At 40.1% G+C, this 121,896-nt stretch overlaps 1 protein-coding gene across 3 annotated transcripts; it reads left to right on the top strand.

Moving 5' to 3' along the window:
• The first annotated feature begins 1,513 nt into the window (after positions 1–1,513).
• nxph1 (neurexophilin 1) lies at positions 1,514–66,369 on the top strand. 3 transcript variants are annotated; one of them, XM_007904783.2, is made up of 3 exons: positions 1,514–1,790; positions 3,243–3,395; positions 65,307–66,369. In XM_007904783.2, exons 2-3 carry the CDS (start codon positions 3,342–3,344, stop codon positions 66,066–66,068), a joined length of 816 nt encoding a protein of 271 aa, XP_007902974.1. In that variant the 5' UTR covers positions 1,514–1,790; positions 3,243–3,341; the 3' UTR covers positions 66,069–66,369. The 3 variants fall into 3 exon arrangements, with proteins under 3 accessions (XP_007902974.1, XP_042188107.1, XP_007902973.1); XM_042332173.1 differs by lacking the exon at positions 1,514–1,790 and adding an exon at positions 2,813–2,899; XM_007904782.1 differs by lacking the exon at positions 1,514–1,790 and having other exon boundaries at positions 3,009–3,395.
• The last annotated feature ends 55,527 nt before the right edge of the window (positions 66,370–121,896 follow it).

The raw sequence follows: 121,896 nt of genomic DNA, 5'->3' as shown, positions 1-121,896 counted from the left end.
TGTAATGCATACCCTGTGCTGTAGAATGTGCACCTGCCTGTCCAGGTTTTATCTACATTATGAACAGGAGTTAATCCGAATTTCCACGTACCGATATGCATGGATTAGGAACCGATATGCATGTGTGCATCTCTGGTTTGGTCGGAATTGCAAACTTTATTGTGCAAATCGTGCTGCAGGGTGGGAAAAGGTGCAGAATTAGTTTGGGGAATTTGATGGTGAAATGCGATGTACAGCTGCAGCAATGTGTGTTTCTGTAGCGATGAGAGCCGGGAAATAAATATCTGATCATTTGTGTGAAGGATATCACAAAGAATAACCACACAGTCTGGTCATCATTGTGCCGATCCCACCAGAATAGCAAGCTGGATCCATGTATATATATATATAATATGCATTTCATTTCACAACCTATTCTTTAGGATTCTCGTACCACCAATGAGCTTTAACGGTGACAGAAGGTGTGAGACTTATTTTTTTGCAGATTCCTGGCCGGGAATCGCTTGGTGGCACTTTGAAATCTTCATATGTTGCTGCTCTCGGCTGCCAAGGCCACTGCAGCTCGGCATCTCACTCAAACCAAACACTGAAACGATGGAATTAAAAAGAGCAAAATCACCAAGAGCCGAATCGTCCTCTGTACTTCCAGACAGAAACTCCAGCAACCGACATAGTCAAACCCAATGTCTGCACTTTCTAATGCTTTGCCCCGAGTTCACATCTGGAGTTAGGCAAAGCTGTGCACACACTGTGCATCACTCCCACTGACTGCCCTGCAGACCACACACAGCTTACAACAAATCACCTAACATTGAAGCTTCATGTGTGTTGCAGCTTCACATATGAAGTTGTTGTGTGATATAATTCTCTCTCTCTCTCTCTCTCTCTTTCTCGTAAGCTCTCCAGGCAAGAAGCCCGACAGGAATACTATTCCTGAAACACCTCTCTGTGTTACCCAATGCAACTTTTAACTCATGCCGCTGATTCCACCTGTTTATTCCACTTCAACCCAAAAATCACTGAGATTTCAACATTTATTTGTCAGTTGTTTTCTTCAAAAAAAAAGTCAACGTGTGTTGATGTCTGTGGCAATCACGTTTGTCTGTACTGTATTAGGGACTAAAGGAAGCCAGATGGTGTGCCCCCACCCCCTTCCCACCAGAGCAAACCTGGATTTGAATCATGCTCTGGGTCCTGCATATCATGCAACATTAATGTTCAAACAGTGTCAACCCGAATCAAAAGAGAAATTGAACCATAAAACGTGGCCATGTCCAGTTCAGATACTTAACCGGTTGATACCTGGTCAGTTCCCCTTCACTGGGTCAAGAGTCAAGACACACTCGGCCGATGAACCCCTGGCAGTGCCCAGTTTCAGCCTGTGATTGCTCACCCTGGTGCTCCCGCTTTCCCCACCATGGAGCAAAGGGACAGTGTCCCTCCCTCCCTCCCCCCCCCCACTCCCCCCTCCCTCCCTGTGTGTGTGCTGCTCGGCGACTCTGACACTGTAAGAGGCGATTAGGAGGGAAGAGCTGGAGGGAGCTTCGAGACTTAACTACATAGCTAATGCATTTCCTTTGTCGTGTGTGCATGTGTGTGTGTGTGTGTGTGTGTGTGTGAGGGAGGGGAGAGACTCACAATCATTCTTGTTGGAATTTCTGACCCTTAGCCTTTGAATAAATGCGGGCTACATCGGCATATACTCGGCATGCTAGTTGGAGTGTTTCCTTCGGACAGGTCTCAATCACACAAGTGCAGTTGCATTGAATGTCCCGCGATCTTCGATGGGGGTAAGTGCATCTGTATTTTTTTTTAAAAAAGGGTATGAAGATCTTCGTGCGTTTTGTGAGCAAGAACAAGAGGTACACAGGCTCGACACAGCACAGTGTAATGACCTCCCAGTTACATGCTCCTGTCATTATTGTAATGCCAATGAATCAATAAGGCATCATTTGCCGTCAGAAATTGCTTTAGTAATGATATAGTATTAATAACTGGGACAACAATTCAAAGGATGTTGGCTGTGCAAACAACGTGACTGATATTCCACAGTTAGGAGATTGCAAATGACATGTTTGCTGAAAGACTGAATGCGGCATTGATGCTTGTTCAGCCTGTGACATCCTCGTGCAATATCTGTTTGTAACAGTGCAAAATATGGGTAAGAATGCATAAAAACCACAAGGCAGGAGTTCAACCATCCTTGCGAAACACAGAAAGCACGAAGATCACCATCGAGTTGGGCGAAGTCTCTATTTTAATAACAATAGAACAATCTCGTCAGTTTGTGGGCATAATATCAACGACGTGATTATTAACAGAATAAAAATGTACCAACACTGTAATTCCGCTGATGAAATCCTAGTAATCTAACAATTATAATCAATGGCTGCAGATTTTGATGAATAATAAACGAGTGTCGCTAATAATAGCTCGGCTGTGCTGGTGTGAGGGCTGTTTTGCTGGCATTATTATTAAGCAGCTGGTGACTTCATGACACAACACGGTCGGACACAAAGCGTACAGCTCAGAAGGACAGCATTACACACAGTTTAGTGGTGCGGATAATCCCTCCGGTCGCTGTCTGTACCCCTAAAGAAAGCACATGTGCTCTTAAATAATGAACGTACAATTTGCTAAACGCAGAGAGCATCAATCCACCGGATTGTCCCAGGAATGCAAAAATAATGCTGGCAGGTCCCAGATTGCTAACTTGCACACACACACACACACACACGGGTGCATCCCTCCCTCCCCCCACACCCCCAACACCAATCCTTAAAGGGGTGGGGGTGGGGGGTGGGGGGGGGGGGGTCTGCCTGATGGATGAACATTGCGCGGGGTTTTGCTTTGGTCGCAGTGAAGTGGCTGTGCAGTTTGCCTCCCTCATCCCTTGCAGGTCTGTGAGGGCCGACCCTCCCCACTTGCTGTGAGGCTGGGGGGGGTGGTGTTGGGGGGGGGGGGGGTGCCGGGCTGTGATAGGCAGGCGGGTGCCGGGTGTCACTGGCAGTGACGTGCTGGAGTGGATTGGCGTTTGCGAGCGAGTTGAGGCGGCGGCACAGAGAGGCTGATCACCAATGATCAGATTTAATCGTCCCCGAATTGAAACTTGGCAGGCACTGAATTATGAGATTGCTCCACTGTTTTGCTGGATTAATTCGCATTTAATCGTATTTTTTTTTTTTATCTCCGAAGTAACCTTGTGTAGTGGTCATGGGGTCTGTAATTTCATTTTTGTTTAGATGTACAGGCTCGTGAAAGATCTGCCTTTACTCTAGCGGATACAAGGTGGATCTATGCTGAGAAGCAAAGGGGAAGCAGTGGAAGTTTAAGAGAGGAGAATGCAGGCTGTGTATTGGTACTCCGTCCTTCTCCTCCAGAGCAGTCTCTATCTGGTAAGTTCTCGCCCGCTTCGTAAATGCAATGTCCAATCGTTTAAAGCAACCGCACCGGGAGCTCAGCTTTATTTCTTTTAAAACTTGCACTGACCGACCCGAAGCTCGAGTGAGCGGACTGTGTGGCACTGATGTAAACCGGTGCACAAGGCGATGCTGACCCACGCTCTGCGGCGCATGTTTTGAGCCGAGTACTTGTAGGTGGTACTGAAGTCGGTTAAAACCCCCTCTCAATAACTCGGGGATTTGTACTTATTTCCAAACGCGTCCGGTGGCAGGAACTGGATGGCAAATGACTGACAATTTAGCGGAGTTCCCTCGACTGCACACCTACGCTGCTGCTGTTTCTGGGGTAGGGTCGGGTCGTGAATAAGCTGAGTCTGAGAGGCGAATTGGGGAGACTTGACTTACACTGCTCTCGGGTCTCTCTGATTTATTCCACACGAGCTATACTTGTCCCGCGGGGTCGGCATCAAGACCTCTGCCGTGTTAATACCCAGGCCTTGGAGCATGTCTGTCTGATGATGATGATGATGCACCAATATCATTGCTGGTCGGTTCCTTTTTCACCTCCAGTCAGTGAGTCTCTTGAGCCAAGACGTGGCACTTGGATCCGAGTGCAGGAAATGTCCAAAACTCATCATCGTGACATCAAAAGGCATTTCTACCAAAACCCGACTGCTGTGTACATGGCTACTGTTAGGGCATCTTTCTGAAGTCTATCACTGGTTGACAAAGAAAGCCTTTATGTTTGTTTTGAGCAGTCGGGAGCAGCGAGAGTCCTGGGCACTTCACCCCCGTGTTCGCTCCAGCTGTCCAGTCCAGCAGGACGGGGAGCAATTGCACCATTGAGCCGCCAGAGTGCGCTGCAGGTCGCACGATGCCTGCAACGGGGGAACGATTAAAGCGCAGGGAGTTGGGATGCGGGGGAATAGGTTTTATGGATGGGGATTCGGGGTCTGCTTGTGAATCGCAATAGCTGCACACGTTTATTATAAGTCACAGAGACCTCACTCGGCGTATGATGCCGCTTTGCAAGTGAGGACTGAAACTTCCCCTGACCAGTCCAGTCTGCCCTTTGGTCCTCGGTTATTGTCGGTGCTCCAGTAAATACTGTGCAGGAGGATCGCCCAGAAGTCACGTATCCACCTTTCTTTCAGACTTATTTGGCCGATTGCTGCTCTCTTTGGACACGCCGTGCCAATTTTTTTTTTTAAAAAACAGAAAATTAAAAACAAAATTGCAATACAGCAAAGAAAATACTAAAGCAAAAGCAAAGGGCGAAAATGCAAAGGTGACAATAGAGAGGGGAAGGACAGAGAGAGCGAATTGCAAGTAACAGAGGACAACAACTAGAAAAGGAGGGAATAAAGGAGGATAAAGAAGGGACCATCAAGGAAATGCGTGAACAATTAAGCGTAAGGACATGTACATGTTATCTCGCGGATGTGCGGATATCAGAGCACATTCAGTGAGTGTGGACGTTTTCAGGCAGTTGAAGCCACTTGACTGCGGGGCGATTGAGGTTTGGGGTCTATAATGTTTGGTGGAAGAGGCCTTCACTTCTCCTTTAAACAAGAGCGAGACAGAGAGAGAGAGAGAGAGAGAGGGGGAGACTGGGGAGGGGCAATTAAACATTTGAGCGAACAAATTCCTCTCCCTCATAAACCTCCCATTTTGCACTCTCTGGTTGAGCAGCTCTTACACAAAACGCTCATTGACAACTCACTTTTGGTTACTTTCCAGCGCGTTAAAACCAGTGCATCAAATCTTGAGTCGCGGCTCCACTCTGTTGAGAGCCCCTATTGCCGCAGTGGAGTTGGGGGTTGTTTCCACGTTGTAGCATTTTAACGATAACCGCATTCATTTCCTTGTAACTGTGAACTGGGAGCTTTTCAAAAGCAGTCAGTCTGCAAATTATGCTGATTTAATTATCACTTAGTTACAGACTTCATTAGCTCTAATGTTTTCGCGATGCAAAGTCGTTACTCAGTGCAACAAGAGTACCCGGGGTCTGGCTGTCCAATTCCTACTCAGTCCCTGCCAGTGAAATTAACTTTCAAATTAAAACGTGTAATGGTAACAGATGCCATATTTCACGGGGTTGGCAGTTTTAAAGTCAGACAAATGGCCTGTTCAAGTGTCGGTGCAATTTCATCAGTGGCTCTTAATAAAGCAGTTACAGGGGCTTGAATGGAGGGGTAGACCAGAGCAAGGCTGGGACTAGCGGACAAATAACACGAATTACAGAGGAGTTGAAAGCTTTGAACACAAGGATCAGAAGGTGTCAGCCCAGAAGGAGCTAATTTCAGGTGAACGTTACAAGGATGGATCACACACTGTGACACGCGTTTGAGAAGCGGGTTAGACAGTTAATTAAATAGGTTTGCTACCCCCCCCCCCCCCCTCCCACCCCTTCCCTAATTCCAAGCTGTGTTGAATTTATACACTGAGCAATTGTGATCAAGTCTCAGAAATCATTTTATATCCTCCAGTTATTTGCAATGTGTTGCAACCTGAGAATGCGACGCAAAACGAGAATCCTGTCCTGGCAGATCAGCGATTTTTAACGAAGGCATATAATAGCTAAAAAAAAACATATGGCAAGCGAGACATCTTAGACAGGATCAGGACAAACGCTGCACCATTTTAGTTTTAACCGAATGGACAGTTGGATAAAATAAACAAGCAAGTTGCTTTTTGTGAAATAGAGTGCAACGTGTTTTCACTAATGATTGCACATCAGGTACTTTCAGTCATATAAAAGGAGACCTGTCCCAACCCCCATCCCGGCTATTTGGTCTCGCAAATGCCACCAATCTGTCCCGAATCCCACAGTAAAGAGCGCCCGGGATGTTCCGCTCCCTGTCTGCGGGGCTGGAGAGAAACAGTCCTGGACAGGGGCCAAAATGCGCGCCTCGGGCCCCAGACGGGAATGCTGAAACAACGGGCAGATGTTCCGTGAAGGGATGGGGACAGGCGGCTGGGAAGCGACTGGACCATATGGCACACGCTCAGCTGTCGGAATGGACACGAAGCTCCGTGTCCTTCCTTCCAGTGAGGGTCGGGTCGGGTCGGGTCGGGACGTGGGAGGAACGGCGAGAATGTTCCTGCACATCAGGGGACGGCAATGCAGGTTCAAGGCGGGTGGTGGGAAGGCGGAGTAGTGGCTGTGAGTGCAGTGTGTGTTTGTGGGCCAGAATACACGGACAAGTAGCACAGTGTCTCTGGACAACCGCTTTGCCGGGAACTAGGGATTTTCTCCCGATCTGACCAAGATCTCTGGGTAGCGCTACACCTCTCTGATATCTGAAAAGACGGTCCATTTATTTTGTTTTCTCTTTGCATTATTGTCGACACCATTCATGCATTATGCATCTATAAATTCATCTCATCAGATTTTGCTTTATTCACATTAATACAGTTTAGTCGCGAGGTGCATAATAAAGTCCCTTGGTGGATTCTATCCCAATTCCTGTTTCACGTAAAACTTATCCAATGAAAGTTTATTATTACAGTCCCGGAAGGTTCTGCATTTATTGGTTGCATTTCCTTCAGAACTGCTGTGGCGGAGATTTATTGGTCAAACTCGGATCGCCTTGAACTGCATAATTGCATCCATCCTTTCAAAAAAAAAGCTGTTGACATCTCTTCAAATTATAGAAATATAGTTATACTTTCTGCATGCACACCGTTTATCCCATCAGCCTGGCTTCAAAGGCTTTTAAAGCCGCTTTGGTTCAAATCAGTTGGATCTGATAGATCGTCTGCGATGGGATGTCACTTGTTTTGCATTGGGAATTAATTGATCATAATTATGAACCGCGGCTTTTAAAGAACGGTCGGTTGTACATGATTGCAGTTCAGGCGACGTGTTTAGATATGTTAGATATGTTAGTTAAAGAAGAGAGGAGTTGAAAGCTTTGAACACACGGATCAGAAGGTGTCAGCCCAGAAGGAGCTAATTTCTGGTGAAAACTCTGATATGCCTCCATTGCCCTTATCCCCCCCCCCACACACACACTCACAAGCACACACTTGGTGTGGGGAGTGGTCTTGTGAGATTTGGGTTGCTTTTATGCCTTGGACAGTTATACCACAGTAACTCAACTGCCTGTTACATTCTGCTGGGCCAGTAGTGGGCGCTATTTGGTGCTCCCGAAACTATTGCGTGGTTGGCCGAGACTGAACCCCAATGTCAAAGGTAATGGGGACAACATCACTTTACAATATAAATGACGACAAAGATTCAGCAAGAAGATGATACAGCGGTCATTTCAGTATAGTAAACCAAAGCCCTTGTTTCCACTGTGGTCATCTTTCACGTTTCCAGAGGATTGGTGTACACAATCAGTCATGATTTCCCCTAAAACTTCCAACGTGCATATTCCTTCACCACCTTTACTTATGTTTCTCTTATCATGTCCCTTGTGACTGGTTTATACAAAATATACAGTCAATTCACTTTACAGTATATTCAGTGAAGCGCTTTGAGACATCTCGAAGACGTGATAAGGCGCTATATCAAATGTAAGGATTATTTATTATTATATAACCTTAGTAACATGCACATATATGTCCTAATATTTCAATTCAGCCAGAATGCAATCATTAATTGTACAATATATTTTGAAGAACCAATGAATATAAATTATCTGCGGATCTTCATGCTACAGTCTGTGTGAAATTATATGGAACTGAGAAAACTAACTGAGGTATATGCTCTATGCAGTATGTAAATGTGGCAGTCTTCTGTGAGTGCTTAAGAAAGCCATAACTTTCCAATGTGCTAATAGCAATGAACAAAAGCTCATATTTTATAATGTCCTCTTTTAAATGCTGTTATTTTGATTCCCCGGTAACTGCAAAGTACAACTCCGAGTCTACAAAGTTTAACATAAAATAAGATCCGTAGAAAATCAAAACACAATACATCCGAGTAAATTCAGTACTTTGCTTGAATTGTTTGGCACATTATTGTACTGGGATGGTTTCAGTGGCGCTTAGTGGGAGCAGAATATTTAAAAGCCTCTTTGGGGTTTTACGGAATTTACAACCTGGATTATGCTGGCACATCTAATCCTCCTCTAGTTAATCTTGGAGACTTTCCACAAGGAAACCTTGCAGAGGCTAGGAAATGGCACGCCGAAAAAGGAAGGCATGTTTGTACATAATACACGATCCTTCTGATGGCTTACATCCACATCCCTAGTAAGCCAAACTTAAACAACCTACGTGATACTCTGTAAACACGTCTTAGGCATTCTTATATGCAGGAGACTGACATGTTGATGAGTTGCCTTTTACCGAATTGACAGTAAGTGAAATAAAAAAACTTCAGCTTTTCCATCAGTAGTAAATAGGCTGTGCTGTAAGTATGTCACTCAATTTATGCTGAAAGTCGAATGAATTACGTTTAATGAAAGTGCTCCCAAGATGAATGTTACCAGAGATTTCCTCTGTTTGCTCTGTCACTCACTACTCCGAGGCTATCTGGAGCATTTTGATAAAAGATAGGAAATCCAAATTGTAAAAAAAAATCACTTTTTGGGTATAGTGCTTATTTTTAAAAAAAATCTAAACTCCAGAAATTAGCAAACTGCATTCAAGTAAAATATACTCGGGGTAAGGGCAGTACCGTATTTGTATTTCACAATTTAACATTAAACATTTAGTGAAACGAGATGAATGATATAGTTGTGAATGAGGAACAATATCATGGTTGCTGGTTGTGTTATTACAGTAACACGAGCTTTCAAACGGTATAATAATTCGGCCGCCCTCAAAAGTTAGATTTCAATCACTTTTAAGTGACCACGTCTTTTTATTTGCAATGGGTGACTCTCCATGTGGACTGTTTTTAAAACAAAGATACTATATTTCACATTCCATTAAAACACAGCATTTAGCTGTCGGCCAGAACCTGATATTTTCGCTGGAAATAACATAGCGAGATTTTTAACAGCGATAAATGCCAATAGGCCTTTTCATCGCCAGTTTTACTCTCCTGGTTGTAAACTTTTGTATGTAAACAAAAGTCTGGCGTGACATTATGCTTCCTATCTCTGTAGCACAGTGAGACAGAGAAGGGTGTCAACACCGACAGGCATTGACCATGTAAAAAACCCTTCACCTATTTAACGCCGATTTAAATGCAGAGCTGAAGTGAATATTCGCTGCATTGTCCCTATTAAATGGTGACTTAATGGATATTAATGACAGAGCCTTTGCGATACAAGAGACACAATGAAAGATGGTAACCCGTGGATTTACAATCGAGAGGTAATGTCGTTTTATATTTTTTTCTCTCCCCTGGTTTAATAAAAGGATCACCGAGCGTTGTACTGTAATCACAAATATAATGCAACATTTTAATTGAGCAAACATGAAGAGCACGAACAGAAAGGTTAGCAGCAGAGGATGCGGTATTCTGGAAGAGTGGCGATTAGCACAGGACAAACCCGACTTAACTATAAAAAGGGAGCAGTATGCTTTTTAATCAAAATAAAGTAAAGCCCCACTAATGCGCGGGAATCCCTCTTGCTTTTCCTTGTATTGTCCTCCTCCCAGTGTGGAATAACCAGGCAGTTCTAATCTTTCTCCATGACTGTTAAGTATTGCTACAAATAATCGGTCTCCCGACGAACTCGCGTCTAAATGGTCCCAACTGATCTGAAATTGATGACATTAACCTGACACTGGCAACAGTAGGTGAAGCCATTCTGCAGCTTCCAAGTGAACGTGCGCTCTTTTATCTTTCCAGCTTCAATTTGCTGAACTCTTTATTTTTTTCTCTCTCTGGTAAATGCCAGTCATTTAACCAAAAGAAATGTTGAACCGGACACACACACACACAAAAAAAATGCCCCCCCCCCCCCCCCCCCGGCCAGGGGAATAGCTGAGTGTTGGCCACGTCGCTTCTGAAGTCATTTTGCTTTATGTATAAAACGACCAGATTGTCAGGGGCAGAAAGGCTCAGCGCTTGGTTCTGTGGCCAAAGGGCATTCTTAAAGAGATTTGTTTGGGGAAAATAAATAGGGCAATCTACTGTAAGGGGGGAAAGGAGATAACACAGAGAGACTTGGATAACAGAGCGAACAGGCTGAGGGATGAGGTATTCTGTCTGAATCTTATCTCCCGGTGAAGGACGGGTTTTGCAGCGTTCAGCTCCAGATGGCAGTCTGCAGATGAGAAAAGCGTTCTGCACCACCCAGTACAACAGGAGCATAACCTCAGTGCAAATACTGTAGACACAGTGGAGATCCAAGTTCTGGGCTTGATGCACACACCATTTCACCATCAACTTACAGCTGCTTAGAATTACTGATATCAAAGTGTGATTTTAACTTGGCTGCGTATTTCGACCATAAATATAGAGTCAGTTCGCGGTGCAATATATTCTGTGAAGCCCTTTGAGATGTCTCAAAACGACGCGATAATGCAATATACCAAATGTAAGGATCATTATTGTCATTATCACTTTCGGTAGTTTGTTCTTGCAACAAACAACAAGTGCAAGATTTTTCTTCAAGCCGAATAGATGGGTAGTTTTAATAGACAGTCCGCCTATGTTTTATTTAGCGAAAGAGCATTCGATGAGAGTGAGTAAGTGTCCTGTGTTTACCGGAGTGCGCTTTGCACAGAAACACTTTCGCATTTCCTCAATTATTGGTGCACTTTGATGGCTGTACCACAAGCCGTTGGGAAAACAATACGGCAGAAAGCTCTTTAGGTTACAGCGGAAACATATATGTTTCAACAAAGTCTTGATATACTCGCTGGAATATTCTGTGGTAGGTTTTAAATTGACGGAGTTAAACGGGGAACCACTGGGACTAATGATAACCAATGCATTCGTTAAAAAGAAATAAAGAAGACACGGTCTCTAAGCATCCATCTTACTGTGTGCGAGGCACCGCACAGACTACTCCAGATGTAGAGATTACAGTCCAACCTTAACACAAACGCGTTAAATTCAAGCAAATCTTAGAAGTGGCATTGGGTATCGAATGTCCCAGTAGCGGTTTCAAGAGGAAATTCATAATTTAATTAATAGTGTTCAAAAGCACTGTGAGCTTCCCGCAATTCTAGACCTTGGATCCAGGACTGACAGATTATCTACAGACAGTACATATTTATCTAAACAGTGCACTACATAACATCGTTCTACCCCCTGTCTGTTGGAACAATTCCTACTTTCACCACTTTCTATCAGAGACAGCTTCACGGATCTGCTCTTTTCTGCACTGATCAGTTCCTCCTGTTTTGTGCTTCAAACGCTGAGAGAGTCCAACGATCGCCAAACTCAGACAGGACAACTATTGTACAACGGTAACAGCAGACGGTAGCCTACACATTGCACACAGATTTGCTCTTGATAACATTTTACATGAATCTCTGTTGAAACTGCGCCCTTAATGTTGGTTGTGTAAACCGAGGGGAAGGTGCGATTGCTTTTCGTGGCCCATCATTGCAAATGCGGATCAGAATCTCGCTCTGGGTCTGGGTTTAGGGGATGGGTTTATGGTCCTTTTTAGAAACCCACGTGGACCGGTTTTTACATTGACCCAAAGTGACGGTCCGACGAGTCACTTGTCGTTTCGCATCATCACATGAACGTCTTCACCAAAGCCCTAAAAACAAAAGTTATTTTGGTGGGAGACCACCCAAATGAGAGAATGACGAATAAGTCAGCGAATAAGACTTGGAGCTTGGAGCTGGACCAGCGTTTACACGTGCAGTCCCGACTACACCACCAAACAGCATGTTGCCTTCAGGGAGATTTATCAAACAGCTCACAGAAACCAAATCACTACCATCAGGGCTACAGCAGGCTTGCCTTTTTGGGGCAAGCTTCACAAAAATATTGCAGATTCAGTCGGTTTCCCCGTTAGACAAAAAATGACCCCCACCTTCCAACCAACGAGGGATTTTCTACAATTGAATACTTCCAAAAAACAATCCATTTCTGGTTTGAATTTACCATATCCAATGTTAATTTGAGCGTGACCAAGCTCGCCAGTGGAGCAGGGCTTGGTGATAAGAGATTACTGAACTCTTTATGCAATATAAAAAAACAGAAGTCGCTGGGAACACTCGGCAGGTCAGGAAGCATCTATGGAGAGAGGACAGTGAGTTAACATTTCAGGTCGACGACCTTTCGTCTGAACCATACTGAACCTGTGTGGTTTGAGATCAGGCTAACATCAGAGCTGCCCAGTGCCCCTTTCATGCCAAACCCACAGGCTGAGATGAAGATACTAAGCCTCGAAACAATTTAACAAACTACAAACCCTTTGTGGCCACTGCGAATCGGAAAATGTACTTGTGAATGGACATTTTATTTACTTGAAACAAAAACTGCAGCAGTATTCATCAAAGGGTGTTCTGCTATTGAGCTCTGTGGGTTGGGAGCAGTTATATTTCTGAGCAGGCCTTAGCATGTCAAGGAGATATCCCCAGAACTATCCAAATGACTAAAATAGGTCATTGGCAAACTGATGCTGTATCTACAAATGTAGCAGCCACAGCTTATTCATTATCGACACACTGGGAAAGAATAAACTGTTATGGGTGTAGGGGGATAATGACAAAGGAATTGAACAAAGACCTGGATGATGAAATCAATTGAGCAGACAAACCGTTTTGAATCAAACATCCTTATTTGTTATTCTTATTTGCTTATCATTTCTTATTTATTTCTTATCTGTTCTTCATTTCCTAGCAGAATTGTTGCTCTCGAGAGCAATGCTTTTGTTGCACTGTACACATTGGCATTGTGAGGGAACTGCCCTGGCACCACAGAGCGGTTTAGGGGAGTACGAGAGCGATGTCCATGTGATTGCTGGAGCTCTCTCTGTGCTTGCAAACATTCACGAAGAGGATGCTGCTCACTGACCTCTCACTGTCAGTGACAATGTTACCACTGAGAGGAGTAGATGAGATGAAAAATAGACATGGCATTACTACCAAAGGTATTGTACAGATAATAGCCCCAATTTTACATTGTTGTCCAATGCTGAATTCTATCAAGTGTATTCCTCAATGACAGAAATGTATGCGTTTTTATTTTTGATAAATGACATTCTTGTATTTCCAAAATACACCCATGACTTTTGAAAGTGAACTTTAGAGGATGAATGGTAAGAGTCATTTGCGATGGATCTGGTTGAATCCAATATTTCTAACAAGGTTTGAAGGTGGTAAAGTAACTGTAGTTTTAATGATAACTTTTTATTTGAGCTAGATAAGAAAAAAAAGGCAGCCTTACCATTCTGGTTAGAGTTAGTGGAAAAGGCTGTACGAGGATTGACAGACACATTCTTTCACGCTATGTGGAAAGAGTACTCTTCTCTATGTTCTAGTTATAAAACAGTTGGGTAAATGTAAATTTTATTGTATAAAAGAATTGACTATTACCTACTAATCGCGTATCAATAAGTGTATTATTGATCATTTTATTAAATGAGGTGCATGGGGCCAGTGGATAACATAAATATCAGAGGTCAATCTATTTTTGTATCCAACATCTTTCATGTTATGTAATTGTATATCATAAACAATAACCACTCATCTGAAGAACACTTTTGAAATGCTTTTGTCTGCGAACACAGTTATGGACACAGGTTACTCACGCAAATGGATTATATACGCTGGGAGAAAGAATCCTGTTTGCAAAGCGTATTTCACAGCAGTCAGTCACACATCAACAGGCCTGCGCGATGGTGCAGGACGTATACAGTACAAGGAGTCAAAGGTCTTGCTAATGTGAAAATACTGCCCCATAACTGCTTTGATGAAATTTGTCACTAAAAGGATCGCGTGACTGAACAGGATGAAAATGTAAGCGTCTAACACTTGTGCAAGTGAGATGACTGAATGTGAAGAAGAATACTGACAGCACAGCAGATGGCATGAGCATGATAGCAAAACTGACGTCTTGCATACATTTCAGTGATCTGGGCTGGTTCTTCCATCGTTGGTGAACGTGAAGGTGCAAAACACAATCAGAAGTCACTGGGTTACTTATCAAATTTGAAAAGACAGAAACACCAAGCTGCCTTTATCTAAACACCGGGGTACACAGGTCTCGTCTATCTGTCCTTGAACCTTTCTGTGGTAGAGTTAATTGCATACCGATCCTAGAAAGGCACTAAGCAATATTAGATTAGCTGTCAAAATTTAATATGCATTTGTGGTAAACCTTTCATCTACCAGTTTTAACTGTTTGGAAAATTAACTAAGCACAGTTGTATGGAGCTTCTCCACGAAGTATACCCATGTTGCCCATAGTAACCATGTTCATATTTCCTCTGAAATTTGTTATCAATTGTGTTTTTGACTAGTTCTATCTGAGTAATATGCATATACTTATTAATAAAGCTGAATGGTAAATACATTTGGAATTTGTGTAGAAAGTAAGAATTCTTATGCTTTGATTACACTGCGGGTAACAGTGTAACGCAGTGGAATTATGAAGCCCGGAGTTACATTGAGCAGTTCGGTAAAGCGGAGCCCTTCATATTCCTGCTTAGCAAATGCACAGAACTCCTCACATAGCAGATCCATGTTTAATGTTTGTAAAAAGCCAACAGGGCAGTCAGCTCTTTACTGGCATTAAAATATATATAGTCTATTGTGGTTATCCTGCAGTCAGCATAAACCCTGGTAGTGCGAAACATCAGTTATTACTTCAGTTTATACCCATTTGATAAAGGGTTTGTTTCGAACCACCCCACACTCTGCAATATCATTGAAGTTTAAAGAGCATGAAGAGGGAGTCTGACCCACAGGCTTTGGTTTCAGGACAGTTTTAACATAATAGCAGCTGGAAAAAATTAAACTCCCTCCATCCCTTTCATCAATTTCCATCGTTCCTATTTAATTGGAATATGATTCCACATGAGAGTTAGCAGGTCCAGGAACATCCGCAGACCACTTGATTACCTTTGGGGAGAGGTAAGTTAGATTTATTGGAGTTGTGTCACACACCTAACATTGGAATATTCCCATCGAGTCAATCCTCATTGCCCTCTCCCCCTCGGCTCCCGAATCAAACTCTCAGATTGAGTACAAACCCTTGACATGTGGCAGGAAGTTTGAAGCTCAGTTGGTTAAATTCTTAATGCTTTCAATGCACTCTCTGGAATCCCTAAGCCCTGTCTCTTGCCAAGCTTCACCCAAACTCTCGGTGATAAGGCAGGTAGGGTGCACTCCAGACCAGAATTCAGTCATTTGGGGGTAGTCTTGAGAATGTTCACGTGTGTCAGACACCAGACTGACCAAAAAAGAGTCAGGAGGTTATTGTACTACATGATATATCAAGGTCCATCTCGTATTTCTGCATTCACACACACCTCGCCTCCAATAGAGGTCACTGATAGCGATCCTTAAACGAGGGGCTGAGACAAATTGTAATACCCCCAGCACTGACTGAGTTATCTAACCTGGGACCTTATTCACTGTGTAAAGGGCAGTTATTTCCTACGTAAACTCGCCGACCTATCAGGAAAACCACAACAGTTAAACGTATTAGGTATTGCAAGTGAGTGAACAGCTAACTATCACCCATTTTTAGGCAACCAACACCTGCTGAAAGCAAAAGCAGTACTGAATCGACAGAGCACTGACTGTGCACGTTTCCCTGATTTGAGGACATGGCAGAGTCGGCAATGTCACTAATCGTGTGTTGACCGCCTGCACCAGTGTAAATGCGGTTTGTGGACTGACACAACACCTGTGATGTATTGTCTGAGAAGACTTCCTTCCCCACGATGCTCCCATTGCATGTCAAGATTCCCAAGACATTCAGATTGGAGATTTCAGATCACAACTGCAGGAATAAATGGACTTGCTGCTGTAACGTACAGAGCGAGAATGCGATGCAGAGACCCAGCAAAGTTGAGTCAGTAAAGATAAACTAAATCCAACGTGATAGCATCTTCACTTGGGAACATGCACTCACGTATGTATATTGCATTACTGGCAGGAGTTTTCCAATTGAGCGCATTGGTAGCCAAGTCCACAGAACACGATTCACATTATTGTCCTGGTCCTGGGTTTTGTGCTGCTATAAGTACACTGAAATCTTTGTTAGAGTCACACTGTTGACCTTTGAAGAGCCTTGCACATAGTTATGTGAGAATCAAACCAAAGGGACAATGTTCAAGCCAGTTATTTTATTTTTCAGGACTTTAAGTGGCGTCGTACAGTGGTGTCGGTGGGAGTTAGAACAGACGTTTAGTCTAATCTAATTAGATAGTTTCGTAGTTATTAAATCTGTGCATGTGGACAGCCTTCAATTATAAAGGCGCTGAAAGATAAACGCTAACTTTCTACATCACACAAGTCCATCTTCACCTCTCTGGAGCTCACATTTAGCTCTCTGGATTTCTCATTGAAATCTAAATTAGGCACAACAGAGCTATTAATTAATTAGAAAGATGGTCTTCACTATCAATAGGCACGAACTGAGTTTTTAAATGGAACGAGAGAGGTCTAAGGGTCCACACTTGTCAGCATTCCCACCATCCTTTCTCCCCCTTTTGATTTGATCAATAACAATGGCATTTAATATACACAGTCTGTGGAATCTACTTATTTGGCTCCAGAAATAAAGGACTTACTAAATTAGAGCGGAAACTGCTCGCGGGGCCATATCATATCCCAATAAGATGTCCCCGAATTATCCTGAAAGCGTTTGACAAGCAGCTTCTGTGCAGAAAATTAAAACTGTAAAGTAAAACCATTTGCAGTTGGTTTTGAAAATCTCTCTGCACGGTTTTTATGTGGCAGTCGGATAATTTCTTCCAGTTTATTTTCCACTGCAATATTATTCTTTGTTTCCTCTCTCGGTTTATTTTTTATGCAATTTATTTATTTTTGCTCATCAACTATTACCTCCATGACACCAAGGGTAATTAGTACTAACCCATTAAGCTATTTCTAATTGGTATCAGCAGGCACATTCTCTCTCTGGATTTCTTCCTCAGATACAGAATAATGGTAGAGTGTATCCCATAGCAGTTGGCTAACGACTGCTTCTTTGCTATAATGAGTTTTTTAACTGAAACATTAACAATTTACTCCCATGATTTCCCCATCAGTTTCACCGAGTTCACAGGGTTTGGGCTCACGTCTCACTAATGTTTGGAGCCTATACGGACGCGTAAAGTTCGTACCTATTTCCCCCGATCAGCTGTTAATTAGCTCTTGCGATTTACAGCTCCATAAATCTACAGTGCAATAATTAGGTTTATAATGCAGATTGCAACTTGTCTCATCTTTATAAGGACGAAAAGCACTGTCTTGTGCAGCAGATCGGGAACAGAGATGACATTCAATGTGCACTTCAGAGATGGCAAGTACAGTTCTACACTTTGGAAGAAAGTGCCAAATTATAATTCGCTTTTAGCACGTCGTGGTATGTTGGTGAACACCTATTTCGTGAGTAACGTGTAAGATGTATTCTGCCTCTGTGCAATTTTCTCTTTATGAAATAAATGTTTGTCAGTTAATTCCAAAGATCTGGCTAGTGACTGATAGATAACCCGTCAAATGCAATATTTTCCAAAAGCACTCAAGCACAGCGATCCTACAGACTGCTGAAGACTGAAACCCTTGTTGCAGTATTTCCCATTTGAAAATAAGAGGGGATCCAGGTAATTTACTGCAATCCCATGGACACAAATCTCCTATTGACAACCCGAACCTCTGGAGACAACAGCTGAGGAGTATCTATCACGGAATACATGGTTATTGGCAGATTGGGGCCTTGATTCATGATGCTCTCAGTCAATGAAGTGTAATCGGAATTGGATAGATTGCGAAGATAATATGGGTTTTTTCTGTGGTTATTGTACAAACGATGCAGTGTCACGAATTCCAGAGCACAGTAGGAAGAATGAAAGGTAGTTCACGAAACCACCTACATACATAAGACTTCACTATGTGGGTTTAATATTGTGAACATGTATATGGATTATGCAAAACTTGACAAGGATACAATTATGATTTTCAGAAGTAGGATTAGCATTTTGATGTGGTATTGTATTGATGAATAACGTTAGATCAAATCGTCAGCCACTGCTGCTGCTTGGCTCAGCACTGTGAGGCCTATATTAATATATAGATAATTAAACATATGTGTTTGATTCATCGTTGTAATTCTCAGTTAGTAGCATGAATGTCTCTTAATGCACATTTAGGGTTATATATATTCTACAATTACCGCTGAATTACCTATTAAATTAGTTGGGGATCGCTTCTTGTGTGGCTTGAGTGTAGCATCATATAAAGTCTGATTTGCTTCACAAGGTGGTTTTCTGCTTACAGTGCAGAGCTCACAGTGATAATTGGACACATCAGGGCTGGTTTCCCCCCCCCAGTCTCTGACATTCAAACAACAGCAATGCTCAAAAACAAGGATCTTTAATTGGTAGGAAAATTAGGTTCACATATTTTTGTTTATTCTTAAAAAATCTGTCTTTACAGTTGAAACAAAGGACTAAATTTCATTTGATGATTTCACTCGACCAGCGTGGAACTCTCATTCTCTGTCAAAGGGGCAAATTGTTCATTACAGAAGGTAGCACTCAATTAAAGCGGTGCCTGCTGATATGGCATTAGACACAATTTAATCCCATTTCCTTTTCATTTCCTAAAGAGATTTGGTGTAGTTTCTATTGTAAACAATCACAAAGTCAGGATTTCTGCATTACAAGTTTCGCAATCATCAGTTGTGTCTCAATAATACTCACTTAAAACTCCAAAAGTGGCAGATGATTTATTTTGTCTAATATATAGGTATGTAGATCGGTATTCAATAAAGTAACTATAGTTCCATAACTGGTTCTAAAGTAACTTTATATACTGCACCATCGAATGATACCACGATTTCAACGAGAAAAATAGTGCAAGTGGCAATTAAAAGTAGAGTTGAAATTACATTGGTTGAATCCTGTGAGGGTGTTTTATTGTCCTGTGAATCACAGGAGAATACAACCAGCCAACTATTTAAGGTTTTAACTGTAAGAAATTATCTATTACGTTGGCAGTGTGTGTTGGTGGAGACACCAGTGTCTTGGACAGGGATTTTGAATGATATATTAATATTACAGTAATGAAAGATGCTCCAACATCAGGAGGTAAGTATTATGTTGCTACAATAAAGTAAAATCAAGCATTACGAGAGCTTTAACTGCTCACCCTCTCAAAGGTGATTTCCTCATTCCAATTGACCCATTTTTGTCATTCAATTAATTTCTAATGTTACTTATCTTTCTGCATCTCCCACCATGTATTTTGAAAGGTGGGAGAAACACCCTTTTTAAAAGGCTTGCTTGGACTGCAACCTGGATTTACAACCAGTTTTACAGTGAATAAAAAAACACAATAGATGGAAGATTGACAGGGATACATTATAGCTGTGACCAGATCAATTCCTGGATTGATTTTTTGCACCTGAAACAGCAAGTATGGGTTTCAAACAACTAAACCAGTCAGCAGGCTTGACCAATTGAATTTTATGTAAAGTGTACTGAATGTATATTTGCACTTGAACCCAACATCTCTCAGCATTTTATCACACTGAAACATCTCTAAGAGCTTCACAGAATGTTACGTAAAATGTAATTAAGTTGTACTTGAGCCCAGCAGCCAAAAGCACAGCAATGTCTCACAAACATCCATGAAATGAATGACCAATTTTTGTTTTATCTGGAGGAACATATATCTGATTAATGCATAAAACACAGCTTTGTGCTTTACTCAGCTCCTATTCCATCATAAAATACTCATAAACTTTGATTATTATCATTAGTAAGGTAACAGTAATTTTAAGAATACAGGCTTTTACTATGTATTAATATCCTTCTGTTTGGGACAATCTTATTTTTACTTCCATTGAATCTGTTTACTGATAGGTTATCTCATTGAAAGCAGCAGAATGTAAATCTTCATTGAAGAAAGTGCTATTGAAGAAACGCTCCAGATTGCATATTAACATTTAAATAAATAAGACTAACTGCATTTCTGATGAGCTTGCCAAATCCTCCATACAATGAAATGCAAAATACTGCAGATGCTGGAAATCTGAAATCAAAAACAGAAGTCGCTGGGAACACTCAAAAGGTCAGGCAGCATCAATGGAGAAAGGAAAGTGAATCAATGTTTCGGGTCCACGGCCAAGAAGAGTCATGGACCCAAAACATTGACTCACTTTCCTTTCTCCATAGATGCTGCCTGACTGCTGAGTGTTCCAGGCGACCTCTTTTTTTGCCTCCATGCAATGTGTTTATTAAGCGCTCTGAGACCATGTATGAAGGGCGCTATATATGTACAAGTTGTTATTGCTGTAATATATGCAGTTTTTATTTTGGCAATAAAATGACATGTTGACATATATATTGTGGGTACTGCCATTAAGTCAGATTGTCTATATTCTTATGCTTTAAGTTGATTTTGGGAGATGTGCCAATAGCTTGTACTGTGGTCACTTTTTATTAGGGGGTTAATTTAAATGGACCAAAATATTAGACAGGCATCATTCTCTTAGAGGTTGTGAGGCGGAGTGTTGTTTTGCTCATGTGGTATAACTCATGCCAGGTTGCATCTGGAGGGCACTTCACTATGTCAGAAGAAGTTATTCTAAGGCTAATCTTGTATAGATTATGGTGAGGCCACATTTAGATTATTGTGTACAGCTTTGGACAACTTGCCTTTAGAAGAACATTACTATTTTAAAAGTTTGTATGGAGGAGCTACGATAACAATACAAGAGTTAGAGCTCCATGTTCTGAGGGGAGGATCAAAGAGGTGAATTTATTTTCTTCGGTGTGGGGTGGGTGGGTGGGTGGGTGGAGGGGAAGAAAATTGAGGGAAACATAATCTTGGAGCTGTAGAGCATGAATTTACAATTGAAAGGCTCAAATGTGTCTCAATGCCAGCAAAATATTTTTTCATCAAGCATAAATGCATTGTGGAATGAACACTCAATAAAACATTCAATACTGTCTATTAACTCTTTGGAAAAAAAATGTATCTGTTTGGAAACAGTATTCATCGTTATAGGGAAAGATATTGGTTACAAAATCTCTTCCATTTGATTTAGCGAATACAACGCCTTTCACATGGAGTAGTGTCTCGCTTACAATGAAGTGATTGTCGTCTAAATCAATTTGATTTGGACGAAGAATGATGGCCAGGACACCAAAAGAGACCCCATTTTCTTTTTTGTTAGATCTTTAACATTACATGAACAGGCAGATGGACCTTGATTTAACAGTGAGCAACTTTGATGATGCAGCACTTCTCCACTGTGTTGGAATGTCAGCTGAAACAAAGCTATTTAATCTGTGGAGGGAATAAGACCAGAGTTGAATTGTATTATTATAGTCTGTGTATTTTTAAAATCTACTATTGTAATTAAATATGGGTGAATATTTTGGCATTTTTAACTTATGTAAGTACGTGAGTAAGTATGTACAATTTTCCCCTTAGAAAAGAATAAGTGTGTGGAGATCACAATAGGATGAGCTTCACGTGGACTGTGGAGAACATGACAGGGTGAGCTTTTTAGGCAGTGTAGAGACCAAGATAGGATGATCATCACATGGATTGTAGAGACACCAAGAACAACAACAAATTGCATTGATACAATGTCTTTCATGTCGGGAGGATGTCCCAAGGCACTGAACAGTTGAAGGTTTACAATGCGCACGATAGGGTGAGCTTCACATGAATTGCAGAAGAAGGTAGGGCCGAATGACCTTTTCTCATTGCATACTTTTTTATGAAGTAAAAGATCACAAAAGTGAGTGAACAAACAGTCGAAGATGCAATTTTTGAATCTAATTCTTGCATTTGATGCATTATCTTATCAAATTAAAATGACTCGAAGCTCTTCATAGAGTTTTCTGTAAAGTGTAATGACTGTATTGCCCTTGGGACATCCTCCCAATGTGAAAGGCGTTTTACAAATGTAATTTTGTTGTTGTTGTTGCCCAATGTTTTGCCCTGATGGGAATCGAACCCAGATCCTCTCGTTTGCGAGGCGAGTGCTCTAACCACAAAGCGACAGGACTCTAAATAATGTAATGACTTCATTTTCTGTAAAGTGTTATTTGTAGCTGAACACGACAGCCAGTTTGTGCACAGCAATGACCCATTCATAAACACACAACAATATTTAATGTTTGCAGGAAATGAGCAGTTTTAGATCCAGAAAATTGTTGGTTGGTTTGATAGAAAAACCTTCCTTTCCCTCATTTTGAATACTGCAATGGGATCTTTGACATCTACCTGATGGGACCTCAGTTTAAGGGGAATTATGGGTGACTTGGGAGTATGCTTGTCACCTGCAAGTGGTATACAATAATATAATAATAATCCTTGCAGTTGATATGTTGCCTTATGAGCGAGTGTATGTGATTTGAGACGCTATACATGATTGATTTTATTATTTCACTGAATGTAATGTTATCAGGGAAAGTATTTCAAAAATGTTTTCTGTTTGCATTTGCCATATTTTGATTAAATGGCCTAATCTCTAATGCAAGTATTAATGAGGTTGAAGTGGAGCCAGAGCAGAATTGGTGCTATGGGATCTGAATCATGGTTCTTGGCATAAGCAGCGCAGAAAAAAAAATCATTGTTGATAATGATAACTTAATAGACAGGGATTTATTTATTTCAGGTAGGCACATGAAATGCTTTTCTCTTTCAGATTTGAGAACCTATAATATTGAACAGGATTCATGTCTTTGAACTAATTTGTGATTTTGAGAGTTGTTTAGAATCTCTTTGCTTTGATTATTCTTATATTTCTGTCCTGTGGCTTCATCTTTTGTGTAACTATCTTTTCTTTTTAAAATGCTCCCTTTCCTGGGTCTGTTGGCTTATTACCAGGCTCTGTGACCCCATCACCCCACTCTCGCCCGGCTCCACTGGCTCCCCATCCCTCAGAGGATAGAATTCAAAATTCTTGTCATCATTTTCAAGCCCCTCCTAAATTTTTGAACTGCTGACCCCCTACCAACCTGCCCGCTCCCTCCGCTCAGCAGGCTCCGGTCTGCTCCATGTCTCCCACCCGACCCGCGCTGCCATCGGCGGCCGGCTTTCAGCCTCCCTGCCCCCACCCTTTGGAATCCCCTCCCACAATCCCTTCGCCTTGCTCTCTCTTGCTTCCTTCAAGGCACGACTCAGGACCCTTCTTTTCGACCGTGCCTTCAGCTGCCCTCCTACTTTCAGCCCTCCCTCACCCCAATCCTGCTTCCCCCAAGCTCAAATCCTGAGCACCGATTAATTAGTGCCTTGGGACGTTCCTCTCGACGTGAAAGACGCTTTACAAATGTAATTTTGTTGTTGTTGTTTATTTATTCACTTATTTAGTGCTGTTTTTTGTTAGGGAGGTGTGTTTTCTGTTTGTAGCAATCGCTCCTTTGTTATAGTGGGTGATGGAATAGTTGGGATACTGTAGAGAAAGAGCAGCTATTGCCAAGACTAAGAGAGAAGAGGGTGTAAGGAGGAGGAGGGTGTGAGGAGGAGGAGAGTCTGAGGAGGGCTTGAGGAGGAAGATGTGAAGAGGAGGAGGGTGTGAGTGGGAGGAAGGTGTGAGGAGGGTGCGAGGTAGGTGTGAGGGGGAGGAGGTTGTGAGGAGGAGGAGGGTATGAGGAGGAGGGTGTGAGGAGGAGGAGGGTGTGAGGAGGAGGGTGTGAGGAGGAGGGTGTGAGGAGGAGGAGGGTGTGAGGAGGGTGTGAAGAGGAGGGTGTGAACAAGGTGCAAGGAAAGTATGAGGGGGAGGAGAATGTGAGGACGAGGAAGGTGTAAGAGGGAGGAGGGTGTGAGGAGGACGGTGTGAGGAGGATGTGAGGGGGAGGAGGGTGTGAGGAAGGTCTGGGGAGGAGGATGTGAGGAGGAGGATGCTGTGAGGAGGAGGAGGCTGTGAGGAAGAAGGTGTGAGGAGGATGTGAGAAGGAGTAGGGTGTGAGGAGGGTGTGAGGAAGAGGGTGTGAGGAGGAGGATGTGAGAAGGAGGAGGGTGTGAGGAGGGTTTGAGGAAGAGGGTGTGAGGAGGAGAAGGATGTGAGGAGGGGGAAGGTGTGGGGAGGAGAAGGGTGTGAGGAGGAGAATTTGAGGGGGAGGAGGGTATGAAGAGGAGTATGGTGTGAGGAAGTTCTGAAGGGGAGGAGGATGTTAGGAGGAGGAGGGTGTGAGGAGGAGGGTGTGAGGAGGAGTATGGTGTGAGGAAGGTCTGAAGGAGAGGAGAATGTGAGGAGGAGGAGGGTGTGAGGAGGAGGAGGGTGTGAGGAGGAGGAGGGTGTGAGGAGGAGGAGGGTGTGAGGAGGAGGAGGTTGTGAGGAGGAGGAGGGTGTGAGGACGAGAAGGGTGTGAGAAGGAGGAGGGTGTGAGGAGGAGGAAGGTGTGAGGAGGAAGAGGGTGTGAGGCGGAGGAGTGTGTGAGGAGAGTGTGAGGAGGAGGATGGTGTGAGGAAGGTCTGAAGGGTGTGAAAGTGGTTTGCATTATAATGACCTTTGCCTTTTTGCAGTTTTCTTTTTCTCCCTATTTAGATTATAGTTTGTAGAAGGCTCTACATTGCAATAATCCTTGCATTTGATATAGCACCTTATCACATCATTGAGCCATCTCAAAGTGCTTCACAGGCTATACTGTAAAGTGAATATTTTGGGTGCAAAATAGTTTCACACCTCAGCCATTAACTAGATATTAGTTTCCTGCATACTCTGGCTTCCTCTGAAATTCAGCACCCTTGTTCACATACAAGAAAGAATTTACATTTTTCTGTAGAGTCTTATCATGTCACAATGCCTCGCACCACCTTACAATACTTATTGAAAATTACAATAATTATTGTCAAGTGTAGAGACTTAAGCAAAACATCTGGTTATTCCTCAGTTACGACCCACAAACATTTTCAAGGTCAATGACTAATGTATTTGGAGGATTGTTGGCCAGGATACTGGAATAAACTGTCTTCTCTTTTTCTGAACAGTGCCATAGTATCTTTAACACCCACCTGGAAAAAATTGGCATTTCCTCCAGTATTGGAGTCTTAGTCTAGAATATGATCTTAAGTTCCAATGTGGGTTTGAATCCACAACCTCCAAACCCAAAAGTAAGATTACTAGGAAGAGAGCCAACCTGACACCTAGGCCTGTATGATGCATGATATTGGGAGACATGTACATGTGCAAGTTGGCTAGGTTTTGTTTCACAGAAGACTTGTGCATTTAACCAAGTATGGTCAGTATAACCTGAATAGTGCACGTAAGGCAATAGTAGCTGGTATACTGTACCTCACTTGCACTGACTGGATTGACATGGCAAGAGTACATTGAAGAGTTGTTGAGTGGATGACAGGGCGATTACTCCCAATGATCTACCTGTTTGGTTCATCAAACCATCAATATCCCACATGCATGTGTCTATTATGTGAAATATGTCAATGACGTTTATAATTGTTAACAATAATTGGCATTTTTAAATATATTCTGTGCTGTGTGCTTTGTATAGTTGCCTCTTCAAGAGACGTTTCCTGTTTTAGTGTTCTCAGTGTATGAATATTTTAAATGTGTTTGCTGAAGTGGAGAATGGTAATGTTAAAGTTGTGAATAAAGTTTGCATCCATTGACGGTAAGAAAATGCCCCCAAGCAAACTCTACCTCCTTTTTTGTTTCACAATGAGTCCTAACCCTAGAGAATTGTTCATTTTGTAGCTTCAAATTACTCAACACCTGCTAATGCACATTATCTAGGTTAAAATATGAAAAATGGCCACTTGAGCAATACACCCATAAAACTGTCCCTGAGTGTAAGCTACCCTGCCCCTTGCCTTCAGGAAAGAAGTGAGGAGGCAATATTGTTAATAATAATAATTATTAATAGCATAATAATGAATGTCCTTATCGTCAATATTGTTAACAATAATGAATGTTCTTCTTATTAATAATCATAATCATCCTTGCATGTGATATAGCTCCTACAGTATGGAGTCCTATAGCTCAATGGTTAGATCATTCGCCTCGCAAGCGAGACACTTGGATGGATTCGCGGCATGGCAAAAAGTTGGGCAAGTTTCCTTACTCTACACACCTCTGTTTACCTACCAGTACGTAGGAACTCAGTTGTTAGTCGATTGGCGGATTGCTTGTCCGGGGTAATAATTCCTTAAAAAANCATTGGTCACTCAATCCACAATTGTTTGTGGGACACTGCTGTGCGCAATTGGCTGCCGAGTTTCTCCCACAAAATATACAGTCAATTCCTTTTACAGGATACTCTATGAAGCGCTTTGAGACATCTGAAGAAATGTGAGCATTATTTATTTATTATTAGCTTCTATAATATCTATCATCCAAAAGTGCTTCACAAATTCTGTAAAGTGTAGTGACTGTATTTGTGGGTGAAAACGTTGGAAGGGAGTGGGTGAGGTGGGGGACGACGACAAAAGAACTGTGTTAAAGTCAGAATATTCTAAAAGTAAGAAATCTTTTCTGAAGAAGAACATTATTTTCAAGACGTTAAAAATGGAAGAAAATAAATTGCTTGGGGTGTGCCTCTTGTGTTATCTCCCATTCCAGGTTCACATTTATACTGGACTGCCTCGTTAAAACACACAGCCAAGATATCTTCAAACTACTCAAGAGCAGCCAACATATTCACTACGTCTTGAAGATTAACAATTTCATAAAATAGGATTAGAAGCTAGATTTCTTTTCAAAGCAGACCCGTAATCTTAAAATGCAATTTACATTTCAAAGTAGTATTACACGGAATGAGAATCCATCATGTCTACAGTGATTGTGATGATGCAGCACTTGAAGGAGAACTTTTGTTTAGTTTTTAAATACTATGAGCAAAATGAGTCTCAACATGAGTGTTTTGTATTATTTGTGGTACTTGGAGTCTGAAAGCGGCCAGTATCTTTTCTAGAATCACATTCCTATTTTTTTCCCCCCTGCTTTGCATTTTTCAACTCTGTTTGTGCCCGCAAAACAATGCACTGTTTTGATTTTAATAGTGCATGTATGATTTCATGTTGCTTCTGCAGACTTCTATATTCTTATTCAGGTCACCTCTGTGTTGCTGATGTAATTGTATTGGGTTTACAGCTGTTTTTTGTGTGTACAATAGAATAATAAATTATTATTAAATGAGCTTTGTATTTTATGTAGTGTATCAGTATGATCGAGTGGATTGTTTAGTTTAGGATGTAAGATGGCAAGAAAATTGTCCAGGTATTTATGTTCTATAAATGTTTTATTTTGCATAAAGCAATTGACACATATGTATCGAAATGCATCAGGGCAAAATGCTCATTACTGTAGGTTGTAGTTCACAAATGTATTCATGGGTTCATTTCTTGGATCAGTGAGCTTGCAACTTTCAACATAGTTACTTATACATTTTAAATCAAATCATGAGTAAGTATAAATATCTGTTCTTCATAAACAACAATACTTTTTTTTGTAATTTGACAAATAATTTAATTTTGGGGAAAAAATATCCAAATTTGTGGGTTCCAAAAATTCACGTCACTTTAAGTCTAAACGCAGCTGAGGTTTAAAGATTTTAAATTTAAATTCTAAGTATTTTGGAGTAAATAATTAGTGCATAAAAATCTTATTGGACTATAGCTTGGGTAGGATTATTGCTAAACACGCTCTGTGGCTGGCTTCTATGAGAGTTTGATTTGTAGTGATAAAAGCACAAGGTTCTCAGGGGATGTGTCTGAAATCAGGAACACATTCTGTGGAGATTTTCCAGTTGAGAACATTCATATTTGTAAGTATCAAATCCTGCCTTAACTGGATATGCTTCACTAACTTTGCTCTAATGCAATCTACTTCTTTTTATGGTCAGGGCAGAGTTCTTATAGGTTGGCGTGACACACATTTGGTTATTAGTTGATACTGAATTTTCACGCCTGTTAACAGACAGCCACATACAGTACTTAATCAACATGATCAACAACGCTGCTGGGTCAGAGATGAAGGTGGATGTGGGGCAGGAGAAGTAGATGGGTATTCTGGGAGGGCTAATAATAATCCTTATGTTTGATATGGTCCTAATCACATCATCAAAATTTTTCAAAGGATTTTTTGTGAAGTAAAGAAACTATGTATTTGTTGACAAATGTGACTTTCCACAAACGGCTATAAAGTAAATCAATTTTATTCGGCAGATCTCCCTGCTCCTTTTGAACAGTACAACAACAACAAGATTCCATTTATTGAGCGCCTTTCACGTCGGGAGGACGTCCCAGTATCATTGGGTTCTTTAACATTGACCTGAACGGCAGATGGAACCTTGATTTAACATTTCAGTTGACATTGTAGTACTCTCCCTGGACTGCACCAGAGTGTCAGCCTGGACTGTGAGCTCGAAGTCCTGACTGTGGCTTGAACCCACAATCATCTGGCTCAAAACAAGAAAACTACCACTGACAACTGAGATAATGCAATGTTCCTAATAAGTGAATAAATTATAGGAGGGGGAAGACGAGAGTGAGAGTCTATAATGATGCTGTGTATTGTGGGGAAGAAATTGGTTTGGTCACCTGTATGACCTTTCTCATTATTGACATAGACAGCCACTTTGGGAAAGGAAACATATTGTTCTTCATTACACTGTTGTTGGAGACATAAATGTACAAAAAGACAAAAATACACAGTAACTAAAATTGATAGTAAATTCTGTGAAGCATTTTGAGACGTCCTCCGATGTGAATGCCAATTTATGAAATCCAATAATTATTATATTATTAGATTTGAATTTAAATTTAGGTTTTGTAAATTTATAGTAATGCCCACAAAATTTGGTTTAATGTCTTATCCATCCTTCAGATGAGATGTTAAATCAATATCCATCTACCTGCCCAGGTGGATGTCAAACATCCCATGGCACCATTCAAAAAGAGAAGGGAGTTACTTATGGTGTCCTGGCCAACAATCCCTCAAAGAAAATTGGTCACTCACTCCATGGCTGTTTGTGGGACATTTGCTGTGCACAACTAGCTATCGCATTTCGCCTGCAAAATACAGTCAAACCACTTTACAGTGGAGTTATTTTAACCAAGTTCAAGTTTACAATTGAATGCAAGGTTCAGTGAACTAAGAGACTTTCCCCCTATTATGTCAATGGGTTTATTTCCACCCCAGTTGCTGGATTGGGATTTCTCATTGCAGGTTAGGTCGTGGTTTTAAACCCCATGTCAGAAACTTTGAGCTTGTGCAGTGTTGGTAAAGTATTGCATTGTTGGAGGTACTGTCCTTTGGATGAGACATTAAACAGACTGTTTAGTGCATGCCTGTTTAATCAAAGGAAAATGGAGTTTCTTCCGATGTCCTGGACAACAATCCTCTAAAAATAAATTGACTGTTCCCTTCATATCTGTGGGATATTGCTGTGTTGTCCTATAAATAAACACATAGTCACTAGACTTAGCAGTAATTACTCTGAAGAGCTTTGTGATGTTTTGATATTATAGGCGCTGTATCTAATGCAAGATTATTTTTATTTCAATGCTTATTTCTCTTGTGACCTTTAAACAGATAGTATTTCAGAATATTGCTCCTTGAACATTACTACCTAATGTTCACAGCGCTTTAACTTTTAATCACAGGAGGAATACAGCTATGCCATCTGTAAAGACTGCAATTTTAAAATATTCCACTTTGGTCTGATGGATATTTAGCCTCTCAAAGCTTGTCCTTTGGGTACGCATAGTTGATGAGATCTCTTACCAGCTGTCACGCTCATAGAAATCCTATAGAAGACGTCTCTATGGTAATGCTATTAGCATGGTTGACGTTTGCAGGGAACTGCAAATCGGACTCTGTTTGAGGAGTTTTTATGAGTTTTACTTGTTTGAGTCAATGATGTATTTAATCTGATAGCATTAGACGTGATCCCTTATTTTCAAACATCGATCTTTGTTTCCCTCATACTCTCAATTATGACATAGCTGCCCATTTCATTTGTGCAGATGAAATTCACCACCTTCTGGCTAAAAACCTCCTGTTATGGAGAAATTCCATCTAGGTCTATATTTACTCTGTTTATACAGCATTTCAGAGTGTCCAGAACTTAGCAAATTCTGAAATACAGACTTCATTCTGAAGTTGTTTTAAGAATTAACCTCAAAGTTAAGATCAAATTCAACAATTTGCCAAATTCTGGACTGGGACGTCCTCCCAACGTGAAAGGTGCTTTACAAATATAATTTTGTATTTTGTATTGTCTAAAATGCTACATAAATAGAATAAATATAGACCCAGGTTGACTTTCTCCTCGTACGTTTATGATGTGCGGTGCTGAAGCTCAAAGTTCCACCTAGTCTTAGCTTGTAAAATCATTGTCTTAAAATTTAAGATTATACAGAATTGTTAAATCAGTCTTAATTTAGAAACCAGTTCCAGCAGTTCTTAAGAAAACTAAACTAATTTAAGAGTTTTCCGTGATTTGTCTTAAATTTTAAAACGTGATTCTACTAAGTAGAATTTCAGACCTTCTGGTCTGTTCTGGTGTTCATGTTGCATTACCTTTGATAGTATTTATAGAAATTAATATGTTAAGGCAGTTTATATAGAAGGATTGGAAAATGCCAGTTCTAGTTCTTCTGAGGTGTTAAGATGATAGAGAGGCTTCTTGGTGTATATTATTTGGTTCTGATAAATTCACATTTTTATACCTGTTAAATTGATGTAACTCTGGGAAGTTGGGAATAGTGTTGCAATCAGAAACCTTTTACTAAGATTCTAGATAGTCAGGATCAGTCTTGCATTTCTTAATTCTGCTTATTTATTTTGTCCACAGTCAATTCACTTTACAGTATATTCTGTGAAGTACTTTGAGGCGTCTCAACAACAAAATAAATCGCAAGGATTATTATTATTATTTGATCTATGCTGATGGTTGACCTATGTTACATATTACTTTTTTTTAATTAGAAAAATACTTAGAGGCAAGGCACATGGAGGGAATGTCGGGATATACGTCATATCAAGTTGAGATAGTTTTGTGACCGCCTGAGTATGACACATTGTAAATATATTTCAATTAAATTATTCATGGAGGAGACCTAGAAGGCATTTCTCCATGTTGATTTGTACGTTATCCTTTTTCTACAAAACGAACTACAGGTTGTGAATTGATGTACAGATTCATTATCAATGTGTGCCTGCAGAATATTGTATCACAATAATGTAAAGGAACCAGAAAGAGTTAACTACTTTTGCATTTTTTATGTCAAATCTATGTTTTAGCATTGTACCCATAACAAACTTATTGTTCTTCATTACCAGTCACTTGCAAAAAGGCAACTTACCCAAATGCAGTATTCGATACCACTCATGAACTCCCAAAGAACATAAGCATACTCTGTGTATTATGCAAAGCTACAGATGGTCAAAGATAAATTGCTGACACAGTGATGAATGCATATCGTTAAAATTGCTTCACTTAACGTCAAGAAGAATTGCTCTCCTCAGGTCTCTACTTGGGTTTGGGATCATGTCTCTAAGATTGGCAGTCTGTTCGTTTACAGTTTTAAAATCAAATCAGGACCCATACAAGCCTGTAATTTACCCTGACCATCTCTGTGCCACTTCTGCTGAACCTATGAAACAAGATTACATTTTGTAGACTCAGCTGATTGTGAATGAGACAGTTGAAGTGCTGGTGGGGCTGATGGCTAGACTGCTGACAAGGCCAGCAATACCTCTGACATGTTCAGAGGCAACCCACATCAATTGTTTACTTAGGGAAATCGACTCTTTCAATTCACGGTTTAAAATTTTAATTTTCTCATATGGCTGCTCTTCAGTGATTCCTTCATGTGGGTTTCTATTTTAGCTATCGCTCCATTTTTAGCTCCTGAGCAGGATCAATGAAGATTGATGTTTACCATAGCAATTTATTTATTAGAGTCACAATATGCATCACACGGCACAATTCCTTTTGTACATATTTTCAGAGAAACAATTTTGTGCTGACTGCCATGAAATAATATTGATCTGGTATAGCAAATGCCTTCCAATGTGTATCCTAAACTGACACTGCTGCGGATTCATGTTCTTTGAATCTTACCTGAAAAATCAGATTAAAATTGACTCAGTGAAGTGAATAGCACCATGCGACTTTTGGTCTTCCTGCTTTCTTACAGCCGCTACCATCTCACTTAAGCTTATTCATCTTGTAATGCTCAACATGAAGTGGATCAAAGCAAAGTGATTCAAGTTATTCTGCCCTTTCATGGGATTTGAAGAATTCAGAGCAGTTTTTCATGATACCCTTCAGTAATTGAGAACCCATTTTCATATGGTCTAGTCCTTATCTATTGCTTCATTCTGATTACCTCTGTGTGAAATAATTTTCTGCAGATAGAAGTCACTTGTCATTCACTAAGATTTTCAGTAATGAGCTCTGACTACTACATCAGCTCACTGATGTAAAATATATGATGTGATTGGAACTGGTGCCTCAAGGAAGAATGCAGGTTAATAAATATCTAGTTTGACCAACAGATCTTTAGATGCTCCAGGATGTGGCAAGTGGATGTAAAATATAATTTAGAAGACTGCATTCCTCCTAGATTAAACTTTGTAGATTTTAATGGTATTGGAAGTGCTGAGTGATAGCTAAGCCTCAGGCTCTTTTGTTTGATGTAGTAATTATTTTACCACAGATTGAGTTCTTTCTGTTTATTAATGGCTTAGGTTCTCTACTTTGACCTACATATAAAATACATAGTTCCTATCTCTCTATATATGCGTGTGTCTGACCAATACTTATATTGGTCTCGATGAGATGTATTGTATGGGATTAAAAAGTCAATTCATTCACTTATTCATTCATTCATTCATTCATTCATGCAATAATGTGGAGTCCTGTAGCTTAGTGGTTAGATAACTTGTCTCGCAATCGAGGACCTGGGTTCCTGGGCAGGGTGGAATGTTGAGCAAGTTCCACACACCTCTGTTTACCGAGCAGTAAGCTGGAACCTGGTTGTTAGTTTATTGACAGATCGCTTTTCCAGGTATAAAAATCTTTTCAAAAAAAAATAATAATTGGTCGCTCAATCCATGACTTTAGTTTGTGGGGCACTGCTGTGATTGCCGCATATCACCCACAAAATATACAGTCAATTTACTTTACATTATATTATGTGAAGCGCTTTGAGACATTTATATAAGGAACTATATCAAATGCAAGGATTATTATTATATTATAGTAATTATGATGTGATTGGAGCATGACCTTTAGTTTAAAATTAAAATGTTTGGAAAGATCAGACTAAATCAACATGTAATTCACCATCTAGAAACTTTGTAGGTTCATTTCAGAAAGTTCTCAAAAGCAGCAGTTGGACTGAACTGTAGGATTTTATAAATATGTTGTAGAACATTTTGTCAGTCAGCAAAGTACTTGTCTGTTTTAATTTTTTTCTAAAAAAACACATTTTTGTCTCTCTGCATTTGTTGAAGTAGATAGCATTAACATAGTAAACAACAACAAATTACATTTGTATAGCGCCTTTCACTTTGGGAAGACATCCCATGGTATTGGACAGTTGAGGATCCACACCCGAGCTGGGGATTGGGATCAGTGGGGGGGGTAGGAGGGCAGGGAGGTTGGAGGGTGACCAAAGGTGCAGTCGAAAACTAGGGTCATGAGATGGGCTTTGAAGAAGGCAATGGAGGGGGTGAGGCGAAGGGACTGTGGAATGGAGATCCAAGGCCCAACTGCTAATGGTGGGGCAGGGAGGCTAGTGGCAATGGAGCTGGCCAGAGTCCGCTCAGCAGAGGGAACGAGCAGGTCAGTATGGAGTTAGCAGGCCAGAGAGGTAGGGAGGAGCAAGGCAGTGGAGGGCTTTGAGGCCGAGGACAAGGATTTTGAACTCAAATTATAATCCTTGCATTTTATATAGCGCCTTTTCACGTCTTTGAGACATCTCAAAGCGCTTCACAGAATATATTGTGAAGTGAATTGACTGTATATTTTACGGGCGAAACATGGCAGCCAATTGTACATAGCAGTGTCCCACAATCCACAACAGTCATTTATTATTATTATTTTTTAAGGGATTATTACCGTTGGAAAAGCAATCCACCAAATGACTAACAACTGGGTTCCTACTTACTGCTAGGTAAACAGAGGTGCGTAGAGTAAGGAAACTTGCTCATTGTTTCAACCTGCCCGGAATCGAACCCAGGTCCTCTCATTTGCAAGGCGAGCTCTCTAACTGAGTCCTGTAGCTTAGAGGACTAAGCTACAGGAATCTATCTTCTGAGAGGATGAGGAGCCAGTGGAGCTGGGCGATGATGTACATAGCAGTGTCCCACAATCCACAACAGTCATTTATTATTATTATTTTTTAAGGGATTATTACCGTTGGGAAAGCAATCCACTTTTGAGTCGCGGAGCTTGGTGCTTGAGAAGACATGAATTGCAGAGTTCTGAATAATCTACAGCTTGTGGAGGGAAGAGTTGGGATGGCGTCAAACAGGAAATTAGTGTAGTCTAGTATTGATGTGATAAATGTGTGGATGAGGGTCTCGGTAGCCTGAGAGGAGAGACAGTGGGGGAGTGACGTGATATTGCGGAGGTGGTGGAAGGCAGAGGGTTCATGGCACGAATGGGGGTAAAAAGGATAGTGGAGGATCGAACAAGACACCAAGGTTCCCTACTGGCTCAGTGAGATGTAGAGTTCTCTCCATGGATGGTGATGCTGTCAGCGCTCGAGGTGTGGAGGAGTTGACCAGAGCCAAGCAGGAGAGCCTTGGTCTTGTTGACGTCCAACTGTAGAAAGTTAGCTCTCATCCAGGACTTGATGTCTGACAGACATTCTGTCAGGACAACAGTGGTCCTGGAGTCAAGGGTGGGGGCAGAGTGTCATCCTCATCTGCGAATGATGTCACCAAGGGGGATCATGTAGATGTTGAAGAGTGGGGGACCAAAGACAGACAGATCCCTGAGGAACATCTGAGGAAGTGGCAGGAGAGGAAGGAGTGAAGCTGGGAAGCAATGATTCATTCCAGGACCTTGAAACGAAGAGGGAGGTTGGAGATGAAGCACACTTCACCTTTCTAAGGCAGTCCGGAACCTTGACATCTTGTTTGATCCTCAACTATCCTTTCTACCACACATCTATGCCATGACACACTCAGCCTTCCCCCACCTCCGCAATATCGCCCGGCTCCACCACTGTTTCACTCCACAGGCCACCGAAACCCCCATGGACGCATCCATGACATCCAAGTTTGACTATGCAAACCCCCTGCTTGTCAGCCTCCTCAACTCCTCCCTCCATAGGCTACAGATCATCCAGAACTCTGCAGCCTGTGTCCTTTTATGCACTAGGCTCTGTGACCCTATCACTTCCATCCTCGCCCCACTCCACTGGCTTCCCATCGCACAGAGGATTCAGTTCAAGATCCTGGTCCTCACTTTCAAAGCCCTCTATGGCCTCACCCACCCAACCCCTGTGACCTCCTAACCCCCTACCAAGCTGCCCGCTCCCTACGCTCAGCGGGCCCCGGCTTGCTTCACATCCTCCTCCCTGCCCATCCCACCATTGCAGTCGGGTCTTCAGTCACTCTGGCCCCATCCTCTGGAATTTCATCCTGGAGTAGCTCCGCCTCGCCCCCTCTCTTGCTTCCTTCAAGACCCATCTCAAGTCTCTCCTCTTCCACCATGCCTTCGATCACTGTTCTTCCCTGCCTGCCCTCCACCCTCTCCAATCCTGACCCCCCCAGGTCGGGTCCGAAACACTGATTGTCCAGCGTCTTGGAACGCCCTCCCAACGTGAAGGCGCTATACAAATGTAATTTTGCTGTTGTCTGTGCTATAATGTTCTGTTTAACTTCTCATTTGGAGCAAGTTCAGTTTGAAATCTCCCAGCAACTCTCTGTGATTGAAACAGAATTCATAAATTGGAGGTCACTGCGATAATAGTGAATTCTGGTTTGTGATGGAAATCGTGGGGTTCACTAATATATGTCTTACAGAATGAGGGCAGTGGGGGAGAAACATTACAGAAACAATCCTGAATGCCGAAAAAGATCCTTTTTGCTTTGGTTTTGCTTTCTGGTCTTTTATTGGACTTTTGAGGTCTTTTCTTGGCTAACAAAAAGTCCAAAAGCAAACTGTTGACCTCAAAACACGATTACAAACCCAATGTTGTGATTGCAGCTGGAGCTGTTTATTTTTAAATCCACTTTTCCACATCCTATTTTTATTTGCTGACCTATAGTCATTATGTTATGGCTTTGTATGGTTTGGAATAGGAGTTATTCAATATTTAATCACGTTTTATAATGAGTGGATCAAGACCTTACTGTACACAGTCATATCCATGTGAATCACTTATTGAGGCATGTTTAGGAATAAATAAAAGTTATAATTAGCTAGAAATTTCAGTAGCTATAATGATCAATTAGTTTGTGCTAGGATTGCTGAAATATTTCTCACATCTATCGTGATTGAATATTATATCATAGAATCATAGAATCATAGAATGCTACGGCACAGAAGGAGGCCATTCGGCCCATCGAGTCTGTGTCAGCTCTTTGACAGAGCAACTGACTTTTATTAACCCCACACCAGCTTTCTCCCCATAACCCTGCAAACCTGTCTTCTCCAGAAACCTATCCAGTTCTCTCTTTTTGAATCGGACTTCACTGCCCTTTTGGGCAGATCATTCCAAATTCTAACAACTCGCTGAGTGAAAACATTTCTTCTAACCTCCCCTCTGCTTCTTTTGGTAGATATCTTAAGACTATGACCACGAGTCACAGACACACCTACCAGCGGAAACAGCTTTTCCTTATCTAGCCTGTCGAAACCTTTTATGATCTTGAAGACCTCTTTCAGGTCCCCGAGTAACCTTCTCTGCTCTAATGGGAAAAGTCCTAACTTTTCCAGCCTGTCCTCATAGCTAAGCTTCCCCATTCCTGGTATCATTCTCGTGAATCTCCTCTGTACCCTTTCCAGTGCCTTAATATCCTTCCTGAGGTAAGGTGCCCAGAACTGGACGCAGTACTCAAGCTGAGGCCTAACCAGTGTTTTGTACAGAATAAGGATAACCTCCCTACTCTTATACTCTATGCCCTTACTAATGAAGCTCAGTATACCAAATGCCCTTTTTACTGCCCTATCTACCTGCTCTGCCACCTTCAATGAATCGCTTACTTGAACGCCCAAATCTCTCTGTACGTTCACCCCCCTTAAGATTAAGATATAATTCACAATTTTGCATTATTGGTCATGTGTCCTCAGATTAGGTCCAGTGCCTAGGGATGTATTGCTGGCGAGAATAGCACTACATAAATAGCATTTTTGTATTAATCTTTTTAAACTTTTAATGATTAACATTGACATGAGAATAAGATTAGGGACTATAGTGATAAAACATCAATGATTTCATTCATGGTCCAAAATACCCCAAATTGTGACCCATGAGTCATACACTTTCACATTTAGCTATCAAGCTCACGTTATGCAAACAAAAAATCAAAATGCTTTATTGTATTCCTCATCTTTCATCTGACTCTAAAACTGCAAATTGGTTGGCTGTATAAGCTCATTTCATTTTTTCTTTGAAGCACCGTTAAGCAACATCTTTTCATGGTGAAAACCAAATCACTGCTCGGCGGGAAAATGATACTGAAATCAAAAAATCCCTCAGGGCCACCCTAGATATTAAGATAGCTTCGTCCTTATTCCTGTTCAATTGCTCACATCACATTGCTTGAAATATTGAATGAGAAATTCAAATGCGATCAAGTAAGATTCTTTTTAATGGACAAGTTTATGCTTATCAAAAAAATTAATTGGCCATTTCTATAAAGGTAATCATATTTGGAGAAAAGGATACACAGTGAATTATTCTTATTTGTGCAAATTGACTGATGGTTTGCTGGGCTGACGTCAAAGGATGTATTTTTTCTCAGAGCAAAAGGTCATAGTATGAGATTTTCATTTCAAGGATGCAAGGATGGAGTTAATGGCATTCGTGACATCTGTTTGAAATAAGTGGGGTTTAAAATGTTTTTTATTACAGGTCCTCTTTAGTGTAGAGTAAATCATAATCCTTACATTTGGTGGAAGCCTTTCATGTCAGGCGGACATTTCAAAGCACTTCAAATGATAACTGTAAAGTGTAGTCACTGTGTATTGTGGGCGAACAAAGTTAGTATTCCATCTGGTTATTTGAAGAAGCCATTAAAAACAAATGTGAACTTATGAAAAACAATAACTTGTCTTTGAAATTGTATTGCACAGAAATCCATTTATTGACTTTACAGTTAAAATTCCATTAATGCTGATTTTAGCAGCCACGTTAATTTCACACCAACCTTTGGGAAACATTATATCAGCCTCAACTGGGAGGCTGAAGACTGTTTTCCGATACAAGGCAACCATAATGGTAAGTAACATAAGTAACACAACTCATGAATTTTCTTCAAAATACTTTACCAATTTTAAAAGTAATCATCTGATCTCATCCCTCCCGAACATCCACCCTACTGTTCTCCCATCGCAGCATCATTTTAAAATGAGTCCAGTGTCCTGGCCTCAACCATCTTTCCTGGCAACATGTTCCAGTTGTTAATTAGTCTCTGAGTAAAGAAAAACTTTTTCTGTGTAAAGATATTTTTGGTTGCAGAGTGAAATGGATGACCAAGACCACAAAGTTGATAATGACCATTTACATGATATTAGGCAAGCTCTATTGGACCTCAAGGGTTTAATCTTCATCTCTTTCTGGTAGTAAGTATTGATATACCTGAGCTATAACCTATTCTCTGACATGGTGTCCTTTTCCAATTGTCTGTAATGAAATGCAGTTAAATTAAACAATAAAAAACAATACTTTTACTCAGTAATTTTATTATGTTTTGTGGTGTGAAGGTGAAATTGTTGTACTTAGGAATATGTTTGTCTTTCTTTCTTGCCTCCCAACTGTGTGCCACATTGTACCAGTGCTCCCATTTTATGCTCAATCAGTAGAATGAAACACACTTGGCATCTTACAGCTCTTGCAGATCCAAAAGCAGCAGATTCCTTTTCTGAACAACTTCATCTGATTCAGCTGGTCATTTCCTGGTAATTCAAGGATTAAGTTGAAGCATCTCCTTCCACGATGAGATGTCGGCTGTCTTGGTATCAGAAGTGGGTGGCATGGTACTCGCGCAAACAGAATTGCCAATTGGAGACATGTGAGCCACTATCTGAATGATTGAATGTACGTCTTCACCAGTATATCTTTATGTGAGAGTAAAGAAGAGTGCTTTGGGCGGTGTAACAAATTGCTCTGTAATGCAGGATTGGACATTTTTTGAGACCAAGTTCAATTCAGTTTGGATTGTTTTCTCCAAGTAGTGTTCCAATCTGTCCACGTTTCTAACAGTGATCCAATGTTTGCATACTAAAAGCATTTTTACAGTGACAGATGTATCCTGAATCACTTTCGATAAAAGGGTTATCTACTCAGTGAACCGTGTTTCCTCACATCTTTGCATAGTCTCACATGGTAACGGAGATCTCCAAGTTGGCCTATTTTCGCATCTAAGCAGAAAGTTGTGGGTTCAAATTGCATGTCAGTACTTGAACTCATGTGGTCTAAAATGACACTCCAGTGCAGTGTTGGGAGTGTGCTTTGTCAGTAGGTGTTGTCCTTCAGATGAGATGTTAAACCAAGATCCCGCCTGCCTGTTAAGGTGGACATTCAAGAACCCATGGCACTATTTGAAATGAGAAGGGAGTTTCTCCCAGTGTCCTGTCCAACAATCCCCCAAATATAAATTGGTAATTAATTTCATGGCTGTTTGTGGGGCATTGCTGGGCACAATTGAGCTTCTGTGGTTGCCTACAAATACACAGTCACTCCATTTCACAGTAAATCCTATGAAGCATTTTGAGATGACCTTCTGATGTGATAAGACGCTTATAAAAAGGATTATTATAGCGCCTTTCAAGTCGGGAAGATGTCCCAAGACTTCCTCCCAACTTGAAAGGTGCTATACAAATGTAATCCTGTTGCATTATTATTATTTTCTCTCCACGAACCCAGTGTAAAGTTCATCACCTTTACAGTCTTTGGCAGAGAGCTGCACTCTTTGCCAGTTTTGTGTGTCTCACCCTGTATATGCACTTTTATATCTGCATCTTCGTGTATGCCTGTTGTCGTTGCACTTTCAACTATTACGCCTCCAAAACTCTGGGAACATGTGATAAGTAGGGGATGCCAGGTTAGGAAGCGATTACTGAGATAGCCCTCATCAGTCATACTCTCTCTCTCTGCGACCAGTGGAAGCTCCCTCTACTTTCTTGTTCTACTCAACCTCGCTGCTACTTTTGACACACTTCACCATTGATTCCTCCGCTTTGTCCCTTCTTGCTCATCTTCAGGTCGCGCATGAAAATCTTCCTCTTCGACCATGCTTAAAGTCACCTCCCCTCTCCCACTGGCTCTGCGTCATACTCTGCCACTGTCAAGCGCCCTGGGATGCTACCCTATGTGAGGGACACTATATAAATGCAAGTTGTTGTTGTGATGGTGCAGTTATGTTGCAAAAGTAAGTGCAGGTCCTCTGCCGTAGGGAGCAGCTGTTCTTAGACAGTAGAGACTCTTGCTGTGACAGTATCAGAAACTGCAAAAGGCACCCACAGGGAGACAAACGCAAACATTTTCCAGTAACAGTTTGTACAATTGCTTGCCATTTTACTGGACAATTTCCTTTGACTCCCTTATTTGTAGGTAGTACAACAATTTGTATTTTCATAGTGACCGTTATGTGGGGGATAATTTATTGGAGCGACACATGGATGGTGTTGGATGCTAAGCAAGGAAAATGGGGGAAGGAGGGTGAGACCGTAGGCATGGTTGAAGTGGTAGGTTTTAGAGTGGGATTTAAAGACTGAGAGAGAGGGAGGGCGTTCCAAAGGAAGAGGTATTGTTGCTGAAGGTTCAGCCACTGATGGTAGGGTGGAAGGATCAGGGGATGCAAAGCAGGCTGAGTGAGCCGAAGAGAGGGAGTGAGCTGTAGAATGATATAAAAAAGATTACAGAGATAGGATGTGAAGGGGTTGATAAGTTAGTGTGAGAACCTTGTCACCAAATCAACTGGGAGATGGGAAGCTAGCGAAGAAACTTGGTGAGGATTTGAGTGTTGGCCATGTGGAGTTTGGCGTGGGTGACGATATGGAGTTTTGAATGAGTTGGAGCTTGTGGATGGTGGAGCTAGGAAGAGTAACAAGGAATGCTTTAGTTTAATTGGGAGGTAACAAAGGCATGAATGAAGGTTTCAATATAATTTTGTATGAGATAGGGATGATTTGGGCGATGCAGTGAAAGTGAAGAAAATTGGTCTTAGTTAGAGTTCAGACGAAGAGAGATCTGAGGATTGTACCGAATGCCAAGGTTGTGCACTGGTTGTGTGAATTTGAGAGAAAGATCAGGGAAGTTGAGGAAATGAGGAGATATTGGCAGAGCCAATAACTTCTGTCGAGTCCTGTTGAGCTGCAAGAAAATCAGGCTCATTCAAGTTTTGATATCTGACAGGCAGGTGGAAAGAATGTCTCTGGACCTGGAATCAAGATGAGAAGTGGAAAGGTGCACATGTAGAAGTTAACCCCATGTCTGTGGATGATGTCTCCAAGAGGGAGCACTAAATAACGAGAAGGAGAGGAATATGAGTGGAATCCTGAGGTACTTGACAGCTGATCATGTGAGGGCAGGAGGTGAAACTGTCAGAAGCAACAAAATGGTGGTGATGGGTCAAGTAGGATTGGGACCAGGGAATGTGTAAGTGGGTAAGGAAGGAAAGGCGCGTGAGGAGGATGGAGTGGTGAAGTGCATTAAAAGCAGCAGAGAGGTTGAGGAGAACAAGAAAGTAGAGGGAGCCGCCGCTGGTCACAGAGAGAGAGAGTATGACTTTGATGAGGGCTATCTCAGTAATCGCTTCCCAACCTGGAATCCCCTACTTATCAAAAAGGGGCACTGACACTTCCTCCCGTGCTACATACCGGTGGGGGGCAGGTGGTTCCTCCTGTAATCTCTGTCTGTTCCTGCTGTATCCCAATAGAGGCTGTTGAAGCTGACTTCACTATCACTCCACTTATTGGAGTGTTCTGCACAGCACTACATTCAGCTTCAAGGATAGATACTTCACAATGATGAATGGTGGTATTACCTGTACTAAATACTTTGCATCACTGCAATGTTAATGTCATCCCTTTTTGATGCCTGTATGTTGTGAATGTATCCTATATCCCCAAATAAGCCTCTTATAAATCATCAGCCGCCCACTGATGCCTACCAGACTAGCACAAAAAAACAATCTTTTCATTTTAATGTCCCAACCTCTATAATTGCCCACCTCCGCCCATACCTCACAACCAACGCAGCCGAAACCCTCCTCCTCATCTTCGTTACTTCGCTGCTGGACTATGCCAACGCCCTCTTCGCTGATCTCCTCAGCTCCACCTTATACAAAATTTAATTAATCCAAATCTCTGCCGCCCAGATACTCAACCGCACAAAACTCTGTACCTCATCACACCAGCCCTTGCCAAGCTCCACTGGCTCTCAATTACCGAACAGATCGATTTCAAGATTCTCTCATTTGTTTTCAAATCCCTTCATGCCCTCGCACTTCCCTACCTATCAATCTGTTTACCCCTTCGTCCACCACCTACTGCCTCCGCTCAGCTGTCTCTGACCTCATTCTTAATCGTGCTTATGGTCACCTCTCCCCCTCCCTGTACCCCTGGCTCAGGGTCAGACTCCATCACTGTCACGGCTCATGTGAAGGCACTATATAAATGCAAGTTATTGTTGTAATTGTGTGGCTGGCAAAATGCACTATTTATTCATTAATCAGGTTTTGGGACATCTATCAGGGCTCATTATTGTTGCCTTTTCTTACTGACTCTGAGTTTGCCCCTAAAACTAAAATTGTATTGTAAATCCAATGACAATATAGAAAACTAATGATGAGGGTGGAATACCACCATTCTCAATAGGTGGCGCTAAATATTTTATGGTAATGTTCACACTACTTGAAGAATTTCAGTGGAAATGTATTTTAGATTCATTCAAAGTCACTCACAGCTAATGCTGTCTATAAACTGTCATCAAGTTAGAAGGAAGCTGTTAAAACACAATTTAAGAAACAATTACTGAATGATTGAATAGAAATAGTTATATACTTTTAAACGGAAACAGATGTACATCCTTTTTTTAAAGATAAAAATGTGAATGTTGTGTACGCATCAAAGTCATAGATGTCTGTGCCATTGAATGGAATATTTTCAACCATTGCCAACCAATATCAGTATCAAACACTTCTGGGTCATTTGTGTTGCGGCTTCCATTGAGGTTGCCTTGAGACTGCGAGACCAGTGTGTACTGGACCTTGAATCTTGGATTACAAATCAGAACATGTTACACTAACGTTGTATGGATCACTGATGATGGCAGTTTTGGAACATGGGGATGGAGTCGTGTAGCTCTGGTTAGAACACTTGCTTCGTGCACGAGAGGACCTGGGTTCGATTCCCAGCCAGGTGAAATGTTGGGCAAGTTTCCTTATTCCACACACCTGTTTACCTAGCAGTAAGTAGGAGCCTGATTATTAGTCAATTGGCGGGGATAATAATTCCATCCCCCAAAAATAATAGTAGTGAAATTGGTCACTCAATCCACGACTGTTTGTGGGACATTGCTGTGTGCAATTGGCTGCCGTGTTTCACCCACAAAACGTACAGCCAATTCACTTTACAATATATTGTGTAAGTACTTTGAGATGTCTTGAAGATCTGATAAGGCATTATATCAAATGCAAGGATTACATTGTTATTATTTATAAGGATATAACACCTCATGTGATGATGATCACTTATCAAGCTAGTCAGTAAGTAACGTGTAGTGCAAACCAGTCTGACCTCAGCACAGTGGAAGCCAGCAGAAGCATAATTGCCAATGGAGTCTCTACCTGTGGAATGCAGCATTTGGGTGTTGCTTTGAGGGATACCTGCTTAATCTAGAAGAGCAACTCCAATAACAACCATGAAAACCTGGGCAGGGTATCATGTCCAACTATTGTGCTGAGGTTGGGGGGCAGAAGGAGGAGGAGATGGATGGAAGTTTTCCCATTTGCAGCCAGTTGAAGACTTCTGGCATGTGATAACTTATTCCATGTTGCAATTTTCACCATATGGTGTGCAGGTCCAGTCATGACTCCTCAAAAAGGGAATTGAAGCTTTGGAAAGTGTTCAGAGAAGAATAAGGAAAAACAAATGATCATATTGAAACTTCACAGTAATTACTGTTAAATGTAATGACTTGTATTTGTAGTCATTGTTTTGACCACAAAATACAGTCAATCCACTTTGCAATACGTTCTGTGAAGCGTTTTGAGACATCTTAACGATGTGCTAAGTCACGATATAATAATAATAATCCTTGCATTTGATATAGCGCTTTTCACATCTGCTAAACATCTCAAAGTACTTCACAGAATATACTGTAAAGTGAATTGACTGTAGATTTGTGGGCTAAATGTGGCAGCCAATTGCACACAGCAGTGTCCCACAAAAAGTCGTGGATTGAAGTGACCAATTTATTATTCTTTTTTTCTTGAGGGATTATATCAAATGCAAGGATTATTATTAATATTTGTAGATGAACAAGACACCCAATATGCCCACAGCAATGTCCCATAAACAGTCAGGAGATGAATGGAAAAGGAACTGGAGGATTATTGGCTCGGACTCTGGGACAAGCTTCCTTCTTGTGAATAGAACTGGGATTCTTTAACATCCACCTGAATAGGCAGATGAGGCATCTTTTTTGAATGACAGCACCTCCAACGATGCCGTGCTTCCTCAACATTGCACTAGAGCAACATTCTGACCATTCTGACCATAGCATCCTTGACCAAGCTGACATTTCCATACGTAGGACTAGAAGTCGTAAAGAATAAAATCACCAGTTTAGAATGAGACGAATGGTCAGAAGATGTTTCCCCCCAACCTAGAGACATATGTGAAACAAGCTCTCTGTTTAAATAGTTGATTTCGGGCAATTGACAGCTATAAAAGAGTCACGGTCAGTATCTATTGAGAAGGAAAACTGAGCTCACAGGGATAGTAAGAGCTGTATTGTTTTATCTTGGGCGGGAGGATGAGAAACTGCAATGTAGAGGATCTGCTGGAAGGAAGATAGGTTATCATGCATGAGTTGTGGATGCACAAATGTTCTGCAGTTTTTTTGTTCATGTGCTTTATGTCCTCAAAATAATGCTTTCTCCCATAGCAGTCAATATACTTAATTTCCCATTCCCTTGTGAATGATATTGCAGCTTAATTATAGAATCATAGAATATTACAGCACAGAAAAAGGCCACTCAGCCCATCTTGCTTTGGAAGAGCTTCCAATCAGTCCCACTCCCTCGCTCTTTCCCCATACTCCTGCAAATTTTAAGTGCCAATTATTGCTGATTTATAGGCAATGTTAAACTGTGGAAGTTTAGGTCCCAGAAAATGAGTTCCTCAAATTATCATACCTTGTTTAGGATAACCACACAGTAGATAGTTTAATAGTATGTACTTTATATTCTTTAAAAGAAAAACATCATTTAACCAGTCATTTAAACAGAGGCGTGTGGAGTAAGTTTCCTTACTCCGCACGCCTTTTTTCCCTAGCAATAAGTAGGTTGTTAATTGATTGGCGGATCACTTTTCCTTGGATAATAATCCCTCAAAAAACCTAATAATAATTTAACACTGCTGTGTGCAGTTGGCTGCCATGTTTTGCCCACAATTCACTTTACAGTATATTCTGTGAAGCGCTTTGAGACATCTAGAAGACGTGAAAAACCCTATATCAAATGCAAGGATTATTATTATTATTATTGTGTGACTCATACACATCTCGGTATAAACCTTTTCTGTCTGTATTCTGAACTACTACTAATAATAATATTAACTGAAGTGACCAATTTATTATTATTTTTTTCTTGAGGGACTATTATCAGACTTGTGGAGTAAGGAAACTTGCCCAAGGTTTTGTCCTGCGGGGAATCCAACGCAGGTCTCTTGCTTGCGAGGCGAGTGCTCTAACCACTGAGCTACAGGACTCCACGAGCGTACTATGTCGTATGCTCACTGTTATAGAGTAGATACTATAACAACAACATTTTGTTTTCATGTGGGGAGGATGTCGCAAGATGCTATATAGCACAGTATTCAAGAACCGGACCAGCTGTACTGTATTTATTGAATTGCAATCAACTTTATACATTTTTTCTGACCGTTCAAATGTGCATCAATGTTGATTTTTATATATCATATTATCAGGGGAATGAGCCAAAGATGCCTGACCACATCTCACAACTGTATAATAACCATTTAGCCATCTATAAAAATGATACCTGTCTCCTGTAAACATGGCCCTACCTCGTTCCCGTGCTCTGCCTGACAAATGTTACCTTCCATTCTGTGTGTACTGTTATGATACTTTTTTTAGACTGTCTTGCACCGACTTTTCATTTTAGATTCTCACCAATTTTCCCTTCCCGATCTTGACAAGTAGCCAGAGTGATTATTTTTTTTCAGGCATAAAGATATTGCCACTGGCAGAATTGCTGAGAATGGTTGAAATTTACTGCAGGTCTAGTTTATGGGATATGTCTGGCACTATAACAAAGATCAAATCTGAATGCAGGACGAAGCTTTACAGCAGCACAACCTGCACAAATGCAGATTGTCTTAAAATCAGCACACACACAGGTCTTTTTTTTTACAGCTTTACATAAAGCAGCAGACTTGCTGTCAATGCTTGTTTTGGATAGCTTATATTAAAAAAAGCTCAGTAGCTAAAGGCACTGCTTGATCTTCTACTGAATCGTATAGATCAAAAGATTCCAAGTGTGGATTGACTCCAAGTGTGTTCTCAGATGGGGCACTGGTGAGGTATTGAAATAGGTCCTCGCATTCCTGGGCTAGGGAGAGCAGAAAGGCCTCACTTCATCACTATTTGTTGCTCCTTGCTGGTAAGTGTGCATATGTCAGACGGGGACAATATTAGACCGTACTGTGAAGCTCTCTAGTTGAGCAGCCTGCCAGCACTCATTGTCTGGGCTCACACATGAAAAACAGTCATTTGCACGATGAACTGGAAAGTTGCCGTTGACTGTGGAAGTATATCAAAGTACAAGTCTCTACCTTCAGGAGAGGAGTGGAGAAAATAGGAAAAAAAGATTGTTTAAATGGTGGGTTCTCATAGTATTAGAACAAACTAACTTCGAGGAGCGACTGAGCTTGACAACGTAACTGAGCTGAATTAATATACATAGCTGAAATGCCAAGATTGCTGAAGCATTTTAGGTTAATGACTCTGTATACATGGACTAGTAAAAATCCAGCATCTTTTTGCTGTAGACTCCTTTTGGATAGTTCACCTGATAATATATATCACTGAAATTCATCAGTTATACAAACATATATATATGTATATACCATAATAAATAAATAACTAAATGGTCAGAAAATAAAAAAAGATGTTAGAGTTCACCATAATTCAATTTGATGGTATAACTTTTGCAATGGATGCAGATGACAATGAATCTCAAAGTAACACATACATATTTTTAATTCTGCAGCATTTATATTTATTATTCCTCATATTTTTCCCCTTCAATTATATTTTTTAACCAGCCCTTTCGTGTTACTTTCTGTCACGAAGGCTGGAGATCAATGTAAGTCTCATTAAGCTATTACCTAATGATAACCTATTACAAGATACCCTTGAACAGTGTACTCCATTTCTTCTCTCTATCCTTACAATCCAGTCAAAAAACCCAGGAAAACCTGAGTTAGAATGTTTTTTGAGGCTATGCATCAAGCTTATGTTTCCCAGTTGAGGGACCAACACTACGAATCAGAGCTATCTCTTCCTATGACTTTTATGGATTATGTTTGTAATTGGGGTGTCCTCCTAACATGATAGATGCTATACAAATAAAATTTGTTGTTGTTCAGCAAGTAGGTGATCTTGAATTGATGAAATTAACACATTTCCGGAAAAGAGGGCTAAAATATTTAAATTGTTCTATGGAGGCAATATTTCTATGGCGTTTGCAACTCTCATCTTGTCTTATTTCACAAGCTTCTGAATTTTTAAGAATTGGCAGTTTAATACAAGTGTACACCAACAACATTTGGAGGCTAAAACAGACTCACATTGCCAATACCATTTTTCTTGCTTATGCCATGGCAGCACAGCAAATCTGTAGTACTTAAAGTGATTATGTCAAGACCGCTAAGAAGTTAGGTCACAGCTGATTGCTGACATATAGTCCTGATATGTCATGCCAAATTAGGCAGATGTAATAAATACACCTGCCTCTCTCTGAATACTAATGCATCACAAAAATAAAGAATATGTTTTCAAGGCAACTGTATATAATCTTTAACAGAACGGGCTTTGGAATTTTTTTTTCAATTAGTTGAATCTCAAAGTAATACATACAGTCCAATACAATACAGTCATCTTAATAAATAATTAAAAATAATCCTTGCATTTAATATGGCAGCGCCTTATCACATCTTTGTGACTTCTCAAAGCGATTCGCAGAATATACTGTAAAGTGAATTGACTGTGTATTTTGAGGGCGAAACGCAGCAGCCAATTGCACACAGCAATGTCCCATAAACCGTGATGAATTGAGTACTATTCTTTTTTGAAGGAATTATTATCCCGGAAAAGCGATCTGCCAATTGACTAACAACCTGGTTCCTACTTACTGCTAGGTTAACAGGGGCTTGTGGAGTAAGCAAACTTGTCCAACGTTTCGCCCTGCCGGGAATTGAACGCGAGGCGAGTGCTCTAACAACTGACCTACGGGACTCCACAGCTTGATTATTTATTGTTGTTCATTTATATTTTTAAGCTTTTTCTAACGTGCAGAAATTGTGTAATGTAATACTGTAATACAGTGGATCAGAATTGAAGTACACCATTTTAAAAATGGGTGGTTAATCGAAGGGAAATGCTTGCATTTTTTTCAAATTTTTACAATATTATGGGATCTATTGTTACTATTATTATCTAACTTGGGCTCTAAATCAATAGATTCCTTAAATATCAAAAATGAACAATAACTTGCATTTATATAGTGCCCTTCACACAGAATAATATCTTGGAGAGCATTACAGTGGGGCTAGGAGAAAGGTGAAAGGTGACCATAGGTGTGGTTGAAAAGGTAGGTTTTAATGTGGGATTTGAGGATAGATTAGATAGGTTAGATGTGAGGTGGAGGGATAGAGGCAGGGAGTTCCAGAAGTTGAGGGCTTGATCACTGATGGTAGCATAGAGGTGGCGGTCTATGTGTAGCAGACCTGTGCTGAGTAGATTTGGTGGGAAGGGGAGTAGAGTACTCTGAGATCTGTAAGATAAGGAAGATGCTAGGATGTGAAGGCATTTGTTTTTAAGAGTCAGGCCCCTAAAGTCAATCCGCTCATAGAACGGTAGTCAGTGGAACCTAGTGAGGATTGGGTGTTGGTCATGCAGTTTGGTTTGAATGAGGACGTGTGATGAAGTTTTAGATTAAACTGCGGGGATTTGTAGGTGACCCCTCCTATCAGTGTTCTCAAAGTCACCATCCTGACGCCAGTTTATCCATTTGCCATCCATTTTGAGGATAGCAATTGGTCATTTAGCTTTTCATTACCATTTAGTGGAATCATGGGTTTACTATGAGTTTTATTAAAATTTTAATCCTGATAATATCAGCAGTTCATCCTCCACACATTCAAGTAATACATGAAACATGACCAACTTAACACTTGCTATGATCTGTTATTATTCGCCATGGAAATGATTCAGTGCAGGACCACTGCTTCCCATTAACAAGGATTCATTACTAGGCTAATTAGTTTTAACGTAAAAGGGCACATGAATCATCCTCTTCAGTGTACATTTTCTGCTCTTTTGCTTAATTTACCTAAATGTGAAAATGAGTCTGTGATACACTTATTGGATAGGTTACTTGTGGATCAGCAAAGAATGGAAAAGGAAAATGTTTAATGTTTGCTAAATAGATACAGTACTTAAAACTTACTGTAGCCTACTTTTCTTTTCCTTCTTAATTCAGATCCTAAGTTAGAATACAATATTTGCAATATTGCTTACTAAAGTTTATTGGGTACGGTTCAAAGAATTTCTGCTCCACACATCATTAAAATGACTTGGGCACAAAGGAAAGGCCTACTTGGTAACGTTCAACATTTACACAAATCACTGTTTAAGCTGTGATCAGAATATGTTCCTATTATTTTCATTGCTACCGGATATTCAGTAAAAAGCTAAAACAAGTATACTCTCGGGGGATATACTCGCTGCTTCAATAGAAAGGCAGCAATGGTGTGGAAAATAGCTTGTTTATTTTCTATTTATCTTGCAGTTTAGTTACTGCAAAGCAAAGTTGGAAAATAAACAAATGTTGACGTGCATTGCCATACAATTCTATTATGCATCGATTAAGACATTGTACATATCTAAAGGGGCTCAAATATTCCTGTACAAGCACAAAAATAATAAGCAAAACAGACTCTTCAGCCCAAAAATAAATACCTGATTTATCCTACAGAATTTCCCTCTTATCCCCAAGCCATTGGCATGAGTGACCCAGATTCATTAATGTTGACCGAGTCTGCTAACCAGGATGCATTGACTAACATACCATCCAGTATGCACAACAACTTAATTTTCTTTTGGTACTGTCTCAAAGTGCTTTACAGAGATGGTGCTGGACTCGCTATGACCTGAGCAGGCAGTGAGTGAGAGGTAACTATAGGTAGATTGAAGAGGGAGGTTTCCAGGAGCCTTTTAAAGACAGATAGAAAAGTGGGGATTTAGGGATGGAGTTTCCAAGTTGGCTGAATATGGGATGAGGGACATGCAGAAAGCTCAAATTTGCTGAACAGTGGAGACGGGTAGGAGAGTGAGGCTGAAGAAGGTCACAGGGTGGGGGGTGGGGGAGGAATTGTAGGAATTTGAGGGTGAGAGTAGGGATCTTGATATTAATCCACCGGGAGCTAATGGGATCTGGTGAGCGAAATTTAGTGTCAGGTTGTGAGCAGCTGAATTTTAGATGAATTAGAGTTTGTGGATAGCAAAGTTGGGGAGGAGGGAAGAAGAGGCCAAATCTGGAGGTAGCAAATGTGTGAATAAGAGTTTTGGCTGCATAAAACAAGTGGGGGGTGGGTGAGGGGGTGGAGGTGGTATAACTGGCTGCTTGATGAGTTTTTAATCAAGCAGCCACTTACACCCCCGAGGATTTACTTGTGATAGCTTTTTACTGCATATCAGTAGCAATTAAAATAATAGACACATGAAATAGGGGCATGAAATAGGACTGGGGATGGGCAATATGGTGAAGATGAAGAAAAGCATTCTTGGTCAGGGAAGAACGGAGAGCTGAGGGTTGAACACAACACTGAGGATGTTCACTAGCTCAATGAGATATGTGACTGTACATTTCATAGGTGAACTCCAATCCCAATTTTCACACAGCAATGTCGCACAAATTGCCATGAAGTGAGTGACCATATGCATTTAAGTGCTCCGAGATATTACCCCGCATGAAGAGCCCCGTATAAATGTAAGTGTACCTGTTCTTGTTAATTTTATTATCGGGATTATTGACCAGAGAACCAGGAGACGATGCAGGTGCCTAGTTCTGGATGGTCTGCAGCTTGTGTAAGGGAGGAGCTGGAAGTCCAGTGGGACCCTGCTATGCGCAATTGGCTGCGGTGTTTCGCCCACAAAATATGCAGTCAATTAATTTATAATATGTTCTGTGAGCCCTTTGAGATGTTTTGATGACATGATAAGGTGCTATATCAATGCAAGGATTATTAATATAATACAGCTTACAAATCAACTTGCGCCACTTAAAAATTAGACCCCAATGTGTTATCCTTTTAATGATGATCATAAATGTTCATTGAACACAATAGTAAGACAAACAAGGACAAACTAGGACGTGATAAAGTGCTTTAACAAAATGTAAGGATTATTATTATTATTTAGATAAACTAGAAAACATGATAGGCTGAAAGTCCCTCCCCTGTACAGAAAAAGTGTATATTGCTATGTTCTTCTTGTTATATCACAGGTACCCGGGCTTCCTTTATTGCAAACTATGCATTACTGGCTCATTCGATTCACATATGTTACAAATAGTCTAAAGTTATAGTCACCCATTTCTCAGGCCTGGAACCCTAACTAAAGGACTCGGCACTAAGAGAGCTGGAGCAGAACAGAACAGCTATTCTCCAGAAATGGCTTAACAAAGTCATTTGGAAATTCAATCCTAATTACACCTATTTTCTCCCAGAAGACTGAATGAAGAAACAAAACGCTAACTCTACATCTTATCTGCCAATTAGAAATCACAAGAGAAGCCATTAATACGATTTGTATCTATCCTCTCCACTGCTATCTCTTTTAGTCTCATTGCCATGGTGATCTGAACCATTACGCCACTGGACCTCAGCTTGAGGCAGTGGAGGGATGCTCCACTCATTACCTCCTGGGTTGTTGCTCTTTGTCTTTAATTATCTACAAATATATACTCTTGTGCACAATCTTGTGTGAGAGACCATCAGCTAAGGGTAAGAATTAACACTTGCTAGACCGGATTTTAGGCTGCATTGGAGATAATTTGATATTTGAAAGACTTGGGAATTCAGAATAATAATAATAGTCCTTACAGTTGGTATAGCGCCTTTCATGCCAGGAGGACTTTTCAAAGCACTTCACAGGAATTACGGATGTGACAACCCATTTGCACAAAGCAGTGTCCTATAAATGGCCATAAAGTGAATGACTCAATTTTTAAAAACAATTAGCAGCTTATTGGCTCGCACATTGGAAGAAATTTCCTTCTCTTTTTGAATAGTGTCATGGGATTTTTAACGTCACCTGAACAGCTAACATCATCAACTTATATAGTATTTATATACGCAGGCTAGCGTCCTGGAGCGCAGGCAGACAGGACTTTGATTTAATGTCTGATCCGAAGGATGGTACCTCCGACAATGCAGCGTTGGACTGGTGTCAGCCCAGACTTTGAGCTCAAAATCCCGACATGGAGCTTGAAGTCGGAGGTGAGAATGCTACCAACAAAGCCAGGCTGATGGAGTATTCCTGATGAAGGGATCCAGTATGGCGAGCGTTTGAAGTGAACAAGTGTAACCATTAAAAACACAAGTAGTTTATTAAAAAACTTTGTGTTGCAGAATGTTTCATAGAATGACCTTGTGCAAAAAAAATTCTCTTTTATCACCATTACGTATTATTCTCCAACAATTGCGTCTTTAAAAAAACACATGCTATTTAAAAAAAACTATAAATGTATTTGGTTAAAATGTCTTAACTACAGTAAACCATATAATTAATGTGGTTCAAATGTCTTGTACTTTCTTCTTCAATTGTGTAGTCTACATTCTTAAACACATCTCCGCATTTCCACATTCATACAAAAGCTGACGTACCTAAATGCTATATTTGGCTAGTAAAGGTGCTTTGTGCTATCTTTGGCACATGTAATTAGAGATTAAAGAAAATCTGGGGATTGTTGGCTAGTACATCAACAAAGCAGCACACCACCAGCACCACATTGGAATGTCAGATTGTGTTAGCTCAATCTACAACGACAACTTGCATTAATTTCACGCGGGGTAGCGTATCGGAGCGCTTGACAGTGGCGAAGCCTGATCCCGATCCAGTGAGGGATAACAGGAGAGGTGACTGTAAGCACAATCAAAAAGGAAGGTCTTTAGGCAGGATTTTATAATGAGGAGGGAGGAGCAAGGTGGAGGGATTGAGGGAGAGAGTTCCAGAGTTTCGGGGAATAGTGGCTGAAGGCACGGCCACCGATGGTGGAGCAGAGGGGATGAGGGACAAACAGGAGGCCGGAGCCAGCCGAGCAGAGTCAGCGGGTGTTGGGGTGGGGGGGGAAGCAAATCGGATAGGTAGGGAGGTGTGAGGGCATGAAGTGATTTGAAAACGAGTGAGAGGATATTGAAATTGATCCGTTTGGAAATTGGGAGCCAGTGCAGCCTGGCAAGGACTGGTATGATGGGGAATTTAGTTGACCACTTAAAAATAGCTGGGTGCTCCAGAACCTTCAAGAAATCCATCTAAACTGGACCATGGTGAATCAAGCTGATGCTGAAACCATCTTTGCAAAATGGTCTTGTCCCAGCAATCAAACTCTAGCGAGATTTGCTTTCAGATCATACAAGTCCATTACAATTTATACAGCACTCCTTACAGTGAAAGGTTGGCATAATTGAATTTTAGTTTGTGACATATATGTTCAGTTTCAGGGTTTAGGAAGAGCCACTCTAGACATCATGTAATTTTATTCAGGTTTATATTCATTGTGTTTATTGTAACTTATCTTTACTGGCTGCGAAAGTGCAATTCAGCAGTGAAGATAGCAATTTGAATTGGCAAAATCTGAAACAAGACTGTATCAATGTGTACAGTTCATTCTATTATGTGGAGAGTACATGACATGACACGACTTCATTTAAGTCAGTCATGTAATCGGTGTTACCAAACTGAGGGCATGTCTACCCTTTGCCATGTCCAAGTACAGATGCACAAGTCAGGTACATAATTGTGCTTGTGTTATTTTGGACCAAATGAGACCAAACGGACTGAAGAGCCTTCTTCATCCAAACTTCTCTTTTGAACTTGTGGTTAATGGGTTACTTGTGAACGTGAATATTTCTCTTGTAGTACCACATTCTGACAGCAGGTGTTGCTAGGAGAGATTTTCACTTAAAATTTCTAAGTCTCGCTTTGGTGACAAAAGATTTTTTTTAGTGTATTTTTAAAAAGAGAATGATTACATATTCTGTTTGGTATGCTTTTTAAGTATTTAAAATATTTTATTCTGAGGTAAATCAAATTTTCAACTTCAATGTCAAAAGCATTGATTGTGTTTAAATGAAAGCAAAATAGAAGAATGCCAGGGAGAGCATTTTCGTACATCATCACAAAACAATAATAATAATAGTAATCCTTGCATTTGATATAGAGCCTTATCACATATTTAAGATGCCTCAAGGTGCTTCACAGACTATAATGTAAAGTGTAGTGACTGTATATTTTGTGGGCAAAACATATTAAGCTAGGTCATTCTCAATAAGCATCATTTAGCTCTCATTGCAAAGAGGATGAGACTCTGCTTAGGCTTCTCAATAAGGGAGCAATATCAAGATCATAATGCTGGGACAGAGATCAATGTACTCAATCCTTTGGATGAGATGTTAAACCGAGGCTTCATCTCTTTGTTCAGGTGGACATTAAAGATCCCATGGCCCTATTGAAAAAAGAAGGGAGTTTCTCCCAGTGTCCTGGCCAACAATCCTCCAAATAAATTGCTATTATTATTAATATTATTATTATATTCATTTTATTTGCTGTATGCAAATTGGCTGTCAAGTTCACCCCCACAAAAAAACTTTACCGTGCATCCTATAAAGTGCTTTGAGACATCCTCCCAACTTGAAAGGTGTTATACCAAATGTAAGGATGATTATTATTAATAATAATAATAATTAATCCTAAGGTCTGAATGACTGATGTAGAGGAGGATCAAATTGAGGTGATCCTGCTTAAGAGAAGGGAGAGAAGGTAATATCCTCCATGATTACTGCTTTCCTGTAAGGTGAAGTTGAGAAAATGAGGGTCGTGGAGAATGGCAAGCCAATTGAATTTGAGTAATGTCAATGTGTCCTTCATTAGATTATAAATATGAGTGTCATTTGTTTCAATGAAAGATAAATCCAGAAAACAATACAAGTATATGATAGAACCCTCCTATGATCTGTGTATATCTCAAACGTATCTTGGTTTGTGAGAATAGTTTCTGCTCTGTTGGTAAAGTGCTTTGAGAATCTACAGTAGTTCAAATTCTTTCTTTCTTTAGGGCAGACATTCCTTGCCTATTACAATATTCTCGTCATGGTGCATTCTGTTACTACAGCCTGATCGCTCCTTCTTATTACCTCATTGTTCTCTATTCTTCTTGCTGAACTCTCTCACTCTGACTGACTTCTAAATGTATACTTTCTCTGCTTTGGTGCCTATATAAACAATAACTTGTATTTCTTCATGCGTGGTAGAGTCTTGGAGCACTTAGCGGTGGCTGAGCTTGACGTCGAGCTTGGGAGAGACGGGAGGTGACCATAGGCATGGTGGAAGAGGGAGGTCTTAATGTGTGATCTAAAAATTGTTAAGAGGTGGCAAGGCAGAGAGTTCCAGAGTCCATCCCTCGAAACTCAGTTTTTGCACTCTCCTTTTACATCACACAATACATACATCTTTCCTTCTCCTGAATGGTTTCTACAATCTCTCAAACAGTCAGTGTAAATGTTTCCCTTTAGCTTTTTAATCTTATTTTGGTGGGGATACAACCTCCCAGTTATAAATAAATAAATATAAATAATGATCCTTGCATTTTGATATAGCACTTATCACGTCTTTGAGACGTCTCAAAGCTCTTCACAGATTATACTGTAAAGTGAATTGACTGTATATTCGTGGGAGAAAGCAGCAGCCAATTGGGCACAGTAGTGTCCCACAAGCAGTCATGGCCAAGTGACCTTTTTTTNAAGGAATTATTTCCCCCAGAAAAGTGATCCGCCAAACGACTAACAACCAGTTTCCTACTTACTGCTAGGTAAACAGAGGTGTGTGAAGTAAGGAACTTTGCCCAACATTTCACCCTGCCCGGGAATCAAACTCAGGTCTCTTGCTTGTGAGGCTAGTGCTCTAACCACTGAGCTACAGGACTCCACATAAAGGTTCAATACCTCTGTGTTAACATAAATTCTCACTGTTAGCATAAATTTCCTTAACTCCTCCTATGAGGGGTGGGTGATGAAGGTAAAGGCGAGATACCAACCTATCAGAGACTGCTTATCGCCAAAGTATGAGAAAAAGCATGGGAGGATTAACCTGAAGTTGATCCTGAAGTTGTTGGATAAAATTGATCATTCACATCATGGCGGTTTATGGAACATTGCTGTGTGCCAATTAGCTGCAACTTTTGCCTATAAAATACAGTCATTACATTATACAGAAAGTGCTCCAAGACGTTATTAAATGCTCCGTGATTTTATCCTGTGTGAAGGACGCGATATAAAATGCAAGTTATTGTAAATCCTCTGAAGTACTTTGAGACATCTCCCTCAGGATGGGAAAGGAGCTATATCAAATGGATGAATGATTATTTTGTTGAAAATAGAATCCTTGACTTTATTGTAGATCAAAATGATCAGAAACACAATCTAAGAGAACTTAAACAGCTAAACTAGTGTAGCTAAAGATTGTTAGAGGTTAATAATTTGTCATGGTACAAAATGCAAGAAATCATGAATAAATTGCAGGAAAAATTGCTTAAATTATGTCGACAAATATGATGAATTCCCTATGCACTGAAATGAGCTGAAGAGAACACGAGTCCAAATGAGCATCCATTTTCGATATATGGGTGAAAACAGATGATAGATTGGGCAGCATTGTACATATAAACCAGTTTTCACTTTTTAAAGTAAATTGCAGCTCCAGAGAGCAGTCTTAACAGTACTGAGAGGGAATACTGTAGTCAGACCAAGTTTAGCATGTAGTTGTAGATGCACTGCCTTAAGTAGGAGCAATCAATCTTGCGCAGTCCCATTTTTAGTAGGCGATGCGCAAATTAAGAATGGCAGCTTTGAGGGCAGGAACATTTAACCCGAGGCCTGAAATTTATCATAATCATAGTTTTAAGAACGTTGCCTTAATATTTAGAATTTTAGAAAGGTCTTAAATTCAGTATTAATTTTGGTGGTGATTTTTAAGAGCTGCAGAAAACCAACTTATAAAATAAGAATTTAAAAATTGAATTGATAAATGTTCTCAAATTCTGCACGATCTTAAATTTTAACATAATAGTCTTAGGCCTAGGACTATTAGAAACGTTAGCGTGAGGTGCATCTAATCGTTGTTTGGTGAAGAACGATAATGGGAGCTGAGTTTCAGGAGAAACACTGTATTGCGGCAATTTGAAGTAGAAAGGCCTATAAATTAGTTTTGAACATTTAAAAAATAAGACTACTGTATTGGGAAGTATTTATTCCCCTCAGTCGGCCACTCTCCCTCAATCTTACAATACAGACTTGTACTTATGTTGTTCTTTTTTGAAGGAGTTATGTGGGAATCATGCCCGTCAATGCTCTTAATGGCAAGCTACACGGTTTTTGCTGTTTAAAATCTAGGTGTACCCCAGTGCACATTCTGTGGTCCACTGTGCTCTAATGTACTGTATTTAGAATATTTTTAAAATTGTTCCACTTCTGAATTTTCCATTTTTCATCTTTGTAAGATTATCATTGTAACATCAGTTGTTCATATGTGATGTAACAATAACAACAACAACTTGCATTTCTATAGTGCCCCTCACACAGGTTAGTATTCTAGAGCACTTGATATAATGTGAGTCTTGACCAGTGCTGGGCTACCTTTGTAATGAATTCTCTTGATTGAATATTTCTTGATTTATACCATAAAGCAAGACAAATTCAATCAAGAAAAACCTGAAAACTAGGTCTACCCCCTAGAACATTTGAATGAGTAGATTTTGGACAATTGGACTTTGATGTTTTTTGCCTAAGCAACTTGACTCCTTCATCCAATGTAACAAAAACACATTGAGAATCTCAGGCTCTGCATGTATGGGGAGGGAACTCGAAAAATGTATGCACACAGGAAAATGTAATGGAAATTTCACATTGGAAATGTAGGCACCTACCTTTGGTATTTCTGTTGGAATTCCCGTCAGAAGTAGATCACACCAGATAATGTTAACATGGGTTGGAGCGATATCTCTCTGGTCACTAGAAAAATCCTTATTGAAGAATCTTGTTAACAAATAACAAAATTAATTTACATTTATATACCACTTTTCATGTTGGGAGGACATCTCAAAGCGCTTCACAGAATTTAGTGTCAAGTCCAGTGACTGTTTTTTGTAGGCAAATGTGGCAGTCAATTTGTGCACAGCAAAGTCCCACAAACAGCTGTAAGAATATAATAATCCTTGCACTTAAAACACAAGATACACAGCTTTGAAGCAAATGAACAATTGTATCTGGGGGATTGTTGGCCAGGACTTATCAAATAATTCAATGGGATCTTTAGCGTTCACCTGGACAGACAAACAGGCTTGCATTAATGTCTCATTCAAAGAATGACCTTTCGGACAATATGGTGAACTCCAGCACTGCATTGCGCTGTGACTCTCATCTGGGGGGGATGGTAGGTAAGCAGAGTTTCCTAGGCTCCAAGATGACATGTTTCAGAATGGAATATTGGAATTGAACCACCCTTCTGGCAGTCTTGGTAGTCCAGTTCCTGAGCCAGATGGGTCCGCAGTATTCCAGGGCACAGCTGATAACAGCACGGCTAGCCTGGCTCATCAGCAGGACTTGGAAGAGGAGACCTGTCACTAGGGGTAGGGAATCCTCCCACTCAGCTCCTGTTAACCCCACAAGTCAAAGCCCTAAACGATAGGGTGGTCCTTGCTGGACAAGCAGCAAGAAAGCTTGTCGGACAGTAATATCAATGGCAAGTTATACAGTTTTAGCTGGTTAGACTCCAGCCGTACCCCAACGCACACTCTGGGTTTCCCCAAGCCTTGGCTCTTGCCAACCTGCTCCTAATATTTTCTGGAATTAGGTAAGCAGGATGCATCCCTCTTGGGAGAGAGTGTGCATTCCATTCCAGCATTGTAGTTGGGATGCATGGTATTCTCAGTTTGGTTTGGATACTCTTAAGCATGGTGATGGGTTTCCTTCATGTTTTAGAAACCTGGCTGATCCCGCAAAAAATCAACTGAAATAATCCATTACCATGCCTAAGTTATGGATTGTTCTGCAGATTTTAAAACTCTGTAAATTCAATAAGGTTCTTGAAAATATTTAGACATCTCCCTAATTTCTGCTGAATTAAGATAGTATTCCCTAACCATCATGAAGTCAGCATGCTGTGGCTGGTTTCAGGCACAACATTTGTGACAGAATCATTGCGGGGAGGGAGGGTCATCTCTGGGACCAGTCAGGAGATTAAGATATTGATGGATTGCATTTTTTAGCAGTGTATTAACTAACACATCAAAGGTTGCAATTTTCACCCCATCGATCATGTTAGAAAAGCTGATATGTATTTAATCATGTGAGTAAACAGCTTGATCCTGTTGTGGATGGTAAATTTTCATTTGGATCTGAATTGATCTGACATGGATGAAGGGGGACCTGCCTCAGAACAATTTCTGATTTTCACTTACTTGGTGAGATGTGTTCAATTGTGGCAACACAGTAGCCAGATCATGCACTATGATGAACCTATTACTATTTCAAGAATTCAATGCTGATTCAGAGATCTTATAACTTATAACTGGAGTTCAGAATAAAACAGACTGGATTCTTGAACCCATGCTCAGCTCTAAGTTCCTTAAATTATTAACCTTCAATAATCTGAATAATAATAATAATCCTTGCATTTGATATGGCGCCTTATCATGTTGTCGTCGACGTCTCAAAGTGCTTTGTGGGATACACTGTAAAGTGTAGTGACTGTGTATTTTGTGGGGGAAACGCGGCAGCCAATTGTGCACAGCAGTGTCCCAGAAACAATCGTAGATTGAGTGACAATATTATTATCATTATTATTTTATTGAATTTTTGAAGGAATTATTGCCCCTAGAAAAGCAATCCGTCAATTGACTAACAACTAGGTTCCTACTTACTACTAGGCAAACAGAGGCGTGTGGAGTAAAGAAACTTGTCCAGCGTTTCGCCCTGAATGTTTAGAATACCAATTTTATGGAATTGAGAGCTCCTAAATTTGTAATGAAAGACAGCAAAAGCATTTTCTATTCTTGATGGGTACATGTAGTTTGACCTGTCAATTTCATATTTAAATGGTCCTGTTGTCTTTGATCCTTTACATTAGAACATATAGGAACAGGACTAGGCCACTTGGCCAGTTGAGCCTTTCTCCCTATTTCATGAGATTGTACCAGATCTTTTAATCCCATTTCCCGGTATTTTTAATACCCTTTCTAGCAATCTATTAGTAATCTCACTACACACAAGTCTTGTTATATGCTATTCATCCTGCTGTATTAAGCAGAGCTCCAATGTAACCACATGCAGGGGAGAGTAAACGTTCAAATATTTTTTATCCATTTGTGTAGGTCAGAGTAGAGACAAACCATGCTGATAATAAGATCGGGATCACAGATATAAAGGCCAATATCATTAAAATTTTAGCACCATTCACATCTTTTGAGAGTTTAAAAACTTTTCTATTTTGCCATAGCTAGAGGTCTTGTCTTAGTACATGTCTTAGTATATTCAACAGTCTTATTAAATTCTGTCATTTGCAAGTCTTAAATTCTGCAGAGCAATCCATAAATTCAGCATCATACCTGAGAAAAAAAATTTTTTAATCCTTGCATTTGTATTTCAGTATTTCAGTTCATTACGCAAGTCAATGTCCAAAGCAATGATATAGCAAATGTATTGACTGCAATTTTGTACATAGTGTATACATAATGTTCTCTGATGTCCTTCACATTACCTATGAGGCAGACTAGTATGATTATTGCTATCATGCTACAGCATTTAGTCCTGGATCATTAGAACAAATTTTCCTCCTTTTCCGCTAAGTCTCCAGTTGTCAGATCTGGTAAGTGATTTGCCAATATGCTCGAATGTACTGTTGAAATATTGGATAATAATTTTTAAAGTTATGTAAACAGAGGAGCCTGAAATAAATAAACTTTGATCACTTGCTCAGCCAGTGAAGACAATCAATGCCCTGCACATAATTTCTATTTGATCAGCAATGTATCTGATATGTATGGTAAGCAATCACCTTATCTAAGAGTATTCAAACAAGTGGGTTCCACTCATGTACGCCCCCTACCCATGGAAGTCTTTGGAATAGAATGCACACTCTCTCTCTGGAGGATGCATACTGATTACCTAATTCCAGAGGGTATTGGGTGCAGGTTGATGAGAGCCAAGGTTTAGGGACTCTTGGAGATTAACCAGCTAAAACTGCATAGTTTGCTACTGAGATTACTGTCTAGAAAGCTACTTGTTTTAGGACCACCTTACCCCTGTAGGGTTTTGGCTTGCAGGAGCTGAGTGGGAAGAATCCTTGCTCCCAGTTTCTGGTCTGCCTCTCCAGATCCTGCTGATGAGCCAGGCTGGCTGATCTGTCGTCAGCAGTGCTCTGGTGTACTGTGGAACTGTCTAACTCAGAAATTAGACTTCTGAGACCACCGCAGAGGATTGACTTGATTCCGACATTCCATTTTCGAGTATGTCACCTTGGAACCTGCACTAAAATGTCAAATGCAAGGACTATTATTATTAAAATATGAACTTCGCAATTTATCTTAGTTAAGCAATACTGCACAAGCATCGCCCAAGAATGCCTTTAACACAGTCTTCACATACATAATTAGCTTTTGTTTTCACTCTGGTTTCCGAGGAATTTGGATACGGTGCATTTGGCTCACTGTGAACCGTTCTGCTGTTAGCACCATCTCCCGGCATTTTGATGCTCTTTACATGCACCTACACTTTTGCTAAAACAAGCAACATAGCAAGAATTTTTTGTTGCATTCTCCTGCTGGGATTTTGTGGGCAAATTCCACTTATACATTATGAAGGTTGCACAATCGATTGGTTTCATTGCATCTTTTATAGTCAACTTTAGGTCTGAGCATCAACCTCAATCAATTTTCACAGCAGTCCCCTTTTGTATGTGCACTGTTTATTTCCCCAAATGCTGTAATAGTATAGGGAGACACTTAGTTCCGCACTAGGAGTACTTTCTCCTGACTTGTGCTGCATGCTAGAATTGCTTGGCAAAAACTTGCAATTGTAAAGTGCAGGAGAAAGTCTCTGAAAGGTAAGGGCCTCTGGGTCTTGGCATTAAATCTTATAATGCTCTGACATTATCTGAGAGAAGCATGGTGTTGTGCAACTAAGTGCTGCAGCATCATTTGTATTTTACCATGCCTGTAAGAGTCAGGTTCTGCAAGATATTTATTCCAATACCCTGCAGGAGGTAACATTAATATTAGAAGACAATGCTGACGTCTTAATATCAGTTTTAATCTGCATTGATCTTAATAGTGTCTTTGATTTTGAAAGATATATTCAATATTATCCACAAATAATAAATGGCAAGTTCCTTATTTTCTGGTACTGGATGTGGCTAGTGGCATTAATACTATTACCTTGTGGAGTACAACATGCGATAGTGACATTGTGTTATGTTAACTGGTGCTACAGAGATACTGATATAAGAAGGATATTCAGGAGTGAGTTAGTCACTGGTCTGAGGGAATCACTAGGCATGAGGATATGAGTCCAATTGTCCAATGGGATTTAGCTATTTACTTATAGAATCTGTTGGCAAGCATTCATTTCTTTGTCAGTGGCCATGGCCAATTAATTTGGTGTGAATTCTCTCTATATAATAACAATAATATCCTTGCATTTGATATAGCACCTTATTATTCATTGAGATGTCTCAAAGTGCTTCACAGAATATATATTGAAAAGTGGATTGACTGCGTATTTTGGGGGCGAAATGCGACAGCTAATTGTGCACAGGAGTGTCATAAGAATATGAGAACATAAGAATATGCTGGGCGAAAATCCGAGGTCCATCCAGTTCATCTTGACATGTCAGGTCCCAAACTATATATCGTATCCCAAGATATTATTTCCTTATAGAAATGTATCTAATTTGTTGCTGAAAGAATCAAAATTTTCTGCTTTCACCGTCTACTCACTCACTGAAAAAGTGTTTCTGCAGATTTGTTTTGAATTTACCCCCCTTCAATCGCAGGCCGTGTCCTCTGGTTCTATTGTTCAGTACAAGATAAAACAGCTTATTGTGGTCTACATTATCAAGTCCCTTTAGAATCTAAAGACTGTAATCATATCACCCCTCAACATTTTTTCCAGTGTGAACATGCCCAATTTCCCTAATCTCTCCTCATAGTCTAGTCCCTCCATCCCCTCAATCATTTTGGTTGCCCAACTCTGTATCCTCTCAATCGCTGCAATATTCTTTTTGTACTGCGGTGACCAGAACTGCACACAGTATTCCAAGTGCGATTGCACCAGTGATTTATAAAGTTGCAGATTACACCAGTATTTCGGCTCAATATTGCCCTTTTAATACAATCCAGTCTCCAGTTTGCCTTACCTACTGCTACCGAGCACTGTTTGTGTCCACAAATAGTCGTGGATTGAATGATTTTTTTTGAGGGACTATGCTGGCAGTGGGGCCCTTGTCCCTGTGAGCTAGCACTGTTTGCTTTCAGACCTGTAGATACCTGTAATATGATATATGAGGTCCAATATCTTTACTCAGAGGGTAATCAATGATTGGTTTCCAGGAAGGGTGGATGAGGCCAAGACATTGGACTAATTTAAAAAGCAAATTGATGCTGTGATGGAGGTAGGGGTGGGGCGGGGGGTGTTCTGAAAGGAAAAGGTTGGATGGGCCAAAAGACTTTCTTCATCCAAACCAATTTTGTGAAAAAAAACTCATGGACAAATGACTTGAGGCTAAAATTATGAGAAATATCGGGCTTTATGTTAAATTTCAATATTTATTGTGGTAGGAATGTGGTTGTCTCCATAAGGGTTGCAGTTGTGACTGGTTATCTTTATATTTATTCTTTTAAAAAAACTCATACGTGACTTTTTTTATTTCTTTTAATCCTAGGTTACTTGTGTTAAAGGAAATAATCCAGAAAAATCAGAACTTCTAAAAACTGGGGACCCTAAGGCTACACAAAAGCACATATGGACAGAAAGCAGCAAAGATCTGTCTATTAGCCGCCTGATTTCACAGACATTATCAGGCAAAGAGAATACTACTGCTGTGGACCTACACTATGATACTCCTGTACCATACTCTGACCAGGATATATGGGAATGGTTACGGAATGCCTCGGACCAGCAGGAGCCCCGTCCTCGACCTAAGAGACGACCTATAGTCAAAACAGGGAAGTTTAAGAAAATGTTTGGCTGGGGAGACTTCCATTCCAACATCAAAACCGTCAAGCTAAACCTATTGATCACTGGCAAAATAGTAGATCATGGGAATGGTACCTTCAGTGTCTACTTCCGACATAATTCCACTGGGCAGGGGAATGTATCTGTCAGCCTGGTGCCCCCTACAAAAATTGTGGAGTTTGACTTGGCTCAACAGTCAGTGATTGACGCCAAAGATTCAAAGACATTTAACTGCCGCATTGAATACGAGAAAGTGGACAAGGCGAAGAAGACGACACTTTGCAACTACGATCCATCAAAAACTTGCTACCAGGAGCAGACTCAAAGCCACGTGTCATGGCTCTGCTCCAAACCCTTTAAAGTCATATGTATTTATATTTCATTTTACAGTACAGATTATAAACTAGTGCAGAAAGTGTGTCCAGATTACAATTACCACAGTGACACTCCTTATTTCCCCTCTGGCTGAGGGTGAGGTGGTTGAAATCTGAGAAAAGGGTTATTGTAATTATGTTATTGTAATGAATTCTATATCCTAGTCTTCATTTGTATGAATGGTTTGTACTGTATATAGTTTATCCAGTGTTATTTGAGCTACCTATGAACATTATCTTGTAACTGTCTCTCTGCTTGTTTATGGTTTAAAGAACAAATGAAATGAAGAATAACGTTTTATTTGTGTAGCTGTTCTAGCTTACAACAAACTCATGTACAAACCAATTATTGAGATTAATGTACCTGGTGAGCTGACTATTGGAAGAACAATTTAAGAGGTAGACATATACCATATTACTCATCATCTGTATTAAAGTATTTTATTTCTGGAAATATATGTAAATAGGAATAAAATACTGAAAGATTTCAGTTTGAAAATTTGGATATACTCCAATTATATCACTTTAATAATTATCACAGCCTTTTCCAAGGAGTTTTATTTTCAGGGATGAATGTTGAGACACAGGGACATCCAATCCAGGACGAGATCCAAATGTAAGTTGTGTACTCTGAAACAAACACAAATTTCCATTCAGAACAAACATTTAGCATCAATGTTACGGCAGATGCAGCTATTTATCCACAGAATTGTAAAATGATCATTTCACCCACAAAATACACACAGCCACCTCACTTTACAGTAAAGTGATAAAGCGTCGTATCAGTTGTAAGGATTCTAAATAATATTTACAGTATTTATTTCTGTGGTAAATGATTGTTGCCCAATGACACTATGGCAGCTATTGTCATATTGTCACCACCAAAGTTGACCATCATGAATCCAGCTGTGTTTTCCAAGGTAATTGCATTCTCAGAACACCTCAAAACAAATCGTAAAAGTGCAGTACACAATCCCCAATCAATGCTTTGAGGTCCAGGCCTTCATTTATAGTTGCAGATCCATATCAACTTTATGTAGACATTGCAGACTTGCAAATTTTTAAGTCTTGACATGGGTTGATTCATCATTGATCTGTTCTCTTTGAGCAGGATATCTTCCACTCAATTATTCATGGTTGTAAAAACATGCTAAAAAATACAATAGCCAGGTGAGATGGGAGAAAAGAATGATTCAGAGCCTTTACAATCGTTCTATACGATTGTTAATTTCAAGGGAAAAGTTGGATGAATCTAAAAAAGTTATTTAATGCTGAATTTCTATTTAATCAATTTTAGAATGGCCAGATACATAAGAATGAATGTGCCAATAAGAGAGAAACCTCTGTTCAAATTATGCCATCACAAATGGCTATGAAACAGTGTCACTTTACACATTTGGTATAATTTACACATTGGGTATAAATTACACATTCGGTATAATTTGTAAGAGTCGTTAATTGCTTTGCAACTGGTGTTCTTGCACTTGTTCGGAAGTGTTGGAAATTGAGCTGCTGGAACTTTGCACTGACATGGATCTTGTCTCTGCCACTGTGAAGCTAAAAGAGGATCCCACTGCCCACAGATCAGCATCACCAGACACCAGAGTGGAATTCCAATGGGTCAGACTTTGACACATCCAGTTAACTGAAGAAGAGAAATAAATTAACTTGCGCCTCTTAAAAATTAGACTCCAATGTGTTATCATTTTAATGGTGATCAAATAATTGATCTTGAGCACAATAGTAAGACAAATGAGAACAAACTACAACTTAATATTCCGATATTTTTAAAAATGACCCTTTTTATTCTGCATATTTTCCCTGCATTCAGTGATGTAATTGGACAAATCCTATGAGTTTATGCTCTGCATATGACAAGCTAGTCAAATGGCTTTGTGATTACATTGATGCCAATACCAGCTGTGGCAGAACGCTTCTAGTCCTCAATGACAGTTCTGAGGAGATGGCAAGGTTGAGGGAACGGAGAAGACACAGGGTAATGACTTGCAAACACACTTTCACAATATACAAATATTTTAATAAATGATTTTTTTAAAATGCATTTATCTTGACCTCAATTCAACAAGACAACAACAACAAGATTCCATTTATAAAGCGCCTTTCACGTCAGGAGGACGTCCCAAGGCACTGCACAGTTGGGTCATGACCCGAGCAGGGGGGAAATGGTCAGGGTGAGGGGAGGGAAGGGAGGGAGCGAGGAGGGGGGAAATGGTCAGGGTGAGGGGAGGGATGGGAGGGAGCGAGAAGGGGGAAGAGAGTCGAGAGGGGAGCTGAAGGCACGGTCAAAGAGAATATTTGAATTCAATATTCAAAGCTGCTAGAATCTCCTCATAACCAGTATAAAACAACTTTATAACTTCTGTTAGTAAGGTGAGATCATCACAATAGCATTTTGATATTCAGAACACATAAGGCTTGTTAGGTTGGAAACTAATGTATAATATAACAGCAAGTGAAAGCCTTTGCTGGTTGATTTCTAAATGGGAGGTTATTAGTGAATGTAGAAACTGGAGAATTCAATCAAAATAGCAAATGACAAGCCACGGAAATAATGCTTTAAAAAAAGTGAAAATGTTTTTGGTGCTGTACATTGTTCATGATAGCATTACAGAGGCTCAAATATTCTCATGGTCTTAGCCTTCAGACCATTGTTTTAAAACTGAAGAACATTTCCCCAATATTAGAAATGTCTTAAATTCATTCTTAATTTGGAAGACTGTTCTTTTTGAGAACTGCAAATTAAGTCTGAATTTCAGAAGTTACCAAACTTCTGTATAATCTTACATTGTAAAACTAGAAAAATTGGGGGATTCAAAATTGTTTTAAAATAATAACCAAATGCTTTCCGTGATATAAAATGTTGTGACTGTGTATTTTGTAGGCAGGCATGTTTAAATTGAAACAATGGCAGAGGAATCCACTACTTATTCTTGGTAGTGAAGATCTCATTTAATGTAGATTCACTGCACAAGCATTTTTGAACTTAAAACATTATGGGAGTAGAATTTCTTGAAACATGTAAACATTGAATGACTAAATGTTTCTTTTTCCCCAGTATAACATCGGGAGTCTTTAATTACATGTCAGTTATTTTTTCTAACCCGTTAATTTGCTTCCATAGAAGATAATGATGCAGAAGATGTTTGAACCTGCAGTTATCTTGCAGATGGTGAGTAAGTGATGATAATTAACTTGAAATATAAATTAATGCAAAATCTAAGTCTGTTGTAATTTTCTGTAATTGTTTTATTTATAGAAGTAACTCAATAGCAGGAAAATGTCTGAAATATAAATGTTATATGCAATTTATTTTGGTCGACTGGATGTCTGACACATACAGAAACCCGTCACCATGCTTAAGAGTATCAAAAGCAAACTGAGATTTCCATGCATCTCCACCTACACATGGAAATCTCAGAGATAGATTGTTGAAATGAAATGCACACTCTCTCCCTGTAGGGATGCATCCCGCTTACCTAATTCTGGAAAGTATTAGGCCTACATTGGCAAGAATGTGTGTGTGTGTTGGGGTATTGCTGGAGTCTAACCAGCTAAAACCACATACAACAGTAATATACTATACTACAATTTCTCACAAAATAATAGATGTTCCAGGGTGCACTGATTGTATGGAGGAAGCGGGAAGCAAAGACTGCTCAACCACACAAATGCACTCAGCCCACTGACCAGTGTGGTGCAGGGAGGAGCAATTTCTCTACAATTGTTTGTTTCCTCCACTTATACTAGAGAAAATGTCCAACATGGTGTGAAACCTCATCTGCCGGGTAGTTGTCACCAGCCACCATTTTTCAAATCCCTATTTCCACAATTAAAAACTGGTCATAATTTAAATGCTAGTGAACCACAGACTCACCGGTTATTAAAATTATGGTTTGTGGCTGTTGAAAGAAAACTTGTAATACTTTAACTTATAAACACTTAATAGCTCTCCTCTGCATTTGACAGTGGATCTGCTTGTAATTAAATTTCATTGCGATTATGGGCCTCTGGAAAGGTCCATTGTAGCTGCTATTTGGAAACTGCAAAGATGAAATGGTGATTAGTCTCATTCAGAACGGCATTAAGCTAATGAATATAGTTTTCATTTAGCATATCATTTAGTGATTTACTCAGTTTGGTAAAATTAGTGATATCAAAAGTGTTAATGCTTTACATTCTTAACTGGTACTCTTGTCTGCGTTACTATTTTGTTTTTTTTGGAGATTCAAATGAGCTAAAAATTAACTATTCATTCTAACCTCCAAATTACTGACAAAGCATTTGGCCTTGCAATTTAATCTTCCACCATGGTATAGTAACAACCAGGCTTGTGCTAACAGTGCAGGGAACGTTGCATCATCTAAAATCAGATTTTAACCTTGTAACAAGCAATTGAGATGATTCTTTGGAAATCCACTGCCGGACAGACTCTGGATTCTAAATGTAAATATTACAGGTATTTTTGAGGAGCTCAGTCAGGATTTTGAGTGTTTATCTTTTACATTTTCTGGTGTGCCTCCATGCAGAGATATTACAACATGCAAATGAAATAGTTGTATGGAGCAAATAATGACTCTGTCACAAGTCAAGGCTCCCTTAATCGGGTTTTGCCACCTTAATAATTCAATAATTAAAAATGATCATTATTTTACATTTACAATATGGAATTATCACAAAGCTTCAAAAATGCTTTTGTACCCTTAAATAGTCCACCACCTTGGATTTACAATTTCCTGTTTGTCAGGTATTTGTAACACAAGGAAAGGAAGATGAGTTAGAATAACGAATAATACAAGGAGGTGTGTTTTTTAAGCAGTGAGAATGTTGGAAGAAGGAAGATTGACAAAAGCTCCGTATATGAGCAAATTCTACTGTAATGCTTTGCCAAAATGAAAGACTAGTTGCAGTATAGATTTAGCAAATATAGATTTTACAATCCCATGCTTGTTATGCTTATTTCACTGTGTGGGGCTGTTACAGCTGATCCACTCCATGTCATCCATCAACAACAGCGATGTGCATTTGTATACCAAGGTTCTGGTAGGATAATGTCTTGGAGCGTTGTAGAGTGGCAGGGTTAGACACCAAGTAAGGAATAAAGGGGCGGTGACCACAGGCACGGTCGAAGAAGTAGGTGTCCTGGTGGGATTTAAACAACACCAACAAATTTAAAAATAAGATAAAAAGGGATAAAGTGGAGGGATTGAGGCAGGGAGTTACAGCGAGGGCAGAGTGGCTAAAGGCAAGTCCACTGATGATGGTGCAGAAAGGTTGGGGAATGAGCAGTAGAATACAAAAATATAAGAAAGTTAACTTTAGTGGAGGCTGGAGATGAGAGGAGGATCACAAATCAGATGACGGTTCATTTTCTTGTAACCTGATCAAGAGGGCAAGAGAAATTCAAGAATCGATTCCCTGCGTATGAAAGTGATACTTAAATTTCAGACTGATTTTGGCTTCATAAAGAGTCAACAGTTACAGCCAGCCACCAGGCTGAAGGATTCTAATGTACATATAAATTGGGTTTGAAAGCCTGGCTTGGAGGAATATAAAGAAGACATTGGAAATAGAATTGGGAAGAATACATGTATTTTACTTCAATAATTAAAGAATATTGCAGGTAAATTATGTTTCAACTTATATGACAACTTGAGTAATTTAAAATAAATAGCCCAAAATATGTTTATCCATTGTATTTATTGCTACAATAATTTTGTACAGTACTGAAACAATATGCACCACAATAACACTAAAATTATAAATATATACTTAGGGGAATAATTGTATTTTATCAAGATTTGATGCAATAGAATTTGGCAACAGTTTGCTTTATAAGATTTACACTATACTGTCCACTGAACATTAAAATGATGAAGGATCAGGATCATCCATAGGCTAGATGCATCACATTTCCCTACAGATACGCAGTCAGGACACTTCAAAGGAGAGTCAATCTGTTCTACCAGTCATGCCCAGCCCAAATCCATTCATATTATGCAATGAAACTATGTCACACTGCACTGACATTGACAATATTCATGGCCTGCCAAAACAGGTCTATATCTTCCTCCAGGACCTGGCTAGGGGAAAGGCCAGTGTCTGCCTCTTCTGGATGATGTACTCTATTGTTTCAGACCATCTGTCTTACATGCTGCATCCCACAGAAGGCCCTATGACAGGTGAAAGGTCTTCTGTCTACTCAGCAGCAGTGTGGATTCTGACTGCTGGGCATGACATCTTCAGTTATTTTTATTGGATCTTCCTTACCAAACATTTCAATGTCTTCCTATGGATCGCTTTGTTTATATCCTCAGAAATAGACATGGCCGACCACAAAGAAGAGGGCTCATCTGTGGAGATACTGATAATTGGGACCCTACTAGAAATGGCAACAGTTTGTTTTATAGATTTACTAGAAATTAAGCAACCCTGCTACAGTTGATGAGGGACACAAACTAATCTATTCTATGCAGTTCAAGTGACTGTTTGTGGTACAATGCTGTGTGCAAACTGGCGGCCACATTTGCCTACAAAATATACAGTCGCTGCACTTTACAGTAAAATCCTGTGAAATTTTTTTAGATGTTTTGATGACACGTTATGGTGTATATCAAATGCAAGGTTGTTATTACTATTTACAAATCAAGTAAATGTTTGTGTTTCTTTGTATGCTACTATTTTGCAGCCACTCCTTCAGATTGTTAATCCATTTCCAACAATCCTGCAGAATGCAAAACATTTTAGAAACTTTCTTAAGCACCTTAAATGTTTGTTATTTCTACTGGTTGGACAGTCAGTAATGAGAGGCTGTAACAATAACAAAATTACATTTATAGAGCGCCTTTCAAGTCGGGAGGACGTCCCAAGGCACTGGACAGTCAGGGGTCAGGATCCGAGCATGGGGGAGGGGTGGGGTAGGGATGAAGGAAGGCAGAGAGGTGGGAGGGTGACTGAAGGTACGATCGAAGAGGAGGGTCTTGAGACCGGCCTTGAAGGAGGCAAGGGAGGAAGTGAGGCGAAGGGACCGTGAGATGGATTTCCAGAGTGTGGGGGCAGAGAGGCTGAAAGCCCGGCCACCGATGGTAGGGCGGGAGATGTGGAGCAGACCAGATGGATGGCCTTGAAAGTGAGGACGAGGATCTTGAATTCGATCCTCTGAGGGATGGGAGCCAGTGGAGTCGGGCAAGATTGGGAGTGATATAAATTCAAGATAATCATCACAATAATTAAAGGAGAGGTTAGATACAGATTCGTAATTCAATTCACGGCTATTTGTGGGCCATTGCTATGTGCCCACCCTCAAAATACACCCTCACTAAATTGTGCCATATCAAATGCAAGAAATTACATTATAATTTCTTTAAAAAAAGTTTTAGGTTCAGCATCCTTGTTTACTGAAACAAAGATTAATATTTAATACCTTATTTTTCCCATATATACAGTCAACTCACTTTACAGTATATTCTGTGAAGCACTTTGAAACGTCTCAATGATGTGATAAGGCGCTACATCAAATGCTAGGATTATTATTATTTTTTCTGCTGCTGAAGCAGTACTCTTGAATTATAGAACTGTACACTTCTATACCTCAGAAGGCAGCCATTCGGGTCATCATGCCTGGGCTGGCTCTCTAAAACAAATTCCCCTGTTTCGTCTCTTCTTCAAATATTTGATATGCTTTAAAACTGATCCGTGAAACTCTAACCCTACCTACCTACCTACCTACCTACCTACCTACCTACCTACCTACCTACCTACCTACCTACCTACCTACCTACCTACCTACCTACCTACCTACCTACCTACCTACCTACCTACCTACCTACCTACCTACCTACCTACCTACCTACCTACCTACCTACCTACCTACCTACCTACCTACCTACCTACCTACCTACCTACCTACCAGCTTGGTTTAGATACTCTTAAGCATGGTGATGGGTTTCCGAAAGTGTCAAACACCCGGTTGACAAAAAGCTATTCTAGTTTTTGCATCAACTGCCAATCAAGTATTCCATATCTTAATGACCCTCTTTTTTTTAAAAAGTTTTCTAAACTCTCCCTTTCTTTTAAAATGTATTTACTCTAACTCCATCTCCCAGACCAGTTCATAATGTTGAACATCTTCTTTCAATCATCTCTTTCCCAATGAAAACAGCTCTTGTTTCTCATCTCTCCTCATAAGTGCAATATGGAGTAGAAAAAAGTGTTGAAAGAATGATTTATATTTTTCTCCGTGTCCTCCTCAAGGGAGGGTGGGTAGAGTTAAGCAGGGTCTTCTTTGAGCTGAGCTGGATGTACTTGGCAAAGTATTGTTGGAATCGATTCAATCCGCTGTGGCAGTCTTTGTACTAGGCTGCAGTACTCTCTGGCTTGTCAGTGGGACTTGCAGGGACAGACCAGGCACTGGGGGCAGGTATTCTTCTACTTGGCTCCTGTTACCCATGAAGATCAAAGTCCTAATGGGTAGGATAGTCCTAGCTGGACAAGCCATGCTGTTTTAGCTGGTTAACCCCACCAAACCAAACTTTGGCTCTTGCAATCTGTGCCCAATGCTTTCCAGAATTAAATAAACACAATGCATCCCTTTGGGACAAGAGGGCACATTCCAATCCAGACTCAGAAAAACTTCCATGTGTAAGTGACACTCATATGTGGATTTCTGTCTGGCTTGAATACTTCTAAGCATGGTGATAGGTTTCCGCATGTATGACATCCAGCTGACCAAAAAGAAATCCCAGCATAGATCTGGGTTGTTAAGAAACGAGCAAATAAACCATAACTAAGCAAATAAACAATCATGTTCGTAACTAAGCACATGCATTTTTATTGTTGCTCAAGACACTATCACACAATCCATTAGACCACCCACATTTTTTCAAAGGGCTATTGGGAATCACCGCTGGAGATCATAGAGTGGTTCTGAACAATCTGCTGCTGAAATCACCTCTTCCAGGTGCTCTCAGCAGTAGGGCTGAACCTAGATTTATGCTGCAGTTTTCTTCTTGAATCACTGAAAATAGTAGCGATTTGTCATGAAGAGTAGTGCAGTAATAATAAACACAGCACGAGTCATATAGTAACTAAAATGACAGCAGTAGCTTTGTATTGCAATATTTACCCTAAACTAAAAAAAACTCGATCTTCAAATATTTTACATTTGCTAGTTGTTATCTCAGCTTTTCTCTATTTTGTCTTTCGTCACCAACCTTTTTCTATTTATACTATCTAACCCAATATGTCTCAACTACCGAAAGCGCTTTATTTTAAACCAGTTTTTCCCTTCCTCCTGAATGTCAGTGTTTCCTTTGAATGTGGAAGCTAATTCCAAAGCAATTGGCTTTACATTGGCTAAAAGTTTGCTGCAAAGATAAAAGTATGAAGATTGATATGGTTGCATTGTAGAAATGACAAAATGTAATGTATACAAATACAAGAAACCTGTATGGGAAGCAATATCAGCATCTATGTGGACAATAGCATGGCAACTGTATGGGCAAGTCAAGTGAACCTATTGGTGATCGGTTTGAATCGAGGTAAATCTAGTTATCTGCAGGACTCTGGAGTCTTTGTCTAGATTCATTTAACCAAAGTTTTACGCCCTCTTGTAATCCGCATTTAATTTTAGAGTCCATGTTTATCGTTCACAAATTCACAAGAAGTTTGGATAAAGAAACCACTTGGCCCATCTGATCTCAGAGCCTGGGTCAATTGCTCAACTTTCACCTCTTAGTTAGAATGTTGTGGGTTCAAATCCACATGAGCCTTTGAAATCACATAGTCTTTTCTGACAATCCGATTCCATGCTGAGCAAGCAGTGTATTGTTGGAGGTGCCGACCGTCCAATGGAAGATTAAAACTGAAGTCCAGTGTATCCCGGTGGACAATAAAGATTCTGTGTCACTACCCAAAAAGGGAAGGGAATTTCTCCCGGTGTCCTGCCCAACAATCTCCCAGATAAAATGAATGATTCAGTTCATAGCTGTTTGTATGACATTGCTGTGTATAAATTAGTTGCTGCATTTGTCTACAAATATACAAACACTACACTTTACAGTAAATCCTGTGAAGCAGTTTGAGACGTCCTCCTAACATGAATAGTGATTTGTCAAATGCAAGGATTATTATTATTCTGTTTCTGGGATATCAAATGTATTTTTCCCTTTGAGGCCATTTCTGAAATTAGCCCAGTATTGTGGCTCAATAATGTTTCTTGTTCTGGTTGTTGATAACTTAAGAAAGCGATACTTCTTGCTGTATGTGGTAAGATTTTCCTTTACAAGCCTGAATTGCCCAATATCTACTTCACAAGACACTTGGAGGGTGTAGAGATGACCTACTTTCAGTAACAAAAAGGATAACTTTTCACAAGTGACCTACAAGATAAAGCACAAATATAAAATAGAGACAAGAATGTCATCTTATGGAATAAACTGGGATACTTTTGGAGGAGAATCAGTACTCAGTCAAGTCCCCAAAATAACAAGAGGCAGTTGCATTCCATTAAATCCATCTTTTTTGTTTCTGCCCTACATGTAATGTTGCCAATACGGTTATTCAGATTTGAATACTTTAGTATTGAATGGAAGGATCTGTAGTACATTAAATCATTATAGGAAGATTTTCTTGTATCTTTCACATCTGATGAGATGTTAAAGCTATTTTCCTTTGAGTGTTGAGTGTTGTGAACATTTTTCTCCTGCAAGAAACCATCCGTCCTAATCTCATATGTTTGTTGAATTAATTTTTAATTTAATTTTTAAAACGTGGGAGCCAATTTTGCACAGCAGTGTCACACAAACAGTCGTGGATTGAGTGACCAATTTTTTTTAGGGATTATTACTCCTGGAAAGTGATCTGCCATCAACTAATAACTGTGTTCCTACTCACTGCTAGATAAACAGAGGCACGTGGAGTAAGGAAGCCTGCCTGGGAATCCAAACTTGGTTCCCTCAATTGCGAGGTGAGCGTGCAAACCACTGCAATAGAATACGCAATACAAAATTACATTTGTATGGCGCCTTTCACATCGGGATGATGTCCCAAGACTGCGTTGCAGGACTCCAAAACCTTCTTTGCCCCAACAGAAAGACTGTTAACCTGTCCTCATAGCTACATCCTTTCATTTCTGATATCATGAATCTACCCTGCATCCTCTCCATTAGCTTGAATATCTAATGTTGCTATAATGTGGTGTCCAACACGGCACATAGTTTTTCAGCAGCAATTTAACCAATGTCTTAAAAGATACATCATTACTTACCTAGTTTTACAATCTGTTGATTGCTCTCTATAAATCCAAGACTTCTGTTTGCTCTTTTAACGTTCTTCTCACTTTTAACAAACTTGGTATTTGTACCTGCAAATCCCTCTGTTCTTACAGGCCATTGAGAATTCTACCATCCACAGATTATGTCCACTCCTTATTCTTTCTCCCAAATGCACCACTTCATATTTTCTACATTGAATTTAATTTTCTACAATCTGTCCACTCCATTAACATGTCACTGCCTGCCTGTGGAATCCTACATATTTTGTCACTATTAACAAACCTCCTAATTTAATATCATCCCAGGTTTGCATATAATTTTCTCAACTCCTGCATCCAGATCATTGATATCTGTAGAGGACAACAGACCCTAACACTGATTTCTGAGGCACATCACTGAATGCTTACTCTCTGCCAATCAGAAATATATTCCTTAAATTATCATTCTATGCCACCTGTCCTCCAACTATTCATCTATCCCCTAATCATCTATTCCACGTGTTTTCATTTTAGCCACAAGTCTCTTATGCGGCACCTTATTGAATGACTTCCTAAAATACAAATAATCACCATGTACCCTTGTCTAGATTTTTAGTTACCTCTTCAAAGAATTGAATCAAAATTAGTTAGACACAATCTTCCCTTCACAAAACCATGTTTGCAATTCCTTGTGAGTTCCATTTTCTGTAAATATTCCAAAGCAACATGTTAATTTGGCCACTCACAAGGGCAAGCTCAGCAATTCTGCACAGATAGTTTATTTCATTCTGTCAGCAAACAGTAATGAAACAATAGATTAAAAACAGGACTGAGTAAATTAGCCCATTTTCCCACTTACATTATGCAACCAACACCTGTATATTTTCATGCATACCGTAAGGTGTGAAATGAATATTGTGGACTCTAACTCTAATTTAATAAGAAACTTCAGCTGGTGCTTCCCTATTGCAAAGTTTATGTTAACTCTAAAATCAACTTATTGGTTGTTCAGTATATTGTTAATCCTCTACGCTAAGTTGCCTTCTGTATGTAATCATACCATCTGTTAGACCAAGGTTTAGTTTTAAATTTATATTTAAATTTAATAGGATTTAATAATCCTTGCATTTGATATAGCGCTTCATCACATCATTGAGACATCTCAAAATGCTTCACAGGATTTACTGTGAAGTTTAGTGACTGTATTTGTAGGCAACTGCGGCAATGTGCACACAGCAATCTCCCACAAACAGTCATGAAGTGAATGATCAGTTTTAGGGAATCACCCACAAAATATACAGTCAATTCACTTTACAGCATATTGTGTGGAGCACTTTCAGACATCTCAAAGATGTAATAAAGTTCTATATCACATGCAAGGATTATTATTATTATCTTTATTAATCATTGGCCAGGACACCGGGAGAAACTTCCTTTTCTTTTTGAAGAGTGCCTTGGAATCTTTACCGTCACCTGAACAGGCAAAAGGGATCTCAGTTTACTGTCTCATCCAAAGAACGGCACCTTTGACAATTCAGCACACTCCCAGCACTGCATTGGAGTGACAGCCTAGACTTCAATTAATTCAAAGCCGTGATAATAGACACTTCAAACTCAGAGGAAAGAATGCTACCAACTGAACCAGATAGAGACCTATTTGGTACATCATTTCCCAATATTCCTAATAATGGATATTCTATCACACTGGCTAACAGAGATTTAATGTGTAATTTCTAATGGTTTTGTGTTGATGACTTAACTCTCCATCACAAGTAATACATTACAAGGAAGGTCTTCAGGTGCAACAGGAAGATGGGGAAGGAAGAAGCAAGGTGAAGGGACTGAGGAAGAATGTTACAGAGTTTCGGGGAGCAGTGGCTGAAAGCGCGGCCACCAATGGTGGAATGAAGGGCACAAGGGACAAGCAAAGTATCAAATACATTCATCCTCCATGAAACAATACAAACATGAAAGGCTCCAATTGTGTCAGGAATGTGAAATTCATTCAAATCCAGCTTTCGTGGATGGCTATCAACCTCTCCTATCTTGCCTATGTTGATAGGCTTTTTTCTGCTTGTGAGACCAAAACTAGAGACCAAAACTAGAGAACATAGATATAAGATAGTAGTAGCAGACCTAACAGGTAGCTTAGGAGGAATGTCTCCACATGTTGAGAATGTGGTTGAAGTAAATAATACAATGCATTTAAAAGAAAACTTGAATCATACATGAGGGAGAAGGGAATAGAGGGGTATAGGAAAGAGGAATGGGAGGTGTAGGGCTCATGTTGAGCATAAACACCAACATGGACTAGTTGGGCTGAATGGCCTGTTTTGTTCCATAATACTCTATTTAACTCTACACTAGTCACTGGTCTATATAATATGGCGTGACATCACCATATTATTTTACTTTACCAGAAAACTTTCTTGGCTAAATTGATGATTAGTATGAACAGCAGGGGACACACAATAGGCCCCTGTGGGGCTAAATACTGGGCAAAGCCTTTTTCATTTAACATCACTGTTTTCTAGCGTCAAGACAAGCAATTTCCTATCCAGCTGGCTAATTTCTCATTAATTCCATTTCACATACATAACAACCAAGAACACAAAATCACTGTTTATCACAGAACAAACACCCATTCTGACTAAAGGGAAAATATAGCTTCTTAGGCTGTCTCCTGCCTGGAAAAAATAGCTCAGATCCGTCATTTGTTTCTTTCCCCACAAGAGTTTGCAGTCATGTTGTTCTCCCATTTCAACTCCATTACCATAAGGTCTCCTTCCACTGTGAGCAGCCAGTTGAGGTCTGACCAGCCTTTTTATTGTCAGCCAACTGCAACATATGCCAGGGGATATGTGGACACTCCCACATCTTTCCTTTGCATGTATGGCCAGGCCGCAATAGCTCTTTTCCTGATATAATCTGAAAATAAATGCTAGTCTCGCAGACTGCATTTCCTACTCATTTTGCTTTCTGCATTGTGGCAGTTGATATAAAGAACAATGTTTCCGCTGTGTTGAATCCAGTTAGTCTTTTCAGTGATACAAAGGCAGGAAAAACAGCAACAAAATGAGAGTCATTACAGTCGGCATTCCTGAACCACATCACTAAGAATGATTCATGGTGTTATTAGCGTAGTGACAGTTTCATTACAAACCATTTATTTAATTATCAATACCGTGTCCCTATTTGTAAAGAAAGCCATATGTTGTATTGACTGCACCTGTGAGTGAAGTTATTAGTGTTATTGGGACACCATTTCAATGCATAAAATGGAGCTCTGTGCAAGGCTTCTGACATCTTATAACTAGACACTAATATTTTAGTGAGCACCCGGGTTCATTAAAGACATGCTCTCAGGAAAGGGAAAGTCAGTGTGAATTTCTGCTCCCAAGGTTTATCTGGTGACTTTTGGAATGTGCTGTGTGTAGATGTCTGGTGAGGGCAAGGTCAAGCTCTACAGTAATATTGTTTACTCTGCCCTCCTTTCCCTGGCTGCATTGCCTATTCACACTCTCACACTCACTGGAAAGAGTTCTGGAGAGTGAACTCTACTTGTGGATAGTGGCCAGGATAAACGAGAATATTGGAAATAAACCTGGTTCATGACAGTAACTGCTCATGTAACAATTGATATGCTGTTTGCACATAATTGTCTAGCTATTTGTGTTCATTTTTCTTGCTCAGGGCATTATAATTTCATCTTTAGAAACATACAACAGCCTCCTGACAATTGCTTGGTTAATAAATAAGAACTGCAAGTTTTTGATACAAAGGATGAATAAATACATTGGATTCAACATTTTGTTATTCATAAACATATTCTATTTCTGTAGTCAGCCAGGTATCTGACACATGCAGAAACTCATCATCATGCTTAAAAGCATGGGACTGAGAGTTCCACATATGTAAGTCACCTACACATGGAAATTTCTCTCTGTCTGCAATGGAACTGAGAAAACTATCTGGCAAATTTCATGCTGTTTGTTGAGCTAGAACCACTCCACCTACTAAAGTTTGGGCTTGTAGAGTTAACAGGCACTGAATGTGAAGAATCCCTGCTCCCAGTAACTGGTCTACTCCTCAGAGTTCTGTCGATGAGTCAGCCTGGCTTGTCTGTCATCAGTAATGCCCTGGAATACTGCAGTCCTGCCTTGCCCAAGAACCAGATGACCAAGACCAAGACTCAATGGCAAGCTATGTTGTTTTAACTGTTTAAAAACTTTCTGACACACGGGGTCCCCATGCCTTGGCTCTCGACAACCTGCAAGGTCTTGTTCATGGCTCTGGAATTAGTTAAGCACAATTTGTCCTTCCAGGGAGAAAGTGCATGTTGCATTCCAGGCACAGATATTTCCATGTGTAGGTGACATACATATACAGAGCTTACAGTTTGGTTTGAATGTACTTAAGCGTGGTGACGGGTTTCTATTTGTCAGACATCCAGACATCTGACCAATTGGATCACCTCTGCACCTCCAAGTCTCATTCATGATTCCATGATATTATAATAAATATAATAGGAGTCCTGTAACTCAGTGGTTAGAGCACTCACCTCGCAAGCGAGAGACCTGGGTTCAATTCCCGGCTGGGCGAAACCTTGGGCAAGTTTCCTTACTCCACATGCCTGATAATAATCCCTCAAAAAAAGAATAAAATTAGTCACTTCAATCCACGACTGTTTGTGGGACACTGCTGTGCGCAATTGGCTGCCGCGTTTCACGCACAAATATACTCAATTCACTTTACAGTAGATTCTGTGAAGCGCTTTAAGACATCTAGAAGATGTGAAAAGCGTTATATCAAATGCAAGGATTATGATTTATTATATTATAAATCATTATTAAATTTTATATCCGCTATAATGCCAAAACATTTCGAAGTACTGCACAGGGAACTGCTATCAAATGCAGCCACTGTATTTATAGACAATAAAGGCTGCCATTTTATGTACATCAAGAACTGATAAACAACCATGAAATGAAAGATCAGTTATTAAAACAGAAGTTTTCTGCACAGAAGGCCATTTAACTCAACATATCCATGCAACTGTCACCCGTTTCTCTAAATCACTTTTATTTTATTAGTCCCACTTTCCAGCTCTTTCCCCATATCCCTTAATGTTTTGTTTATCTGGAGGATCGTTAGCCAGAATATGAAGAGAAACTCCTTTCTTTTCTCGAATAGTGCTATGGGATATGAATGTCTTTCTAAAAAGATAGGTGGTGTAAGGGTTAATTTATTTTCATGATCCTGCAGTGAAGGGCTGACATAAATTTTGTACAATTAATCAAGGTTTATTAATTCAGATTAATAATGGTTATAAATAATTAAAAGAATACATCTAATTATGCTTACGTATCCACGTATACTGTAGCTCACAACGATTTAAGTTGACCAAACCAAATGCTGCGGGAAAGCTACAGGAGCAATGTTCAATTTATTGTCCCATTTGAATCCAAATCTAAGTCCTCAAAAGGTACTGAAGTATTGTTATATAGTTCAATATCACCCAAAAGTATCCAGGTATTATTGCACGTTTATTGTTTGTTTAAATCGTAGTCTTGATCTTCCTTCTTTGGAAACTGGAATATGGTTCACGACTCCAAATTCGAATTTCTTCCTTCTCGCTTTCTTCCTAATCGATCTCTGTTTATACTGTTGATTAGGTGTCCTTTCACCTATTGTCTTTTGCAAGATGGTTCCTTTGTAAAAACAAATGCAACATAGCTCCCTCCAGCTGCAAACCATTTTTCCATGACAAAATGACTGACAAGGAATGAAAACAGTTTGTTGTTTATAAACAGTCTTTTGTTTCTCCTCCTTGAGTAAGGATCTTCTTCGAAGCTAGTCACAACCAATTCCCCTCATATGAGATTGAACATATGTTTCAAATATATATATATAAACATCACAAATATAATTTAAGATATTATTAACCCATTAATTACAGAATCCTACAGTGGGACTTCAGTATATCGTCTCATCTGAAGGATGTCACCTCTAGCAATCTCTAGAACTGCACTGGACTACATTTTAGTAAAATTAATTTCTCCTGTAAATATAGGTAAAATTTCTGTCACTTATGGTGCCTGTACAAGTACCTTTGTCGTCAAGTCCAAAACAGCGGAGAACTGGCATGTGGACTTGTAAATAAATAACGTGCCTCTGAACATAAGGCAAAATCCTGCAGATGCTGGAATTCTGAAATAATAGCAGAAGTCACACACACACTCAGCAGATCAGGCAGCATCTATGGAGAAAAGAGAGTGAGTTAACATTTTATGTCGATGACCTTTGAGAACTGTTTTTATGCCTCTGAACATTCTTGTCCTGTCACTCTATTTCTCTTGAATGTCCCACCATCCTCTCTCAATCAATCAATCAATCAATCAATCAATCAATCAATCGATCGATCGATCGATCATTCAATCGATCATTCAATCAATCAATCAATCAATCAATCAAGCAATCAATCAAGCAAGCAAGCATCATCATAATAATTCTTGCATTTGATATAACGCTTTATTACGTCTTCAAGATGTCTCAAAGCGCTTCACAGAATATACTGTAAAGTGAATTGACTGTATATTTTGTGGGCGAATCGCGGCAGCAAATTGTGCATAGCAGTGTCCCACAAACAGTCGTGGATTGAGTGACCAATTTATTTTTTTAAGTAATTATTACCCCCGGAAAAACAGTCCGCCAATCAATTAACAACCGGGTTCCTACTTACTGCTCGGTGAACAGAGGGGTGTGGAGTAAGGAAATTTGTCCAACGTTTCGTCCTGCCGGGAATCAAATCCAGGTCTCTCGCCTTGCGAGGCGAGTGCTCTAACCACTGAGCTACAGGACATCACAAGGACAACTGATAAGCCAAAAGTAGTGTTCTTGCCTCTGTTTGAGAACGGATGTTTTGGGACCCCCTCTGACTGCTGCTCAGATGCTGGCATTACTGTGCCATCATGTGCAATATAACAGCATGAGATCCACTAGCTGTGTGCAATGCACAAGTTCATCAGACAGGCTTCAAAAATATCTCTGTTCTGCCAATCTTTCTGCTTGAGACTATTTTTCCTGGCAAAGATAATTCTGAACTGCTGTTATCCAGGTGGTTAAATGGTGACCTCCATGCATTTTACCTTTTGGTTTCCAGCTGAATATTTTTTCATGAGTAACCAAGTTCTGCTCATTCTTAACACACGCACGCCTTTGCTTGGGGGATAAAACTGCTAAACCAGATGTTGTTTAGCTCTTTTTCTCACTTTGTTGTTGGTCACGTGTTGTATCCAGTGAATTACGAGAACCCTGCTCAAGCATCTGCTCTTGACAAGCATCCAAGTCTGCTTCCTAACACAGGATTGCCAACATGCTGCTACCATGCTGTCTGCATTTTTATTTCAGCTTAATGGTCTTATTTCGCCAAGCACCATGAGTGCAATTGATTAGAGGGTTTAAAGGGTATGCACTAGAATTGATCGTTGCTGTGTCGGATTTCTTTTATACCTGTGGCAATATCCAACATTTCATATAAGATCTGCAAAAATGCCTTCTGGGACATTTCAACTGATGCATAGATTAGATAAGGAACAAGGAATATTTTTTCATTCTCTCAACAGCTATACTGTAGGTTTGCTTGTTAAAGGAAAAAGATCAGTGAATCCCCAACACCCAAACAGGTTGGTGGACAATAATTCTGCTGACAGACATTGGAATCGTAACTGGAGCGTTTAAATTGAAAACTTCACTTTGCTCATTGACTAGGGAGAACACATCTTTACAGGAAGGAGGCCAGACTTCGAGGCTCAATTACACAAACTGTGGCAAATACCTCATGTGGTTTCATCATAAGAACAAGTTGAAGAAATGTAGAATGAGGAAATACCATTCAGTCCAAGCTTATTCCTTCCCCACCCGATGTACAATCAGTTCTATTATGGACTACAGAACGATCAATTTAAAGATCATCACAGTCAGGTACAAATAACTTCATGCCCAGGCACCTCCCTACCTGTCCAATCTGCTTATACCCCACTTCTCTCCCTTCTCTCAGCAGGCTCTGAGTGGCTTGTATGTCAATTTAAAAATAATATGCCCTTCCATATGAGAATGGCGTGGCTATTGTTAAACTCTTTATTAACTACATTTGGCTTGAGTGGTGTCTTGTCAAAAGAGCCTGAAGAAATTTGGTTTCAGGTTACCACTATGGTCCGTAAGGAGTTAATGCAGCTACTGGCAATCTTATGTCAACTGGCGATAGATCAATCAAGCAGGCATAGCATATTAAAAGGATTATAGATTAGCAATTAGATGAGCTTTTCGAGGGCAGAAAATTTCCGCCAGCACTGCCAAAGGTTAACAATGATGGAATGTCAATTTTCAAGTTTATAATCCAGTGTTGGGTGGAAAAGTAAGAGGATTTCCAATATGACTGCAGACTCCAAATAAAGCTCTTGCATAAGCAAATGGATTTGAAAATAGACAGTGTGCCATCTCTGATGTAGAAATGGACCTCAGTGAGATATAGAAGCTCCACTGTAAATCCAGCCACCACAATTTTTTTCCAGGAAGGTTGAAAAATTACATATCACATATTTCAAGCCAACAAAGGTGTCAGTTTGGCTCAGTTGGTAGCACTCTTACCAATGAGTCAAAACACTGCCAGTTCAAGCTTCATTTAGGTCACTGAACTCACATAGTCTAGGCTGAGACCTCAGCACCTCAGTTTTGAAGACCTTTTGGATTAAACATTCAACCAAAGTCCCATCTGCCTGAAAGGACAGACGTTAAAGATCTCATGACACAACTTGAAAAGAGAATAGAATTTCTCCCAGGTGCCTGGCCAACAAAGCTCTAAATAAAATTGGTCATTCACTTCATTACTGTTTGTGAGATATTGCTGTGTGCAAATTTGTTACTGCGTTCGCCTACAAATTACACCATCACTGCATTTTACAGTAAAATCCTGTGAAGTACTTGGAGAATTCCTCCTGATGTGAAAGGCTAGGATGATTTAGCCATTTTGATACCCGCCCCAACCCCTCACCCCACCAACTCTCTCCAGCACCACCAATCAAGAACGCTGCCGCGGTTGTTCCCACCCAACAGTGAATGATACTGGATTCTAATCACAAGAACGTTCAACTGACTGCTGGAGGGAATGTGTGTAACCAGTTCTGAAGCCCACAATTTGTCTTGTTCTTAGGCTTAGGATTGTCTTAAAATTTAAGATCAAGCAGTTTTGAAAAACGGTTTTAAGTATAATCCTAATTTGAAGGCTAATTTTCTGCAGCAGCAAGAAAGAACTGTTTCAAATTAATAATGAACTAATAATAATTCCAAATTAAAACCTAATTTAAAATTGTCTTCCAAAATTGGACAATCTTAGATTCCGAGACTAAGCCTCAAGGCTAAGACCATTTTCAGGGCTCACATCTGATGTTCATACAATATAATACAATTTACATACAGCACCTTTCATATCGAGGGGACATCGCAAAGCACTCAACTTTGGCCACTGAGTTGGTGTTGGGAGCTGAGGGGAGTGAAGGACAGTGTAGACTAAGTGGGATGGGGAAGGGAAAGGTGTACAAAAGTGCACTCAAAGAGGTACATTTGATAAGACTGTTGGTGCCATATTAAACCGAGTTAGAGCAAAATGCCAAACGCTGTTCTAAACTCACATTGCCAAGGTTGGTAATGTTCCTGACCACCTGAGAATTGTATCTGATTGTCTGCCGACATCAGTAAAATTCCTAATATGCAGAACATCAATACTCAAGAGTTCTCACAGCTGCAGTCTTGTTACCAACTGATCTCATTGACCTTGACTACAGTTTTCTGTGTGTGAAGATTTTTCCATGAAGAATCAAGTCAAAGATGGAGCGACCTCAGTGATTAATATAAATATTTATTGGTTTGTTAAAGACATGTGAAGATAAATGCAAACAGGGCCTGCTTGAGAATCTTCCTGGTGATAAGCAGCAGGAGTGCTGGTGTTTTGCCAGCTCCGAGTCTATTTGCCATAAAACAAAAAGCATAGTCTTTTGTGTAGTTATGATAAACTTGCTTGATTATAATAAGTTATTCCCACAGCTCAAGCACTTGCTGATAGGAAGTAAGGCTGAAATTAGCCTGTAAATTTGCTAGTTCAGGTAGATGTTAAGATCCGATCGCACTATTCGAAAACAGACCACATTTCCTCACAGCTATTTATGGTTCATTGCTGTGTGCAAATTGGATGCTATGTTCGCCTTCAAATACGCATTCACTACACCTTACAGTAAATCTTGTGAAGTGTTTTGAAATGCGATAAGGAGCCACATTGGAGTCCTGTAGCTTAGTGGTTGGAGCACTCACCTCGCAAGCGAGAGGATTGGGTTCAATTCCTTGGTAGGGTGAAATGTTGGGCAAGTTTCTTTACTTCCCATGCCTCTGTTTACCTAGCCGTAAGTAGAAACCTGGTTATTAATCAATTGGCAGATCGCTTTACTGTGGGTAATATTCTCTTGAAAATAATTATAGTAATAATTTGGTCACTCAATCCATGACTGTTGTGGGACACAATTGGTTGACGCTTTTCGCCTGCAAAATATACAGTAAAATACATTCTGTGAAGCCCTTTGAGACGTCTTGAAGACGTAATAGGGCGCTATATCAAATGCAAGGATTATTATTATACAAAATGCAAGGATTATTATAATTATATTATTATTGTGCAGTTGCAGTGTAACATCTATACTGTCCATTTTTTAATGGGATCAATTGTAACATTTACATCCTTCAAAGTCAAGGATACATGAACTCTCCACTTAACGCCCAGCAATATGATGGATCACTAATGTGATGGCAACTGTGTTCATGGGTTAACTGTGTGTAGATTAGACAAGGGGGTAGAACATTTTTGACAGAGCAAATTACCAAGACATAAAGTGTTCGTAGAAAGAGTCCATTAAAAGAAAGAAGAAATCCTTTATTCAAGAAAATAAACATTTTATGAAATGGGAATATGGCTTTCTCTGCAGTGGAGCTGCAGAACTAGAGGGTGTTGGCTTTGGTGCAAAAACCAGTCTGCTGGGACCCATATTATACCAACATTTTTATATTCAAATGTTGCTGTGAGTCACAAAAGAATATAAATAGCTTATTTGCATTTTCTCACAATGAGGGTGTAACAGCAGCCAGGTAGCGCTGGCACTATTGGACTGCATAAAAATGGCCAAAAACTTTAGATATTAATTAAAGCTCAATCACTGCTTGGAACACAGCAGCGGAATAAATTATGTCTGACAGTTTTGCTGTTTTTCATTAAACTCCTGACAAAAAGGTTGGCAGTGTTTCCATAATTAGTTAAACAAATTGACTTCAAGAAGAGAATAGTTATTCCCTGAAAAGATACAAAACAAAGCCAAAAAAATCCAGTTGTGAATCTGGATAAAGATTCTGCTATGGACTGTCACAAAAAGGCCCTGATGGTGAACAAGGCAGTGGAGCTGTCTTCAATTCCATATTGCAGTGAAGGCAGAAACAGTTCCTTCACTTTTCCAGTCATGAACAAGAATTCTGACACAGCAGCCCCATACTACTCTGACAATAACACTTCCCTAATGAAGTCAGGATTCTGAGATGTAAAATTACAGTAGAAGGATACTAATGGTATGAAGGTATCGGGTACAGTTATTCCAAGACTGAAGATTCAGGCAAATTGTTAACTTAACATGAAGAGAATCTGGACTATAGTGCTGAATAATGCTAAAAATAAGAAGCACATACACTCTATGAACAGGATAGAACATGCAAAGGAAGAAGTTGAACGAGATCTAGTGATGTCAGTTGTCTTGTTTACTCACCACAATGAAACATTATGAGGCAGCAATAAACAAAAAAGCAAACAAGTTACTGTGCTATATTGCTGAATCAGTTGAGTTCAGAACCCTACAAACTGTATTCAAGCTGTACAGTGCTCTGTTCACTCTATATATGGAGCATTGTGTACGATTCAGGACATCAAGTGCTGCCCAGGCCCCAATAGCAAAACAGGGGAAAACAATGATGCTGATGTTGGAGAGATGAATTATGAGTGTTTTAGCTGGGGCTTTTCATCCTCGAAAAGAGACATCTGAGAATGGAACTTATTGAGATATATAAGATACTTAATAAGATAGACAAAACAAAGTTTGAATCATACAACAAAAACAACTTGCATTTATATAGCACCCTTCATGCAGGTAACGTCCCAGAGCGCTTTCAGATACTTTCAGATACACCAAGATAGAAGACAAGAGGTTCAGTGTTGTGAAGGGCAATTTTATGACAGGTACCAGGAAGTATTTATGTATACGGAGGGTAATCTATGACTGGAATGGGGTACCAGGAAGGGTGTTTTAGGCTAGTCCCTTTATTATTTTAAACATCTCAAACAGATCATCACGTAACTTCCTCAGTTTTAGAAATTAATGTCAAGCTCATCAAGTTCTCTTGTCAAAGCTAAGTGTCTTCATTCCAGGTATTAATTTGGTGAATAAGAATATAACAATTTTTACATTTGATACAGAGCTTTTCAGAGAGTTTACAGAATATACTATAAAGTGTAGTGACTGTATATTTTGTAGACAAAAGTCTTCGTTCCTAGTTGTCATTTTGTTGCAAATTAAAAAGTTGTGTTTAATTTTTAATCTATTAGTAGGAGGATTTTTTTGAATTATACAAATTCTTCCTATTTTGTAACAAATATATTCTTCAACTTTGGAACATTTGTACCAATTCCTTGCTGATCCATGCCTTAATGGTTACTAAAGCTTGTGAAAGGCAGGAGGGTCAAGTGGTCAATAATAATGCAGATAGTTGCTGTTTTCAGTTCTCTTTTATTTATGCATAAAGAATGCTGCCAAAGCATTTGCTTTAAAATTCCTTGTTGCTTAAAGTCTAGATTGAGTGGCCTAGCTTTTATACACTATAATGTTTACTACTATAAAAGCTTTTTCATCTTAGTCATTTTCTTCCTGAAAAGATTTTAAATAAGTGATTATTTGCATTTTATTGCACAATGCCCATAAAATAAAATGGGCTCTTTCGAGTAATGAAAAAAAATTCAAAAATGTGACAGGGATATGCTTACTGGACTCAAAGTGGCTTTGAATCATTTTGATTTGTAGTCACCGAAGAATCACGGCACCAATTATCAGCTACCGACCGACTATCAGCCACCGGCTGTCAGCCACCGACTATCAGTCATCGATTAACTGTCTGTTATCAACAGTGTAATCTGTTCTCTGCCAACCCCCTCTTAGATATTTCATACATTCATACAGAAACACCAAGTTGATTTTCCTATCCCAGTCTATATTGGTGGACCTATTAATGGAAGATGAGCAAAGGTGGCTCTGAACCCGAATGTATTGATTCTGTACCCCAATATCTTGTGTTGTGCATCGCTCTGGAGTCAAGTAAGACCAACAATGGTTGATAATCGAAGGAAATAGTGATCTTGGGTGTAAGACATTGATAGAAACTTAGAAAATGACCCCAAGAATTCATATTTGTGTTTTGGTTATTTTATGGTGTGTGGGACCCAAAATTGATTATTCATTGGTTGCTTTATCTTAATTTTTTGGTTTATCTAGAACTTCATCATTCATTTTGCACAATCAGGATAGCGACTTACGTTCCTTTATTCAGTGAAGCATTGATTTATCAGGACGCTGCTTACTGGGAGGCCAATGGAGTGGCAATGTGTCAATCAGATCAGTGAAGTGCAATGTCCTGAAATTGTCTAATGAAACTCGAAAAGGGTAGCTTCAAAGATAAACAAAGATAACAAGTAGAAGTGCTACAGTTCAAAACATCTGTTTAAAGGGTTCTTTTGTCAACCATTATTAAAATGACTGTCTGTGAGCATCTTAGAATAAAATCCTTATTGGTTTCACGACTTACAAGCATTCCACTTGACATTTATAGAAATAACTGCTTATCAGCAGGCACCATGGATTATTTTGTGCAAGTTGGAAAGGTTATAATGACATTGTTACAGCACTTTGCAGATGCACTGATTACAATTCAATTCAGGTACATAACACAAGAGAAATATTGTTTTCCCCCAAAATATCTAATTAATTTTAATGAAGAATTTTATGCATTTTAACTGAAACCAATGCTACGATTCAATCATCTATTTCATAAGTGTTTTGAAATAAACATTCCATAGGTGTTTCACACTGTTTTGAAATATACAGCAAGCAGAATGCTGTGAAGTGCTTTGAGACATCCAGAAGACGTGAAAAGCGCTATATCAAATGCAAGGATTAAATGCAAGGATTAAATTAATGTGGTATAGAATAAAATATTGCGATTAGATTAATTTATGAAATGGGCAACACTTTCTTGAAGAATGATGATTTTGTTTGATCAGCTGAATGTCTATGTGTGGAAATCAATCAACATGTTTAAGAATATCCAAACCATATAGGTAAGCCACCTACAAGTAGAAAGTGTCTTTAACAAAATGTGTACTCTCCCCGGAGGGATGCACCCTGCTTACCTTATTCTAGAAAATACTTGGTACAGGCTGGCAAAAGCCAAGTTGGGGACCCCAAAGTGTGCATTCGGGATACTGCTACAACAACAACAACAACTTGGATTTATATAGCGCCCTCCATGCTGGACCACGTCTCAGAGCGCTTTACAGTTATGTTTCAGTAAGAGTTTCAAACTCATAGCGTTCGACAGTCAGATGGGAGCTTGGTTTAATATCTCATCCAAAGGACGGCATCTCCAACATTCCCATTAGGGCTTCTGGCCTGCAGGGTTAACAGGAGCTGAGTTGAGAGAATACCTGCCCCCAATGACTCCAAGTCCTGCTGGCCAGCCAGGCTGGTACAATGGAATACTGCGGACTCACCTGGCTCAAGAACCAGAATACTGAGACGGCCAAAGAGGGTTAACTCAATTTTGGCAATCCATTGCCAAGCTCAGCCTCAAGGAGACCCATTGCCAAGCTCAGCCTCAAGGAGACCCACACATGGATGATAATCATACTGCTGATGAAACAACAACATTCAATTAGAATTAGAAAAGCATTATTAAGTACTGGATTCAAACACATTTATCCTGTTGATGTGAGGTTGGGCTGTACAATTGACTGTAATGAAAAAAAATCTATTTAATAGCATTCATTACTCAAGCAATATATAATAAACAGTTCCACAATACTAGAGATTGTGTGGGAACTTGTAAGCTATCCAGAACAAATCTTATTTGATTCTAAATGACAAATTGTAAATCTAATTTTTTTCTTTGAAATAATACAATTCTAATGTAATTGTTTCCTATCCTTGAAGAAAGGGGAAGATGGTTACTTATCTCAGCTGTGTTTCTTGTATTGAATTCAGCTTCCATAAAATAGGGTTGAATAGATTGGTCTTTCTCTGCAAGTATTGTTGGAGCTATTCATTGTTTAGTTGCAAAGATGTTTTGTACGAATATATATGCAATACGTAGCCTCCCTCTGATTTTCACTCTCTGATTCAGTGTTTCTCACCTGTAATTGAAAATTTAATTGAAATCTGCGTGTGGAACAGATTCAACAAACTTACAGGTTTTTACTGGGAACACAGATTCACTGACCCTACAAAAGTGGAACTGTGACGTATTCGGATTCAGAAAGTATTTTTATTTATACTGAATCCAACCACATTTGCACTCTTTAAAATTTGTTTTCAATGTAATTATATTTGGGCTGCATTGGCTGAATCAACCAATATCTCCAGCTTGTGGTGTCAAGACTAAATCCTTTACAACTTGACTAGGTCAGACTTGAATACAACTTTAGACCTTAAGTCCCACTTCATTGCTTAGTGATATAGGAATACCTGCAAACAGCTTTCATTATATTTACTTGTAAGCTAAGTGAAGCTATAGTACTATTCATATTTAACATTTGCAATTGCAAATTATTGTGAAAACACATCCATTTATGTAGAACTAAGAAGTTAGTTAACACAAATGCTGTTGGAGCTAAATCCATCAGAGCATTGAAAGTGAATTGGATAAATACTTGACGAGGGAAAAGGGGATTAGATAATAATCCTTGCATTTTTGTATTTGATATAGTGCCTTATCAAGTCATTGAAACATCTCAAAGAGCTTCATGTGATGTACTGTGTATTTTGAGGCAAATCCTGCTGCTAATTTGCACACAGCAATTTTCTCCAAAAAGCCAAGAAGGGAATGACCATCTTTATTTGGGGGATTGTTGACCAGTGGGGAGATAGCATCAGTACATACACAATAGGCTAATGGAATCATGGAATCTTTATGTGCTGGTACACCTTCTGTGATTTAACAATTCACCACTTCCAAAAGCAATCTTAATGCAACAATTTGCGCAAGTATTGTTAATATCCTTACAACACTACTTTTTGACAGCTAGTTTACTACAAAGATAAAAAACATCAACTTGCGTTCATATAGCGCCCTTCATGCCTACGGCATCTCAGAGTGCTTAAAATATTTAGCTGTAAGAATATACCAATAAAGGAGTGGTCTAGACTTCTGCTTGACTGTAACTCGTTAAAGGTAATTTGAGACAATAGCAAAAAAAATTGCCTATGAGATGTTTAGATCTTATCTGTTGCGCTGTAATAAGCACTGGTAAATAAACAACTACTCTTAGATTTGCTCCAGTATGTTTATTTACATATTCCTGATTATGCCATTGGTGATTTTCTTTGTTGAATTTGCTGCAAAATCTGTATGAGTTAGTAAACAGATCTTAGTGTTGGATGTCTATAATATAATTCACAAGAAAATTGGAATGTATGTTTAGAAATCCATTCACAGGATCATCGTGATGTGTTAAATTGGTCTCCCTCTGATGAATAGAGTGGAGCTTTGCTTACGCAGAGGATGAATAATGGCTGGAATGAGTTATCAGGTGATTCAGATCACGGTACTGGACACATTTACAAAAGCAGGGCAGGGTGGGTATTTTGGAAGGATGAGATCAAATGGGCCAAAAGGTCTTCTTCATCTTATTCTCTCCTGTGATCTTGTGGATAGTGTCCAAAATGGCAAAAGAAATCCAATGGGAATATTAGCACCAATAATTGTGATAGAGCAATCACTGCTGGCTTGTATCTGGATCTTTTAGATTACTTATTATCTCTTCCTCCTCACGAAAATGACCCATGCCAATCTTTACTGCATTGAAGACAATGTATAAATGTGGCACAGATAAAACACGATGTTATGAGTATTAGCTACTAGCTTAAATTGGAATTCTGAGGATTTGCCTTCCAGAGGCTAGAAATTCTCATGGTTTTAACCTTAAGATCTATCTTGAAATTCAAGATAAAGCAGCATTTTTGGAAAACTCTTAAAATCACAATTTGACATTTTAAAACAATGGTCTTAAGGCTGAGGGATTTCAGTTTACAATTCATTGCTCATACTGTTCATGAAACTCCCATTCTAGTTAATAAATACACCCTCATTCATTTTTAAGCTTTTATCACAACACAATTAACATTCTTGCTCATTGTCACTTTTTACATACAAGTATCACAATAGATACACATTATTATTTTCTCATATCTGAGTAATGTGAAATACTAGGAACAGCTTTTACATTGGCAATGCAATCAGAACTTCCAATAAACTGCATCAGTAACCGTAACAGCAGAAAGTACTCTAACAATAAAGTGGCTTCCTTACAAAGAATGTACAGCACAGAAACAGGCCACTTTGGCCCAACCAAGTCCACTCCTACGTGGAGTCCTGTAGCTTAGTGGTTAGAGCACTTGCCTTGCTAGCGAGAGGACTTGGGTTTGATTCCTGGGCAGGGAGAAATGTTGGGCAAGTTTCCTTACTCCACACGCATCTGTGTACCTAGCAATAAGTAAGAACACAGAATTTGGTTACTCTATCCACGACTGTATGTGGGACGCTGGTGTAGGCAATGGGCTGCAGTGTTTCGCCCATAAAATATACAGTCAATTCACGTTACGATATTTTCTGTGAAGCACTTTGAGACATTTCAAAGACGTGATAAGGTTCTGTATCAAATGCAAGGATTATTATTGTTATTATTATTATTCCTTCCTCTTGATTACATCTATACTATCTGATTCAATCATCTCTTCAGGCAATGAATTCCACAATTTCACAATCTTCCGCATGAAATAGCTCCTCCAAAACTGTCTTCTACATCCACTAGACACTATCATGTACTTGCATACCTCTGGTTACAGACTCTCCAACCAGTGGAATAGAGCCTATTTATACTAAGAAGCTTCCTTCATCTGTTTTGTTATAAAAATAGTAATATGCAATGATTATCTGGATAAAGCTGCACCTTGCTAAAGTAAAGTCATATCATTGACATTTTTGGCGGGTTTGTAAACTGAACAGGATTATATGGGAATGCAATGTCACAGAATCTTTTCAGTAAACAACAAGCTCCAGTTGACTTGCAAAATAATGTTTAATATGTCAACTATATTCTTCAAGATCCTACAACATTGCCTCTCTAGTTTGCTAGGTAATGAGACAGAATCTAAAAATATTTATATTCTATAAAATCCTGCTTGTGTTTTATATTATTGGATATTGAAGAACTGGTTATTTGTAGCTTATGTTAGAACCAGTGTCTCCTGTGCTTATAGACATGAAGATAATAGATGGGTCTGCTCCTCTGGGAACCATCTCCTTGCTTCATTTGCTGTCAGCGTTTGGTTGGTCGCAATTTATAATTTCTTGTCGAAGTTACTGACATTCATTTAGCACCAACCTGGCAACTATGATGCCATCGCTTGTGCAGTACACAGTTTAGAAAACAATTGACCAAAACTGTGTGATATATGAATCTTGAGACATATCACCTGCTAATATGACCCCTGAGGGTTGGTAAGCAGTTGTGTACACTGGCAACTGCTGGCATAAGGTAAAAGGAGAACTGATGGGGCTGGCTGTTTGAGTCCTTACTTAGAAGTTCTATATTGGGCTTTTCAGAATGCCATTTAATGGCATTCCAAAAGCAATGCAAACACAGGATCTAATTTTTACAGAGGATGATACGCAAGGACAATTCCCACTTAGACCAAAAACGTTATGATAAATAATTATCCTTGCATTTGATTTAGTGCCTTTGTCAAGTCGTCTCAAAACTTTACAGGAATTACTACAATAATAATAAATGCAAGTACTATTATTACTATAAGGTGGAGAAACAGTGCTTTTGTAGGCAGATAATAATAGTTGTGATCCAATATATAAGAATAGATTGACATAAATAGAGACTTATGAAAACCTGTTTAATTTCAACATTATGACAGTGCCATCATTTTATAACTTAGTGGATGCTAGATTCAGCAGCTTTGCACTAATGCTACTTCCCTTCCTCTGTAAGTTTTTTTGTGAATAAGAAATTTGATTTTTTCCTTTGCATTTGATATAGCGCTTTTCACATATTCTAGACGTCTCAAAGAGCTTCACAGAATATATATTGGAGGTTTTGCATTCGAGTTTAGGGCCTTAATAGTACTGATATAAATCTCTCATAATATAATAGCATTTATAACATTTCCCTTTATAAATTATGTTCTAGAGATAAAAAAATTCCTTCCTCGGTTTGAAAATGATCTAAATTTTGCTTACTTAGAGTCACTGTGATTAGTCCCAATTGCAATAATGATAAAAAAACTGCTGTGCAAATAGAGCTTATCTATCAGGTTATGTATCAAAGCTATTAGAAATTCAATACATAGAAGTAATTGTTGTTTTCTCATAATTGTGAATGACAAACCATACCTAGGAATTGATCCTCAACTGGAGTTTGAACATGATATCCTTATGGTTCTTGCCAGAGATTTCAAGATGAACAATATTTCTTTCAATATTTTCTTGTTAAAGTCCAGTGATGTTAAAGTGCAGGACAAGAAGGTGGAAATGATTTCCCACACATCCTCATTGGTGAGAGTTGCAGCTGCTATCACTGGGAACCAGACAGAGTTGTGAGCATTTGCAGGAGCTTAGATGCTCACATGACTGGAACACATGACTGATTGAAGTTCAGTGCTCTGTGATGGGGGATTTTTGCAAAAGTGTGGTTATTAAACTCAGCATGGGAGATAATCTGAAATGGGATCTTCATCAATCAGATTAACTACTTTCAGGGATGAAACCAGATGAGACACAGTGTGAGCCTGGATAGATATTTATCAAAAACTATATTAATAAGTACTTTCGGCCTTTTTCTGACAGTTTCATCTCTGCTTCCATGTTTAACATTTGAACGTCATATGTTCTTGTCAAGATGAGGATAGACAGAACATCAATTAATTAATTCTTTGGAACCGCAGATGAGAAGGGCTCCAAAAACAGTGAAGTGACATTCCCTGAGGCCACGTGAGCATGGCTGAGTGGGTTTATGATGCTGTTCAGTACAGTACAAAAAAGGAATTAAATGAAAAGAATTTAATTGTGGATTAACAGCAGTATGCGGCCTTAAAATATTTCAATAAAGATTTGTTAAAACATTCCCGAATACAAGCAATTCTTCATGCTGCTCTGCAAGTCAATCTAATAACAAAGAAAATACAACTGAGAATTCTCTCATTAATAGAAAGGCTTTGCGTCTTGAATTGAAAATAAAATGACTCATAAAAAATCTTTGAATTTTTTTACAGTTATTTTTCTGTAAGCCATCTGAACTTTGCTTATATGTTAATGTGGTTTTGTCTAAACATGGACAATGCCTTGCATCTGGATTGTGGTATTTATATTCAGCACACGTACAGAGCGTGGTCTGGATTACACGGGATTTCCAATCACACTGATAACCTCTTCTTTTCAGTAAACCTCACTTTCTCCCATGATTTCAGACCCAATTGATTATTTGAGTGCAAACCTTTGTTCTGTTTTGATATGTTTATACCAATCAAATTTGGATTGATTTGTCACTTATGCCTAGTTTGTTACAAATCTTTAAGAGTTGCTTTCTCTCTTGTGGTACACTGTTCCACCCATATGTTATGAATAGTTAAATGGGCCGTATCCTCTGTAAAAGAAGCTTGCATGACAGAAGTTGTCAGATCTGCACATGGGAATGATTTAGTGGTATTCAACATGATGGTTGCAATGAAGTCTACCATAATTATTATATTAATGGTGTTTTTTGAAACAGTTTCAGTGTAACACATTGTACATCACAACTGAAACCGCATTAATTAGCATTGTGTATAAACAACAACAACAACAACAACAAGATTCCATTTATAAAGCGCCTTTCACGTCAGGAGGACGTCCCAAGGCGCTGCACAGTTGGGTCATGACCCGAGCAGGGGGAAATGGTCAGGGTGAGGGGAGGGAAGGGAGGGAGCGAGGAGGGGGGAAATGGTCAGGGTGAGGGGAGGGAAGGGAGGGAGCGAGGAGGGGGGAAATGGTCAGGGTGAGGGGAGGGAAGGGAGGGAGCAAGGAGGGGGAAATGGTCAGGGTGAGGGGAGGGAAGGGAGGGAGCGAGGAGGGGGAAGAGAGTCGAGAGGGGAGCTGAAGGCACGGTCAAAGAGAAAGGTTTTGAGACCTTGAAGGAGGAAAGGGAGGAGGCGGCGAAGGCACTGGGGGATGGAGTTCCAGAGCCTGGGGGCTGAGAGGCTGAAGGCCCGACCACCGATGGTAGGGCGGTTGGGGCGGGGGATGTGGAGCAGACCGGAGCCAGAGGAACGGAGGGTACGGGCAGGTAGGTAGGGGGATAGTAGGTTGGAGAGGTAGGAGGGAGCAAGGCCGTGAATGGCCTTGTAGGTGAGGATGAGGATCTTGAAGTCAATCCTCTGGGGGATGGGGAGCCAGTGGAGGCGAGCGAGGGTGGGAGTGATGTGGTCCCGAAGCCTGGTGCGAAGCTTGCAAACAAAAAAATTACAATGAACTCTGTAACCCTATGACATGTGGAAAACATTTTTTTCTGCCCATGGAACAGCCGATAATTTTCTGTCTTACAAAATATTTTTGCAAGACGACACAAACTCTTTAAAATATGGTTATGTGATCGCTTTCATGTCTGCTTAAAAAAATTCTCTTTTTCAATACAGGTAGGTAAATGTAAAGCAACATTGCTATAAATGGTAACTGCTTCTTGGATACCAGTAATAAGTTATTGACCAGTGTATGAGCGCTTTGGGAGGGATTCGACAAGTAGCCTGCTACAAATTAAAAGTCCTTTCTGGCCTTTGCTCCACAATAATTGAAAAATTAGCCAGAAGAATTTCTTGGTTTAACTTCAAAATTGATTTTACTCAAATGCAGAGCTGAGCATAATTTCTTCAGAAAATTCTCAATGTTCAACTTTTTGCTGCCTCTGGTCAATCATTTCCTGATCACTACCTGCACATTGCTCATGGTGAAACTTCACCAAAAATATTATAGGCTTTGGGATCATATCTATAGAAAAGATGGTGTGAAAATTGCTATGTTTATTAACAGATTTGATGTTTTAAAATTAACAACATATCTACAATGACAACAAATTACATTTGTATAGCGTCGGTCACATTGGGAGGATGTCGCAGGGTGCTAGACAATAAGGATTTGCACCTGAGCAGTTGGTTGAGATCATGAGGGGTGAAGGGCAGGGAGGATGGTAGTTGGAGCATGACTGAAGGCATGGTCGAAGTGGAGGGTCTTGAAATGGGCCTTGAAGGAGGCAAGGGAGGGGTCGAGGTGAAGGGATTGTGGGAAGGAGTTCCTTAATTAAATCTATTTGTGTTAGTCCGGCTCATTGGTAGCATTCCCTTCTGGGTCAGAAGGTTGTGGGGGTAAAAATCCCTCAAAAAAAAGTCACTCAACAACAACATCTTGCATTTATAAAGTGCCCTTCACCCAGGGCAGCGTCTTGCAGCGCTTGATAGTGGCGGACTCTGACCCTGAGCTAGGGTAGGGGAGGTGGGGTGTGACCATACACACAATTAAAAGGAAGGTCTTCAGGTGGGCTTTGAAAGTTGGCAAGGCAGAGGGATTGAGGGAGAGAGTTCCAGAGCCTCGGATGTAGTGGTCAAAAGCACAGCCACCAATGATGGAGTGGAAGGGGTGAGTGACAAACAGGAGACTGGAGCTGGCCGAGCGGAAGCAGTGGGTGGTGGAGTGGGGGTGGGGAGGGTAAGCAAATCGGATAGGTAGGGAAGTGCGATGACATGAAGAGATTTGAAAATGAGTGAGAGGATATTGAAGTCGATCTGTTCGGTAATTTGGAGCCAGTGGAGTATGGCAAGGACTGGTGTGATGGGGGTACAGAGTTTTGTGCATGTTAGTATCCGGGCAGTGGAGCTCTGAACTCATTATATTTTATGTATAGTGGAACCGGGGAGGCCAGCGAAGAGGACATTGGAATAGTCCAGCCGGGAAATGACAAAAGACTCGACGAAAGTTTCGGCTGCTGTGGGTTTGAGGTACGGACAGAGGTGGGCAATGTGGTGGAGTTGTAGAACAGCAGTCCTGCTCAGGGAAAGGATGTGGGGTAGAAAGGAAAGCTGGGGATTGAACCTGACGCTTAAGTTGCGCATGGATTCGGTGAGTCTGAGGTAGAGTTTGGGGGAAGCTGAGGAGTTCAGACCCGCAGGAAAGAAGATGTTGATGGGAGCCAAAGAGTATGGCTTCCATCAGACATTCACCTTGACAATATATTGTGTGAAGTGATTTGAGACGTCTCAATGATGTGATAAGGCGCTATATCAAATGCAAGGATTATTATTATTAATTTTGACACCAACCCGTTGGATTTATGCTCTAATACAATCTATTATCAGAGCAGTTCCTATTGAATTGGAATAATGTTTGGGATTATTTCCAGTTACCGGAAGGAGGCTCAATTTAGATTTCTTCATTAAGAAATCCATTAAGAAGTACCACAGAATTAATCCTTTAGATTCTTGATGTTATCCTCAAATATCCTTCATGGGCTCTAAAAGTGAATAAATTATAAAAATCCAATGACCTTTACATATAAATAGCATATAATGAAGGTAATTAAAATGAGTCAGGGCTGATTTTCAAGTCAGAAAATGGTTGCTACAAATCCAGTTTTAAAAATATTGACCACAATTGTAATTCCATAAAAGCTTTGAGAGAAAGATTTTTTGCAATAATCACCTATTTTCACTGTTTTTTAAATTATCTTTCACATACTTTTCAGTCTCCCTGGGGTACACTGCAACATTCCCTTGGTGCGAGGATAGTTTCTCCAATTCTGTAGCAAAACCACCTGCCAATTATGCAGCAAAAACACAATTCAAGTTAGAATTGGTTGGTAGGAATCAAGAGTTGGGTCTTAAACACATACAAAAAAAAATAGTTGAGATATTCTAAAGCAAAATACATTTTAGTTTATTTGTAATGGTAAAATCAAGAGAATATTTTTTAGCTTTTTTGAATAGATCTTATTTGTACACGTTATACCAATTAGAAACTAACTAAAGCATACACGTCTTATTTTTATGAGATTTAGAAAATATAATTGTTATTCCATTATAGATAATAGATAAATGATTTGTACTAAACATATAAAATGTTAATTAGAAAATAGACATGCTTTATAATTAAACAATACAAATTAAACTTGGAATATAATTGTTATTCCATCAATGGCATGTTTAAAGTAAATTGAGATTTAATAAATTAAACCTAACTTTGGAAGTACAAATTTTCAGTTAAGCTGTTTTTCTAGTTTATAGAATTAACCCTTACTGCACAATCACTGCTCTGATTTGGTTGTTGGTATAACAGGTGAGATGATTCACCTACGGGAATCTTTGACATATGATACATATCAAAAATTGACCTGATAAGAAACATCACACAACCACGTTCACCTTATGATTTCTAACATTGGATTGACTGAAAGAACACCCTTTAGTTTTCAGTCAATTTGCAGTCAATTATTCCAATGTATGTTCCATCTAGAAATACATATTGGAACCCAGCAGGCACAGAAACTAGAATTTAATATTTTGAAAACTAGAGAAATATAATGATGAAAATTGAAGAGAAGACATTACGAACAGAGGTAAATTTTGTTTTTTGTGATTGTGTTTTGTGTTTCCCCTTTTTAATATTAGAGAAAAAATTACTCTGCAAACTAATCAGTTTTATTAATGTTAATTCATAATTTGTTTCTGTATTTGAGTGTGCGAACTGAAAGTGTTACATAAATATCTGACCTAGGGAAAAAAGTACCATGCTAGACCTACCAGCATTTTAAGGATTAATTGCACATCTTCCTGATAAATGGGCAATAAAAGACTCATCTGCAATGTTCACAAACTGGCTTTGTTGTGTTCAACACAATTTCTAGGTTGCTAAATTTGCATTGACATTTGCAGCTGGTGAATAACAACTCCAAAGTTAGCAAAATCCAAATAAATAGTGAGCAAAACAGCTGGCCATTTCCAGACATAAACTGAAAGTTGTAATTAATGCAACAAACCTAGTTTATAAATATTGTAATCTAGTTCCCAATAGACTTATATTTCATATTGAAATACTGCCTTGATCTCAACCGTATCCCTACATCCATCAATAGAGCGGTTGAAGGGCTACAACAACAACAACATGCATCTATACAGTGCCCTTCATGCGAGGTAGCGTCTTGGAGCACTGTGCTGGAGCTTATCGCTGAGCCATGGCGAGGGGGAAGATCACCATAGGAACTGTTGAAGAGGAAGGTCTTCAGATGTGATCTGAAGACAGACCAGGAGGGGGCCAGGTGGAAGGATTGAGGAAAGGAGTTCCATAGTTTCGGGGTGTCGTGGCTGAGTATGGGGATAATGTGGGATTAAAGAAGTCTCCTTGCTTTGTGAGCCAGTGCAGATTCGATGGGCTAAATGGCCTCCTTCTGCACTGCAGATTTTTATGTCTCTGAGTTTTTATCAGAAACCATCAAATTACATTGAGAATAGGGTTTGTGATAATAATAATCCTTGCATTTGATATCACGACTTATCACGTATTCGAGACGTCTCAAAGCGCTTCACAGAATACACTGTAAAGTGAATTGACTATATATTTTGTGGGCGAAACGCGGCAGCCTATTTCACAAAACGTCCCACAAACAGTCGTGGATTCAAGTAACCGATTTATTATTATTATTATTTTTTTGGAAGGAATTATTACTCCCAGAAGAGCAATCCGGCAATCGACTAACAACTGGGTGCCTACTTATTGCTAGGTAAACAGAGGCTGTGGAGTAAGGAAACTTGCCCCAAATTTCGACCTGCCAGGAATTAAACCCAGGTCTCCCGCTTGCAAAGTGAGTGCTCTAACACTGAGCTACAGGACTCCACTTTATCAATATGAAAGTTGAAAAGATTTGTAGTGCAATTTAGTTGGTTTGCATAAGTTACAAGAAATATTGATCATATAGAATGGTCACAAGGTTATGCAATGGGTGAAGACTAATCTTGTTCCTCCCACAGTGAAATAAATGCAGAAATGAGCCTTTCTGTGGTTTAGCAGAACTGGTTTATAAATTTGGAAAGGAACCACTATATTGCCATTAATTTGGGAAGTGGCAAACCACCATAAATTAGTAAGAGTGATAGAATTAATGTAGGTGTGTTTGTGTTCATGCTCTGATTATTTAAAAAACAGTTTGTTTTTAACACCAGACAACAGCATAGGGATCAGATTGAATTCACATGTACAAGATAGTAAGGGCAGGATGTTGCAGTCAAGTGGAATTATTGTGAGAAAGACAGAAATAAATTAAATTGGATCCATAGAGACCTCACCAGTTGAGCTTGTTTATTTTATAAATTTTCAGATATTGTCAGAAATTATATTTTGCTAATAATTCACGTAATATTTTATAACATGTTACCTTTTTTAACGCCACATCAAACAAGATCTTAACCTAAGTATTCATGGTTCTACATCATTTCCTCCTGAAGATTATTTGGTCCCAATGAGGTGTAAATGAATTGTAAGGTCAACAGATAGTCACTAAATAACATGACAGAATTCCTGTTACCTCTGATTGCTTCTTTCTATCACAAGATAATCACTATGTGACAGTCTCCCATCTCAGCATAATTTAAAATGAGAAATTATAATTAAGTCAGTGTAGTACAATAGCACAAGAATATTAATTGGAGTCTGAATAGAGGTGATGAGCGACACATCTCTTTTTTTAACCATGCTATATTACCAGAAACTGTAAATAAAAAATAACCCTGTTGGATTGACGTATTATTTTCTACTCAATAACTGTTGAGTGCTATTGTTGAATGACGTGCACCTTTTTTAAACCTGAAAGGCCCCTGGGTTCACATAACTCGACCCACTTATTTTAAGATGATGACTATTAAAATGCAATGTAACAGTGAGCACACACAAAGGACAATTTCTTAGTTAATACACTTCAAAGAGAAAACATTAAGGTAGTTGATTTTGAATCCATTATAATTCTATGGGAAATCCATCTTAAATTTTAAACTGCTCAGTACAGACAGCTGCAGACCACCACATTAAAGCAATAGAGACATTTATGATTGCATTTATTATTATAATTATTTTGTCCTGTTGCTTTGTGCTGTGTAATTTTGAAGTTGCTCTCTATTATCCAGAGTCCCCTTTGCACATTCTGTTATTTTATTCACAGTGCAGGGCAAATGGAACAACAGTTAAGAAATTGAGGAATGATACAGTAACGGTGTATACAGCACAACATTTTTTCTCCTATCAGAAACAGGATGTGACCTTTTGCACTATTGTATTATTGTGGGGCTTCCTTTAGCATGAATTAAAGCCTTTCATTTAGAGCTGTCAGTTTTAATGGATGGGAATGAAACTGATGTACAGCTTTGACAGAAAAGTTGCTTCTAGGAAATTAGATTGTGCCATGGCATCAAGTTTAGGACAGTGTGACAACTCTCCCATTTTAATACTTAGAGATCTGTGAAGTCACTGGAGGCAAAGACAATGCAGTGGCAGGGAAACCCTTTCATTCTGAGCTGGATAAAAGGAAAGTGGTTTTAGATATTATTCTTATGACAGTTTCTATTCATTTTTCCCTTCAGCTTCATGAAAAGTAATAGAACTGTTAAGTGCCAGGCTCTGATCTTAGAACAGTAATAGTCAATCTCAGCTGCATTAAAAGATTCTCAGTTGTACTTTGCATTGTTGAGATTTTAAGCATTCATTTTGTAAAATCATGGAAGTATGAATGAAGCAAAATGCCACGTTTATTTGTCAAATATAATACTGACAAGCAAATAAGTGTTTACATCAGTGTTGAGAACTACAAAGATTAGTTGTTGAATAAGGTAAATAACCGGAGCTGGATAACAATTCAACAAAAAAGACATTTCATTGAGATATTCTATGGCTCTTTTAAAGAAAATTTACGTTCTCTAAGATTTTATTGCCATCTGAAGAACCTGAGGATTCTGCAATACAACTAATATCCTACATTATTTTCTATTTATGGCAACCCTGAGCAAATATTCTGCTCCTCCCAGTGTGAGGAAGTCCTTGTGAAAGGAACTACACAAATGTAATTTTGTATTGTGTTGTATTTTTTTTGCCAATACTGTTTATTTTTGTTTTGATGCAAACTACTTCCAAGATTAGCAATAACGTCATAGATTCTTTGTCAGAGACTCACACAATGTTGTGACAGGAACAGGCCATTGATCTGTTATGTCTTCTCTGCTATTTTTTTCCACATGAGTTATCTAATATAGTCCCACTCTTCTGCTTGCTCCCCATGTCCTTTAATATTCCTCCTTTTCAAGCATCAATCTAATTCATTTGTAAAGCAGTTTACAGACTCTGCTTCAACAACAGTCTGTAACAGAGGATTCCACATTCCAACTACCGTTTGTGTAAACGTTTTTTTTTTAACCTCCTCTTTAATTTGTTTTACTATTATTGTAAATTTGTTCATTCTGGTTGCCGATTTACAAGCAGTGGAAATAACCTATTACTATTTGCCTTATCATTACCCTTCATAATCTTGAAGACCTCAATCAGGTCACTCTTAACCTTCTCAGCTCCAGTGGAAAAAAAAGTCCTAACTTCTCAAAGTCTCTTTTTATCAATGAAAACCGTAAAACCTGGCAAAAGGTGTATTCAATGGTCTCTAATACAGATCTTCAAGGATGGACACTGAATTATTTTGTTACCGAGTTCAATTGAAACAGTGGACACAGCTGGATGAAAATAAAAACTGCTCATTGTGATAGAAAAGCTAATTATCCCTTAAGATAAGATTCAAATCTCTTTACACTCTGAAGGGAAATGACACTACATGTAATCAGACCTGCTTCACATATAATCACACAAGATAATATGAATCACTTACGTTGAGGAGCCTACACGAGAACCCAGCATTACAGTCACTCATTTCCTCCAAGGTCCAACACTAGGGATAAAAGCTATAGGTCATAAAGGCTGGAACAATTGCCTCTGCTACCTATTTGCTGAAATAGAAAGCAGGAGACTGTTTAAAATTGTTTCCTCAATTGTTATTTTCTTCTACAGGAACTTGGGAATGTAGGAATATAGAAATGGGAATAGTCCATCTGACCCTTCAAGGCAGCTCCGCTAATTTATTGGATCATGTTAGATTTTTATTTTTCAATCCTATCTTTCTGTTCTTTCTCTCTTATTATCATTGTTAATTGTATTTTAAACAACTCAACTTCAATCAATCTGCCTTCTACCATGGGAACCCACTTCATTCCAAAAGTGAGAGTTTCGCTCCTTCCACTCCCGCAACTCCCTTCACAAACCCCTCCAATCGGGTTTCTGTGCTGCCCACAGCACAGAAACAGTTTGATCAAAGTGATCAATGACATTTTGTCCATCTGGCTCCCTCTGCCTCATCCTCCTTGACCTCTCTGCTGCCTTCGATACTGTTGACCACTCTATTCTCATCCACCTCCCCTTCTTTCACCTCAACCTTCATGGTTCTGTCCTCACTGACATCGTAAACCTCTCCCTGTCCTCTGGTACTGTTCCCACCCCTTTAAAAAACGCTGTCATCATTCCTATCCTTAAAAAACCCTCCCTGGACCCTTCTCTACTCCCAAACTACCACCGCATCTCCAACTTCCATTTCCCCTCCAAAGTCCTGGAACGAGTTCTTGCTTCTCAGCTTCGCTCCTTACTCTCCCTCCACTCCCTTCTTGAACCCCTCCAATCAGGTTTCCATGCCACCCACAGCACAGAAACTGCCCTGGTCAAAGTGACAAATGACATTCTGTCCATCTACGACCAGGGCTCCCTCTGCATCCTCGTCCTCCTTGATCTCTCTGCTGCTTTCGACACTGTTGACCACTCTATCCTCATCCACTGACTCTCCTCTCACTTCAACCTCCATGGCACTGTCCTTGACTGGTTCAGATCATACCTCTCACACCGTCTGCACTTCATCTCCTCAAACTGCTTCTCCTCTATCTCCCGGACTTTCTCTTGCAGTGTTCCTCATGGTCCCCTCCTCTTCAATATCTATATGCTCCCTCGTGGTGACATCATTTGCAGACATGGGGTCAACTTCCACATGTATGCGGATGACACCCAACTCTAGCTCTCTGCCTCCGCCCTTGACTCCAGGATCACTGCTGTCCTGACAGAATGTCTGTCAGACATCAAATCCTGGATGAGAGCTAACTTTCTTCAGTTGAAAGTCAACAAGACCGAGGCTCTCCTGATGGTTCCCATCAGCATCTCCTCACCTCAGGCGCTGACAGCACCACCATCCATGGTTGCACACTCCACCTTGCTAAGCCAGTCCGGAACCTTGGGGTCTTGTTTGACCCTCAACTATTTTTTCTATCCCACATCTGCGCCATGACCCGCTCTGCCTTCCCGCACCTCCGCAACGTGGCCCGGCTCCGCCATTGTCTCACGCCGCAGGCCGCCAAAACCCTCATACATGCTTTCATTACATCGAGGCTCGACTATGCAAACTCATTGCTTGTCGGCATCCCCAACTCCTCCCTCCACAGGCTGCAGAACATCCAGAACTCTCCAGCCCGTGTCCTCTCCCGCACTAAGCTCTGTGACCCTATCACCCCCATCCTTGCCCAACTCCACTGGCTTCCCATCACACAGAGGATACAGTTCAAGATCTTGGTCCTCAGCTTCAAAGCCCTTGCTCCCCACTACCTCTCCAACCTCCTAACCCCCTACCATCCTATTCGCTCCCTCTGCTCTGTGGGCTCCGGCCTGCTTCACGTCCCCTGCCTTGCTCGCCCCACTATTGGCGGGTGGGCCTTCTGCCACTATGCACCCACACTCTGGAACTCCATCCCACAGTCCCTCCGTCTCACCCCCTCCCTTGTCATCTTCAAGACCCATCTCAAGACCCTCCTCTTTGAATGTGCTTTCGATCTCCCTGCTTCCCCCCCTGCCCTCCATCTTCCCCCACCCCGAACCCCAGCTCGGGACTGTAACTCTGTCTGTCCAGTGCCTTGGGACATCCTCCCGACATGAAAGGCACTATACAAATGTAATTTTGTTGTTGTTGTTGTTGTCCTTGAATGGTTCAGATCCTTCCTCTCACACCATCTCCATTTGAACTCCACAAACGTTTTTTCCGCTAGCTCCTGCACCGTCTCGTGCGGCATTCCTCAGCACTCTGTCCTTGGTCCCCTCCTCTTCAACATCTATATGCTCCCTCTTGGTGACATCATCTGCAGACATGGTTTCAACTTCCACATGTAAGAGGATGGCGCCCAACTCCACCGCTCTGCCTCCGCCCTCGACTCCAGGACCACTGCTGTCCTGGATGAGAACTAGCTTTCTACAGTTAAACATCAACAAGACCGATGCTCTCCCTCCTCCACACCTCAGGTGCTAACAGCATCACTATCCAAAACACACACTCCACCTCACTGAGCAGGCCTGGAACCTTGGGGTCTTGTTTGACCCTCAACTATCCTTTCTACTCCACATCCATGCCATGACCCACTCTGCCTTCCCCCACCTCCGCAATATCACCAGACTCCGCCACTGCCTCACTCCTCAGGCTGCCGAAACCCCCACGCATTAATCACATCTGGGCACGACTACGCTAATTCCCTGCTTGTTGGTCTTCCCAACTGTTCCCTCCTCAAGCTGCAGATAATAATATAATAATAATAATGCTTGCATTTGATATAGCGCTTTTCATGTCTTCTAGGTGTCTCAAAGTGCTTCACAGAATAATAATAATAATAATAATCCTTGCATTTGATATAGCGCTTTTCACGTCGGGAGGACGTCCCAAAGCGCTTCACAGAACACACTGTAAAGTGAATTGACTGTATATTTTTGGGCGAAATGCAGCAGCCAATTGCGTACAGCAGTGTCCCACATACAGTCGTGGATTGAAGTGACCAATTTATTATTGTTTTTTTTTTCTTGAGGGTTTATTGTCAGGCATGTGGAGTAAGGAAACTTGCCCAAGGTTTCACCCTGCCGGGAATCAAACCCAGGTCTCTCGCTTGCAAAGCGAGTGCTCTAACCACTGAGCTACAGGATTCCACAAGTCATCCAGAACTCTGCAGCTTGTGTCCTCTCCCACACCAGGCTTCGTGCCCCCTTCACCTCCATGCTCGCCCGGCTCCACTGGCTTCCCATCCCCCAGAAGATAGAGTTCAAAATCCTCGTCCTCGCCTTCAAGGCCCTCCACGACCTTGCCCCCTCCCTACTTCTGTGACCTGCTGACCCTATATCAACCTGTCTGCTTCCTCTGCTCAGCCCGCCCCAACATCGGCGGCCGAGCCTTCAGCCTTTCTGCCCCCACCCTATGGAACTCCATCCCACATTCCCTTCATCTCGCTCCCCCATTGCCTCCTTCAAGGCATGCCTCAAGACCCTTCTCTTCAACTGGTCCTTCAGCCACTGTCCTACCCTTCCTGCCTCCACCCTCCCCGATCCCCATCCCCACCTCCCCACCACCCAAGCTGACTGTCAAATTCTTGACTGTCTGGAGCCCAGGGACGTCTAGCTGACATGAAAAGCACTATACAAATGTAATTTTGTTTTGTGTTGTACATTGTGTTGGAGGGGAGATTTTGTGGGATTTGCTTTCAGTTACTGGAAGGCATCACTATTTGTGTAATTTGTAATTTTTGAATAAATCATAATAATAATAATCCTTGGATTTGATATAGCACTTTTTCACATTTTCTGGACATCTCAAAGTGCTTTACAGAATATACTGTAAAGTGAATTGACTGTATAGTTGTGGACAAAATTATAGAAGGTACAGCTCAGAAATAGAGACTTCCGCCAATTCCAGTCCAGCTGGTATTTATACTTCACACAAGTGCCTATTTTAGATCCTCTCCCTAGTTCCCTTATATGCCATCTTTCCCCCAATATACCTCAACTTTACTCTCTCTTAACTATGTGTCAGTCTTTGTTTAAAAAGTGCACATGGTTGCACCCCAACAGCTGACTGTGGTAGAGAATTCCACACTCCCACCATTCTCTGTGTGAAAATGATTTTCCTAATCTCCATTCTGGATCTCATAGTTATGATTCTAAAACCATGTCCTCTAGTTCTAGATCCACTAACTCCCAGAAATAATCTTTCTCTATCCACCCTATCTAAGCCTCCCAACATCCTATATAGCTGTATCATATCCCCTCTCAGCCTTCTGAGCTCCAAAGGAAAAAAGCTCTAGTTTATCAGGCCTTTCTCTATAGCAGCTTTTTCTTAATCCAGACAACACACTGGTGAATCCTCTCTGTACCACCTTCAGCACTTTAACATCTTTCCTATAATGAGGAGCTCAAAGCTGCACAGTGTATTGCAACTGACCTGACCATCAATTTATACAGATTCAACATGACCCCTTTATCATTATCCTCTATGCTTTAAATTCCAAGGTTCCATTGGCTACTTAATGGTCTTATTCTCCTGAGTCACCGCCTCCAGTGACCTGTGAGTCTGTACTCCCAGATCCCTTTGTTCTTCTACCTTGTTAAGATTTGCCTCTTTTAAGTTATAGCTTTTATGTTTTTCCTCCTGAAATGAACTATCTCATACTTTGTTTTTCTTTGAACTCCATCTGCCAATTGTCTTCCCATTCAGCCATCTTATTACTATCTACCTGTATATTATTTTGATCTTTCTCAGTATTTACTGTTCCCCCGACTTTTGTATCATCTGCAAACTTTGAGATTTCTTTCTCTGTTCCTACATCCAAAACATTTATACACAGGGTGAAAAGTAATGGTCCCAGAACAGACCTCTAAGGAATATCACTCACCACAGCTTTCCAATTTGATTAATTGTCCTTAAACCCTACTCTTTGTTTTCTCCCCTGCAGCTACTTCTTTATCTATTTGGCTATCTTCACCTTGATACCATATGATCTGACATTAGCCACAAGTCTTTTGTGAGGTACAGTAAAACCCGCATATGTCTTATCTATATAAATTGTATAATTGCCTAAGTTGTGCAGGCACCCGAGTCCCATTCAATTTCCTATTAAATCCACTTAAGTTTACACGCACTAGTTGTATTAACCACCACGTAACTCATAATGTCAGCACCGCACTTGCGCTATTGCACTTGCTGGCTACTGGCTCAAAACTCTACCCGCCTCAAATGGAATACCACATGTGCACTCCAACATTCTCTGTGGCCTCCCTCCCAGGACATAACATCAAAGTTATCACGCACAGCAGCCAGGGTGGGGGGCGGCTGAGAGAGAGGAAAGAGTGTCACCTAGTAAGTGGGGGGGGGGGGGGGGGGGGTGGGGGGGTGAATGCCAGTCATGTAGAGAGTGAAGGGGATCCATCACCATATGTGCAATATGTGCACTCACTGGCCTTGAGGTAATGTACGCAGTGCTCCATGTGAAACAATCAATGGAACTAAGTCCCATTCTGTCACCTCATATGCACTTACTGGCTGCAATGCTGAAGACCTCATGTGCAGTACAAAACTAAACAAGTATAGAAGCAAGGTTTTGACCAGACATCATGGCATCAAGCAATGCAGATAGCCCAACTAAACACAAATTAGTGACAAAGTGGAGAAGTACCAGATTCTCCAATTTTGCAGGAACCTGAACTAATGCAAATTTATGTTATATTCTATTAAAACAGTTCAGTTTTGAAACCTATTGGTTGTGCCATTAATTGTACAGTACATGTTTTCTGCACATGAAGTACAGTACTGAGCGGTATAGGGAAAGAATTGACTACCCTAGCTTTAATATGCATGGGTTAAGAATGATACAGAAACCTTGCCTTAATGTCACCAGCCAATTCAATACTTGTATATTTGTTATGTGTTATTTATATAAAATCCGATTTAAACATAACTTTACATGAGTCATATATGATACGACTTATGCAAATCTGCCGTAACTCATACTTTGCATAAATCATATTAAATGTTATGGTCCTTGATACAACCTATGTGAGTTTTTGAACGTTACTGGTTGAATGACTGTGCTCCAGTGTTGGGTAGCTGCTGTTATTGCGTCACTGCTAGTCGATGGAGCTCATTAATCTCGCTAACTGGACAGTCTGAGGGTCCCTCAACACCAGGCTGTGCTGCCTTCCCACTTGCTGGATTTTCAAGGGAAGGTTTATACCTTTCCTGGAATATTTGAAAGCTACTAAATTGATTCAATCCCCATCCCCCTATAAGCAAACATTAATTTATGTTGTATTAACTCTTTCAACATTTTAATTTTTTAACTCTTTGGTTTCTGTAATTTCTGGCCAATAGATTAACATTCTAGCTTTCCAGGGTGCAGATGTGAATTAAATATAATATACAACAACTTGGACCTTGTGGTTTGCATCCAAACCACAAATATAACTTATTACTAAATGAGGTCTATTGATTACTAAATCAGAAAGAACTAATTAATGGAGAGTAATTGTGGTGTTAATGTATAGAGAGGATGTGCAGCATTTAATGTATAGTGAATATTTCAAGATCCTCTCACTCGTCTACAAATCTCTTCACACTCTGGCACTTCTCTACCTTTCTGACCTGCTTTCTCCGACTGCACTACCCGCTGTCTCTGCTCGGCTGGCTCTGACCACCTGCTTGACCCTCGTCCCCTCCACTCCACCAACGGCGGCCGTGCTTTCAGCCACTATGCCCCGAATCTTTGGAACTCTCTCCCCCAATCCCTCTGCCTTAACCCCTCCTTCCCTTCTTTAGAGCACGATTGAAGACCTTCCTCTTCGACATGCGCTTACAGTCAGCTCGACGTCAAGCTCCACCACTGATAAGCATTCCAAGATGCTCCTCCTCATGAACAGCACTATATAAATGCAGTAGTATTTTGGAACATTTAATGTATAGACAGTGTTCACAGTGTTTAATATACAGATAGTGTTTGTACATGTTTAATGTATAAAGAGTATTTGCAATCTATTATGTATAGAGAATATTTGTAGTGTTAACATAGAGAGAGTATTTGTGTATTAATGTTCAAAAAATATTTGCAGTATTTAAAGTATAGAGAGTATTTGCAGTGTTTATTTAATGTATAGAGAATTGTTGCAGTCTTTAATGTACGGACAGCTATTTGTGATGTTTAGTGAATAGGAATACTGTCTTTGCAGTGTTTAAGCTGAGCACAGTTTTCTTCAAAGGTTGTTTGTGTTGATAAGAGTTTTGACACTTATGAAATACAATTCCCCCAGGTTTAGAGATGTAAAAGTGAAGATGTATGGCTTTATTAAACATTTTATTCAGGTTTTGAAGATCTGTTTTTGTTAAAAATAAAATGAATCACCCTTTGTTTCAAAATATTGATGCAATAATTTCAAATAGCCACAGCCGCTGAGTTTGCAATCCTTACAGATAAATCAGACTTTGAGATATTATCTCCAGGACTTTAACTTAAATCTGATTAGTATTTCTAAGCCAGACAGTGATTGATTCAGGATAATTATCTGAGAAAAGGAATTAGATTATAAAACAATATCTCATTTTAACTAGGTCCCATTTCTCTTCCACCATCAAACATTCATTACAATATTCAATGTCAGTAATTTTAAAATTATTCACTTATTGGCAAGATGTGACTTTCACCTATTGCACTGAATGAGAAGCTGCATTAATATACTCCAATGTGAATTCTCACCAGAACTATTCTTACTGGTACCAATTTGTGTATTAATCACCCAAATGCTGATTCTAACCCACTTGTCATTTACCTTGATTGTTTGTGACTAATCTCATACTACTAACAATATCTTTATTAATGTTACGGAATTGAACACCAGACCTCAAAATATATTTGGTGCCTTGGAGGTGAAACAGTTGGCCTGGAGATTTCTGTACTGATAAGAAATTCACCATGTAATGGCTTCATTGGTTCCTGGTTCTAACAACTGCATCATTAACACTTCCTTACAGTGTAAGGAAACAATATGGATTGTTCCTATTGGTCAACTACAAAATGCATAAATGTACAAAATGCACAGTCTAATCCTGTGAAGTGCTATATCAGAAGCAAGGTTTACTATTCTTCCTAAAAAGGAACAGAACACCTGGAGACGTTCCTTCTACAAACACGATATATAACTTTTCGGCCTTCCGAATTCCGAATAGACTGAAGATCATCTAGAACTCTGCAGCCCGCGCCCTCTCACCACATCAGGCTACGTGACCCTATCACCCCCAAAAGAACATAACATAAGAACATAAGAAATGCTAGACGAAAAAGGACTGAGGTCCATCTAGTTCACCTTCCACCTTCCTGGCAGTCACATGCATATATGTCCCAAATTCCTCGCCCATCGTCGCCCGACTCCACTGGCTTCCCATCACACAGAGGATGCAGTTCAAGATTCTGGTCCTCACCTTCAAAGCCTTCCATGGTCTTGCTCCCTCCTACCTCTGCAACCTCCTAACCCCCTAACAATCTGCCCTCTCCTTCTGCTCAGCGGGCTCTGGCCTGCATCACGTTTCCCGACTCGTGTCCCCCCCCCACCCATTGGTAAGCGGGCCTTCTGCCATTCTGCCCTCACCCTCTGGAACTCCATCCCGCAGTCCCTCCACCTCGCCCCCTTCTTTGCCTCCTTCAAGACCCGTCTGAAGACTCTCCTTTTCTACCGTGCCTTCGGTCATCCTCCTTTCCACCCTGCTCTCCACCCGCTGTGAACCCCACCTCGGGTCCGAAACACTGATTGTCCAGGACCTTGGGATGTCCTCCCGACTTGAAAGGTGCTGTACAAATGTAATTGTGTTGTTTTTGTTGTTGATGCGATAATATTCAGTGGTATCGAACCTGTTATGAAATGTCACACATTTATTCCTAATACAACAATCTCCCATCTAAACTTACTTTGTGTACAATCACATTTCACTCTTTCTGTACATCATTTATTTTTCTTCCTTTATGGTTCAATATGATCTTTTCTATTCAATTTGGTTGTGTTGTTTTTAAGTTTTGTTTTAAAAAAAGGCATTCAGATATCTGCTCCTCCACAGAAAACAATGGCATACCACAGATGTCAATGCTTCAGAACTGGTTTATAAAAAGATTCTCTCAAGGGTTTAAAGCGCAATATAAGCAAACAGATTTGTAAAAACTGATTCCCATCAGTAATTGGAAGGGGATTATGTGGGAACTCTGCTTTAATACAATCTCTTTCTGGAATAATAATAATAATCCTTGGATTTGATATAGCGCAGAGGGTAGTGAGATTGTGGAACTCACTGTCTGAGTGATGCTTGAATTAAATAGTGTAGATGTATTCAAGAGGAAGCTAGACTTTCATATGAGGGAGATGGGAATAATAATAATCCTTCCATTTGATATAACACTTATCAAATCTTTGAGGCATCTCAAAGCACTTCACAGAATATACTGTAAAGTGAATTGACTGTAGACTTTGTGGGCGAAAAGCGAGAGCGCACAATTGCGCATTCATTTTTTTGAAGGGATTATTACCCTCGGAAAAACATTCCGCCAATCAACCAACAGCCGGGTTCCTACTTGCTGCTAGGTAAACAGAGGCTTGTGGAGTAAGGAAACTTGCCCAATGTTTTGTCATGTCCGAGAACTGAACTAGAGTCCTCTTGATTACAAGGTGAGTGCTCTAACCACTGAGCTACAAGACTCCTGTAATTTACAGAGTTCCTGCTGTGGGTTGTTGTGATGCCCTTCCAGTCATCACCAGGATATTCGTCCCCTCAGAGAGAGCAATCAGGACAGAGCGGAGGCGGACCCTGGGCCTAGCGATCAGCATAAAAGGAACGGCTGAGGTAAGCTGTCTGAACTGCCAGAGCGACAAAAAAAAGAAAAAGTGACGTTGGTGTGACTTCATTTTTCAACAGCAGAACCAAAGACAAACATTGACAAACTGTCAGAAACTACAACACTGACAGCAAATTAAAACAAAAAAAACAAGAAAACAAAAAAAGAAAAAAAAAGAAAATCACTGTGTGAGAAGATGATGTGGCAAGTGAAATGCGAGGAGTGTGACGTGTGGGAGTTAATGGAGGGCACCCTGAGCCCGGGTGACTTCATCTGCAGCAAGTGTCTGCAACTCAGGAAGCTCCAGCTGAGAGTAGCTGACCTAGAAACCGAGGTGCAGACACTGTGCTCCATCAGGGACAGTGAGAGGTTCCTGGACAGTATGATGGAGGAAACCATCACTCCCCTGAGGCTTGGGAGATGCTTACATCTGGTTAATGCTTGGGGACAGGATGGTTTCATCAGTCCTGCAGATAATGGGAACCCTGTGAGAGGGGTGATGGAGCCTTGGGCTTCAAACTTGTTCAACGGACGTGAGTATTTGATGGACCAGACACCTCAAGAGGTGGTCACCCCACCCTACACACCGAGGGTTCAGACGGAAAATGACTGGGTGACTGTCCGGTATGGTAGGAAGAGGGGACGGGCTGGGCAGAATGCCCCCAGTAGTGTAGCTCTCTGAAACAGGTACTCTGTCCTGAACATTGAGAGTGTTGATATCTCCAGGGAGGACAGCATAAACCGATTGGTTGAACAGGGGGACATAGGTAACAGAAGCAATGCTGTTGTCATAGGGGATACAACAGTGAGAGGTATAGACTGACGTTTCCATAATAGAAGATGGGAGTCAAGGATGGTATGTTGCCTCCCTGCTGCAACAGTCTTAGACATCGCAGAAAGGGTGGATAAAATTCTTCAGGGGGAAGGAGAACATCCAGAAGTGGTGGTCCAGGTGGGCATCCATGATATTGATAAAAAAAGTGCTAAGACTTTACATGGTCAATATCAAAAGCTGGGGAACATACTAAAGAATTGAACATCCAAGATGGCGATCTCTGGATTACTCCCTGTGCCTCGGGCAAATAAGTACCAGAACGGCAGGATCAAGCATATAATGCTTGGCTGGAGAAATGGTCCAGAAAAGAGGGCTTCAGGTTTCTGGATCATTGGGACCAGTTCTGGGGCAGGTGGGACCTGTATCATATGGATAGGTTACACCTAAACAGGGCTGGGGCGAATGTGCTTGCAGACAGGCTATCTAATGCTGTTGGGGAGGATTTAAACTAGTTTTGAGGGGGGAAGGGAATGCAAAAAACGAAGAGCTAGAAAATGGAGAAAAAAAACAGGGGGGAAGCGCAGAACAGGTCAAGTCGGTCTTGGAGTGCATGTGCCTAAATGCACGGAGTTTAGCAAACAAGATTGGTGCGCTGCAGGCTCACGTGGTCATAGGGGGATACAATGTAGTAGCAGTAACAGAGACTTGGCTCAAGCAGGACAGGAATGGGAGCTGAATATTCCTGGCTACAATGTATTCAGGAGGGATAGGGAAGGAAAAAAAGGAGGGAGGGTGGCAATGTTAATCAAGGATACGGTTATAGCCGTGGAAAGGGTTGAGGTGCTGGAGGGCCCCAAAACGGAATCTATCTGGTTAGAGTTAAGGAACAAAAAAGGAGCTGTTACGCTGGTAGGGGTATACTATAGACCACCAAATAGTGGGAAGGAAATAGATGAGCAGATCTGCAAGCAGATCTCAGACAGATGCAAGGCCAATAGAGTCATGATAATGGGGGACTTTAATTATCCCAACATAGACTGGCAAAACAACAGCGCACAGGGCAAGGAGAGGGAAATATTCCGAAAATGCATACAGGACAACTTTCTTGATCAGTATGTTTCCAGCCCAACAAGGAAGGAAGCAGTGCTCAATCTTGTTCTGGGGAATGAAGTAGGGCAAGTGGAGCAGGTTTCAGTGGGAGAGCATCTGGGCAATAGTGATCATAACATCATTAGATTCAGAGTGCATATGGAAAGAGACAAGGAACCATCTAAGGTAAAGATATTCAACTGGAAGAAAGCAAATTTCAGTGAGTTAAAAAGGAAGCTAGCCAAGGTGGACTGGAAAGAAAGATTGGCAGGTAAAACAACTAAAGAGCAGTGGGAAGTCTTCAAGGATGAGATAGCTCAGGGACAGAATAGATACATTCCCACAAAAGGGAAAAGTAGGGCTTCCAAACCTCCCTGGATGACAAAGGTAATTGTATCTAGAATGAAGCAGAAAAAGGTGGCGTATGACAAATGTCAAACCCAAGATACAGAAGACAACCAAATAGAATATAGGAAATGCAGAAGAGGTTTGAAAAAGAAAATAAGAGGGGCTAAAAGATTATATGAAAAAAGGTTAGCGGGTAACATTAAAGGGAATTCTAAAATATTTTGTAAATATATCAAGAAAAAAAGGCTAATCAAAGGTAGGGTGGGGCCAATTAAGGACCAAGGGGGAAATCTTATTGTGGAGGCAGAGGGCATGGCTGATGTGCTGAATGAGTACTTTGCATCTGTCTTTACAAAAGAAGTGGATGCACCAAATGCCGCAGTATCGGAGGAGAGGGTAGAGGAAATGGATAGGATAAGTATAAACAGAGAGGAAGTACTGAAAAGGTTGACTGCGCTGAAGGTAGATAAGTCGCCCGGTCCGGACGGGATGCAACCAAGGTTACTATGGGAGGCAAGGGTATAAATAGCGGAGGCTTTGGCTACAATTTTTCAATCTTCGTTGGACACAGGAGTGGTGCCAGAGGACTGGAGAGTGGCCAATGTGACTCCCCTGTACAAAAAGGGACAGAAGAATAAACCTGGGAACTATAGGCCAGTCAGCCTAACATCAGTAGTGGGGAAACTCCTGGAGACTGTAATCCGGGACAGAATAAATCTTCACTTAGAAGAATATGGGTTATTTAGGGACAGCCAACATGGATTTGTTAAAGGCAAATCTTGTCTAACAAATCTAATAGAATTTTTCGATGAGGTAACGGAGAGGGTGGATAAAGGTAGTGCAGTTGATGTAGTTTATTTGGACTTTCAAAAGGCATTTGTTACAAAGTGCCAATTGAAAGACTTGTAAGAAAGATAGAAGCCCATGGTATAAAAGGGACAGTGGCAGCATGGATCCAGAACGGGCTGGGAGACAGAAGCAGAGAGTTGTGTGAACGGCTGCTTTTCTGACTGGAGGGAAGTGTACAGTGGTGTCCCTCAGGGATCGGTGTCAGGACCACTGCTCTTCTTAATATACATAAATGATCTGGACTTGGGTATAGCAAGTACCATCTCCAAGTTTGCGGATAACACAAAGTTAGGTTGGGTAGTAAACAATGAGAAGGATAGTAGCCAACTGCAGGAAGACATAGACAGAATGGTAAAATGGGCAGACAAATGGCAAATGAGTTTCAATGTGGAGAAATGCGAGGTAATGCATTTTGGTAGAAAGAATGAGGGGAGGCAATATGAGACTGTGGGCATAACTCCCAGTTGAGGTTGGTTTCTTTTAATTATTAATTGCTGCTAGTCTTGACCTTAGTGTTATAATAGTTCTTAGATAGAAATGTTACTGTTGAATGTTGTGACAGTTTATTTATGCTATAGTGATTGAGTTAAGCCAGGGTAAGGGCATTCAATAAAAACTACTTCTGAACTGCTATAAAGTCTGGTCGAGTTCTGCGAGGGGAATAATAATATTGATGTTAGTACCAGGAACCACCTGAAGTGCGAAACACTCTGAGCTGGGGGCTCAATTGATGTGAAATGAATCAGTTGAGGTGACATGCCCACTATTAGTGTTAGTCAATTGCCTAAACAATTACGGCTCCATTAGAACCGCAAAAGGAGAAATATTGTGGCAGAGGCCACTTAGTGACACGAACCGTAATAGCATGTCAAATCAAACTGGGGTGAAAATTGCAGTGAGTGATATAATTCTTATTGGTGACCAAGAAATAGAATTAGTCAGTATTCAGTGAACCAGGACTCAAAAGCCACACTCTGGGGTCGGTAAGTCCACAGCACCATAGTCACTGAAGTTGGGGGGAAGTTCATGAAGGCAGAGCTAGGCAGAATTTACTGTAATCTGATAACTCACTATTGATTTTGCAATTTTCACTACTTTACCCCTAAATTTCTAGTCCTGAAAATGAATGCAACTTCAATTCAATGACACTCACAACTGTTGACTTGTTGGTTACTTGATTGCATTTGAAAATTTGTAAGAAACTGCAGTGCTTCAGATGTTCAAATATTAGCTTTGCAACCCGACAAACTCTACTATCTCATTCATTGCTACACACGCCGTTAAGCACACAGCTTAGTCCTTGACCTTGGGAGTGTGCTGCACAACATCAATTCAGCTTCACAGATTGCAGGCAGCAAGTGAAAAGCAATGCCAGTGTAGCATTGAATGAGTTAACAATTATTGCATGAGATTCTGGTGGTAAAACCTGAAGACATCACTTGCAAGGACAAGGTAACAGTTTTATTTTTCTTTTCTTCACAAAGCTCAGAGGTTTTTTTGCTGTAAAATGGATTCAGTTTATGACATTGTAGCACTTTTATGGATTTGAAATTGAGAACATATTGGATAAGATTTATAACATTTATGGTTCTTTTCTGATGTTCATGGATATATTTTGGTCTAGAATGTGCTAGAATCCGGTCATTCTATCACTAGATCAGACTGCTATGCACAATGTGATTTGAATTTTAACACTTGAATTCAGTTTCATTCCCTATAAAGTCCAGTTCTTGCTGCTGACGAAGTTGCCAAGACATAATTGGCCAAATTTAATGGGTGTGTATGTAATGAAGACAGTTTAATGACTGAAGATTTCACTGATGACACTGTTGCAGTGATTTCCCCCCCTCCCTGAAGTGTATATTGAAGGCACAAGACCATTAAAGCATAATAGCACATAACCATGCTAGAAAAAAAGATTGGGACATTTTTGCTTATACGTTGATATTTATTACATTTTCACTTTGCTAGTGTGCATCTGGCTGAATTGAAATGCATTTCCTAATGAAATTGTAAATAGTGAACATTTACTTTTCATAGCATTATATGAGTCAACGACCAAATGCAAATGAGACAGATATATCTTTTATTTCTTTTCTTGTTTTCAGGCCACAATTCAGTATTCCTAAAGTGGAGAACATTTCATAATATCTTATTATTATCTTCGCATTTTACCAGCTGCTTGGTTCATCAGCAGAACTTGGAAGGGCAGACTACTCACTGGGGGTAAGGAATCAGCCCACTCAGCTCCTGTTCACCCTGCAAGACAAAGCCCTAAGGGGTAGGGTGGTCGTAGCTGGACAGCAATGGCAGGCTATGCAGTTTTAGCTGCTTAGACTACAGCAGTTGCCCGAAAGAACACTCTGGGGTCC

This window comes from Callorhinchus milii, unplaced genomic scaffold (assembly GCF_018977255.1).
Source record: "Callorhinchus milii isolate IMCB2004 unplaced genomic scaffold, IMCB_Cmil_1.0 Scaffold2, whole genome shotgun sequence".
NCBI lineage: Eukaryota > Metazoa > Chordata > Chondrichthyes > Chimaeriformes > Callorhinchidae > Callorhinchus > Callorhinchus milii.
Note: the sequence above shows the minus strand (reverse complement) of the source record. Positions and strands in the feature narration are given on the sequence as shown.

Bases quoted from the DNA above. Each gene is read 5' to 3' on its own strand.
- nxph1 (XM_007904783.2), top strand. From the start codon at position 3,342: ATGCAGGCTGTGTATTGGTACTCCGTCCTTCTCCTCCAGAGCAGTCTC. The intron at 3,396-65,306 runs GTAAGTTCTCGC...TTTTAATCCTAG, and splicing joins TCCAGAGCAGTCTCTATCTG to GTTACTTGTGTTAAAGGAAA.